Below are 111,575 nucleotides of genomic sequence, written 5' to 3'. Positions count from 1 at the left end.
GATCATTTTAAAATGGCAACTGAGATTGGAGTATCCAGTTACAAATTCATAAATATTTGAACATCCGAGTTTCAGATAACAAACAGCAGAATTCACCTTTCAGATAATTCCAATGTACTCTCACACTTGACTTCATTAAGTTCACATTCAGCTACCAGTGGATTTATAAATTTCAATACTGTCTGAAACAGGTCAGGATGAAAGAAATTAGCACAATGCCATTAAAGTATGCAATGTAATAATGTCATTATTCAATGGTCACACAATTGCACTACAGTAGCTGTCTTGGGCAACAGATTCTGGTTGGTATGTACTACCATGAAGAACACAGCAGGGTAGTTAAAATCAAATCAAGCAGTTCTGATTGATCAAAGATTACCAAAAGCCCCAGGCATATTTTAGTTGCAACATAAGACAGAAAAGCGCAGCAGGTCAGGCAGCATCCAAGGAACAGGAAATTCGACATTTCGGGCATAAGCCCTCCTGATGAAGGGCTTATGCCCGAAACGTCGAATTTCCTGTTCCTTGGATGCTGCCTGACCTGCTGCGCTTTTCCACCAACACATTTTCAGCTCTGATCTCCAGTATCTGCAGACCTCACTTTCTCCTGCAACATAAGACATACTTGTACAAGTCCTTTCTGTTTGTAAAGTATGGAGCTTGTTAATTATGTACTGGGAACAATACAGACATTAATATCTTCAAGGTCCTACTTTTTAATTATCTGTTCTAGTTCATGAAAATTGCATCATATGACCTCAATATCAATACTTCCCTACTTTCACACTCTTTGTCCTTACCAATAAAGGGCAAGATTTGTAAACAACGGATCATTAATCTCTGTTGCCACTTCCTTGAAGACCTTGGGATGTAGGTCATCAGGCCCCTTCTTTAATTCCAATAGTTTGCTCAGTACGTTTTTTTCCCCTAGTGATGATGATGGGTCTAAGCTCCTCCCTTCCTATCGCCTCTGCATTACCTGTTACTATTGGGATGGTACTTGTGTCCTTCACTGTGAAAACTGAAGTAAAACATTGATTTACCGGCTCCATTATTTCTGTGCTCCCCACTATTCACTCCTCAGTCTTTGCTAGCAAGGGATCAGCATTCACATTAGCTACACTCTTTTTTTATACATTCGTAAAGCTTTTCCTGTTTTTGTATTTTGCACTATTTTTAGTTCAGATTTGGATTTTTCAGATTTTAGATTTTATTATTGCATATACTCAAGTACAGGAGTACAGTGTAAAGTGTATAATACACCACACATAGTGCCAACTTAGATACCAAGGTACAAAAAAAGGTTCTGGTAACAAGAGAAATGGGAGTTAAAAAGTTAAGCATTACATTTACCTTTTGTGCTTTATGTTTTTTTTTAATAACCTTTTGTTAATCTTTAAAACTTACCCAACCTTCCAGTCTGCTGCTCATCTTTGCACAGTGGCATGCCTTAGCTTTTAGACTTTATATTACCCTTAATGCTTTTGTTTAGCATTAATACTTGTTGTGACTCTTATAATCTTCCTTCTTTCTGAAATATATCTCAGCATGGATGTCATGATTTGGAGATGCCAGTGTTGGACGAGTGTGTATAAAGTGCTGAACCACCTGATGAAGGAGCAGTGCTCTGAAAGGTAGTGTTTCCAAATAAACCTGTTGAACTATAACCTGGTGTTGTGTGATTTTTAACTTTCAGCATGGAGCAACTGAATATCATCAACTGTCCTACTTTTTAGTCTTCCCAGCCAGGCTACTAGGGCCAGCTCTATCCCTCTGCCTAAGTAATCACCTTTATTTAACTCCAAGTCTTCAGTGTGGGACTTGTTTCTTATTCTCCAACTGAATTTGAAATTCTACCATGTTATGATGCCTCTTCCCCAGAGCATCCTTTACTATGCGATCAGTCATTAATCCCACCTCATTACACAATACCAAACTCAGAATAGTCTGCTCCCTGTTTGTTATTTGGAGGAAGATGTTGTGGAACCAATCTCTAATACATTTAATAAACTCTCCCTATGATTCCACTTTTAGAGAACTATGAACCTGAACTTCAAGATTCCTCTGTTCCACTACACACCTTAAGGCCCTACCATTCACCATAATACGCCTATCTTGATTTGACTTTCCAACAGACAAGACCTCTCATTAAACTCCATTTGCCATTTCTTGGCCTACTTCCCCAACTGATCAAGGTCTTGCTGATAACCTTCCTCACTGTCCAAGATACCACCTATTTTACTGTCATCAGCAAACTTACTAATCATGCCTTGTCCATTCTCATCCAAATCATTGATATAGATAACAAGCAACAATGGGCCCAGCACTGATCCCTGACACACTGCACTAGCCACAGGCCTCCAGTCCAACAAGCATCCTTCCACTATTGCCCTTTGCTTCCTACAATCAAACCAATTGTACATCCAGTTTGCCAGCTCGTCCTGGACTCCATGCGACCTAACCTTCCAGAGCAGCCTACCATGTGGAACTTTATCAATGCCCTTACTGAAATCCATGTAGACTCCATCTACTGACCTTACCTTGTCAACCTCCTGGTCACTTCAAAGATCTCAAACAAATTTGTGAGGCATGGTCTCCCACTCTCAAATCCATGCTGACTACTTCTAAGCAAACCCTGTTTTTCCAAATGCATTTATATCTTATCCTTCAACATCGGTGGTGGGTAAGTTACTTGAGAAGATTCTAAGATTACTGGTCTATAGTTCCTAGAGTTTTCTTTGCAGCCCTTCTTGAGTAAATCAAGAACATTCGCTACCCTCCAGTCTTCCAGGACCTCGCCCATGGCTAGCAATGATGCAAAAATTTCAGTCAGGTCCCCCACAATTTCTTCCCTAGTCTCTTGCAGTGTTCTTACATATATCTGGTCAGGACCAGGAGATTGATCCACCTTCACACACTCTAATACATCAACACCTGCTCTAGTGTGATATGGGCTGTCCCCAAGATATCACCACTAACTACCACAAGTTCCCAGATCTTCATGTCTTTCTCTGTAGCAAACACAGTCTCACCACGTACTGCATAATTACAACATGACATCCCTGCCCCTCTACTCAAATCATCTGGCTATGAAGGCCAATATCATTTGCAATTTTACTACGGACTGCACCTGCATACTTACCCTCAGCAACTGGTACGTGAGGACACCCAATTCCTTTGCTCCTACAACACCCACATCACATTGTACATTACCCCCCCCCCCCCACCCCCCACCCCCCTCAATTTATGGCTATTCAGATAACATGCCTTCATGTCTTTTGCTCCCAAAGTGGAAAGCCTCACATTTAGACACTGCATCTACCACATATTTGCCCATTCCTTCAGCTTGTCCAAATCATAGTGAAGCACCTCTACATCCTCCTCAAAACTCGCCCTCCTAATCAGTTTTGTGTCATTGCCATCTTGGTGATATTGCATTTAGTTCCCTCATCTGTGAACAGCTGGAACATAGCACTGATCCCTGCAGTACCCCACTGTCTGCCATTCAGAAAAAAGTCCCATTTATTTCTACTCTTTGTTTCCCGTCTGTCAACCAGTTGCTATCTATCTTAATATACTATCCCAAATCCAATGTGTTTTCATTTTACATGCTAATCTCTGTCAAAAGCCTCCAGAACGTCAAAATAAAACACATCATCTGCCTCCACTTCGTGAACTCTATAGGTGTGCCCTTGGAAAATCCTGAAAGATTTGTCAAGAATGCCTCTTTTTCATAAATTCATGCTGACTCTTTCTGATCTTGCCACTGTTTTGCATAGTCTAGATTAGAGTGGTGCTGGAAAAGCACAGCAGGTCAGGTAGCATCCAAGGAGCAGGAAAATTAGCGTTTCAGGCAAAAGTCCTTCATCAGAAAAAGGTCTTTTGCCCAAAACGTTGATTATCCTGCTCCTCGGATGCTGCCTGACCTACTGTGCTTTTCCAGTACCACTCTAATCTAGACTCTGGTTTTCAGCATCTGCAGTCCTTGTTTTTACCCACTGTTTTTCATAGGCTCACCAATTAAATCTTTTATAATGGTATTAAGCTGATTGGTCTACAATACCCAGATTTCTCTCTACCTCCTTTCTTAAATAGAGGTGTTGAATCAGTTACCCTCTAATCTGTCGGAACTGGAAAATGCCCACCAGTGCATCCACTATTGCTAGGGCCACTTCCTTAAGTACTGTGGGATGCAAGTTGTCAGCCCTTGGGGATTTATCTGTCTTCAATTAACCCAAAATCATTTCCCTATAAATACTGATTTACTTCAATTTCTCCCTCACACTAAACATTGCTTTCTCCAACATTTATGATGTTACTTTTGATGATCCATTGTGAACACAGAACCAAAGTATCTATTTCGTTCTCCATTATAAATTTCCCTCTATGGGACCTACATTTGTCTCCAATTTTTTTTTTCTCTTCACCTCTAGAAACTGTTCTAGAGTTGATGAGTGACAGAAGTTAACAGTGCACTGCTGATGAAGAACCATCATGTGATCCAGCACCTGCAGTAACGAGTGTAAATATTGGCATTCTAGAGGCCAGCATAGAATCAAGAAAGGCACATGGTGAATTAATAAGGGTCAACAGACTGCAGTCAAACCACAGAGAAAAAAAACTATCTCATCTGCTAGCTCACCAGGGCGTGAGTTCTAGACTCAAAAAACTTTAACTCTGTTTCTCTCTCCACAAATGTTGCCAGACCAAGTGAGTTTCTCCAGCATTTTTAGGTGTTTAAGATTTCCAGCATCCACAGTATTTTATTTTTATTTGACAGATCATAGCTAGTCAATGATTAAACCTCATATTTGTTTCATATTCCTTAACATCTTTGTGATTGAAAAATATTTGCAGCCAGTTTCAAACATAATTCGACTAGAATTGATTGCTGTTTGCAAAAAGTAGAGTTTCAAACTACACCCCCACTTTGCATGAAGGAAAGTCTCAAGTTCATTCTGAAAGGTCTGTGGTTTTGAATGGACGTGATAAGCTTCACCAGTAAGTATCTTATGTCTCTAACATAGAACTCAAACTGAAACTGCTATTTTTACATGGACAAAGTAGATGATTAAAATGTGTAATATTTGAAAGTAAATGCTGACAAATGTGTGTCAAGAATGGATCTAGTTCAATAGTTCACTGAGCTGTTTTCTGGAAAATAATATGATAGCAGAAGATGGTGGAAAATACAAAAAAAAAACAATTAAGATGGAAAACTAGAAGCTTAATGGCAGAGAGCAAGTGCAGAATGTCAGGGCATTATTAATCCTTAATGTATTGAAATATCATCCAAATATGGGATGAAGTCGATATGTCAGCATAGGTTAAGTCCCTACCAAAGAAAAACATAATGTAGTCATTTCCCATGAGAAGGGAATTTAGGAAGAACATATTGTGGATAGTAATCAATGTCTGCTCCTTCTGGAGTTCTTGAATGAGCTCTACAAGACTGACTGTGCTTATGGGGTACAGTTAGTGTTGAGACATGCTAAGACTTTCATAGATTTTAGAAAAACAGATCACCATTCCACAGAAGAATAACCATGGGCTTTAAATGGCCAATATATATTTTTTGAGTAATGATTCCCAGAATTGTTCAGAATACTCCAAGCTTTGATTCTTCAAGTCAGTATTTTAGATACTTAAAACATGCCTTCCTACCATATGATATTAAAGCTCTTCAGATGCCCACTGAGTTAAGCCTTTCATCTAATACAAAGTACCTTTGTTTTACCCATGTTTGAAATAAAAAAAATCTACATTGAAAAACATTTGCCAATTTTAACATTGCATGAGGAGTCTGGCTCCAACCTGGCAGAGACATTATATTGAACGTGGAGCTGATTATTTGCAGCATGTGTGAGGGGGGCAGCGTCATGACACCTTTTGCAGAATCCAGCATGATGTAATATCTGGTGACTGTTGTCTCAGTTTCAATATCAATCACAAGCAAAAAGTACCCAATGTTTCAATGCTGCTACTGAAGCTCAGGCCCAGAGTGTTGTCATGTAAATCCAAAACTGGTATAACCTTCCACAAAACATACTCATTACATCCTTACTAGCACCCTTTTAGCAAGGCATGACATTAGATTACTTACAGCGTGGAAACAGGCCCTTTGGCCGAACAAGTCCACACCAACCCTCTGAAGAGCAACCCACCAGACCCATTCCCCTACATTTAGCCCTTCACCTAACACTACAGGCAATTTAGCATGGCCAATTCACCTAATCTGCACATTTTTGGACTGTGGGAGGAAACCGGAGCACCCAGAGGAAACCCACGCAAATACGGGGAGAATGGGCAAACTTCACACAGACAGTTGCCTGAGGTGGGAATTGAACCTGGGTCTTTGGTGCTCTGGGACAGCAGTGCCACCGTGCCCCCACATGTGTGCACTGAAGGAACTATTCAGAAGCAAAGCACACTGTCACTTTTAGACCTTGGGTCTTCCATAGTAGTGACACAAACAACATAATAAAGCCCAGTTTCAGTGTCTGTGACTGACTGATAATAGTATGACACTCATTCTGAAACACTGCCAATACAAGCTGAAATTGTTAAAATGTACAGAATTAAGATAATCTCAGAGGGCCTCAGCTTGACCTTCAAATCGAAAATGTATACTTTCCACTTGTACTGATTTGTACTGAAGGATGTTTGGAAATATGCCCACTCACAGTCTATAGCATTCACCTTTAACTAAAATATGATACTGGAGGAGTGTCAGAAAGATATTTCCTATCTTCACTCGAGACGGACAGAAACAATAGCCTCAAAGTATGGAGCCCCGACCCAGACAGCCGGTATTTGCTGCCCCAAGCCAGTACATGACCTATGGTTTCCCCATTATGGTCCACTGCTCAGACTTCCAACCTCAATCATGATGCACAATCCAGATCTTCTCCCTGCTAATATAGGCATGAAAATCAACAAAACATTCCAGGGAGACAAAACTGAAGATTAAGAGTTACCTTGTTCTCTTTGCCTTGCCACTGTGACCACTCCTCACTCCCCTAACTTTCTGATTAATGAGGGTCCTGAGCACAGACCTTAACTTCATTGAGTCTGTCAATATTCCTCTGGGTGAGTGAGTAATGGTGGGTGGGGTGGTGCTGGAAATTCTTAGTTTTGTTAACAAATACTTTGTTTGGGTAAGTGTTATTGCAAGCACTTTCCCAGCTCCGACCACTAGGGAAATCCTGAGGCAATAAAGAAAGGGTCATAGATGGATCAAAGCAGATCTCTAGCAACTTTTCCTGCTCATTGCAACAGGAAAATGGCCATGCCCTTTGCTCAAAGGACAAAGGGGTCAATCATCAGAACTTGTGTACAGAGAACATCTTCAAATAAAATTGCTGGGGAGGTGCCGGTCTTAGACTGGTGTGGACAGGGTCAGAAGTCACATGACACCAGGTTATAATCCAATGGATTTGTTTGAAATCACAAGCTTTCAGAGTACTGATTCTTCGTCAGGTGGAGTGGAGGAATGGGAAGCGCACAGGCACCATTGTACGAAACTTTGATCTCTCTGCCTCTAAATTCCGTGCCTGTGCGCTTCTCTTCACTCCACCTGACAAAGCAGCAGCGCTCCGAAAGCTTGTGATTTCAAATAAACCTGTTGGATTATAACTTGGTATCATATGACTTTGTCTGAGTCTGAGCAGATAGGGGAAGCCCTAAATGCGTTTTTGCTTCAGTTTTCACGAAGGAAAGGGAACTTGTTGTAAATGAAAACTTAGAGAACTTGGGATACAGTATTGACCAGATCAAGATTGATGAAGTTAGTGTGCTAGAAATTTTGGAAAACATTAAGATTGTTAAGTCCCCAGGGCCAGACCAAATTTATCCTAGGCTGCTCTGGGAAGGGAGAAAGGAGGTTGCTAAGCCGCTGGCAAGGATATTTGCCTCCTCACTCTCCATGGGAGTCATACCGGAGGATTGGAAAGAGGCAAATGTTGTTCCTCTTTTCAAGAAAGGTAAAAGGGAAATCCCTGGCAATTACAGATCAGTCAGTCTCACGTCTGTGGTCAGCAAAGTTGTGGAAAGAATTCTGAGGGATAGGATTTATGACTATTTGGCCAAACATATTGTGCTTAAAGACAGTCAGCATGACTTTGTGAGGGGCAGGTCATGCCTCATTAATCTTATTGAGTTCTTTGAGGAGGTGTCAAGACAGGTTGATGGCAGTTGAGCAGTGGATGTGGTGTATCTGGACTTCAGCAAGGCATTTGATAGGATTCCCCATGGTAGTCTCATTCATAAAGTCAGGAAGTATGGGATACAGGGAGATTTGGCTTTCTGGATTCAGAATTGGCTGGCTGACAGAAGGCAGAGAGTGGTTGTAGGTGGAAAGTATTCTGCCTGGAAGACAGTGTGGATTGGGGTCACGCAGGGCTCTGTTCTTGGGCCTCTGCTCTTTGTAGTTTTCATAAATGACTTGGATGAGGAGGTTGAGGGGTGGGTTAGTAAATTTGTCAGATGAAACAAAGGTTGGAGGTGTCATTGATAGCATAGAGAGCTACTGCAGGCTGCAGTGCCACATAGACAGGATGCAGAGCTGGGCTGAGAAATGGCAAATGGAGTTCAACCTGGATAAATGTGGAGTGATGCATTTTGGAAGGTCAAACCCGAATGCTGAATATAGGATTAAAGACAGGATTCTTGGCAGTATGGAGGAACAGAGGGATCTGGGTGTGCAAGTACATAGATCCCTTAAAGTTGCCATCCAAGTGGATAGGGTTATTCAGAAAGCATATGGTGTTTTGGCTTTCATTAACAGGGAATCAAGTTTAAGAGCCGTGAGGTTTTGCTGCAGCTCTACAAGTCCCTGGTGAGACCACACTTGGAATATTGTGTCCAATTCTGGTCACCCTACTATAGGAAAGATACAGAGATTTTGGAGAGGGCGTAAAGAAGGTTTACCAGGATGCTGCCTGGACTGGAGGGCTTGCTGTATGAAGAAAGGTTGAATAAGCTCAGACTTGCCTCTCTGGAGAGAAGGAAGAAGACAGGAGACCTGATAGAGGTATACAAAATAATGAGAGGAATAGACAGAGTCAATAGCCGGAGACATTTCCTCAGGGCAGGATTGACTGGTGTGGGAAGTCATAGTTTGAAGATATTAGGAGTAAGGTATAAAGGAGACATCAGAGTTAGGTTCTTTATGCAGAGAGTTGTGAATGCATGGAATGCATTGCCAGTTGAGGTGGTGGAAGCAAAGTCATTGGGGACATATAAGCGACTGCTGGACATGCACATGGATAGCAGTGAGTTGAGGGGTGCATAAGTTAAGTTACTATATTTTACATTAGGATTAAGTCTCAGCACAACATTGTGGGCCAAAGGGCCTTTTCTGTGCTGTTCTTTTCTATGTTCTATGTTCTAGTCTATAGACAATCAACTAATGGAAAGGATGATCGAGAACAAATTTTTATTAGTCATTTATAGGATGTCCATGTTGCTGGCTGGGTCAGCATTTATTGCCCGTCCTTAATTGTCCTTCATTATGTGGGGGCATACATTGGAAGGGATGTGCAAAAGAAGCAAGTGTGATCTGAGAAAAAACCGTTTTCACACAGCGAGCAGTTAGGATAGAGAATGCACTATCTGGAAATGTGGTGGAGGCAGATACAATTGACACATTCAAGTGAGCATTGGCCGATTATTTGGATAGACATAGTGTTCAAGCGTATGGGGAAAAATCAGAGATTGGCACTGAGTAATGATGGTCATTTGAAGAGCCAGTGCAGCCATGATGGGTCACATGGTCTCCTTCTGCACTGTAACCATCCTGTAATATAATTCCAACAAGACTCTTGAGATCAACCTCATGCCTGGCAGGCCCTTGCAGTGTTAATGGAGAAGATGTTCCTATTTCTCGGTTTATAACAGGCAGAGCTGAGAACCCAGGGTTGAGTTGATTAGAACACAATTACATTTCGGCGAAAGCGAGAACTGCAGATGTTGGAGATTAGAGTCAAAGGGTCAGAACATCGACTCTCCTGCTCCTCAGATGCTGCTTGACCTGCTGTGCTTTTCCAGCACAATTGCGTTTAGTTCAGTTCAGGGAAAAGTTCACTGCAGCAGCAGTGATTTTCTAGCCCATGTCATCTCCAAGTCAGGAGAATTTGGAATAAAATCTTCATGTTGTTCAAAAAGGAAAAGGTTTAGTCTTTCATAGTTGTGAAAGTTTAATGCAATTAGACTCAGAAAGGAATTGTAAACTTTTCATTATTGTTCCACAAAAAGAAAATGGAAGAGCTATTTAATTGGGAACTGGAAGAATTGAGATACGAATATAATTTGATGGATTTGCGTCTCTGAAGCAGCTGGTGTTGGGAGAAATGTTGAAACATTATTTTGATGCTTGTGTTAAGATCCTTCTAAAATCTTCACTCAATTAATGTTACTAAGTTTGTTTTAATGTTCCCTCTGTGTAATAAACTTCGGTTCTTTTGTTAAAGAGTATCTGCAGTCTCTTGTAAATAGTTATCAATGATGAATCCCCACACTAACTGACTAAAACTCATTAGCATCCCATTCATTAAACAAGATTTTATTCTTTCTGACTTGTCCATTACTACTGTCAGCTGGCATCATCTAAAGAAACAATTTCACTGTATTTGGCCAAAATCAGGAAAACTATTTACAGTAATTGAACAAATTGATTGTCAAGAACCCATCTGGTCATAAAGATTTGTTAAAGTGAAATTGCCAAAGAAAAAGTAACTTATGGAAAGGCCAAATAGCACTTGGTGAAGCATAAATCTGGGTTATTTTGCAATTTACTGTGCTGAAGACAAAACACAAAAAGTTGCAAGATATCAGCATGAATGGATTCTATTGGATGTTTATCTTGAATTTCAACAAAATTATTAAAAGTGGCTCCTTAAACAAGTTTGCTGAAGAAATGCAAGCAATGTGAATGGATAAAAGAATGTCAGAGAGTGTTAGAAAGCTGGAAAGCTTTACTAACTACCACACTGAATGTCATGATGTCAAATTATGGGGAGAAACTGAAACTACAAAAAATTTGTTTGAAACTGAAAGTTCTGGAAATACTCAGCAGGTCTCACAGACTGTGCAGAGAGAAACAAAGTTAATGTTTCACGTGGATCAGAACTCTTCTGCAGGATATTGATCTTGTCTTGTGGTTATCCGCTTTACACCAGATATTATCCAAACCACACACAATCTTTTCAATTCTACATACAACTTTATCTCTCCTTGAGCGTTGCCAATATTGAACTCATCTCAAATTAAGCCTGGTTAGTTAAATATTTCACTTCCCTTACATATTGAAGGAGAATGTGCTGAGCACTTCTCTTACCTTTGCTGCCATGTACCTCACACAAAAAGTCACAGGTGAGGAGGTCGAACATCTGAAAAATTGTATCAGCTCTGCATTTTACAAGATATCATAATGACTGTTTGAAAGTAAAGACTACCACAATCTGAAGAAAATGCAAGTGTGCAGAGTAGCTGTTGCCAATAGATCCCTATGCTGTAGTGAGACCCAGCCTACATATCAGTGTTACTTACAAACTGGAAGATAAATTCTATCATAAATCCCTTGATTGCATCCATCAGACACAACAGGGGGATGATGAAAAACGTACTCGTGTACTTCTCAGTTTAGGCTCCAACAGCATTCAGTCTAAACTTGCGCACACTATGATGGATCGGACTGTTTGCCTGAAAGGATAAAAACTATCTCCCTCTCCACACATGACCATTCCAGGGGAGAACACAGAAAATGCTTCCAAGACTCCCTGAAGCCTGTTTGAAATGTGGGATCATTGTCTTTAATAGACTGGAAAGAGCTTGTACTGATTATTCAAAATTGTTCACATTCACCTATCTACATCTTGGTTAAAATGCCACAACAGTGAAGCAGAATGGCAGCAGAGAAGGAAAGAAAAGGAAGCAACTCCTGCACTCCAGATCCCAATTTCTCATTAGACATCTGCCCCATGTGACTATACATCTGTGGTCAAGAATCAGCCCTACTGGTCATGTGAACTCTGTTATAAAGTTGAATGCATGTACTGTACCTTTAAGAGAGAGAGAGAGTAAATGCTCTTCTGCTCTGACAGCTTACAAGCTCCTGTGTATCTAACTAGATGGCAGTCCCAGAGTGTATTGGAAAATTGAAAATACGTAACATTTGCCTGTGAAATGGATACCTGAGTTGGTTGCTGTTTTGACAACAATTCAAATTTAACCAATCAGTTTAAATTGTGCCCTAGGATACTAAAACCTAATTGGGTTTGAATTAATTGTTTTGCCAACATTGAATCAATGAGATGATCTGATGTTCAGAGTATAAAAGTACAGGCATTTTGAAAATTGGAGAGACAGCAACTGCCATTGAGAGAGACCCAAGAAATTAGGAAACATTCTCAATCAAAGGCATCTTTTCATTTGGAACATACTCATAATGAAAGGAAAGAAAACGACCCAGGGAATTCATCAGCTGGAAGAGTGAAGTGACAGAAGGTAACAGTGACAGTGTGGTTTTGAAATTACGTTGGTGTAATTTTAATAAGCTTCTTATTGGAACAGCATATTGTTGTAGAGTTGGAGGCAGGTAATAAGCAGTTAAGATAAGTGGTGTTTAGAGTTGTGAATAGTTGTTCTTACATGTTCACTTTTAGAGTTTAAAAAATAAATTGATGTTATTTTCATTAAATTGTGGAATTGGAGAGTTCTCTGCCACTCGTATGTTAAAAGATTACAAGATGAAGTGAGCTTTTCTGGGTGTTTGGTTTTATTAACAGAGGGGGTCACTACTGTGTCGTAACAGTTTGAGCACTGTTCTGAGATTTACATAGATTTGAACAGATTTAGGGTACAAACGATCCCAGCAGATTTTGCCGATTAGTGTCCTAGATCTTTAGATAAAACAGGTGAAAAAAATTGTTAATTTAAGTTATTCGTGGTTGGTTAAATTAAAAGTGAGAGAATTGGCTCTTAAGTTGCTAAAGACGTTTTGGAGTTTGAAAATGCTTCCCAAATTTGTCAATAAAGTGGAGAAAGACAGAGGAAAGACATACTTTTAGAATTAGCGAATAGGTTAGAATTGGGTCGAACCAGGAACAAAAGGACAGCTGAAATTGTAATGGCGTTGGGTAAGCACTTAGGTGTATCAAAGAAATAGACAACTGCACTAGAGTTAGAAAAAAAGTAAATTGAAATTGAGACAAATAGAGTTAGAAGATAAAGAAAGAGAAAGAAAAGCCATAAGAGAAGAAAGAGAAAGAAGGAGAAAAAGAGAGGGAGAGGGAAAAGAAATGGAGAAAAGATTCTTAGATGAGCAAAGAGAGAGAAGAAAGAGAAAGAGAAAAGGAGAGAGAATTTGAACTTCAGATGTTGTAAATTAGTCAGAAAGGCCAAGTTAACAGGATGGAGATGAAGAGAGAATGTATCGAATAATGTAAAACATTGCCACATTTTGATGAGAAAGATGTCGAAGACACCTTTATTTCATTTGACAAACTGGCTAGGCAGATGGAGTGGTCAGAGAACCTGTGGGTAATGCTAGTTCAGAATAAGCTGGTTATGTAGAACTATTGAGGTATTTGCAGTGCTGTCAGATGAGGGGTCAAGAGATTGTGCAGATATCAAACAGGCTATTTTGAGTGCTTATGAATTAATACCAGAAGTGTCTAGACAGCCGTTCAGAAACATAAAGAAGGAGCCAGGTCAGACTTATGTTGAGTTCAAAAGAATTAAACATAGGTATGTAAGTTACTACGCTGAACTGGAAGATTTGTTTTCAGATGTTTCGTCTCAGTGAGAGTCTCCAGTGAAGCACTGGTGGTATGTCTCTCCTCTCTATTTATAGGTCTTGGTTTCTTAAGGTGAGGGATGTTTTTTCTGGTTTTTTTCCCAAGGGAAGGTAGATAGGATCAACATCGATGTGTTTATTGATAGACATGATTTGGAGTTGGACTGGGGTGTACAAAGTTAAAAATCACACAACACCAGGTTATAGTCCAACAGGTTTAATTGGAAGCACACTAGCTTTCGGAGCGACGCTATCACCTGATGAAGGAGCGTCACACCGAAAGCTAGTGTGCTTCCAATTAAGCCTGTTGGACTATAACCTGGTGTTGTGTGATTTTTAACTTTATTGATAGAGTTCTGGTTAGAATGCCATGCCTCTAAGAATTCTCATGTGGGTCTTTGTCTTGCCTGTCCTAGAATGTGGGCATTGTCCCTTTCAAAGTGGTGCCCTTTGTTATCTTTATGTGTGAAAACTAGTGATAGTGGGTCATGTCTTTTGGTGTCTAGTTGGTGTTAGTGTACCTTAGTGGCAAGTTTCCTGTTGTTTGTTCAATATACTGCTTTTGCAATTACAGAGTCATAGAATGTACAGCACAGAACAGACCCTTCAGTCCAACCCGTCCATGCCGACCAGACATCCCAACCCAATCTAGTCCCACCTGCCAGCACCCAGTCCACATCCCTCTAAATGTTTCCTATTCATATATCCATCCAAATGCCTCTTAAATGTTGCAATTGTACCAGCCTCCACCACATCCTCTGGGAGCTCACTCCGTACGTACCACCATCTGTGTGAAAACGTTGCCCCTCAGGTCTCTGTTATATCTTTCCCCTCTCACCCTAAACCAATGCCCTCTATTTCTGGACTCCCTCACCCCAGGGAAAATACTTTGTCTATTTATCCTATCCATGCCACTCATAATTTTGTAAACCTCTATAAGGTCACCCCTCAGCCTCCAGCGCACTAGGGTAAACAGCCCCAGCCTGTTCAGCCTCTCACTATAGCTCAAATCCTTCAACCCTGGCAACATCCCTGTAATTTTTTTCTGAACCCTTTCAAGTTTCATACCATCTTTCCAATAGGAAGGAGACCAGAATTGCATGAAATATTCCAACAATGGCCTAACCAATGTCCTGTACAGCCGTAACCTGACCTCCCAACTCCTGTATTCAATATTCTAACCAATAAAGGAAAGCATACCAAACACCTTCTTCACTATCCTATCTGCCTGTGACTCCACTTTCAAGGAAATATGAACCTGTACTCCAAGGTCTCTTTGTTCAGCAACACTCCCTGTAATATGGACATTTTGCAAGATGTCACCATCTATTTCCCTACATTCTATATCTTCCATATTCTTTTCCACAGTAAATACTGATGCAAAAAACTTGTTTAGTATTTCCACCATCTCCTGTGGCTTCACACAAAGGCCGCCTTGCTGATCTTTGAGGAGCCCTATTCTCTCCCTAGTTACCCTTTTGTCCTTAATATATTTGTAAAAACCCTTTAGATTCTCCTTAATTCTATTTGCCAAACCTATCGCATGTCCCCATTTTGCCCTCCTGAATTCCCTCTTAAGTATACTTCTACTGCCTTTATACTCTTCTAAGGATTCACTCGATCTATCCTGTCTATACCTGACATATGCTTCCTTCCTTTTCTTAACTAAACCCTCAATTTCTTTAGTCAGCCAGCATTTCTCATACCTACCAGCCTTTCCTTTCACCCTGACAGGAATATACTTTCTCTGGACTGTTGTTATCTCATTTCTGAAGGCTTCCCATTTTCTAGCTGTCCCTTTACCTGCAAACATCTGCCCCTAATCAGCTTTTGAAAGCCCTTGCTTAATACCATGAAAATTGGCCTTTCTACAATTTAGAACTTCAACTTTTAGATCTGGTCTATCCTTTCCCATCACTATTTTAAATCTAATAGAATTATGATCGCTGGCCCCAAAGTGCTCCCACACTGACACCTCAGTCACCTGCCCTGCCATATTTCCCAAGAGTAGGTCAAGTTTTGCACCTTCTCTCGTAGTTACATCTACATACTTAATCAGAAAATTGTCTTGAACGCACTTAAGAAATTCCTCTCCATCTAAACCTTTAACACTATGGCAGTCCTAGTCGATGGTTGGAAACTTAAAATCCCCTACCATAACTACCCTATTATTGTTACAGATAGCTGAGATCTCCTTACAAGTTTGTTTCTCAATTCCCCTCTGACTGTTAGGGAGTCTATAATACAATTCCAATAGGGTTATCATCCCTTTCTTATTTCTCAGTTCCACCCAAATAACTTCCCTGGATGTATTTCCAGGAATATCCTCTCTCAGCACAGCTGTAATGCTATCCCTTATCAACAATGTCACCCCCCCCCCCCCCCCCCCCCCCCCCCCCTCTTGCCCCCCTTTCTATCCTTCCTGTTGCATTTGTATCCTGGAACATTAAGCTGCCAGTCCTGCCCATCCCTGAGCCATGTTTTTATAATTGCTATGATATCCCAGTCCCATGTTCCTAACCACGCCCTGAGTTCATCTGTGTCCCCTTGAAATAAATGCAGTTTAATTTCTCAGTCCTGCCTTGTTCCTGCCTGCCCTGACTGTTTGACTTGCTTCTGTTCTCAACTGTACCAGTCTCAGATTGATCTCTTTCCTCACTATCTTCCTGGGTTCCACCCCCCACCTTACTAGTTTAAATCCTCCCAAGCAGCTCTAGCAAATTTCCCTGCCAGTATATTAGTCCCCTTCCAATTTAGGTGCAATGCGTCCTTCTTGTACAGGTCACTTCTACCCCAAAAAAGATTCCAATGATCCAAAAATGTGTATCCTTCTCCCATACACCAACTCCTCAGTTATGCATTCATTTGCTCCATCCTTCTATTCCTGCCCTCACTACCTCGTAGCACCGGGAGTAATCCAGATATTACTACTCTCGAGGACCTCCTTTTTAAATTCCTGCCTAACTCTCGGTAATCTCCCTTCAGAATTTCAATCTTTTCCCTTCCTATGTCGTTGGTTCCAATGTGGACAATGACCTCTTGCTGGGCCCTCTCCCCCGTGAGAACATTCTGCACCCTCTCTGAGACATCCTTGATCCTGGCACCAGAGAAGCAACACACCATTCTGCTTTTCTGCTGCTGGCCACAGAAACGTCTGTCTGTACCTCGGACGAGAGAATCCCCTAACACTATTGATCTCTTGGAATCCAACATACTCCTCATTGCATTAGAGCCAGTCTCAATACCAGAAACTTGGCTGTTTGTGCTATGTTCCCCTGTGAATCGATCACCCCCTACATTCTCCAAAACAGCATATTTGTTTGAAATGGGGATAGCCACAGAAGACTCCTGCACTAGCTGCCTACCTCTGTCATCTTTCATGGAGTTAACCCATCTATGTGACTGTATCTTGAGACTTTCCTCCTTCCTATAACTGCCATAATCACATACTGTTGCTGTTGCAAATTCCTCATCTCTTCTAACTGTCTCTCCAACAGCATTTCTTGCAGATACAATCCGCAGTAACCCTTAAACTCTGTTTGAACTCTCACATCTGACAAGAAGCACATATCACTCTACTCAATGCCATTTTTGCTCCTTCACAATCTACAGACACAGAAAATAACACCGTCTTATTCCTCTATAAAACACTGCCCCAGGTTAAATTAATAATTATGGCTTATATTTTAAGTTTAATCAAGAGACATATATCTAAAAACATATAATCAAGAAAGAACCCACTGTATTTACTACTGCAGACTTTATGTAGGCCACACTTTAAACAATTAATTTATCTGATGCCATGCTGTAAATTTGGCCCAAACAGTTCCTCCAAGATCAGTTGTGAATTTCACTGTTTGTTAATTTTCCCAGATACACTCCAATGTCCAGAGATACATGAATTCAAACAGCAAAGGCAGTAACTATGCAAGTACACTGAGGTGTCAGTTTCTTTCTCTCTCTCTCTCTCCTGGACTGACCTCACCATGTGCTTCCTTTGTCTGTTCCTCTCCCTTTTAAAACTGCTGTTGTTTTGACTTTTTTTTCCAAAGTTCCAAAATAATGCAACGACATATGAAACAGTAATTGCTATTCCAGGAATTCAAAGAAATAACCTCCAAGACTTAAAATGCCTCAAAAAAAGGGCAGCTCTTACAGCCAGAAATTTTTCTCATCCTCCATCTCAGATTACCCAGAATATTGTGATGGATTGTGTCAGGTCCCAAGAAGAGTGAGGGAATGCCAAGTCCCAGGGGGTGGCAATGAAGAGGGTGAGTGTTGGGTCCAACAGCATCAGGGGTAAGGGAGTGTCCTTGGGGAATGTTGATATTGCATTAACCTCCACCTAATCTGATGATATCACAGTCTTTGGATTGTGGCCATTGAAATCTGCATGTGTTCCCTTGGGAAATGAATGTGGTTTGAGCAGCTCTGGGTAGTCCTTAGTAAGTATGTGTATGAACTTAATGCAATAAACTATCTTGTTATAGAATTCAAATGCCCCTTCTGTTAAGACTTGCCAGTCATTAATCCTCCATCAGTAATCACTAGACAAGCCTTAGACTCAGCTTTGATAAAGGAGGATTGGTGACAATGAACAACCCAGATCAGAATACAGCATGGTAAGCAGCTGTATAGATTCAAATGGAAAAATGTTTTTTGAAGAAAAGGGATTTAGCAATTTAAGAGCATGACTGTGTTAAGAAAGCTCAGGGAGTCAGCAAGGAGATAAAATGCAAAAACTGTCAGTGAGCAACAGCCAGGAGATCAACAGCAGGGATAAAACATCATTCGAAAAGCCATCCTTCATAATGAAGCTCGTAGAGACACAGGAGGAAACATGTAAGTTAGGGAAAGAAAGACAAAAGAGGTGGGAATTGAACCCAGGTCACTGGCGCTGTGAGGCAGCAGTGCTAACCACTGTGTCACCGTGCTGCCTGTGATTGGTACCACATCCACAAATATACATTATCTCCATGGTACTGGAGGAAATGTATATTTCTGGATGTGGTACCAATCAAGCAGTTGCTTTGTCTTGGATGGTGTCAAGCTTTTTGAGTGTTAGTGGAGCTACACTTATCAGGGCATGTGAAGACTATTCAGTCACACTCCTGACTCATGCCTTGTCGATGGTAAACTGAGGAAGTCAGGAGGTAAGTTCCTTGCCGCAGAATTCCTAGCTTCTGGCCTGCACCTATGGCCAAAGTACTGGTCAGGTCAGTTCCTGGTAGTAATAACCTCAAGTTACTGATACTAGAGCATTTTGCAATGGCAATGCGATTGAATTATCAGATCCTCTCTCATTGGGGATGGCCATTGCCTGGCACTTACATAGTGTGAATGCTGTTTGCTATTTGTCAGACTTAGCCTGTATTTTGTCTTACTGTGCATGGTTATGGATAGGTTCAGTATCTGAGGAGTTGTGAATGAACATTGTGCAGTTATCAATGAACATTCCCCACTTTTGACCTCATGTTGGAGGGAAGGACATTGTTGAAAGAGCTGAAGATGGCTGTGCCGAGGAAACTGCCAAGAGAAACTCCTTACGAGTTGTGCTAGAGCTGAGATGAATAACCTTCAACGTTATCTTTTATCCTCCATTTGACTCCAACCTGCAGAGAGGTTTCCCTCCTGAGTGTCAGTCAGTAGGTTAGTATGAAGCAAGTGCTGGTTGACAGAACTGTTGATAACACCTTCCTTCACATTATTGATGATCAAGGGCAAAATGTTGCAGCAATAATTTTCCAGCTTGAATTTGTCCTACTTTGTATGTACAAGAATACCTGGACAATTTTACACATTATCAGCTGGATGTCAGCATTGTCACTGTACTGGAACAGCTTTACTAGGGCTGTGACATGCACTGAAGCACAAGGCTTTTGTACTATTGCCAGAATGTTGCCTAGTCCCATCATCTTTGTAGTATCCAGTGCCTTTAGATGGTTCTTGATATCACATAAAGCGAATCACATTGGCTGAAAACTGGTATCTGTGATGCTGGGCACTTCCAGAGGAGGACAAGGTGGATCCACTCAGCATTTCTGGGTTAAGATCTTTGTCAATTTAGGGTGTAGGTTTGCTCGCTGAGCTGTCGGTTTGATATCCAGATGTTTCACTACCTGGCTAGGTAACATCATTAGTGGTGGCCTCCAAGTGAAGAGAAGCTGTTGTCTCCTGCTTTTTATTTAGCAGGAGACACCAGCTTCGCTTCACTTGGAGGTCACCACTGATGATGTTACCTAGCCAGGTAGTGAAACATCTGGATATCAAACCGACAGCTCAGCGAGCAAACCTACACCCTAAACCTCAACCTGAGCTACAAACCTTGAAAAAATCTTTGTCAATGTTTCAACCTTATCTGCTACACTGATGGACTGGATTCCTCCATCATTGAGGACGGTGATTATTTTGGAGCTTGCTCATCAAGTAAGTTGTTTATTTGTCCACCACCATTCACAACAAGATATAGGTGAGACGTTGAGCTTAGATCAGATCTGTTGATCTTTGTCTATCACTTTTTGTTTATGCTGGTTGACAGGCAAGTACTCCTGTGTTTTTGCTTCATTGCACCTCATTTTTTGAGATGCTATTGTTGCTCCTGGCATGCCCTTTTTGGTCTTCAATGAATCAGGATTGATCCTCCAGCATGATGGTAATGGTGGAGTGGAGGAATATGACAGACATATGGGTGCAGAATGTGATTGAGTCCAATTTTGCTGCTACCTCGCACTCACAGCTGCTCATGAATAGTCAATCTTGAGTTGCTAGGTCTGATCAACATCTATCCATTTAGCATGTGGTAGTGCCACACAACACCGTAGAGAGTATCCTAAATGGGAAGATGGGATTTCATCCGACTACTCACATTGACAGGGGCATCGGCAGCGGGCAGATTGATGACAGTGAGGTCAAGTATGTCCTTCCATTTTGCCAATTTTTTTCACCATTTGCCCAGAAGCAGCCGAGCAGTTATGCCCTTCAGGACGTGACCAGTGAGGTCATCAGTGCTTCTGCCAAGTCACTCTTGGTGATGGATATCAATGTCTCACTATAAACCGAATCATCACAAGCTTAGGTTGATAGTGGTAAGTAACATTCATAACAATCATGTACCAGGCAATGAGCATCTCCAACAAGAGACAGTTATATTATCTGATCTTTAGATTCAATGGCACTACTATTGCCCTCACTTTCAACATTTTGGACATTTCCATTGACCAGCAATTGTACTGCATGAACCAATCAGATACTGTTCCTCCAATGCTTCAGTGAGTACCTCACCTCCTGACTCCTCAAAACCAGTTCATCATCTACAAGTTACGAGTCATGAGTGTGGGGCAATTCTTCACACTCTCCATCTAACTCCAGAAACACTCATGAACCTCCACCTACCACAAAGCACCAGGCTTGCTTGCCACCTTATGCAGCCCCTTCAACATTCCCTCTCTCCACCACTGACCATGATGCACTGCAGTAAATTACTAAAACATTTTGACACCCCTTCCAAACCCACAATCTCTCCCTGTTGTCAAACAAAGGCAGCAAAAACAAGGTAACACCACCAGCTAAAATGTTGTTCCTTATTGTCACTGGGTCAAATGCCTGAAACCCCATTCATAATAGGATCATGTGTGTACCTACACCAAATGGACCTGTGCAGTGCAAGTAGACAGCTCACTAGCACCCTCTTGAGGGCAGGTAGAAATGAGAAAGTTAAAAATCACACAATGCCAGGGTATAGTCCAACAGGTTTAATTGGAAGCACACAAGTTCTCGGAGCGACGCTCCTTCATCAGGTGATCACCTGACACCAGATGAAGGAGCGTCGCTCCGAAAGCTAGTGCTTCCAATTAAACCTGTTGGATTATAACCTGGTGTTGTGTGATTTTAAACATTGTACACCCCAGTCCAACATCAGCGTCTCCAAATCATGACTAGAAATGAGAAATAATTGTTGTCCCATTCAGCAATGCCCCAAAACCATGAATGTGTACAAATCTTTCTGCTGTCTCACCTCTCTCTGGCTCTGTCACTTCCTCCAGTCTGCAATCCTCGAAGATCTCACATTTTTCCAAATCTGAGTCATTGATCCCTGGACTTGCTGATTTGTTGATTCACTGTATTGTTTGTGCACTTACATAGGAGTCATGGATTCGGAAGAACCCATCACACAATGATACCTGTACAGATAAATGGTATAAATTAGTGTTTGTTTTCATACAGATGTGACAATATATGGTAAGACTCCATGACTTTATTATGGTCTTTTACATCTCCTCCATATCCTTTGGGCCTGTGTCTACAGCTGTCAGACCAGAAGGTTGAGAATTCCTTCCAATCCACCTTGCTACCTTTCCCTCCTGCTTTATAATGCTGCCTAATGCCAACCTGTTCAGCAAAACCTTTCTTCACTTCCCTGAATGTCTTTTGCTAACTTGGTACCATGTTTTTTCTGCTGATAGCTTAATGAAGAGCCTTGGGACATTTTACTACACAAGGGTCAACATGGGTTATCTATCAGTTACTGACTCTGATAAAATGAGAGACATGGAATAGCCTCAGTCAATTATTTGTTATTCATGCTGATGAGTCTGATTGAACCACATTTGTTCAGTGCTTTCCCTCATCTTATTGGAGAAGCACCATCAGAAATTCAGATTGAAGATATTTCACAACCTCTGTTGGGTATACCATCAGAATTGAGAATGGCATGCTTTCACCCTGGCTCAGTACATACTAAATAAAACTGAAAGAACTGTGAATGTTGTAGATCAGAAACAAAACCAGAAATTGCTGGAAATTTGTCAGGATTCCATGAAGTCTGGCAGCATCTGTGGAGGGAAATCAGAGTTAATCAGAGCTTCCGGTCTGGGACCCTTCCTCAATACTGATGCGGCCAGACCTTTTGGCTCTTCCAGCAATTTCTGTCTTTGTTACAGTACATTCTAAGAGGGCTGACCAGTCTGATATATGATCTGCAAACTCTATGATCTTGGTGTTTGAAGGATTGAATAGTTGAGTTACTCAGAGGTTGCTGTGTGCTCCATCCACCGCCTTGACTTTGGCTTCAACATTCTCTGTCGAAGTCTGTCCAATCACTCATTGCTTCCCTGAAAGCCTGTTCTCCATTCTGAGTGATAGTGAGGTAGGCTCATTGAGAATCTCTTCACATCATGTTTCAATAATATCACTGAAGCAACTCCTCTACTCTCCTGGGAATCTCTTGCCGTGATGTTCAGAGAAAAGCAGTTGCTCAGGAACTTGGTGTCAGGTTTGTGAATGAAATGACACACCCAGTGAAGCTGGTTCTGGGTGATGACTGCTGTTTACACTGGGAATGTTGGTTAGGGACAAGAGGCTGGCAACTCATTTATAGAATTTAGTGGATCAGTGGTAACTGTAAAATTCAAACTGTTACTATTAGTTTGAGAAGTAACAGAGCAAAACATATTATTGGGCTATCTCCTGTCTACATTCACTTGTTACATTAATATAATGACTTCATTAATCATATATTTTCATCTAAAGTTGTTTCAACCTCAAGCAGCCCATATTACCCAGTGGCACAGGATACATGATCGTAGAGCCTTCACCTCGACCAAGTAAGTTAATTGTACATTTATAACTATAGACTTGTTATATCAGAGGAAGTATGAATTGTCAAATAAAGCAGTTGAAAAGGTTAACTCTGAACCTTTGGGATAGCTCCTCTCATTGATATCGAAATGATTGTCTCGGGGAGCAGCAAGCCAGTTGCAAATCACTAGCTCAACAATCTACAATCATGTTGCATAACCACAGCTGTATCCTTCCAGAAATAACAATGTCTTTTACATTGTGCAATAGAGTTCACCAGTTAGCTGTAGTTAACCTGAAGCTAATATAATATGTTATTATGTGCTATAAACCACCACTTGTTACTCAAATTCAGGCCTTTTTGCAAAAAACTTATTATGGTTAACCCTTCATCACTTAATGCTGGTAAGTATTGCAGACTAACAATAAAAGAGAGTTGGTGCCAGAAGTTTTATTCTCATCACTTCCAAAGTAGTGGCAAGCTGCACAGAGAGTGGGGCTTTGGAACGAGGGGCATAGATTAGATTCTCTACAGTGTGGAAACATGCCCTTCGGCCTGACCAGTCCACACCAACTCTCCGAAGAGTAACCCACCCAGACCCATTTCTCTCTGACTAATGCACCTAACACTATGGGCAATTTAGCATGGCCAATCCACCTGACCTGCACATCTTTAGACTGTGGGAGGAAACCGAAGCACCTAGAGGAAACCCACGCAGACACGGGGAGAATGTGCAAACTCCACACAGATGGTCACCCAAGGCTGGAATTGAACCTGGGATCCTGGTGCTGTGAGGCAGCAGTACTAACCATTGATCCACCATGCCGCATAGTGTTGGAATTAGAGCAGGACCATTCAGGAAAGATGTTTGGAAGCATTTCAACATACAAGTGGAGATAGATATTTGGAATTCTCTTCCACAAAGGTCAATCAATGCTGGATCAATTGTTTGTTTTAAATCTCAGATAGGTAAAGTTTTGTTATGCATTAAGAGACATGTGCCAAAGTCAGGTGCGTCATGTAAGAATATGGAACAGCCATGAACTCATTGAAGGGTAGATAGGGCTCAAGGGGTTGAATGGCCTACTCGTGTTCCCATGTTCCTTTGTAACACTGTCACTGTTCAGACAGACCAGGCAGTTAACACCATCTCTGGCTTTGGAAAGGGTGCTGACCACGGTCTGTTGAGGGACAGGGTGATTACCATTGCTGCTGGTGCTGGTATGATCACCAATGGATTTATAACAGTTAAACACCTCAGCAAGCTTTACACCAGCTGTGAAAATCTCTAAAAGGTCTGTGTGTAAAGCGAGGGTAAGTATAGGACAAACTTCCCAGGTCTGTGTCTCTGGCCAATCGCACAGCAATCTCAGTAGGATCGAACCAACAATCAGAAGGTTAAACCTGCTGTAAGACTGTCTCATGACTGATCTCATAATCCTTACTCTACTTTCCTGCCTTACTCCAGTAACCCTTGTTGCCCGAACCAAATAAAATTTTGTCTATCACAGCCATTGACTATAATTAATGATGCCTTCTGTGGGAAATAATTTGATAGATTCACTCTGTTACCACCTCTGTTCTAAGTGTGCAGTCCCTAACTCTGAAAATATGTCCTCTCGTTCTAGTTTCTTCCACAAGGGAACACAACCTCTCTACATCTACTCTGGTGAACCTCCAAAGAATATAAATCTCCCAAGTATGTTTCAATATTGTCATTTCTTACTCTTCTAAACTCCAATGAGTATGCATTAGATTGGCACTGGAAAAGCACAGCAGGTCAGGCAACATCCGAGGAGCAGGAAAATTGACGTTTCGGGCAATTTTAACTCCCTTTTCCACTCTGCCGAGGACATGCAGATCCTGGGCCTCCTCCATCGCCACTCCCTCAGCACCCGGCGCCTGAAGGAAGAATGCCTCATCTTCCACCTCAGAACACTTCAACCCCAGGGCATCAATGTGGACTTCACCAGTTTCCTCATTTCCCCTCCCCCCATCTTCCCCCAGTTCCAACCTACCAGCTCAGCACCATGACCTGTCCTACCTGCCAATCTTCCTTCCCACTTATCCGCTCCAACCTCCTCTCCCACCTATCATCTTCATCCCCACTTCCCTCCAACTATTGTACTCTTAGCTATCCTTCTCCCCAGCCTCAACACCCTCCCATTTATCTCTCCAGTCTAGAGACTCCCTGCCTCATTCCTGATGAAGGGCTTTTGCCCAAAACATCAACCTTCCTGGTCCTCGGATGCTGCCTGACCTGCGTGCTTTTCCAGCACCACTCTGATCTTGACTCAGATCTCTGGCATCTGCAGTCCTCACTTTCGCCCCATCCAATGAGTATAGGCTTAACCTTCTCAATTTCTTCCCCAGACCCTGGATTGACCAATGATCCTTGTCTGGACTGCCTCTAGTGCCAGTATATCTTTCCTTAGATAAGGGAATTAAACCTGTGCACACTATTCCAGGTGTGGTCTAATGAATACCTTGAATAGATTGAACAAGACTTTTTCATTCTTTGATTTTTACACGTCATTCTCTTTTGGTATAAGTGTCAACTTTCCATTTGTCTTCCCAATTACCTGCTGAAATTATAAGCCATCTTTTTATTATTTATGCATGAAGACCCCCAATCCATCTGTGCTACAGCTTTCTGTGGTCTTTCTCTATTTAACTAATAAATGCTGGCCAGATAGTAACACTCAGTTCCCACAAATAAAAAAAGATATTCAGCTTCTCTGTGCTTCCTGCCAAAGTTCCAAACCACGTTTTTCACATTATATTCCAGCTGCCATATTTGTGTCCACTCCCTTAACTTGTCTATATCCCTCTGCAGACTCTTTTCTGTCATCCTCATCAGATGCCTTCATATGTTTGTCATTCACAAATCTGTCCATATTCACTTCCCTCAAAATCATTAATATAGACAATAAATAAATGTGGACACAGAAATTGCTGGAGAAACTCAGCAGGTCTGGCAGAATCTGCGGACAGAAAGCAGAGTGAACACTTTGGAGTCAGTAGCTCTTCTTCAGAATGCATGGTAATTAGGTAACAGGTGTTGGTATTTATGGGGTAGGGTGAGGACTAAAAGATAGAACCCAAATAAGAGGCTTACATTGCAAAATAAATCAACAGAAATTTCAGTGAAGTATATCATTAATCTTTGGAATCCATTGGTGTTTTTTCCTGTGCAAATGTGCTTTTATACATCAAGAATTACAGAACACAGCTTTGGCTGAAAAATATGCTTGGGTCCCTCAAACTTGGTGCAGAAGTGTGTCATTCCAGAGTTATGAACTGAATACATAATCAGCACAGATATGCCAGAAAGTGTTCATATTCTTGATATTCTGTAGCAAGGATAACAAGGACAGTCAAAAAGTGTTACTCAGGAAAAACACGGCAGGTCAGGGAGCATCCGAGGAGCAGGAGAATCGACATATCGGGCATCAGGAATGTGGTGGAGCTGTGGGAAGGGAGCTGAGAGATAAATAGGAGGATGAGGTGGGGCTGGGGGGAAGGTAACTGGCGAGGTGATAGGTAGATAGAGTCAGGAGAGGGTGGAGCAGATACGTGGGAAGGAAGATGGACAATAAAGACAGATGCCAAGTTGGAAGATTGGATCTGGGATGAGGTGGGGGAGGGGCAATGTACAGTGTGTACTTGCTATTGCCAGTGAAAAGAATTTGGACTGGGACTAATTCAAAGAAGCCAGTGGTTAGGATATGGGAAAGAGCTGTTACTTTCACATTTTATTTACTCTTTTCTTTTATGGAGAAAGTTAAACAGTCTAACAGATAGCCGTACACACAGCACGCTATATTTAATGGAACATGATCACATTTTCCACATTTATCCTGTGTAGTGGCCTCACCATCACCCAGCTGAGCTGAGCTCTCCCAGTGCAGACCAAGCATTAACAGTGGGACTTCCTTCTCATGACAGCTCAGTGACAACAAGTGGTGTATTTACCCACTGAGTAAAAAATGAGGTCTGCAGATGCTGGAGATCACAGCTGCAAATGTGTTGCTGGTTAAAGCACAGCAGGCCAGGCAGCATCTCAGGAATAGAGAATTCGACGTTTCGAGCATAAGCCCTTCATCAGGAATAAGAGAGAGAGAGCCAAGCAGGCTAAGATAAAAGGTAGGGAGGAGGGACTAGGGGGAGGGGCGATGGAGGTGGGATAGGTGGAAGGAGGTCAAGGTGAGGGTGATAGGTCGGAGTGGGGTGGGGGCGGAGAGGTCAGGAAGAGGATTGCAGGTTAGGAGGGCGGTGCTGAGTTGAGGGAACCGACTGAGACAAGGTGGGGGGAGGGGAAATGAGGAAACTGGAGAAATCTGAATTCATACCTTGTGGTTGGAGGGTTCCCAGGCGGAAGATGAGGCGCTCCTCCTCCAGCCGTCGTGTAGTTGTGTTCTGCCGGTGGAGGAGTCCAAGGACCTGCATGTCCTCGGTGGAGTGGGAGGGAGAGTTAAAGTGTTGAGCCACGGGGTGATTGGGTTGGTTGGTTCGGGCGGCCCGGAGGTGTTCTCTGAAGCGTTCCGCAAGTAAGCGGCCTGTCTCACCAATATAGAGGAGGCCACATCGGGTGCAGCGGATGCAATAGATGATGTGTGTGGAGGTACAGGTGAACTTGTGGCGGATATGGAAGGATCCCTTGGGGCCTTGGAGGGAAGTGAGTGTGGAGGTGTGGGCGCAAGTTTTACATTTCCTCCAAGGCCCCAAGGGATCCTTCCATATCCGCCACAAGTTCACCTGTACCTCCACACACATCATCTATTGCATCCGCTGCACCCGATGTGGCCTCCTCTATATTGGTGAGACAGGCCGCTTACTTGCGGAACGCTTCAGAGAACACCTCCGGGCCGCCCGAACCAACCAACCCAATCACCCCGTGGCTCAACACTTTAACTCTCCCTCCCACTCCACCGAGGACATGCAGGTCCTTGGACTCCTCCACCGGCAGAACACAACTACACGACGGCTGGAGGAGGAGCGCCTCATCTTCCGCCTGGGAACCCTCCAACCACAAGGTATGAATTCAGATTTCTCCAGTTTCCTCATTTCCCCTCCCCCCACCTTGTCTCAGTCGGTTCCCTCAACTCAGCACCGCCCTCCTAACCTGCAATCCTCTTCCTGACCTCTCCGCCCCCACCCCACTCCGACCTATCACCCTCACCTTGACCTCCTTCCACCTATCCCACCTCCATCGCCCCTCCCCCTAGTCCCTCCTCCCTACCTTTTATCTTAGCCTGCTTGGCTCTCTCTCTCTTATTCCTGATGAAGGGCTTATGCTCGAAACGTCGAATTCTCTATTCCTGAGATGCTGCCTGGCCTGCTGTGCTTTAACCAGCAACACATTTGCAGCTATTTACCCACTGACACAGCCTTGTTCAGAATATTACTCAGATTTGTTTTCTCACTGTGCATGTGTACTTCCTGTAGCACCAGCTCATGGTCCTCCTGGGATTGCCGCTGTCATGGAATCTGTGATTAACTGAATGAAAATATATATTGATAATTGAAAGTATAGTGCATCATAATTTTTCTGTCTTTTTCTTTATTTTCAGCTCTGGGTCTTGGAAACTGTGTCGAGGACAGCCCATTGTATCACCATCTGATTTTTATCATAAGGACCAGTGGATGTCAATGACCTGCAATATTTACCACTTTGACACTCCTGCAAAAATGACAGACTGTCTTCGTCGAAAAAGAGTTTATCTGTTTGGAGATTCCACTATGCGTCAATGGCTTGAATACTTGATACAAACGGTTCCAGGTTAGGCGATTATTGTGTCTATCTGTTAGTTTCTATCGTTTTGTACTAATTTGAAAATCTGTCGTATGACCTTATGTGCATCCATCCACCTGTCCATCTGTTAGCCTATCTCTGTCAGTTGGCTTGTCTATCTTTATTATTGTGTGTGTAGCGTAGATTGCATAAGAAATGCATGTATGACATCTGCAATTTGTCAATTGTACTTTTTAATTTGTTAAAAGTATTCGCTGTTTGTAACCAGCTTATTGACACCCAGTAGATCCCATGTGACCTAATCTTCTGGACAAGTCTACAATGACGGACCTTGTCAAATGCTTTAGTAAAGTCCATGCAGATAACCTCCACTCCCCTCATCAATCAACTATTTCACTTCCTCAAAAACCTCAATGAAATTTGCGGGATGAGAATTTCCCCATACAGAGCCGTGCTGAGTATTCCTAATAAGTTAATTGTCTTCCAAATGCAAGTAAATTGTCTCCCTAAGAATACTGTCCAAGCATTGTCGGGCCACTGATGTAAGACTCACCAGCCTATAATTTCCTGGATTATCCCTGTTGTCCTTCTTAAATTCAGGAATGACATTAGCGATTCTCCACCCTGGGACCTCAACTGTGTCTAAAGAGTATACAAGCATCTCTGTCAGGCCCCAGCAATCGTCTCCCTTATCTCCCTCAGTATCCTGAGATAGATCCTATCTGCCCCGGGGACATATTACTTGAATATTACTTGAATGTTTTTCAGGACATATAACACCTATTCCTTCTTAACATCGAAATGCCCTGGAATATTAACATACCCCTCCCTAATCTTACCATCATCTGCTTGGTGAATACTGATGTGAAACACATATCAAAGATTATTCCCATTTCCATTGGATCAATACATAATTTTCCTCCTTTGTCCTTGAGTGGACCTAACCTTTTCCTGGTTACCCTCTTCATTTGATTTGAGTAATTATTTTGTTACAAAATGCAGTGAAAAGTGTTGTACAGCATTGCTACTCTCCGGTGCCATGTTAAAACACAGAAAAGTAAATTAAAACATTGAATAGAAAAGCAGAAAAATAAAGAATTTTAAGCAATGTTCAACTTTACAGCCCTTCTTGTTAGGTTCTCCACCATGGGCCATGGGCCTAGTGTCAAGAATGTGGTGCTGGAAAGACACAGCAGGTCAGCAGGTCAGGCACCATCGTCAAACTCTAACTACCCGACATCTGGAGGAAGAATCCTTGGGACCCTGCAATCACACTGGTTTAACATGGATTTCACCAGTTTTCTCATTTCCCCTCCCCTGACATTATCCAAGTCCCAAGCCTCCAACTCGGCACTGCTCACCTGACCTGTCCATCACCTATCTATCAGTCCCATTCTCCTCTCCAACCTGTCACCATTTCCCTCATCTTCATCTACCTATTGGATTCTCAGCTACCTTCACCCCAATCCCACCCACCCCCTCCCATTTATCTCTCAGCTCTCCAGCCCACAAGCCTCATTCCTGATGAAGGGCTTATGCTAGAAACGTCAACTTTCCTGCTCCTCAGATGCTGTCTGACCTGCTGTGCCTTTCCAGCACCACACTCTCGACTCTGGTCTGCAGCATCTGCAGTTCTCACTTTCTCCATGGGCCTAGTGGTCCATGCTGCTGCTGGAATGGAAGTTGCCACTCTTAGGCGCCATCTCGCCTCTACTGATGTCGTTGTCCAATGAGTCCTCACTGGGCCTTGACAATGCAGATGCTACCGATGCCGCCAGGTACCGTACTGACCCAAACCCGACTCTGCCGCTGGTGCCATGAGTCTGCCTCACCAATGCAGCTGCAGCCAATTCTACAGGGTTTTGTACTGGGCCCAAACTCCCTCTACCTCAGCCTGTATGAGTCTGCGCTGAATGCAGAAGCTGCTGCCAACCCAAACTCAACTCTGACACCATCGCCATGAGTCTGTGCTTGGCCCACACTTGGGATTCTGCTTCATGCTACTTTCCAAGAATATTTCCTGGTCTCTTTTCACATCACCCCCTCCCAATTCCTTGTTTAAGCTGTTCGCTGCTTCCTTTATGTTCATCAACGGCCTTGTCTGATTTCAGTTTCTTAATTCTTACAGATGCATCTTCTTTTCTTTTTCACAAAACTTTCAATATCTCTTGTCATCCAGGGTTCCTGAATATTTCCATCCTTATTTTCCACCCTCATAGAAACATTCTGGTCCTGATCAACTGACCTTTTCGGATTCCTGAATGTCAGATGTGGACTTATCCTCAAACAGCCACCCACAATCTAATTTCTCTGCTTCCTGTAATCCTGTTGTAATTACCTTTCCTGAGCTGAAAATGTGCTGCTGGTTAAAGCACAGCAGGTTAGGCAGCATCCAAGGAACAGGAAATTCGACGTTTCGGGCCAGAGCCCTTCATCAGGAATGAGGAGAATGTGCCCGGCAGGCTAAGATAAAAGGTAGGGAGGAGGGACTGTGGGGGGGGGGCGATGGAGATGTGATAGGTGGAAGGAGGTCAAGGTGAGGGTGATAGGTTGGAGTGGGGTGGGGGCGGAGAGGTCAGGAAGAAGATTGCGGACCCTACTTGCGGACTCCTCTACATTGGGGAGACGGGCCGCCTACTTGCGGAACGCTTCAGAGAACACCTCTGGGACGCCCGGACCAACCAACCCAACCACCCCGTGGCTCAACACTTTAACTCTCCCTCCCACTCCACCGAGGACATGCAGGTCCTTGGACTCCTCCATCGGCAGAACATAACAACACGATGGCTGGAGGAGGAGCGCCTCATCTTCCGCCTGGGAACCCTCCAACCACAAGGGATGAACTCAGATTTCTCCAGTTTTCTCATTTCCCCTCCCCCCACCTTGTCTCAGTCGGTTCCCTCAACTTAGCACCGCCCTCCTAACCTGCAATCTTGCAGTGAACGTGGAAGACAACACTGTGGTAGAATTTTGCCCTCATGGTCTTCCCATCCAATTCCGCACCTTTCCAAGACACCTGCGTTATGTTTCAAATGTACTGGATGAAATTAGAGGAGGAGAAAACACAGCTATAGCCATTACTTTAACGGCCCATTTCACCCCTTTTTCTGTCGAAGTTTATGTTCGAAGTATACAGAATGTCAGGAGGTCGATTCTCCAGTTACTCAACAGGAATCCGGATACACTGGTTGTAAGAAAGACGGCCAATGTCTGGGAAAACCCCCCACAGCTCGTTACCTATTACAGTGACTGGTACGCTTATCAGATTGATTCAGTGATGAGGAAGATGTTCACAGGCTTCAACGTGGTATTTGTAGATGCCTGGGGGATGACCATAGCACATTACCTTCCTCACAATATACATCCCAGCAGAATTATTATGAAGAATCAAATAGACGTGTTTCTTTCATATGTGTGTCCTTCTGTAAAATGATGACATTTCTACAAGATCAGTTCTAACCAGGGTTTTAATATCATCATATGATTCAAAGTTTAAATAACACCTTCATATCTTTGGACTCTGTATTGCCACTGATACTGGATATCACTGTCTGACACTTGTCCAACAAACCTGGCCAGAAATGAATACTTCACTCAAACTGACACACTCTCTCACAAACACACTACCCTCTCACACATGCACACACGCACAACTGTCACACACACTTATCCTCTCACATGCAAACATACCATTCTTACATACACACACACATTCTCTTGCACACACAAATACATACTCTCATATATATACACACAAACACAGGTACATACTTACACATCCTCTCTCTTACATACTTTTTCTTTCACCGTCACTCACTCTCACACACATCCTGTCTCACATAAGCACACAATCTCACACACACAAACTCATGCATGCTCTCTCTCATAGACACAGATTCTCACACATACAGACACACAACCACTCACACATACACAGACACTTATACACATTCTCTCATGCACATTTTTGCATACACTCATACATACTATTACAAACACTCTTTCCCCCTCTCTCACACACATACACACACACACACACACGATTAAATTATCTCACATACACATCCCTCACATCCACACATTCACATCCTGTTGCACACACTCTCACACATACATCCTCTCTCACACATCTTCTTGCATGCACACACACAGACTCTTTCTCACATACATGCATACACACAATCTCCGTCTGTCACAGTCTCACACAAACACACACACTCTTTCATTGTTTCTTACACATAAGCTCTCACGCACAAAAACTCAAACACACATCCTCTCGTACAAACTCAAACAAAACAAATACACATATACTCTCCCTCTCACACACACATACATGCTCTCTCATACACTCACACACAGTCTCTCACAGATACACAAATACACATCTTTTTGCATTCACACAAATACACACACTCTCTCACACAGATATTCTCTCACACACACCCTCTTGGAAACACCAACAGATGCACATATGATTCTCTCACATGCACACGAAAGTGATCTGAATGAGTTCAGCCGGATAGGAGGGAGCTGGGACAGTATCAAGCACTCTCCACATGTAAATAAAGTGCGACTTGGTGACAGGATACAGTCTTCTATGGAGTTATTTCAGTGATGATAAAAGAAAAAAAATGCAATCTTGAAGAAATTCACTTGCGACAGTCACCTTTGAGTCAGGATAAACGTTTCTGGCATCAGGCTGCTATTTGGGAAGCTTGATTAATTTCATTCTGTCATCAAAAACTGGGACTGGAATGTGAAAAGAACGTGCCATTTTTTTCAGGCAAATGACATTAGAGCAGATGAAAAGAAATGACTAATTCTCCTGACAGCTTGTGAACCTGCAGCTTTTTCAATTATTAGGACCCTGACTTTCCCTGAGGCATGGAATACTAAAACCTTTCAAGAGTTGATGGATTTAGCTAAGGAATATTACAATCCCAAGACTCCTGTAATTCTGAAATGCTATCAGTTTTATTCGGCAATTTTATAATTGGGTAATCTATTGGGATTCTTGATAAGGTTAAGACGACTGGCAGAGGCATGTGACTTTAGTTTAACTCCTAATGAAATACTGAGACACCGTTTGGTACATGGGATTAATGATGTAAGCCTGCAAAAGTGCCTACAGCTGAAGCCCAACTGGATTTCAAACAGGCACTACAACTGGCTTTATCATTGGAAAATGTGGCAAATGGAGCAGAAAAGTTTCAGGATAAGCCAATGGAAGTGGACACCCTCATCAGGCTGACTGAGCTTTGGGGACACCACTTGTGTAAAGGCAATTGCATCACCTCAGTCAGACCATATTCTGAACAGAAGTATTCTAGGTTAGCTTAAAGCAAAACTCCAAAACAAAGCCAAGCCTCGGCTGAACAATATTTTCTTCAAGATCTGGGCTGGAAAGCCATTGTGGACAGCTAAAGAGTCTCACTGCTTCTAAATGGAGTCAGATTACTCATGGGCCAGTATCCAGGAGAATTCACACCATGGAAATCTGCCTACATCTAGATTGAACAGTTAAAGTGCTTTGCAATATCCAAATCGCAACCAATCAAGATAAATGGTTAAATGGTGACCTGGTTGTAATAGAGGTTGATACCACCATGGCTATATCAATGATTTCTGAACCAGTCTTTAACAAAATTCACTGTAGAATGCAACTCTTACGTTTACATAAGACATTGGCTAGACTGAGACCCTATACCGGGGAACCTTTACACATTAAGGTACAACTTAGGGTCTGGTCTGCCTATGAGAAGCAGCTGGTTCAGTTACCACTGATTTTAGTAAAAGGCTCAGGCTCAAGCCTGATGGGGTGAAATTGGTTGACAAACATTCTCTTTGATTAGGTCAACATTTTTAGATTAGAAAATGGCTGCCTGAAAGAAATCCTACTTAAATACTCAGAAATTTTTCCCTGGCCAGCAATGTGAGGACATTAAACCTATTGTAACATTGTTACCAGATCTTTGTGGTGTTGACCATCCCAGATACCTGCTCTCACTCACATCAGAGGTGTGCCATGAGGGTGCCTGACCTCCAGGGAAATATGGTGTCTTTCCATTGTCCACCTCCATGAACTAGGCCTCCAACACAGAGCCTCTCTGTGCCCTGATCCTTGATTTCCTCATTTGCAATGACCACACAGATATTCACCACAGAGTGGTGTGGTAACTGCTCCTCCCAAAATCAAAAGAAACTACAGAGAGTTGTCAACACTGCCCAGGCCAATCCAGAAACCAGCCTTTCATCCACTGACTCTATCCACACTTCCCACTGACTTAGGAAAGCAACCAACACAATCAAAGACCCCTCCCAGTCTGATTATACTTGCTGCCACCTTCTTCCAGAAGGCAGAAGATATAAAAGTTTGTATATACACCTGAACAGATTCAAAAACAGCTTCTGCCCTGCTGTTATCAGACTTTTGAATGGACATCTTTAATTAGATTCCCTACATTAACATTAATATTAATTGCTTTGCACTTTCTCGCTAGCTGCATTGTACCCTGTACTCTGTTCTAAAACCCTGATGCACTTGTAGAGGACGATCTGTTTCTAAAGCATATAAGGCAACACTTTTAACTGTACCTTGATACACCTGACAGTAATATATCAAATCAAATTGAACAAATTCAGCAGCATTCTCCTGTATTTACTTCCAGCTTCCTCTGAGAGAGAGGGATTGCCTTTCAGAGCTAGAGGTAACTGTAACATTTGCTGGTCTTACTTGCTGTTCAGCTCCATATTGTCTGTGTGTGTGTAGCCAGCCAGACGCTGAGCTGTGTCCAGAAATCATTCGAATGTGGATGCAGCCCGTTGCTTTCCCTACACTGGAAAAACACACTCCTATAAATCTTTATCCAATTGACTTTTGTAACTAAGTAGAATAAATATGAATGTTAACGCAGATACCAGTTGTCTTTTTAATATCGGCACTTTCAATTCCAGGAAGTTAATACAGGTAGTTTTCAGATAATAAGTGCTCCAGCAGCATGATTTGCTTATAACGTCGCTGAGGAATTAAGGACTGGGAGTTTCAAGAATGCTTAGGTCTTTTAGCAATTGCACAATTCCAGTGGTGATCGTTTAGCACTTTTCGTTCTGCACATCCATCAGTACCGGCACCAATCTTTGTGTCATTCTGTGAATGTACTCTTTCTGTGAGAGGTACTGTATACAGAGAGCAGCTTTCTGAGAGAGATACACTGAACAGCTTCCTGTGAAAGGTGGACTACTCCTAGATTATCCCTTCTTTTGAAAAAATGGAGGGGCAGTGACAAGAATGTTCGCAAGACGTGTCCTGGGAATAAAATTGTGGGTGGTGAACAAAAAGGAAAGATTCTAACACTGGAAGAGAGCAAGATATTATAAAGAGTTTTGAATGTCAGGAGAAAATATGTGATATAACTTGCTTAACAGGAATGAGGGAGTCTCCCTTATGTATGATGATGACCCTCTGTTCTTGTATTAACAATATTTTTAAATTTACTATGTTAAATTTACTTTTGTTTCATGGATAAATATGATTTATCAGGCTGTGTTATACTTTGTGTGTTTCCAGCCCTCCACAGATGCTGAAAAAGGGCGGAGGAGCATCTGAGGCTGGGTCTGCAGCTCAGCATGCAGGATCCTTGGAGTCAATTACTTTCCAGTCCCTGATGAACCAGCTCTCGAAATCTCATGAGATTTGGGGAGGCAAATTGAAGAGAAGCTGGCTCCAATCTCTCATGCTGCAGAAGCATGAGCAGCAGCTGGGAGACCTGGAGAAGAGGACGGATGAGGTGGAGCACAGGGTCACAGCGGTGGAAGCTGATGCCAGTTCATTCAAGGATCGGATCCAAACCCTGGAACGTAGGTCCGCAATTTGCATAACCAAGTGGATGATCTTGAGAACAGGGTCAGGAGAAAAAACATTCGGATCATCGGTCTGCCTGAGAGTAAGGAAGGTGAGCGGCCTGCGGAATTTGTTGAGGATTGGCTGCCGAAATTCCTTGACCTGGAGACTGGCATGAGAAGATTGAAGATAGAGAGGGCTCACCAGGTCTGGGTCAATGTCCTCATCTTCTCCTGATGCAGTTCCATCGTTACCAGGATAAGGAGAGAGTCATGGAGGCTTCCAGAGTCCAGGGGAAGGATCTGAAGGCCCTAATTTATATGGCCTTTATGATCATGTTTTTTCAGGACTTCTCAGTGGCGGTGATCCAGAAACAAAAATCTTACAATGGTGTCAAGAGAAGACTGAGGGAGCTTGGGATTCAGTACTCCCTGAGGTATCCAGCGGTGCTTCGGTTCACCTAACATGGATCCATACATCTCTTTGACACATTGGAGAAGGCAAGAGACTTTGTGGATGAACTAACCTAATTTGAACAATTGTAATCTATATAAATAGTATTGTTTGGATATGTCTTTATCACTCTGTAAAAGAAACGGAGGAAGTCCAGTTGGAGCTTTATTTTTCTATTTTTTTCCTCTATTGATAATAATTTGGTTTGAACTTTGTCTGACAGTGGTTAAGCTGTACATTTTCAATTTCTAAGTTAGGATATACCGAAGGATGGGTGGGGTATTTATTCCCCTTTTTTTAAAGAAAATGTTTTTTTATTCATATCGATATTCTATGGTTACTCTTTTTTGCTTGTGTTTGCGGTGTGGCTCTAACTGGGAGAAGTGAAGGTGGTTGGGATTGTTAGATGCCTATTTATGGGCAGTTTGGGATGGGTAGTTCCCCCTCTGGACAGGGGGTGAGTTCCCCTCCTCAGCACTGTTGGCGCTTTATATGTTGGTTTGCTTTTTGTTTTTTTTTTATTCTTAATGGTTTTGTAGGTTTATTAAATGTAGTGGTTTTAGTTTATGTAGTTTCTATATTTGGTGGATCATGTGACACTAAGGCTCAGCAGTTTGTGGTTTGGCTTCCTTCTCTCTGGAATTTAAATGTTATTGTAGAAGATTATGGCTACTGATTTTATTAAATGGTGAACCTAGAATATCAAGGGGAGTCACTCACCAATTAAGAGGAAGAAGGTAATCGAGTCATAGAAAGGAGAAGGTGGATATTGATTTGTTACAGGAGACACTCTTGGATGACAAAAAGCATCTGAAATTACAGCAGAATGGCTTTGACCGAGTTTATTTTTCATCATTTACTACCAGAAGTAGGGGAGTGGCTATATTGGTTAGGAAGAATCTCCCATTTAAGTTGTTGGAGTGTGCTAAAGACACACACGGGAGGTTTGATAAATGGGGAAAATATGATGTTTTAAATGTTTATTGTCCCCCAGCTCATCCCCTTAAATTTTTGGTAGATGCTTTTTCTAGATTGATAAGTCTTGAGTCCCTGCACATCATTAAAGGGGGAGATTTTAACTGTGTCATGGATCCCACAGTAGACAGGTTGCCCAAAGGTCCCTCGAGACCCTCTGTACAAACTAAACAGTTAGTGGGCCTGTGTGGGGAGTTAGAGTTGTTGGACGTCTGGGGGCATCTCCACCCTACAGGCAGGGATTTTACATTTTTCTCCAATCCACACAGATGCCACAGCAGGATTGATGTTTTTCTGACCCCTGTAGCAACCCTGGATTTGGTACTGGCAAACGGATCCCTTTATCCTCAAGGATAATAAGTTTGTGGAGTATTTCTGTATGGAATTTTGGGCATTAGACATCAACACAGGCTTGGTTGATAGCTTTTTTGTAGCAGAGAACGGTGGGTGCTGGGCAGAAGTGAAGTCGGAGCGCAAAGCCAGTCGGGAAGGTAAGTGATTGTTATTTGAGTGGGTGTGTTCGAGACCCCAGGTCCTACAAAGTAGGGCCTCCATCCCACCCTCCTCCTCTAACCTAAATTAAAAGTCCACAGACTTGCCCCAAAAAGAGGGTCCAAGGAAGTTCCTGTGGAGTGAAGAGTGAGGCTTTAACTCAGGAGTCTTTGACTTGTGGAGTCCAAGGAGGTTGAGAGAAGTGATTACACCACAGTTGAAGAGGGTGAAGATATGACTGCCAAGCTGGTTCAGTGTGCTACGTGCTTGATGTGGGAGGTCAACGACTCTGGTGTGACTGGCTCGTATAAGTGTGGAAAATGTGTGCATGTTCAGCTACTGACAGAGCATATTGCAACTCTGATGAAAGAACTCGAGGACCTTAGGCTCATCCGAGAGAACGAAATCTTTCTGGACAAGACCTTCAGTGAGGTTATTACACCGACCATACCAGAAGAGAACAGAAGAGAGCAGACGATGAGGAAGGCAGAGAGGAGACAGGTACAAGAGACCCCATGGGAAGTATCTGTCAGGAACAAGTTGAATCTTTAGGAAACAGTAGAGACAGATGACACTGCCTGTAAAAGCTTTTTCAGGTATGTGAAAGGGAAAAAAATGGTTAAGACTAAAATTGGCCCTTGAAGACAGAAACAGGGGAATATATTATGGGAAACAAAGAAATGGCAGAAGAATTGAATTGGTACTTCAGACCTGTGTTCACTGGGGAAGACACAAGCAAATTCCCTGAGGTAACAGTGGCTGAAGAACCTGAACTGAAGGGAATTTATATTTGCCAGAAATTGGTGTTGGAGAGACTGTTAGGTCTGAAGGTTGATAAGTCCCCGGGGCCTGATGGTCTACATCCCAGGGGACTGAAGGAGGTGGCTCGAGAAATCTTGGATGCGTTGGTGATTATTTTCCAGAGTTCGATAGATTCGGGATCAGTTCCTGCGGATTGGAGGGTGGCTAATGTTGTACCACTTTTTAAGAAAGGTGGGAGAGAGAAATCAGGAAATTATTGACCAGTTAGTCTGATCTCAGTGGTGGGAAAGATGCTGGAGTCTATTATAAAGGATGAAATTACGACACATCTGGATAGTAGTAACAGGATAGGTCAGAGTCAACATGGATCTATGAAGGGGAAATCATGCTTGACTAATCTTCTGGAATGTTTTGAGGATGTAACTCTGAAGATGGACGAGGGAGATCCAGTAGATGTGGTGTACCTGGACTTTCAGAAAGCTTTTGATAAAATCCCACGTAGGAGATTAGTGAGCAACATTTGGGCGCATGGTATTGGGGGCAAAGTACTAACTTGGATTGAAAGTCGGTTGGCTGACAGGAAACAAAGAGTAGTGATAAACGGCTCCATTTCGGAATGGCAGGCAGTGACCAGTGGGGTACCGCAGGGATCAGTACTGGGATAGCAGCTTTTTACAATATATGTTAATGATATAGAAGATGGTATTAGTAATAACATTAGCAAATTTGCTGATGATACTAAGCTGGGTGGCAGGGTGAAATGTGAGGAGAATGTTAGGAGATTATAGGGTGACCTGGACAGGTTAGGTGAGTGGTCAGATGCAGTTTAATGTGGATAAATGTATGGTTATCCACTTTGGTGGCAAGAACAGGAAGGCAGAATACTACCTAAGTGGAATCAATTCAGGTAAAGGGGCAGTACAGAGAGATCTGGGTGTTCTTGTACACTAGTCAATGAAGGCCAGTATGCAGGTACAGCAGGTAGTGAAGAAGGCTAATAGCATGCTGGCCTTCATAACGAAAGGGATTGAGTATAGAAGCAAAGAGATTCTTCTGCAGCTGTACAGGGCCCTGGTGAGACCACACCTGGAGTAATGTGTGCAGTTCTGGTCTCCAAAATATGAGAAAAGACATTCTGGCTATTGAGTGAGTGCAGTGTAGGTTCACGAGGTCAATTCCTGGAATGGCGGGACTATCTTACGCTGAAAGACTGGAGCGACTGGGCTTGTATACCCTTGAGTTTAGAAGACTGAAAGGGGATCTGATTGAGACATATAAGATTATTAAAGATTTGGACACTCTGGAGGCAGGAAACATGTTTCCGCTGATGGGTGAGTGCCGAACCAGAGGACATAGCTTAAAAGTACGGGGTAGACCATTTAGGATAGAGATGAGGAGAAACTTCTTCACCCAGAGAATGGTGGCTACGTGGAATGCTCTGCCCCAGAAGGCAGTGGAGGCCCAGTCTCTGGATTCATTTAAGAAAGAGTTGGACAGAGCTCTCAAGGATAGTGGAATCAAGGGTTATGGAGATAAGGCAGGAACAGGATACTGATTAAGGATGATCAGCCATGATCATATTGAATGGTGGTGCAGGCTCGAAGGGCAGAATGGCCTACTCCTGCACCTATTGTCCATTGTCTATTATCTATTGTCATCCGTTCTCTGGGAAACTGCCAAAGCCTATGTATGGGGTTAGTTATTTCATATTCTGCCAGTAGGAAGTGGCAGAAGGGTGAGCAGCAACGTCTCCTTGAAGTACGGTTGAAGGCAGCCGAGAAGGCCTACTTTGACAGGCCCTCGTTGGTCAAACTACAGAGGTTTACAGCACTGCGGTCTGCACTAAATTCCGTGCTCACACAGACAGCAAAGATGGAGCTGGCTTTTGTAAAGCAAAGGTTATATGAGCATGGTGACAAGCCAGGCAAATACTTAACGTGTCTTGCCAGGGAAAAGAGTGCCCCACAAACCATTATGGCAATCAGGGAAGAGTCTGGGAACCTAATGTGTGATTTTAAAAAGATTAATGTGGCATTCCAGAGATTTTACTCTCAATTATACCAATCTGAGGATTGTGAGGAAGGGCAGGCCAAAATGGAATCCTTTTTTAGAGATCTGAAGCTCCCGAACAACAGACCTTTCTCAATGCCCTGTTATCAGAGCAAGAAGTGCAGGAAGTTGTGAGGCAGCTTCAGAGTGGAAAGGCACCTGGTCTGGACGGACTTCCCAGTGAATTCGATAAGAAATTTATAAGTATACCGTCAGGCTTGATGCTCAATATGTTTAATGATTCGTACAGTCATGATTGTCTCCCACTATCTTTGAGAGAGGCCAATATTTCACTTATTCTTAAAATAGGGAAGGACCCGGCAGACTGCTTCGTACAGGCCCCTCTTACTCTTAAATGTGGACTTTAAAATCCTTTCTAAGACACCGCATTAAGGCTGGAGACTGTGTTACCTTCTATTATTAAGGAGGATCAGATGGGCTTCATAAAGGGTCGCAGATCCTCCAATAATGCTAGGAGGCTGCTTAACGTAATCCAAGCATGCCAACAGCAGTCAATACAGGGACTGGTGATTTCTTTAGAAGTAGAAAAGGCATTTGACCGAGTTGAATGGCCGTACCTTTTTTACACTCAGGAGTGGTTTGGTTTGGGTGAAGTTTTTATAACATGGGTAAAGGTTCTCTGCCGTGGCCCTCTCACGGCGGTCATTACCAACGGGGTACAATCAAGCAATTTTAATATTTTTAGGGGTAGCCGGCAGGGCTATCCCCTACTACCATTGTTTTTTATGTTGGTGATTGTACCATTGGCAGAGGCTATTCGTGGGAATCCCAATATATCAGCTCCAGAAGTGGGGTCAAAATTATGAAAGATTTTGTTGTATGCAGACTTTGTCCTAATGTTTTGAAAAATCCAGCAATTTCAGTGCCTCTCCTGATACAAGGCATTTGTGCGATTGGCACTTTTTCAGGGTAAAAGATTAATTTTGCTAAATCAGAGGCTATGCCTATGGGTGGTCTTACAATGGAGCTAGGTATTGAGTGTGACTATAGATTCCCATTTAGGTGGTCACAGGGAGGTTGTGTATTTGGGCATATTCATTACTCCAGTTCTGGATTTGCTGTTCAAAGCCAATTTTATCCAATTATTTGGAAAAATTAAACAAGACCTTCAAAGATGGGAGGCACTTCCAGTCTCGTGGTTGGGTCGGATAGCGCTTATTATGATGAATATTCTCCCTCATTTGCTATACCCTATACGGATGCTCCCCCTGATTTTCAATAAGCAAATACTTAGGAGGCTGAACGGCTGGTTCAGCTCCATTATTTGGCATCGTAAGCGGCCCCTCATTAAATTAGCTAAACTGCAATTGCCTCACAGACAGGGGGGGGAGTGGACCTTCCGGACATTAAACATTACCAGTTAAGCTCACTTTTGTCCAATGTGAGTGACTGGGCCTGTGGGGATCCTCTTTCAATATGGCTAGATATCAAAGCCTCCCAGGCAAGGTGCCCCCATACCAGTTTGCTGCTTTTGGACAAAATGAGGACATTGAGGGAATATTGCCATAACCCAATAGTCATCAATACTGTTAAAGCACGGAGGGCAATTCGGCAGAGGGAAGGCAATATTGGTAAAACATCTTTGTTTACACCTTTAGTGGGTATGCTGGGTTTTCAACCGGGATGATAGATTCAGGATTTAAACGTTAGCCAGCTAAGAGGTGTGTCTTGCGTGGGTGATTTATTTGAGGGAGCGTAATGATTCCTTTGATAAGTTAGTATGGAAGTATGAGTTATCTAACAGAGATCTCTTTCATTTTTTTCAAGTTCGGGATTTTATTCAAAAAAATTCCACACTTTTGACTGATCCATGCAAATCAGACATAGAGAGGGTGGCTGCTAAGGGCTAAGAGCACATCTCTATCAGTGCTTTATACCATCAATTGGTGTGTGCCCCCTCAGATGAGTTTGACTCTGTAGAATGTTGGAGAGAGAGCTGGGTGTTGAGGTCTTCTCAGAGACATGGGAAGATATTTGGGAGAATGCAAGGAAGATATCAATTTGCAATGGGACCCATGCTTTACAGTTGAAGGTTCTCCACAGGGTCCACTTGGCTCCAGACAGTTTGTCAAAATTTAAACCAGGGGTATCTTCAGCATGTCCCAAGTGCAAGGTCTGCACAGGCACTCTTACCCATTGTCTCTGGTCTTGCGGTAAGCTTCAATCTTCAAACATATTGGAGTGCTGTGGCAGGTGCAATGGAGAGGATTTTGGGTGTAGGACTCTATCTCTCTCCTTTTGCACCAGCCCTTTATATTTTCTGCAGATGCGCATAAGAAAAAACTCTTCAATATTCTCAATAAATATTCAATATTCATTATCTTGCTAGGTTGGATATCCAAAAACCCCTCAGCCCTGTCAGGTTGGCAGAAGTTTGTTATGGAGCATATTCCCCTGGATTTTCTCACCAATATGGTACACCACAAAACTGAGAATTTTTACAAGACACGGCAGCCCTTTTGGGAATACCTTGACGCAGATTTATCTGCCACACTAACAAGGACTTTTATATAGCCATAACGATTGTGTTTCACGAGTCCAATATCCCAGGAGGAGGAACTGTGAAAGTATGAGTGTTTTGTTTGGCTGGGCAGGGTTATTACTATTTATTAGTTTGTTGTTGGTTATTTATTTATTTAGTTAAACAGCTAGTTTGGGTTTTTTTCAATTTACATTTGTTTTTCTATATATGTTTATACATTTGTACATGAGGGTGTGTTGGGATTTTTTTTATTTGGGTTGTATTGTTTTGTACTGTTTTGAATTGTATTGTTTTGTACTTGTTGTAATATTAAAAAATCTATTTTTTTCAATAAAAATATATTTTGAAAAAGGAAGGGTGTCATCAGTGATAGGTGAGAAAGTGGATTTGTGGTGTGATGATGCTGTGGCTTTAGGAGGTGTATTTTATCCTGGTTTCTTTGAAGAAAGATTGAACAAGAGGTACTGAGCAGTCTGTGGTAACATAAACAGCTTGTGAAGCCTTGAGTTTTTTTCAGTTAGACCAATAGAAGCAGCTTGGATAGGTGTGGCCAGTTCTCACAGACCAGGATTTCTAGCTTTTAGATTCAGCAGAAGCTGCTGGAGTCTTGAAGTAGTGGAAGATAGTTTTCCCTCTCTCTCGGTTACAGCTCGAAGCTGGGGGTCCTATTCCTACTGCGGACATTGCTTGTGAGAAAAGCTGATTTCTGAATATTCCTTTATAGCTAGGTGTGTGTTTATGGGATGTTACTACATTGGAACAGTTAATTAGTAATAGTTACTTTATCTATCATTATGTTAAGTTTTCCAATAGAGTTGTTATTCTAAGTTCTTCTCTTTGTTGTATTTTAACTAGAGTGTTTGAATAAATTGTATTTTGCTTAATATCGTGTGGTTTGACCAATTGAGTTGCATCTAAATACAGCACTTTACATTTGCCTTTTAAGAAGTAATTTCTAGGCTCATTTCTTAAAGTTTTGAGGAGGTCTCGTAACAGTGGATGCAATCAGATCAGCCATGATTTCATTGAATGAAAGCCCAGCCAAATGGCCCACTCTTTGACCCTTCTTTGTATGTTTGCATTTAACCCCCAACCCCTGACCAACCAGCCAGCTGCCCCCTGACCCCAAGAAAACCCAACTTCCACTGACCTCATCGGACACTGAACTTCCAATCCTGGATACCACAGAAACATGCAGTACAGCCTCCCTCGAGATGCTCAGTCTCAGTGGAGTAGGGGGACAGGGGAAGACTGGTATGTCCTTTCTTATAGAACTAGCTGCCAACTCCGGTGTGCTAAGTTTAAAGTGGGTTGAGTCAGGATATGGGTTTGTTAATGAGCGGGTGAGTGATTGATGTGGGCAGGTTGATATGTAGATGACTGGATTGTTTGGAAGGTAAACAGAGGCGTGGGTGTGAACGTCCAGGATGTAGGTGGATGGTGAAGTGGGTGATTGCATAGCTGGCCAGGTGGGTACCTTAGTAGCTGGGTGAGTGGGGATGTAAATGGGGAGATGTTTTCCCTGGGGTGGGGGAGTCCTAGAGTAGATGGCATAGGTTTAAGGTGATAAAGAAAAAAAACGGGTGGTACGTATATTGAATGAGCTGCCAGAGGAAGTGGTGGAGGGTGGTACGATTATGAATAGGTAAGAATGGACAAACGAATAGGTAAGCTTTAGAGGGATATGGGCCAAGTGCTGGAGAATGGGACTAGATTTATTTGGGATATCTGTTTGGCACGGACAAGTTGGACCGAAGGATCTGTGTTCGTGCTGTATACTTCTATGACTGCTCCCTTCCATACAGCAAAGCCTACAGCAGCAAGTTGATACTTAATTTGCAGACATTGGTGCATTCCTAACTTTAATACCTAATTACCTATTTTTCACACATTATTGAGATGAGTTGTTGATTCCTGTGTTTCTGGCTGCTTAGTAATTATACCATATTTGTTTAGTACATTTATGTTGTTTTTATCTCTTGTGGTTGGAGGGCTCCTAGGCATAAGATAAGGCGCTCTTCCTCCAGCCGTCGTGTTGCTATGGCCTGGCGATGGAGGAATCTAAGGACCTGCATGTCCTTGGTGGAGTGGGAGAGGGAGTTGAAGTGTTGAGCCATGGGGTGGTTGGGTTGGTTGGTCCGGGTATCCCAGAGGTGTTTTCTGAAACGTTCCGCAAGTAGGCGGCCTCTCTCCCCAATATAGAGGAGGCCACATCGGGTGCTGCGGATGCAGTAAATGATGTGTGTGGAGGTGCAGGTGAATTTGTGACGGATATGGAAGGATCCCTTGGGGCCTTGGAGGGAAGTAAGGGGAAGGTGTGGCGCAAGTTTTGCATTTCTTGCGGTTTCCTGATCGGGTGCTGCACGTGCTCCCACGAGGAGGTTGCACAGTTCATTCACTTTACCAACACCTTCCACCCTGACCTCAAATTTACCTGGACCGTCTCAGACTCCACCTCTCCATTTCTATCTTGGGCAACCGAATTAACATGGACATTTACTATAAACCAACAACTCCCACAGCTATCTAGACTACATCTCCTCCCACCCTGCCCCCTGTAAAAACGCCATCCCATATTCCCAATTCCTTCGTCTCTGCCGCATCTGCTCCCAGGAGGACCAGTTCCAATACCGAACAACCCAGATGGCCTCCTTCTTCAAAGACCGCAACATCCCCCCAGACATGATCGACGGTGCTCTCCACGCATTTCCTCCACTTCCTGCTCCTCCACCCTTGAACCCCAACCCTCCAATCGCCACCAGGACAGAACCCCACTGGTCCTCACCTACTACCCCACCAACCTCCATATACATCGTATCATCCGTCGTCATTTCCGCCACCTCCAAACGGACCCCACCACCAGAGATATATTTCCCTACCCTTCCCTATCAGCTTTCCGAAAAGACCACTCCCTCCGTGAGTCCCTCGTCAGGTCCACACCCCCCACCAACCCAACGTCCACTCTGGGCACCTTCCCCTGCAACCGCAAGAAATGCAAAACTTGTGCCCACGCCTCATCTTCCGCGTAGGAACCCTCCAAACACAAGGGATGAACTCAGATTTCTCCAGTTTCCTCATTTCCCCACTCCCCACCTTCTCTCAGTCCAAACCCTTGAACTCAGCACCACCTTCCTAACCTGCAATCTTCTTGCTGACCTCTCAGCCCCCAACCCCACTGCGGCCTATCACCCTCACCTTATCATCCTCACCTTAACCTCCTTCCACCTATTGCATTTCCAATGCCCCTCCCCCAAGTCCCTCCTCCCTACCTTTTATCGTAGCCTGCTTGGCACTTTCCTCATTCCTGAAGAAGGGCGCATGCCCGAAACATCGATTCTCCTCCTTGGATGCTGCCTGACCTGCTGCACTTTTCCAGCAACACATTTTCAGCTCTGATCTCCAGCATCTGCAGTCCTCACTTTCTCCTAGAAGACTTGCCTTTATTAACCAAGGGATATTCTGCTGGAATTGTATAAAATGCTTGTTAGGCTACAGCAAGAGTATTGTGTGCAGTTCTGAAATCCCCATGATATGAAGGATGTGATAGTATTGGAGTGAGTGCAGAGGAGATTATCAGGATATTGTCTGAGCTGGAGAGTTTCAGCTTTAAGGAGAGATTGGACAGACTCTGGCTGTATTCCATGGAGCAGAGGAGTTTGAGCTGTAGATCTCTATCACTCTGAGTGGATCACACGTTAGTACAGGGAAGTTCAGCAAGGCCAGGACTCGGTATGTCCTGTTGACTTTTCACAACATTTTTATGATAATTTTTAATTCTATTTTCCACCAACAACTGACCACGTGGACAGGCTGGGAAATGGGACAAGTGACGTCTACAAACCAACTTTTGAAAACAGCTTCTGCAAGTTCAAAGGTGAGAGACGGGAAATGATCCGCTCGAGCTTCGATCCCATTGGCCGTCCCCGCTCGAGCCCCGATCCCATTGGCCGTCCCCGCTCTATTCGAGCCCCGATCCCATTGGCCGTCCCCGCTCCGCTCGAGCCCCGACCCCATTGGCCGTCCCCGCTCTATTCGAGCCCCGATCCCATTGGCCGTCCCCGCTCCGCTCGAGCCCCGACCCCATTGGCCGTCCCCGCTCCGCTCGAGCCCCGACCCCATTGGCCGTCCCCGCTCTATTCGAGCCCCGATCCCATTGGCCGTCCCCGCTCCGCTCGAGCCCCGACCCCATTGGCCGTCCCCGCTCCATTCGAGCCCCGATCCCATTGGCCGTCCCCGCTCCATTCGAGCCCCGATCCCATTGGCCGTCCCCGCTCCGCTCGAGCCCTGATCCCATTGGCCGTCCCTGCTCTATTCGAGCAAGGGAGGTTCCCTCATTCTTGTTAAGTGAGCTATATCACATTCTCTCCTTATGCTCAAAACTTTTTATAATATCTAGCTTCTCTTCCAGTGTTACAGCCTTTGTGTTCACCAACAGCAATGTTATCACCAGGAACATCTTTGTCACTCTGTCCCCCCCATTTTGCAATAAAATGATAATCTGGCAGTAGTGTACCTTTCACAGGAAGCTGCTCTGTCAGCAGCTGACATCTGTGCATGCACAAGACATGAAGGTCAGCACTGACACCGGTGCGTTTACAGAACAGTCTATGCGAAATGATCACCACTATTGCGGACAGAGGCAAACATTCTCAAAAATCCCATTCCTTAATTCCTCAGCGAAGTTATAAGTAAATCATGCGTTCTCCAAGAACTACCTATATTAACCTCCCTGAATTGAACAATGCAGATATTAAAAAGACAATTGGTATTAGCGTTTAATTTCATTTATTCTAGATAGTTACAAAAATCAATTGGACAAAGATTTATAGCTGCGATGTTTTTTCCAGAACAGGGGAAGCAATGGGCTGCCTCTACACTCAAATGATTTCTGGACACAGCCCAGCTTTTGACTGGCTGCACACACACACACAACATAGAGTTTAACAGCAGGTAAGACCAGCAAATGTTACAGAGTGAATGTGGATACAGCAGATGCTGGAGATTAGAATCAAGATTGGAGTAGTGCTGGAAAAGCACAGCAGGTCAGGCAACATCCATGACAGAACTCGCAGTCCCAGCTGTAATGGAGAACCTCTTCGCAACCTTCGCAGTACAACATCTCAGGTGACATTAACCCACCTGTAGAGAGGGGTAAACATTGTGCTGAAGAACCACACTCTGTTTCCCTGTGGAAGCAGGAAGATGGAAGGAGCAGTGAGGCTGCCTCATGGCTACTGCAGTGTGCATTCACCAACCTGCTGTACATAATCGCACCCCAACTGCATATTAATTGAGCAGTAACATGTGTGTAAGAGACAAAGCAGTGTACATGCCTGTGCATGTGAGATTGAGTGCGTGTGTGTGTGTTAGTTTGTTGACAAATATGTAAGTTGGTGTGAGTGTGTGCAAATCAAATTGTGTGTATTTAGAAAATGATGTGCGTGAGAGAAACAGTGTGTGTATGTGCACATACATGGAAGGTAATGTGTGAGTGAGAGTGTGTGTATGAACATGCAAGAGGAAGTATGTGCATTTGCTTGAGGAATTGTGTGTGCATGTGTGAGATAGAGTCTATGTAGGCGAGATGTTATGTGGGTGAGATGTTGTGAGAGCAGGAGTGTGGGGAGGTGCTGAATGGTCAGTTTGTATGACGTGCACAGATATTCTGTGGGCATGTTTAGACTAGGTTTGTTCGACAAATGTCAGATAGTAATATCCTGTAGAAATGGTGATATTGCCCCCTAAAAATATGAAGTTATATTTGAGATTTTGAATCGGATGACAAAAAAAATCCTGGTTATAATTGATCCCATACAAATTTCATTATTTTACAGAAGGGCACACATGTGAAAGAAACACATCTATTTCATTCTTTATAATAATACTCCCAGGATGTATATAGTGAGGAAGGTAATGTGCTATTGTCATCTCCCAGGCATCAACAAATACCACGTTGATGCCTGTGAACATCTTCCTCATCACTGAATCAAACTGATAAGCATACCAGTCACTGGCAGAGCTAATGATCTGTGGGGGCTGTTCCCTGACATTGGCTGTCTTTATGACAACCACTGTATCTGGGCTCCTGTCAAGTAACTGTAGAATTGATCTCCTGATATTCTGTATTCTTCGAATATAGACTTCAACAGGAAAAGGGGTGAAATGGGCTGCTAAAGTAATGGCTATAACTGTGTTTCCTCTTTCTCTCATTTCATCCAGTACATTTGAAACATAACGCAGGTGTCTTGAAAAAGTGTTGAATTGGATGGGAAGACCATGAGGGCGAAATTTTACCACAAAGTTGTTCTCCACGTTCACTGCAAGATGAGGACCAATCTTGATAGGATTACCAAGATCCAATATTTTGAGACCTAAAACACAAAAAGCAGAAATACTTGATATTCTAAGCCACAATGTTGCTGATGCTCATGGTTTCTGGAAGTGGAGGACTCTCAACTGCAGACAGCAGATCTCAAAATGTGCACACTTTCCAGACTGCTATTCTAATGAATGAGTTGCTGACATGAAGTGTGCACTGGTATCATGCAGCAAACACAGGGGAGCTGAGAAATGAGTCTATACCTCTTGTCATTCTTTAAGAAGGTGATCAAACAGGTGGATGAGGCCAAAGTCATTGATGAGGTGTTTATGGATTTCAGAACAGCATTTGATAAGGTTCGCCATGATAGGCTGTTGCAGAAAATGAAGGCATGGGATTGACGGTGATTTAGCAGTTTGTATCAGAAATTGGCTAGCTGAAAGAAGACAGGGTGGTGGTGGTTGGAAAATGTTCATCCTGGAGTTCAATTGCTAGTGGTGTTCCGCAAGGATCTGTTTTGGGGCCACTACTGTTCGTCATTTTTATAAGTGACCTGGATGAGGGTATAGAAGGATGGGTTAGTAAATTTGTGGATGAAAATAATGTCTGTGGTGTTATGTACAGTGTGGAAGGATGTTGCAGGTTACACTGGGACATAGATAAGCTGCAGAGCTGAGCTGAGAGGTGGCAAATGGAGTTTAATGTGGAAAAGTGGGAGGTGATTAACTTTGGAAGGAGTATCAGGAATAAAGAGTACTCGGCTAATGGTAAGATTCTTGGTAGTGTGGATGAGCAATGAGATCTCACTGTCCATGTACATAAATCCCTGAAAGTTGCCACCAAGGTTGATAGGGTTGTTAAGAAGGCATGTGATGCGTTAGCTTTTCTTGGTGGAGAGATTGAGTTTCGGAGCCATGAGGTCATGTTGTAGCTCTACAAACTCTGGTGAGACCACACTTGGAGTATGTGTACAGTTCTGGTCACCACATTATAGGAAAGATGTGGAAGCATTGGAAGCAGAGGCAATTTACCAGGATGTTGCTGGTATGGAAAGACGGTCTTATGAGGAAAGGCTGAGGGACTTGAAGGCTATTTTCTTTGGAAGAAGGTTGAGAGGTGACTTAATTGAGACAGATAAGATGATCAGAGCATGAGATAGGATGGACATGAAGAGCCTTTATCCTCAGATGGTGAATGCTAGCATAAGGAGACATCACTTTAAATTGAAGGGTGATGGATATAGGACAGATGTCAGAGGTAGGTTCTTTGCTCAGAGTTGTAAGGGTGTGGAATACCCTGTCTGTAACAGTAGTAAACTTGCCAACTTTAAGGGCATTTAAAATGGTCATTGGATAAATATATGAATGATAATGGAATAATGCAGGCTAGATGGGCTTCAAATTGGTTTCACAGGTCAGTGCAACAGAGGGTCGAAGGGTCTATGCTACACTACAGTATTTTGTATGTTCCATTTTCTACGTATCTTAGTTTGCTTTCAGCTATTTTATGACAATTTATATTTTCTCCCCTTTAAACTCATGAGCCATTCTTCATTGCAGAGGCAGACTGCTCACCTGTTCCCAGTGTTCTGCTGACTTTACAGTAACAAGTTAACACAGTGTGAGTTTTTTTCATCTTCCCTATAAAGTAATTTTGATGGAGTGAATAGAAATTTCGAATTAACTTTGTGGGGTCACGGAGGTTAGAATATCCTGGAGGACATCACTGTTGATTGAATGCCACCCAATAGAACTTATACAGAGTCAACTCAGTAAATTAATACATTACTGATTACCCAGCAGGAATTTCTACCTATTCTGGGCTATCATGTTGGACAAAAAAAAACCCAAAATTTCTGCGAGTATCATTCTGCAGTTCCATCACAACATAATTCTTTTCTTAAGAGTCAGACCAGACTCAAAATGTTAACTCTATTTCTCTGCACAGGTTCTGACATACTTGCTGGCTTTCTCGAACAGTCTGTGTTTGCAGCAAAATGATTAACAAAGACTGGTTCAGATATTGACACATGATCCAGTCAGTGAGAGGACAGTAATCGATGAGGAATGGAGATAATGGCCTGACAGCTGCAGCAACACACACAAATGATAGAAATTAGTAACTTGAGCTCGGAGGGGAAGCAATTCACAAAGTGAGAAAGAGCAGGAATCAAGGTTAAGGTTATATTACTGTCAGGATTACTCCACAGCAATCATCAGAACTGCTTTATTCTGAGATGGGAAATGCTACAAAACACAGTGAAAACAGCCATAACTTGGGGAATGTTACTGGGATGGAGGTTGGATCAGGGGCTGGAAACTTGGGACAAAGTCATAGAAGAAGCCATGAGGAGGCTGCCTCAGATTTACTGAACTGTAAAGCTATTTACTGCATTATCATCAAGAAAGAAACAAACAATAACTTTTATCTGAATAGGTAATTGGAATTTTAATTAACTTGGCAACAATCAGGGATTCACTAATTTTTGTGTCTCAATCATTAGAATTATTTGCAACTGTTTGTGATGTTTCCCTGAGATTCAGCACCACCTGGTGGAGTACTGATGCATTGAACTTGGAGGTTTTCCATGATCTAATGTCAGGGGTCACAATTCCCACCATCTTCCACTCCAGCTCCAACCTGCCACCCATATTCAATGAGAAGTTATGGTTACCATAGTCTTACAACACCATAGGGCTACTCTCTCATTACAGAGGGATGACTGGTCGTGGTTTCACCTGAGGGTCACCATGCCTTAGGCAAGGGGTAACTTTGAGACAGAGTCTTTCATGGTAAACTCAGCTCTTGCAGGAATTACACCTACACTTTGACACCACTTTGCATTGTAAACCATTAGTCCAGCAGACTGAGCTAACCAACTCCCTATTTCCCACAGTGAGATTGAACAGGAAGGCACCACGCAGTCTGCTCGTGTTTAGTCCTCTTGAGATGCTTAAGGGACCATGAATATGAGCCCTACTCAAATCTACTTATCAGGTCTGTAGCTGCACCTCAGGTTCCAAAACCCTGCCTTTCTCGTTATTGGAGATGGCACTAAAACCTGTATTTAGAGACAAAAAAAATGCAGATACTGGAATCCAAAGTAGACAGGCAGGAAGCTGGAAGAACACAGCAAGCCAGGCATTCTGTGTGCTGTGTTCTTCCAACCTCGTGCCTTGTTATTTTATATTTAATGTTGCATATCTCATTACACCTTTACAAGACTAGTTAATGATATCATCACTGCATTATAGAAGTGACTTGAAGGTATAAAGATTTTATTCCCCATCTTACCCCAAGTGTCATTTGAAACATTGAAGGCTACTGAAGCAAGCTGCTCAGTTGCAATCAAATAGCTTACTGTTGGTCCAGATATTTACATGGTTCAAAAAACAATGTGTGTGTATAATTGAGAGCTGCAATAATAGTGGATTCTTCAATATCATAATATTCACACTCAGTTTCTTATGTTGCAAAATGTTACTATAAATCAGATGTAATTCTGCTTCCAGCAATGTATTCTATCATGGTTAGCAATGGTGGCCATCTGTGAAAAATATCCCAATGGTTTTTGTGGTTATTTCAGAAACTGATTGGAGACTAACTAGACGACAGTTCTTATTGGAGGTGGCTTGAAGTGTGAAATGGTACAAGCAGAATGTTCTTCCATTGCAAACAAATGGATTAAGAATATTCCAAACCATCAGGTGTTGGTTGATGTAAAAATTGCATCTAACAGATAACTAAAATGTTTGCTGAATCTTTCAATACCATTTCCCCTGTGCTTAATTTCTTATGATACAAGCAATAACAAGTATTGTTACACCAGATAAAGAAACTCTGCTGGAGGAAAACCTCATATCCTGTGGCACCATTTGTTTAAAAAAAGGTTTAAGATCTCAGTGGTAAATATTTGGAAATCTAACTGAAGATCAAGTAGAAGCTGCCTTGAACATAAAAGATCCAGGCAATAAGTCAGCAGCATCAGCCTCTTGAACTTCCAACAGTCTTACATAACTCTTTACAGACACTGACCAACCATAAGACAGAATGAATTTCTTTCTGAATAATACCTTTCAAGCTAGAAGCCCTGTCTTTGTGTTTGTGAAAAAAAACCAAATGCCTTCAGTTCTCATGTTCATAAAAAAAGTCAAATGTTCCTGACAGAATTGCTTGAGTTTTGACAACTCAATACTGCTTATAAAACACTTCTCTACAGTAAGAATATTTATTTCTGTCCAGACAAATTTCTTTCTTCAAATTAGTGTGAAATGAAAACGAAAGCTGGTGACATCATCACTCCTTATTTGGTACAAATGCTAGAGAGTCAGAAATTTGTAAGTACAAACTTACAATGTTAAACTTAGAGCTGAAATTCCTGAAACGACACTCCTAAAGGAGACATGGTCAGTCGTGTGGCACCAGCAACAAAAATGAAGGGAAACAGGGGTGAAAAAGTAAACAGAGAATTTTTAAAAAACAGTAACAAGGAATAGCCTTACACTGGACAGCATTCAACTTCAATAAAATAGAAATGAAAAAAACAATCACAGAGAAGTGAAAATCAAACACCTAACCACCTATTCAATTCTAATTTATACATTGAGTGATAGATAATCCTGGGAAGAGAAGTCTGAAAATCTTGCCTGGTAACAAACAGCTTTTCAGAACTAACTGATCCAATGTTATAAATAATCTGAAAGATCCAGAAAAAGACCTGGAATGTTCTTGAAAACCAGCACAAGGTAAGAACTAACATTAGGATCAATGGACGCTAACTCATATTAAAGAGAGAAGAGTCTTTGTTTTTTTTAAGGGCAACAGAGGCAATCCAGGAAATTATGGGCCAGTGGGATTTACATCTGTTGCCTAGCAATTATTGAAGAAGATTCTTAATGAGAGGATTTACTCACATTTGGAAAGGAATGGACTCATTAGGAATAGTCGGTACGGCTTAGTGCGGGGAATGGCTGGTTGCACAAATTCTCCCTGTGTCTGTGTGGGCATTGAGTACTTTGAGGAAGTGATGAAGATGTTTGATGAAGGTAGGTCTTGTCCAGAAGATTAAGTTACATGGGATCTGCAGTGAGTCAGCATGGTCATAGAAAAGAGAGAATAGTTTTAACAAATTAAAAAGTTCAATTGACAAATTTCAATAGACAGGTCAACAGACAGAGAGAGAGAGATAGGCCAACATAAGACAGATTTTCAAATTTGTACAAAACTAGAGAAACAAACAGACAGACACAATAATCACCTAACCTGGAATGGATTGAGTTAAATATTCAAACCACTGACGCATAGTGGAATCTCCAAACAGATAAACTTTTTTTCCACGAAGACAGTCTGTCATTTTTGCAGGAGTGTCAAAGTGGTAAATATTGCAGGTTGTTGACATCCACCGGTCCTTATAATAAAAACCGGATGGTGATACAATGGGCTGTCCCCGGACACATTTTCCAAAACCCGGAGCTGAAAATGAAGGGAAAAAGACAAGAAAATCATGATGCACTATACTTTCAAATATCAATATATTTTCTCCAGGTAATCACAGATTCCATGATAATGGTGATCCCAGGAGGACCATCAGCTGTTGCTACCAGATGTACAAAAGCAGAGAGAATACGAGTCTGAGTCATATTCTGAACAAGGCTGTGTCAGTGGGCGAATACACCACTTGTTGTTACTGAGCTGTCATGAGAAAGATGCCCCACTGTTAATCCTTGTTCTCTACTGGGATACTTGACTCAGCTGGCTGATGGTGGAGAATGTCATCATGTTCCATTCAATACAGCCTCCTGTATGTTTGGTACTATATTAGACTGTTTAACTTTCTCCATAAAAGAAAAGAGCAAATACAATGTGAAAGTAATACTTCATTCCTGGTGGCTCAGTGGTTCGCACTGCTGCCCCACAGCGCCAGGGACTCAGTTTTGATTCCACCCTTGGGTGACTATCTGTGTGGAGTTTGCATATTCTTTCTGTGTCTGCATGGACTTCTTCCCACGATCCAAAGATGTGCAGATTAAGTGAATTGGCCATGCTAAATTGTCCATAGTGTTCAGGGATGTGTAGGTTAGGTGTATTAGTCAGGGGTAAATGTAGAGTAATAGGGTAGGGGAATGGGTTTGGGTGGGATACTCTGAGGGTTGGTGTGGACTTGTTGGACCAAAGGGCCTGTTTCTACACTGTAGGGATTCTAGTTCAAATTCTTTTCACTGGCAGTAGCGAGTACACCCTGGATATTGTCCCTGTTATCCTTGCCATAGAATATTCAAAAATATGAACTCTTTCTGGGATATCTGTGTTGTTTATGTATTCAGTCCATAACTCTGGAATACACACACTTCTGCACCGGTTTTGAGTAACCTAAGTGTCTTTACAGCTATAAGTGTTTTCTGTATTCTTGATGCATGAAAGCATATTTGCATAGGAAGAGAATACCAGTGGATTCCAAAGATTCAGTGAAGTAGTTTACTGCAATTACAAGCTATTTATTTTGCAGTTTTACCCTGTTCCTGAGCTACAGATAGATAGTTGGCAGTAACTTTGATGGTGACCTGCTGATGTCCCATATTCGTGTTGTCCAAGTATAGATTACTTGAGGGGATTTTCATGATCAGCAATGACCGAAATGGATGGTGGGGGATCATTGGCCTGTTAGGAGAAATGTATTTTGAGGTGTATGGTAATCTTTCCACATTCAAGTGAACTCTTTTGTAAGTTCTTTCTGGCTAGACTAAAACATTAAAAGCATCCACATGCTTCATGACCTGAAACAGTTTTTCCAGCTAAATGTCAATTTCATCAGGTCTCATGAAGGGCTACTCTCCATGAGGCCTAGCAAAGTTTCGTGTGTTATTGTCCAATCTCAGTTCATTGTTGTTGTGGGGTTTTGCTGTAGGCTGACCCTCGGTCCCTCTGCTCAGGATATGCCTTGCATGATGCTCTGGGATTGCCTACACTCACGTGGTGTTCCCCAAGCTCAGTTGAACAAGTGAGGGTGTCCACTACCATTGACATGCCCTATAGATCCCATGCTCCTCTTGCTGCATTTTCTTATGACAAAGTCCATTGGAGTACTTGACGTCCAGTTGATTGGCATTCTTACATGATTACATCATTAATCCCACATTCCGAATGGTCTCTCAACATCTCATTCAGTGTAGGATGTAGGTTTGCTCGCTGAGCTGTAGGTTTGATACCCAGACATTTCATTACCTGGCTAGGTAACATCATCAGTGGCGACCTCCAAGTGAAGCGAAGCTGTTGTCTCCTGCTTTCTATTTATAGGTTTGTCCTGGATGTGATTCCTGGGGTTTGTGGTGATGTCATTTCCTGTTCATTTTCTGAGAGGTTGATGGATGGTATCTAGATCCATGTGTTTGTTTATGGCATTGGTGGCACCACTAGCCCCAGGAACCCCATCCAGGACAAACCTATAAATAGAAAGCAGGAAACAACAGCTTCACTTCACTTGGAGGTCACCACTGATGATGTTACCTAGCCAGGTAATGAAACGTCTGGATATCAAACCTACAGCTCAGTGAGCAAACCTACACCCTAAATCTCAACCTGAGCTACAAACCTTCACAAACCTTGCATCTCATTCAGTGTTAGCCTGAAATCACACACCTCTGCTAATCGAATTCACCTCGTCAAAAATCCCAATATGGATTCCCCCGGTTCTCAAACTGCCAAATAAAATCTATAGCAAACCAGAGTGACTGGTGGTTTGGGTCATAATATTCCTTAAGTAATGTGGTCAATTCTTGAAAGGTTTTAGTGTCTGTTGCCTCAGGGAAAGTTAAACTCCTAATAAACCAAAATTGCTGTGGGTCCGCAAGCAGTCAGAAGGATTACTCGTTGTTTTTCATCTGCCCCAATGTCATTTGTCCAGAAAAAAATATTGCATTCTTTTCACATACTGGGCCCAGTCTTCAATAGTGGGATCGAATGAGTCAAGCTTCCCAAATAAAGGCACAATGCCAGAAATGATTACCCCAAATCACGACGACTGTTGAGAGCAAATTTCTTTCAGGCACATACTGTGTTCCCTTGTCACCACTGAAAAACCTGCATGGAGGCCAGGAATATGTCATCAAGCCATCTTTTATTTATATGTTCATGTTATCTATGTTGTGACCAGCCAGCTCGTAGCCATTCCCTAGAATGAGCAGACTCCCTGAACTTGCTGTTTATCTCTGTCAGCCAGGGCTCCCTAACTGGGGCTCTTAACCAGGGCCAATCAAGAATCCACCTGGCTAATCACTACAATGTGCAACTCCAATCTACTACGCAGGAATACTGACCCTCTGTCCAGTGGAAAATCTATTCGATTGAGTGTCTGTCTTCTCACTTCTGTAACTGGCAGATAATGAAGCCAGCTATTCTGTTCCTTCATCTTCTACCATGGAGCAATGTCGTATTTGTGAAACTGCTACATCACATGCAAATTATGGCTAAATCAGGCAACTAGGCACCATTTCTCCAGGTGGGAAGACATTAGCACTGCATCATCAATCTAAGTGGCCAAAAAAGTGTTGGTCTTGCAAAAATCTTTCATCTTTTTAAGCTTGCATGGTTTATCACCTCTCATTTCCACCTTGTTTTTTTTTCATTCAATTTGATGCTGTCCTCAACTTTCTTGGGATAAAAAGGAATTTTTCAGGATGGGAATCTGTAACTACAGGGGATCAGTGCTGGGGCCACAAATATTTCGAGTCTACCTTAAGGATTTTGATGAGGGAAGTGAACACACAATCAGTTTTGCAAATGACAAACATAGGAAGGCAACTGGTGAAATTAACACCAAAGTGTTTGCAGAGAGATATAGATAAGTTAAGTGAGTAGACACAAATATAATGTGAAAACTAACATGTGGTTTTCCATTTTGGCAGGAAACAGAGAAGCTGAATATTATTTAACTGCAGGGATTTGGGGGTCTTCATGCACAAATCATAAAAGCTCAGGATGGGACCATTCGCCATCATCAATTAGCCACTGCCTTTCAAGGCTGAGGATGCTTCACCACCGTCCATTGCCGCTGAGGACAATTTGCCACCGCAAGTGTTTGTTTGCAACTCATTTTTATGTATAATCCAATAAAATGATATTTATTTTACCTTTTTTTAATCAATATGTACTATGTTGTTATATAAATAAAGGGGACTGAGAAGTATGAAAGCACAGGCGGGAGGGAAAACAAATCAGTACATATATATATTTCCGGTGGTGAATAGTCTCCAGAGGTCAAACGACCCCGGTAGAGAAACGCTGGTGGCGAACCGGCAGTGGCTAATCGGCGGTGAATGTGCCGCGGCGAATCGTCACCAACCCTAAAAAGCTAGCTTATAATTTCAGTGGGTGATAGAAAAGACAGATGGAAAGTTGGCTATTATACCAAGGGACATATAAAAGTCAAAGTATATAAAAGGTCTTGCATCAACTATTCAAAGCTTTAATTAGACCACACCTGGAATAGTGTAAACAGTTTTAATTCCCTTTTTTAAGGAAGGGTATAGTGGCATTGGAGGCAGTCTAGAAGAGGCTCATTAGGTTAGTCCAGGGTCTGGGGAAGAAATGGAGATGGTTGGGCCTTTTCTCATTGGAGTTGAGAAGAGTAAGAAATGACGTTATTGAAACATATTTTGGAGATTTAGATTCTTTGGAGGTTTCACCAGAGCAGATGCTGAGAGGTTGTTACCCTGTGGAAGTAGCCAGAATTGGAGGAGATATTCTCAGAGTTAGGGGGTGCACATTGAAGACAGAGGTGATAACAGAGTGAGCTGAAAAATGTGTTGCTGGAAAAGCGCAGCAGGTCAGGCAACATCCAAGGAGAAGGAGAATCGATGTTTCGGGCATAAGCCCTTCTTCAGGAAATCTGCCTGACCTGCTGTGCTTTTCCAGCAACACATTTTTCAGCTCTGATCTCCAGCATCCGCAGTCCTCACTTTCCCCCTTGATAACAGAGTGAACCTGTCAAATTATTTCCCACAGAAGGAGTCATTAATTATCGTAAAGATTGTGACAAATTTTAATCGGTCAGGGAATCAAGGGTTATTAGGGCAAGACAGGAAAGTGGAGGTTAGGATTATCGGATCAGTCATGATCTCATTGAATAGAAGAGCAGACTCAATGGGCAAAATGGCCTACTTCTGCTCCTACACCTTACAGTCTTACAGCAGGTTTAATCTTCTGATTGTAGGTTATATTCTGCTAAGATTACTGTGTGATTGGCCAGAGACACAGACCTGGGAAGTTTGCCCTATACTTACCCTACACAGACTTTTTAAGAGCTTTTCATAGCTGGTGTAAAACTTATTGAAGTATATAACTTTTATAAATCCATTGGTGTGTCATGCCAATAGCTGCAGCAATGCTGATCACCCTCTCCCTCACTTGACAGTGCTCAGCACCCTTTCCCAAGCCAGAGATGGTGTAACTGCTCTGGCCCCTCTGAACATGACAGTGTTACAAAGGAACATGGGAACACAAGCAGGCCATTCAACCCTTTGAGCCCTTTTTACTCTTCAATAAGACCATGGCTGATCCGTAGCCTAATATGACATCTAATTTGCACATATCCCTTAATACTTTTGCATAACAAAACTTTATCTCAGATTTAAAACTAACTTCTGATCCTGCATTGAACGATGTTTATGGAAGAGAGTTCCAAACAGCTACCACCATTTGTGTATAGAAGTGCTTCCATACATCTCTCCTGAATGGTCTGCCCTAATTCTTACACTATGTCCCTTAGTTCTAGAATCCCCAGCCAGTGTAGATAGGTTGGCTTGATCTATCCTGCTGTTTATCTTAATATCTTGAAGACTTCAATCAGACCACCACTTAATCTTCTAAATTAGCAAAAATGTCTAATTGTTGTACTTTTTCTCATAACTTATGTACAGGTATCACAAGAACATAAGCACATCAGAAACAGGAGTAAGCCAGCTAGCCCAACGAGCCTGTTCTGCCATTCAACAAGATCATGGTTGATTTTTTTTCCCATGAACTCAGCTTCACTTACCCATCCACTCACCATAACCCCTAATCCCTTTACTGATCAAAAATCTGTTTTTGCCTTAAAAACAGTCAATGAGGTAGCCTCGACTGCTTTACTGGGCAGGGAATTCCATGCATTCACAACCCTTTGGGTGAAGAAGTTCCACCTCAACTCAGTCCCAAAGCTGCTTCCCCTTATTTTGAAGCTATGCCCCCTAGTTCTTGTTTTGACCACAGTGGAAACAACCTCCCTGCTTCTATCTTACCTATTCTCTTCATAATTTTATGTTTCTTTCAGATGCCCCCATTCTAAATTCCAATGAGTATAGGCTCAGTTGACTTAATCTCTCCTCATAAGCCAACCCTCTCAACTCCAGAATCAACCCAGTGAACCTTCTGTGTACCCTCTCAAGTGTCAATGCATCCTTCTCAAGTAAGGAGATCAAAGCTATACACAGTACTCCAGGTGTGGTCTCACCAGCACCCTTTACAGCTGCAGCATAACCTCCTTATTTTTAAACTCCATCCCTCTAGCAATGAAGGACAATATTCCATTTGCCTCTTCCCTGCTGCACCTGCAAACCTACTTTTTGTGATTCATGCACAAGGACACCCAGGTCCCTCTGCACAGCAGCCTGCTGCAATTCTTCACCATTTAAATAATAGTCCATTCTGTTGTTCTTCCAACCAAAATGGATGACCTCACATATACCAACCTAGTACTTCATTCTGCAGATCCTGTCCACTCACTTAACCAGTCTGTATCCTTTTGCATACTTTCAGAGTCCTCTGTTCACTTTGCTCTACCACTCACTTTAGGTGAACTTTGGTCCATTTGGCCCCCGTTCCAAATCATCAATGTAAATTGTAAACATCTGCAATTTTAACACTGGTCCCTGAAGCACACCACTAGCAACTGACTTCCACCCAGAAAAATACCCTTTGATCCCCACTTTTTGCTTTCTGTTAGTTAACAAATCCTCTATCCATGCTAATATATTCCTGTATTACTCTTGTATACTTACCTTTTCTCATCAACCTGTTTCAGCTTAATGTGAGCTATGGAGGAAGAAGAGAGATCAATCAACTACATTTAAAATAAAGAATCAAGATGGGAAGCTGGGAGGGCTCTGGGTATTAATTCATAGACCTGTTTTGACGACTTCTGCTTGGCTTTGGGGACTGCTATAGTGTCATTGAAATGCACAGCATGGAAACAGAACCTTTGACCCAATCCATCCATGCTGACCAGATATCCTGGGTTAAATCTATTCCAAGTGGCCAGCATTTAGTCCATATCCCTCTAAGCCATTCCTATTCATGTCCACATCCAGATGCTTTTTAAAGGTTGTAATTGCACCAGCCTCCACCACCTCCTCTGGCAGCTCATGCACCATGCTCTGCATGAAAAACTTGCCTCTTAGCTCCTTTTTAAACCTTTCCCCATTCACTATAAAACTGGTCCCTCTGATTTTGGACTCCCCTACTTTGGGGAAAAGACCTTGGCTGTTCACCCAATCAATGCCCCTCATGATTTTATAAACCTCTATTGGGTCACCCCTTGGTGTCTGATACTCCAGGGAAAATAGCCCCAGCCTATTCAGCCTCTCCCTTTGGCTCAAACTGTCCAACCCTCATAGCATCCTTGTAATTCTTTCTGAACCCTTTTGATGTTTCACAACATCCGATAGCAGGGAGATCAGAATTGAACGCAGCATTCCAAAAGTGGCTTAAACAATGTCTTGTACGGCTGCAACATGACCTCCGAACTCCAAAGCACTGGCCAACAAAGGCAAGCATACCAAATGCCTTCTTCACTAACCTGTCGACCTGTAACTCCACTTACACAAATTCATCAATCTACACTCAAAGGTCTCTTCATTTAGCAACAATCTCCAGATGTTTACTATGGGCAACACGGTAGCTTGGTAGTTAGCACTGCTGCCTCACAGTGCCAGGGACCCAAGTTCAATTCCAGCCTCAGGCAACTGCCTGTGTGGAGTTTGCACGTTCTCCCAGTGACTGCATGGGTTCCCTCCACATTCTCTGGTTTCCTCCCACAATCCAAAGATATACAGGTTAATTGAACTGGTCATGCTAAATTGCCCATAGTGTTCAGGGTTTGTTGCATTTGTCAGGGGTAAATGTAGGGAAATGAATGGTGGGTTCCTCTTTGGAGAGTCTGTGAGAGTTTGTTGGACCAAGTGGCCTGTTTCCACAATGTAGGCGTGCTATAAAATGTATAAGTCCTGCCCTGATTTGCTCTACCAAAATGCAGCACCTCACATTTATCAAGATTAAATTCTATCTGCCACTCCTCAATCCATTTACTCATCTGATCAAGATCCTGTTGTACTTTGAGATAACCTTACTGGCTGTAATTTTGGTGTCATCTGCAAACTTACTAACTATACCTCCTATATTCTTATCTAAATCATTTATGTAAAACGTACAAAAAGTAGTAGATCCAGTTATCAATCCTTGTGGCACATCATTGATCACAGTCCAAAAGGAAACCCTCCACCATCACCCTCTGTCTCCTTGTCATGATGTTTTGACTTTAAGAAGTTATTTAATCTTGTTTCTTTTTGTGGAGAGGTTGGAAGACAGAGGCACCTAGCAGTTTAGCAGAGCCACTGGAGTAAACAATGTGGGAGGCCTTGGGTTTTTTTTCCAAACAGGCTGAATAGGTGTGGCCAACCCACACAGATCAGGATTTCTGGATTATTATGTTTAGGTTTAAGCAGAAGCTATTGGGCTCTCAAAACAGTTGGGAGATTCAGTGAATATCTCTTGGCTACTACTCTCTTTGAATTTTCTCTTGATGTTTTTTTCCTCCTGGGTGGGAGAACTGCAAGTGAGGATCTATGTCAAAATTTTCTTTGTTTGCCAAGGGGTGTGTTTATGGGGTGTTACTATTCTGGAAAAAGTTAATTAGTAATGGTTACTGCATCTACTAAGTTTTCCAATAGAGTTAAGTTATACTAAGTTCCTCTTTCTCTGGTTTGATTTTAACTACAGGGTTTAAATAAATTGTGTTTTGCTTAACATTGAGTAATTTGACCAGTTGCATTGAGTCTGGGAATGGCACTTTACATTTACCTTTGAAAATAAGAAAAAAGTTGTGGACCAGGCTATCTTCACAACATGTTTTGAGGGAGACCTGGTCTGGTCCATAACGCAAGGACTGCAGATGCTGGTTTTGCCTGAAACATCGATATTCCTGCTCCTCGGATGCTGCCTGACCTGCTTGCTTTTCCAGCACCACTCTGGTCCATAACACTCCTACCTTCAAGCCAATTTTGTATCGAAAAGCTCTCCCTGTATTCCATGTGATCTAACTTTGCTAACCAGATTACTGAGCAGAACCTTACTGGAGTCCAAACAGACAAGGTCCACCACTCTGGCTTCATCATTCTTATTTGTCACTTCTTCAAAAAAAAACTGAATCAAGTTAGTGAGATCAATTTCCCACAGACAAAGCCATATTGACTATCCCAAGTCAGTCCTTGCCTTTCCAAATACATATAAATCCTGTCAGTCAGAATCCCCTCCAACAACTTACCCACCACTGGCATCAGGTTGACCAGTCTACAGTTCCCTAGCTTTTCCTTACCACCTTTCTTAAATAATGGCATTAGCCAACCTCTAGCCCTCTGGCACCTCACCTGTGGCTACTGATGTTACAAATTTCTCAGCAAGATGCCCAGTAATCACTTCCCCAGTTTCCCATTAGAATCTGGGGTACACCTGACTATGTGCCAGGGATTAATCCACTTTTATGCATTTTAAAATGCCCAGTAATTCCTCCTCTGTAATATAGACCCTTTTCAAGCTTTCACTATTTATTTCCCCAAGTTCTCCAGCTTCCATATCCTTCACCAAGGTAAACACTGATGTGAAATAGTTGTTTAGTATCTCACTCATTTCTTGCGGTTCCAAACATAAATGTCTTTGCTGATCTTTAAGGAGCCCTATCCTCTCCCGAGTTACTCTTTCATCCTTAAGTATTTGTCAAATTTCTTTGTCTTCTCCTTCACCTTACTTGTCAAAGCTATCTCATGTCCCCTTTTTGCCCTCCTAATTTCCTGAGAGTCTACTCCTACTGCCTGATACTGTTCCCAAGATAAACAAACTGAAATGTCTGACTGTACATGAACAGTGAAAAACATTTTATAGAACCATGCAAAATGAGAATCCATTAAAAACCATGGTAGGAATCCCCCCTCCTGACTGAGATTGCCCGAACTTTCAGACATGTCCTCCTGCTTGCCGCAGATGCAGTGTGTTTGGCACGATCACTGCTGCCATGTGGTGTCGGTGGTAGAAAGACGTGGCACTAATATACAACAAGATGCACATGCCCTTGAGTGAGGACTGTTACACAGTATGATCAACCAGTCTGATTATGGGTCTGTGCCAATTGCTACTACAAGGCATTGGCAGAGCAAGGTAAAGCATGCATGCTGTGGGCATGCTGATAGGCAGGTGAATGCATGCTGATAGAGTAAGAGAGCAGCCGTGATGGGCAGCCTGATCCATGTTGTGGACTGGGTGCCTCTCCCTGACCAATATCTGGGTGCAGCTGTGTATTCTTAGTTGCTTGTGTACCCACCTAGACAGGTGCATCAATAAGTGCACCAACCAACCCCTGTGGCTGAACATTTCAATTCCCCCTCCCACTCCGTCAAGGACATGCAGGTCCTGGGCCTCCTCCACTGCCAAACCGTTACTGCCCGACGCCTGGAGGAAGAACGCCTCATATTCCACCTTTAGACCCTGCAACCTTCTCCCTCAACTTCATCCACCTATTGCTTTCTTAGTTACCTTCCCTCAAACCCAACCCCCTCCTATTTGTCTCAGCCCCAGTCCACAAGCCTCACTCCTGATGAGGGGCTTATGCCCGAAACGTCGATTTTCCTGCTCCTCAGATGCTGCCTGACCGGCTGTGCTTTCCCAGCAAAACACCCTCGACTCTGCTCTCCAGCATCTGCAGTCCTCACTTTCTCCTGCATCAATAAGACGCCAGGATGGTGGTGATGGCTCACTGAATGTCAGGTACCAATGTCCACGGAAGGGTATGTGTGGCTGATGCACGTAAACCATGCCCTGCTCTGCAGTTTGACCATGCACAAGATTCCTCCTGTTCAGAGGAGGCAGTGAGCTGAATGCGGAAGGAACCCACTGTGGTTTCCATATCGGGTTACCCAACAGCTAATTTGTTGAGGACGCTTGGTCAGATCACAACCAGAATATTAATAAGGAATGTTGGGATGTCAACAATGATATTAACAGATGTTAATCACCATCAGTTTGTTACTGCCTGGTAAGATTTGAGGTCCTGTGAATCTTTTAAAATATTTCAGGTAATTAAACCTAATCTTTATCACACTAAAATTTAAGATGGCTATTTTGCAGCATTTCAAAATGTCCTCAACTAATTGACTCTTTTTTAACTGCACAAGAAATAATTAGCTTCAAGACAACCATTTTTAATACAATTTTCTGCTCTCGTCAACATTTACATTCTAAACTCAAATTAAGTTGTCAATCTGAACAGATTTTTAAAAAATTAAAAATTTCTACTCTACAATTTATTACAATGATGTTCATGGCAAGAAATAGCCTTCCTCCTGCAGCGAAGGCCTCAGGAAGGGGACCATACCTGCCATTGCCGACACCACGGGAAGGGAACTGATGGCACCAAAAAAAAGGGGGAAAAAAGAAAAACAAGAAAAAGAAAAATAAGAAAGAGCAAAAGTAAATGAAAGAGAGTGAAAAAAGAAAAACAGATGGAAGCAGAGGACCTCTGGGCCTGGGACCAGTCACAAACTATACTCTGCTGCCACTAACTCACTTTTTGTCTGAAGACCATTTTCTTCTTTTTTTCGATAGCTTTAGACTCTTTTTCCCAATGATTTATTCAGATTTGAAGACAGGAATCTGTACCCCCACACACCAGGTAGTATGGGGCAGCACTCTCTGTGCAGCTTGCTACTACTTTGTAAGTGACGAGAATAGAAATTCTGGCACCAATCTTTCTCACAATGTTAGTCTATGATGCTTACCAGTGTTAAGTGATGAAGGGTTAACCAAAATAAGCTTTCGGCAAGAAAGCCTGAATTTGAGTAACAAGGCATGGTGAAAACAGATAATAACAGGTTATATTAGCTTCATTTCGGCTAACTGGTAAACTCTATTGCACAATGTAAAAGACATTGTTATTTCCAAAAGGATACAACTATGTTTGTGTGACGATTGTAGATTGTTGAGCTAGCGATTTGCAATTGGCTTGCTGCTCCCCGAGACAATCATTTATATATCAATGGGAGGAGCTATTCCAAAGATCCAGAGTTAACTCTTTCAGTTCAATTGTCTTATACGACAGTTCATACTTCCTCTGATATACAATCTACAATTCCACATTTATAGATGTATAATTAACTTACTTGGTCGAGGTGAAGGCTCTACCATTATGTATCCTGTGCCACTGGGTAATATGGGCTGCTTGAGGTTGATATGACTGTAGATGTAAATATATTAATGTAACAAGTGAATGTAGACAGGAGATAGCCCAATAATATGTTTTGTTCTGTTATTTCTCAAACCAATAGTAACAGTTTGAATTTTACAGTTACCACGGACTCCACTAAATTCTATAAATGAGTTGCCAGCCTCTTGTCCCTAACCAACATTCCCAGTGTAAACAGCAGTCATCACCCAGAACCAGCTTCACTGGGTGTGTCATTTCATTCACAAACCTGACACCAACTTCCTGAGCAACTGCTTTTCTCTGAACATCACGGCAAGAGATTCCCAGGAGAGTAGAGGAGTTGCTTCAGAGATATTATCGAAGCATGATGAAGGGTTTCTCAATGAGCCTAGCTCACTACCACTCAGAATGGAGAACAGGCTTTCAGGGAAGCAATGAGTGATTGAACAGATTTCAATCAGCGAATGTTGAGACTAAAGTCAAGGCGGTGGACAGAGTCCATAGCACCCTCCGAGTAACTCAACTATTCAACCCTTCAAACACCACAGACCATAGAGTTTGCAGATCATACATCAGACTTATCAGCCATCTGAGAATGTAGTGAGGATTTACCCAAGAGAGGTTGTGAGATATCTTCGATCTCAGTTTCTAGTATCTCCTCTCCAGTAAGATGAGAGTAAACACTGAACAAACACAGTTCAATCCGAATCAGCATGAATAAATATTTATTCTGATACTATTCTACATCTTTCAATTTATCAGAATCAATAACTCGTTTCAAGCCTTACATAGCAAAATGTCCCAAGATCCTTCATCAAACTATCACCAGATGATATTTGGCACCAAGACACCTAAAGACTTTAGGAGAAGTGAACATACATTAAACTAAATAGGTAGGCATTAGGCAGTATCATAAACAAGGAGGGTAAGACAGCAAGGTAGATGGGAAAGAATTCGAGAGCTTCTGGTCTGACAGCTGAAGACACAGGCTCCAAGCACATGAGGGAGATGTAAAAAAGTGTGCTTTTGGAGGATAACAAGATTGGAGAAAGTTACAGAGGTAAGACAGGGAAGGATTTGTACACAAGGATGGTAGCATGAATATTGTGACAGTTCTGGGTGGGATCTTGTTTATTTGTTCCTGACTTTTGGACACTGCTAAATCGGACAGCAACTATTTCCCTTTACTACTTGCCCTCAAAAGGGTGCTAGTGAGCTGTCTGCTGCACAGGTCCATTTGGTGAAGGGACACACATGATGCTATTATGAAGAGAGTTTCAGATATTTGACCCAGTGACAATAAGTGAACAACACTTTAGCTCCAAGTCATGATTATACATGTGAAAGTTGGGGAGGAATGTGCAGCTGATGGTTTTACCATGTGTTTGCTCCCTTTTATCTACCACGGGGTAGAGATTGTTGGTTTGGAAGGGGTGTCAAAAAGTGTTAGTAATTTACTGCAGTGCATCATGGCCAGTGGTGGAAAGTGGGAATGTTGAAGGGGCTGCAATAAGGTGGCAAGCAAGCATGGTGCTTTGTGGTAGGTGGAGGTTCGTGAGTGTGTCTGGAGTTAGATGGAGAGTGTGGAGCGTTCATGACTCATGATTGTCGGTTTTGGGGAGTCAGGAAGTGAATTGCTCACTGAAGCATTGGAGGAACAGTAATTGTTTGGTTAGCGCGGTACAATTGCTGGTCAATGGAAATGTCCAAAATGTTGAAAGTGACGGCAATATTTGTGTCTTTGAATGTCAAGGTGAGGTAATGTAATTGTCTCTTGTTGAAGATGTTCATTGCCTGGTACACGATTGTTATGAATGTTACTTGCCACTATCAACCTAAGCTTGTGATGATTCAGTTTATAGTGAGACCTCAATGTCCATCACCAAGAGTGACTTGGCAGTAGCACTGATGACCTCACTGATCACATCCTGAAGAACATAACTGCTCGGCTACTTCTGGGCAAATGGTAAAGGACGTGGAAGGATATACTTGACCTCACTGTCATCAATCTACCCATTGCCGATGTCCCTGTCCATGTGAGTACTTGGAGGAGAGACCAGGACACAGTCCTTGTGGAGATGAAATCCCATCTTCACGTTTAGGATACTCTCCATGGTGTTGTGTGGCACTACCACATGCTAAATGGATAGATGTTGATCCAATCTAGCAACTCAAGACTGACTATTCATGAGCAGTTGTGAGTGCTAGATATCAGCAGAATTGGACTCAATCACAGCCTGCACCCATATGTCTGTCATTCAAAGTTTATGAGAAGATTTGTAGCTTGGGTGCTCGTTGTTGTGGTTCTGCTCGCCGAGCTGGGAATTTGTGTAGCACATGTTTCATCCCCTGTCTAGGTGACATCCTCAGTGCTTGGGAGCCTCCTGTGAAGTGCTTCTGTGATGTTTCCTCCGGCATTTATAGTGTCTTGAATCTGCCGCTTCCGGTTGTCAGTTCCAGCTGTCCGCTGCAGTGGCCGGTATATTGGTTCCAGATCAATGTGTTTATTGATTGAACCTTTGGATGAGTGCCATGCCTCTAGGAATTCCCAGTTCTCTGAGAATGGGAATGGCACTCATCTACAGATTCAATCAATAAGCACATCGACCTGGACCCAATATACCGACCACTGCAGCGGACAGCTGGAACTGACAACTGGAAGCGGCAGAGACAAACCACTATAAATGCCGGAGGAAACATCACAGAAACGCTTCACAGGAGGCTCCCAAGCACTGAGGATGTCACCTAGACAGGGGATGAAACTTCCGCAACACAAATTCCCAGCTTGGCGAACAGAACCACAACATATGTCTGCCATATTCCTCCACTCCACCATTACCATCAGGCTGGAGGATCAATCCTGGGTTCATTGAAGACCAAAAAGGACATGCCAGGAGCAGCAACAACACCTCAAAAATGAGGTGTAATGAAGCAAGAACACAGGAGTACTTGCATGTCAGCCAGCATAAACCAAAAGTGATAGACAAAGATAAGTGTTTCCACAATCAACAGATCTGATCTTAGCTCAGCAATCTGCTAAAAGCCTGTTCTGAATGGTGGTGGACAAATAAACTCACTTGATGAGCAAGCTCCAAAATAATCGCCATGCTCAATGATGAAGGAATCCAGTCCATCAGTGTAGCAAATAAGTTTGAAAAATTGACAAAGATCTTAACCCAGAAATACTGAGTGTATCCACCTTGGCCTCCTCTGGAAGTGCCCAGCATCACAGATACCAGTTTTCAGCCAATGTGATTCACTTTATGTGATATCAAGAACCAGCTAAAGGCACTGGATACTACAAAGATGATGGGACTGGACAACATTCTGGCAATAGTACTGAAGCCTTGTGCTCCAGTGCGTGTCACAGTCCTAGTAAAGCTGTTCCAATGAAGTGACAATGCTGGTATTGAGTTGATAATGTGGAATATTGTTCAGGTATTCCTGTACATACAAAGTAGGACAAGTTCAAGCTGGAAAGTTATTGCTGGATCAGTCTGTCCTTGATCATCAGTAATGTGAAGGAAGGTGTTATCAACAGTTCTGTCAACCAGCACTTTCTTCATTCTAGTTGAAAATGTGTTGCTGGTTAAAGCACAGCAGGTTAGGCAGCATCCAAGGAATAGGAAATTCAACGTATCGGGCATAAGCCCTTCATCAGGAATGAGGAGAGTGTGCCAAGCAGGCTAAGATAAAAGGTAGGGAGGAGGGACTTGGGGGAGGGGCGATGGAGATGTGATAGGTGGAAGGAGGTCAAGGTGAGGGTGATAGGCCGGAGTGGGGTGGGGGCGGAGAGGTCAGGAAGAAGATTGCAGGTTAGGAGGGCGGTGCTGAGTTGAGGGAACTGACTGAGACAAGGTAGGGAGGGGGAGGGGAAATGAGGAAACTGGAGAAATCTGAGTTCATCCCTTGTGGTTGGAGGGTTCCCAGGCGGAAGATGAGGTGCTCCTCCTCCAGCCGTCGTGTTGTTATGTTCTGCCGGTGGAGGAGTCCAAGGACCTGCATGTCCTCGGTGGAGTGGGAGGGAGAGTTAAAGTGTTGAGCCACGGGGTGGTTGGGTTGGTTGGTCCGGGCGTCCCAGAGGTGTTCTCTGAAGCTTTCCGCAAGTAAGCGGCCCGTCTCCCCAATGTAGAGGAGGCCACATCGGGTGCAGCGGATGCAATAGATGATGTGTGTGGAGGTACAGGTGAACTTGTGGCGGATATGGAAGGATCCCTTGGGGCCTTGGAGGGAAGTGAGGGAGGAGGTGTGGGCGCAAGTTTTACATTTCCTGCGGTTGCAGGGGAAGGTGCCGGGAGTGGAGGTTGGATTGGTGGGGGTTGTGGACCTGACGAGGGAGTCACGAAGGGAGTGGTCTTTGCGGAACGCTGATAGGGGAGGGGAGGGAAATATATCCCTGGTGGTGGGGTCCGTTTGGAGGTGGCGGAAATGACGGCGGATGATACGTTGTATAAGGAGGTTGGTGGGGTAGTAGGTGAAAACCAGTGGGGTTCTGTCTTGGTGGCGGTTGGAGGAGCGGGGCTCAAGGGCGGAGGAGTGGGAAGTGGAGGAGATGCGGTGGAGGGCATCGTCGATCACGTTTTGGGGGGAATCTGCGGTCCTTGAAGGAGGCCATCTGGGCTGTGTTGGAACTGGTCCTCCTGGGAGCAGATGTGGCGGAGACGAAGGAATTGGGAATATGGGATGGAGTTTTTACAGGGGGCAGGGTGGGAGGAGGTGTAGTCCAGATAGCTGTGGGAGTCAGTCGGTTTATAGTAGATGTCTGTGTTGAGTCGGTCACCTGAGATAGAAATGGAAAGGTCTAGGAAGGGGAGGGTGGAGTCTGAGACAGTCCAGGTGAATTTGAGGTCGGGATGGAAGGTGTTAGTAAAGTTGATGAACTGTTCAACCTCCTCGTGGGAGCACGAGGCAGCGCCGATACAGTCATCAATGTAGCGGAGGAAAAGGTGGGGGGTGGTGCCAGTGTAGTTGCGGAAGATGGACTGTTCCACATATCCTACGAAGAGGCAGGCATAGCTGGGGCCCATGCGGGTGCCCATGGCAACTCCTTTAGTTTGGAGGAAGTGGGAGGATTGAAAAGAGAAGTTATTCAGGGTGAGGACCAGTTCAGTCAGTCGAAGGAGGGTGTCAGTGGAAGGGTACTGGTTGGTGCGGCGGGAAAGGAAGAAGCGGAGGGCTTTGAGTCCTTCGTGATGGGGGATGGAGGTGTACAGGGACTGGATGTCCATCGTGAAAATAAGGCGTTGGGGACCGGGGAAGCGAAAATCCTGGAGGAGGTGGCGGGCGTGGGTGGTGTCCCGAACGTAGGTGGGGAGTTCTTGGACTAAAGGGGACAGAACCGTGTCAAGGTATGCGGAGATGAGTTCGGTGGGGCAGGAGCAAGCTGAGACAATGGGTCGGCCGGGGCATTCAGGTTTGTGGATTTTGGGCAGGAGGTAGAAACGGGCGGTGCGGGGTTGTGGGACTATGAGGTTGGAGGCGGTACAGCTATCTGGACTACACCTCCTCCCACCCTGCCCCCTGTAAAAACTCCATCCCATATTCCCAATTCCTTCGTCTCCGGCGCATCTGCTCCCAGGAGGACCAGTTCCAACACCGCACAGCCCAGATGGCCTCCTTCTTCAAGGACCGCAGATTCCCCCCAAACGTGATCGACGATGCACTCCACCGCATCTCCTCCACTTCCCGCTCCTCCGCCCTTGAGCCCCGCTCCTCCAACCGCCACCAAGACAGAACCCCACTGGTTCTCACCTACCACCCCACCAACCTCCGTATACAGCGTATCATCCGCCGTCATTTCCGCCACCTCCAAACGGACCCCACCACCAGGGATATATTTCCCTCCCCTCCCCATCAGCGTTCCGCAAAGACCACTCCCTTCGTGACTCCCTCGTCAGGTCCACACCCCCCACCAACCCAACCTCCACTCCTGGCACCTTCCCCTGCAACCGCAGGAAATGTAAAACTTGCGCCCACACCTCCTCCCTCACTTCCCTCCAAGGCCCCAAGGGATCCTTCCATATCCGCCACAAGTTCACCTGTACCTCCACACACATCATCTATTGCATCTGCTGCACCCGATGTGGCCTCCTCTACATTGGGGAGACGGGCCGCTTACTTGCGGAACGCTTCAGAGAACACCTCAGGGACGCCCGGACCAACCAACCCAACCACCCCGTGGCTCAACACTTTAACTCTCCCTCCCACTCCACCGAGGACATGCAGGTCCTTGGACTCCTCCACCGGCAGAACATAACAACACAACAGCTGGAGGAGGAGCGCCTCATCTTCCGCCTGGGTACCCTCCAACCACAAGGGATGAACTCAGATTTCTCCAGTTTCCTCATTTCCCCTCCCCTCACCTTGTCTCAGTCGGTTCCCTCAACTCAGCACCGCCCTCCTAACCTGCAATCTTCTTCCTGACCTCTCCGCCCCCACCCCACTCCGGCCTATCACCCTCACCTTGACCTCCTTCCACCTATCACATCTCCATCGCCCCTCCCCCAAGTCCCTCCTCCCTACCTTTTATCTTAGCCTGCTTGGCACACTCTCCTCATTCCTGATGAAGGGCTTATGCCCGATACGTTGAATTTCCTATTCCTTGGATGCCGCCTAACCTGCTGTGCTTTAACCAGCAACACATTTTCAACTGTGATCTCCAGCATCTGCAGACCTCATTTTTTACCCTTACTTCATTCTAACCTACTGACTGACACTCAGGAGAAAAACCTCTCTGCAGGTTGGAGACATACCGGGGATAAAAGTTAATGTTAAAAGTTAATCATCTCAGCTCCAGTACATCTCTTCAGCAGTTCCTCTGGGCAGTTTTCTCAGCAAAGCCATCTTCAGCTCTTTCAACAATGTCCTTCCCCCTATCATGAGGTCAAAAGTGAGGATGTTCACAATGTTCATTCACAACTCTTCAGATACAGACGCTGCCTGTATCCATATGCAGTAAGATCTGGATAATATCTAGGCCTGGGCTGACAAGTGGCAGGTAGTATTCACACCATGCAAGCGCCAGGCAATGATCATCTCTAACAGAGAGAATCTGACAATTCAATCGTATTGCCATTACTGAATGCTCTAGTATCAGTATCTTGGGGTTACCATTTACCAGGAACTATACGGACCAGTACTCTGGTTCAGATCAAAAGTTAGGAATCCTGCAGCAACTAACTTACCTCCTGACTCCCTCAAGCCTGTCCACCAGGCATGAGTCTGGAGTGTGCTGGAATACCTCTCACTTGTCTGCATGAATGCAGCTCCAACAACATTCAAGAAGCTTGACACCATCCAAGACAAAACAACTGCTTGATTGGTACCACATCCACAAATGTACATTTTCTCCAGTACCATGGAGAAAATGTACATTTGTGGATGTGGTACCAATCATGGGCAACACGGTGGCACAGTGGTTAGCACTGCTGCCTCACAGCGCCAGTGACCCGGGTTCAATTCCCACCTCAGGCAACTGTCTGTGTGGAGTTTGCACATTCTCCCCTTGTCTGTGCGAGTATCCTCCGGGTGCTCTGGTTTCCTCCCACAATCCAAAAATGTGCAGTTTAGGTGAATTGACCATGCTAAATTGCCCGTAGTGTTAGGTGAAAGGCTGAATGGGTATGGGTGGGTTGCTCTTCGGAGGGTCAGTGTGGACTTGTTGGGCTGAAGGGCCTGTTTCCACACTGTAAGTAATCTAATCTAACCATGCTCAGTTTTTTTTTCTTCTTCTTCTTTCTGTAACCTATACTATTCCTTCAATGTTGCTACCAGCTTCATAATGAAGGTTTTAGAATAATGTTTTATCACTGCGGTTGATCCCCTGACTGTTGCTGACTGACAAATTTTGCATTTTGTCTCCTCGCTGACTCCCTGTGCTTTCTTAAAGCAGTAATGCTCTGACATTGGTAAATCCCTTTTCTTCAAAATAATGTCTTCTTCGATTCAAAACCAAGCAGCTGTTCACCATGTTGTATTCTGGGTTGGGTTGTTCACTGCTACCAATCCTCCTTTCTCAAAGCTGTGTCTAAGGCCTGTCTATATATTACTGGTGGAAGATAGACCACTGATGGATCTTAACAGAAGGGGCGTTTGAACTCCATAACAATATACTTTATTGCATGATAGCAGTAGGATAATTTGCATTAAGTTTTTATGAGTAATTGCTTAGGATTACGTGGAACTGTGAAGAACCCATTTATTTCTCTTGGGAACTCATGCAGATTTCAGTGGCCTCCATCCAAAGACTGTGTGATGTTATCAGATTGGGTGGACTTAATGCAAAATCAACATCGAGAGAAGGTGGTGGTGGAGAGTTCATTTTTTGAACCTGAGGTCTGTGACCAATGGTGTTCCACGGGGATCAGGACTGGGTCCACTTTTGTTTGCCGTTTATATCAATGATTTGGAAGACAATCTAGAAGACATGGTTAGTATGTTTGAGGATGACACCAAAATTGGTGGTATTGCTGACAGTGAAGAGGATTTTCTAAGACTACAAAGAGATCTTGACCTATTGGGTCAATGGGCTGAGGAGTGGCAGATGGAGTAATGCAAGGTATTTTGTTAAAATAAACAAGGGAAGGACTTATACAATTAACAGTTGGGCCCTGGGTATGCTGTAGAACAGCGAGACCTAACGGGTTCAGGTATGTAATTCTTGAAATTTTCATAACGGGGTGGTTAAGTAAGCATTTAGCCTTTATTGCTCAATGCTTTGAGTGTAGGGGTTGGGACATCATGTTGAGGTTGTACAGAACATTGGTGAGGCCTCTTCAGGAGTACTGTGTGCAGTTCTGGTCATCTTGTAATAGAAAGGAGAGTGTGGAATTGAAGATGGTTCAGAAAAGATTTACCAGGATGTTGCCAGGAATGGAAGGTCTTGAGTTATTAAGATAGGCTTAATATTCTGTGATTTTTTCATTGGCGTGTAGGAGGTTGAGGGGTGACCTTATTGAGGTTTATATAACCTTGGGGCATAGATAAGGCAAATTGCAAGGGTCTTTTCCTTAGAGTGGAGGATTACAAGACTCAGGGCATATTCTGAAGGTGAGAGGAGAAAGATTTTAAAAAGACACAAGAGGCAACATTTTTATAAAGAGGTGGTTCATGTGTGGAATGGTTTCCCGGAAGAAGTGTTGGATACAGATACAGTTACAACATTTAAAAGACTAAGTATATGTGCTTGGCTAAGTACATGAATTGGAAATGTTTGGAGGGATATGGGCCAAATATAGGCAAATGGGACTAGTTTGGTTTGGCAATGTGGTCAGTGTGGACGAGTTGGACTGAAGGGTACTGTTTCTATGCTGTATGATTTTACCGCTCTATTACCTCCTTCAGAAACATTACCTTGTAAAACATAGATCTGTAATTTACTTGAAAATGAGGATTTTTTTTCTGTCTGCAGGTTTTCTTTTGAAAGAAGTCATCATTCATTAACGTAGCTGGTGGATTTCTTCAGCTAATCATTCATTGTGTTCTTAGCATTCTGAATATTTCTGCATCTCAGACACATTTTCCTCAAGCAATACATCTCTCTGTTGGGTCATGTGGCTGGGATCATTAATAGTCTGAGTGGGCTTATTTATACATCAGGGTAAAAGTAATGACTGCAAATGCAGGAAACCAGAGTTTAGATTAGAGTGGTGCTGGAAAAGCACAACAGATCAGGCAGCGTCTGAGGAGCAGGAAAATTGATGTTTCGGGCAAAAGCCCTTCATCAGGAATAGAGGCAGGACCCTTCAACCCCAGGGCATCAATGTGGACTTCACCAGTTTCCTCATTTCCCCTCCCCCCCACCCCACTGTACCCCAGTTCCAAAAGTCCAGCTCAGCACTGTCCTCATGACCTGTCCTATCTGCCAATCTTCCTTCCCATCTAACCGCTCCACCCTCCTCTCTGACCTACCACCTTTACCTCATCCCCATTCACCTACTGTACTCTTTGCTAATTTCTCCCCAGCCCACCCCCCATCTCTCCCCCCCCGACCACCAATTAATCTCTCCACTCTGGAGGCTTCCTGCCTATATTCCTGAAGGGCTCTTGCCCAAAACGTTGATTTTGCCCGAAATGTTGATTTTCCTGCTCCTCAGATGCCACCTGATCTGCTGTGCTTTTCCAGCGCCACTCTGATCTAAACTCTTATTTATACAATCAGTCGGATTCTCATTTTCAGCTTGCAAGGTTTGATGGTGATGTTACTGCTTTCACTGCTACCAGCTGGTCTTTTAGTTCAGTTGTTTCACTGAGGTGGGGATTATGTGCCAATTCTTTTGAGGTGTGTTCCAGTTCGTTCTGATGCTCAACTTTAAGCTTTGACATTGTGTTCTGCATCTCCAGAATCTCATGAACTTAATCCTGTAGATGTAGATATTGGCTGAAAAAAAGTCCTTTAGTGTTTCCAGAATGAGCTGATGAGTTTCCCTTGCAATCTCCATCAGCTTTCATGCAGACTATTTCTCCATGTTGGACATTGACATAAATCAATCTGTCTCTATTTCTCTGGATGGCTTTTAATCGGCTCCTTGCAGTCGTTGTACTAACAGATCACAGGCCATTTCTGATAATTGAAGTTTTAAACATGTCAGACTCAAGCTGATTTTTCCCGGAAATGATCATAAGGATGTATTGCTTACAACTGTATTCTGGAAATATGGCATCGTCCACATTGCCTGAAGCCTCAGTGATCATGAATGTGTGTGGAAGCTAACTGCCTCTTCCCTGGATCATTAAAGATGTCTTCATAGCTCCATAAACATGGAGGTTAGAGATTCTGTGATCACAGTACTGGCTGTAGAAATGTTTGAAACTTGACTTGCTTTTTATTAGAGACATAAGAAGCAGACACTTTGGGGTTTTTTTTCCCCAGTCATGATCTGGCTCATTGTCCCAGAAAGAATTTGTTCTTCTAACTGTAGCTGCAGTTACTGTTGCTGCATCTCCTTGATCGATTCTGTGAAATACATGGACAACTTCACTTTTGTTTTAAGAAGGAACTGTTTCTCCTCAATAGGACACCTGGTTTCTGTTTAGCTATCTAAATCCAAAAATATCAGAACGGCCAAACATCTCAGACTCTAGTAAATGGATGGGGTAGGTCCTTCGCTGTAACCAAATGTGTTTGTGTCACCACCATCTCTCCTTTTGCATACCAAGCACATTGTTAATTAATGATTGAATTGTTATGGTATAGAAAGACGCCATTCAACCATGTTCTGTCACATCTGTGTTGACTCTCGATGCAGCAATCCAGTCAGTTCAATTTAACACTCCATTCCTGTAACTCTGCAAATTTATTTTTTGATTAAATTAGATTCCCTACAGTGGTGAAACAGGCCCTTCGGCCCAACAAGTCCACACTGATCCTCCGAAGATTAATCCACCCAGACCCATTTCCCTCTAACTAATGCACCTAACACCATGGGCAATTTAGAATTGCCAATTCAACTGACCTGGACATCTTTGGAATGTAGGAGGAAATTGGAGCACCTGGAGGAAACCCACACAGACACAGGAAGAATGTGCCAACTCCACACAGACAGTTGCCCAAGGCTGGAATCGAACTTGGGTCCCTGGCTCTGTGAGGCAGCAGTGCTATGAACTGAGCCACTGTGCCACCCCCAAACTTTCCCTTTACTGCCCATTCAATCTCCTTTTGGCTGGGAAATCATCAATGAAGGAGCATCAACACCTCATTGAGGTCAAGATTTGCAAGTGGTGATTATGTTGTCCTCTCAAAATTATTGTACTTAAAAAGGTAGAGGTTTCACATGCTGTATTAAGTAACTTACTTCCAAGGCTCCCCAATGACTTTCAGCCATTTACATGGTTTAAGTTAAGAGTTTGTTCAGATATACCCCACTTGCTGGGTTCAGTGTAGCTCCAATAATATGTAAAAAGTTTGCCTGCTTGATTGCTTTAATTCTTCTACAGCTCTATGGTGTCAAAGAGAGAGAGAGAACACACAGACTATTGTATCTGTGTCACTCAAAAACCACCCCCATTCTAATCCCATTTCCAACACCTGGTCGTTACAGCTCTTCAGGTGCAGATTCAGTTTCTTTAAATGAGTTGGGGGTTTCTACCTCTTCCATCAAACTGGGTTGTGATTTCAGACACATGCAATCCTCTGGGCGAGAAAAATTATTTCCTCATGACCCTTCAAGCCCTTCATTCTAATGTTCAACTCAGCTAAGGCACCCTTTAACATCCTCTGTTGAGGAAAACACTCCTAGACTATCCAATCTTCATGGTGACAATTTCGTAACCCAGGCAGCATTCTTGTAAATTTCCTCTGTCCCATTTCCAGGTTAAATGTGTCCTTCCCTGTAAGACAGTGAGCAAAGGACTATACAAAATACCATTTGTATTCTATGTTTAATACAAAAAAGGAAATAAGTAAATAATAAATTAAATAAGCCCACCACCTTAACTTGCAGAATCTCTACCAGTGCACAGTTCCTATGGCGAGTACCATTAGCAATGCAACAACTTCCCAAGACTTCAGTGAGAGTACCTTTCATAACTGTGAACTTTAACATCTAGAGCAGTCAGAATTCTCCCCAGGTTCCAAAGCATCCTGACTTGGAAATATATCACTGTTTCCTTCATTGCCACTACCACTGGTTCAAAAACCTGGAACTTCTTTCCTAACAAAATTGGCCTGGATATTTTAGTGGCTAAATAGTTTTTTCACCAGCATAGATGGAGTTAACAGTTGCAGACTCTGCACAGGAACTCCCTGGGAAATTCCCCTGGGTATCCATTTTATTTGGAGAATTGGGAAGGTTCAGAACAATTATGCAAATAGGTACCAGACAATTAAAAACACAGTCTAATTCCTCGGTAATTATTTTATCTCACACACTTCCAACTATATCATCCCTGTCTCTAACACTCCCCAGATTCTGACCCTACATCCACATTCCTCTGCTCTGACACCATACAATCCCCCAACTCCTAGCTCTCCATCTGGGACCTGACATCCACATCCCCCCTCACCTCCATCCAAAGCCTCAAAGGAGCCTTCCACATCCATCAAAGTTTCACCTGCACATCCACCAATGTCATTTATTGTATCCATTGCTCCCGATGCAGTCTCCTTCACATTGGGGAGACTGGACAAGTTCTCCCAGAGCGCTTTAGGGAACATCTCCAGGACACCCGCACCAATCAAACCTACTGCCTTGTGGCCCAATATTTCAACTCCCCATCCCACTCAGCCAAGGACATGGAGGTCCTGGGCCTCTTCCACTGCCACTCCCTCACCACCCGAAGCCTGAAGGAAGAACGTCTCATCTTCCGTGTTCGAACACTTCAACCCCAGGGCATCAATGTGGACTTCATAAATTTCCTCATTTCCTTCCCCCCACCCCCCCCACCTTACCCCAGTTCTGACCTGCCAGCTCAGCATCCTCCACATGACCTGTCCTACCTGCCGATCTTCCTTCCCACCTATCCACTCCACCCTCCTCTCCAACCTATCACCTTTATCCCCACCTCCATCCACCTATTGTACTTTCAGCTACCTTCTCCCAGCCCCAAACCCCCCTCCTATTTATCATTTCACCCCAGAGGCTCCCTGATGAAACATTGATTTTCTGCTCTTAAGATGCTGCCTGACCTGCTATGCATTTCCGGCACTACTCTAATCTAGACTCCCCTTGGATTGCAAATACAACCCCACCAGCAGGTCTGACACCCCCAGTCTCTCTTCTGAAATAGACAACATCCCTCTCACCACCGCAACTGAAAACACTCCCCTACCCCAGGTATTGTTGGACCTGACACTCGCCTTACCCCAAACGCCCCCACCCCAGACTGGCATCTCTCTCATGGGACCTGACACACTCTACCATAATATCCAGTACCTGATATCAAGCTTTGTTTACCCAGTACCTCTGTTTACCTAGGACCTGGGAAAACCCTGCAAACACACCCCAGAGCACCCTCCTATGACTGGAGCCCCCCTATTTTCTGGGACCCATTAACCATTCATACCCCACACCCACAGGACTGATAACTTATGTCTACCCATCCAAACCGCCTTAGAGACATCATGACTTACCTGACACCCACCTACTTTCTAACCTGGCATCCTATCCATCTGACATCCTACTTGCCCGTAACCTGACACCCTGTTCTCCTTGCATCTGGCCCTCACACATACCTTACATAGTTACAAGAGCTAACAATGAGGCTGTCTGTGATACTGGAAGTTTAAAATGACAGAAAATGGCAACTAAATGCGGTGAGAAAGGGGACAGGGTTTTGGGGTCCTTCCCCTGATTATCCTGCATTATGAGGGACCTGAAAGATTTTCCACCTTTCTGAAAGAACCCTGATCAAAACATCCTGTCAGAAATGCAAAGCTTTTCCTTCATGCAAAAGAACATGAGGAGCTGAGTAGCAAACTGGGTGTGATTGCCATTCCTCAGAAAATCAGATCACTGCGTTGTAGCAACACCATATCAACAGCACAGGTTCAAAAGGATTACCACGAACCCTCACAATAGTATACAGTGATGATGTAGGCGTGAACTGTACACACTCATAACAAAATGGCACAAGTCTGCTCACCCAAAATGGCTGACAAACAGAAAGAGGTAGCCTGGCTTAGAATTAAAGCACAAGATGGCTGACAGGAGATAAGTAAGACTAATTGTCTTTTCCAGCTTTTACTTAAAGAAATGACAACACCTCTAACAAAGTTACACCAAGGCCGTTAGTACCCCATTCCAGAAGATACTGATAAGGTCTTACTTCTAAAATAGACAAGCAACTAATCGTAGCTCTCATTAGTAAAAGTAATGCCCCACTGAATGAATGGACACCAAGCACAAGATAAGCGCAGTCACATCCTGATGTCATTACTGAAACAACAGTTTAGTTAGTTTGTATTTGTATCTTTGAAATGAATTACTCTTCAATAGGCTGTAGTTAGAAATTCCCTAGGGAATCATAAGGATAGTTTTTAGCATAAATACACAAAACTAACACTTTATAAAAGTATTAGAGAAAAAGCATTTAGGCCGAGATGTGGAAGTTAATTAGGTTCAGGAAATACCATCATGCTTCCTGAACAAAATAGATTATTTACAGCCTATGAATCACAAAGTACTAAGAGTAAAATAAAGAGTAAGGTTAAACATAGCTCTTTAACTAACTTCTGAACAAAAATCAAATCAATATTACAAACTTTCGAGCAACTAGATAAAACTGTCTTTTGTATTTTTGCACACAATAGAGTCACAGAGTCCAAGAGATATACAGCACGGAAACAGACCCTTCAGTCCAACCCATCCATGCTGACCAGATACCCCAACCTAATCTCATCCCACCTGCCAGCACCCAGCCTATATCCCTCCAAACCCTTCCTATTCATATACCATCCAAATGCCTTTTCAGTGTTGCAATTGTATCAGTCTCCACTATTTCCTCTGGCAGCTCATTCCATATATATACCACCCTCTGTGTGAAAACGTTGCCCTTAGGTCTCTTTTATAGCTTTCCCCTCTCACCCTAAACCTATGCCCTCTAGTTTTGGACTCTCCCACCCCAGGGAAAATACTTTGTCTATTTATCCTATCGAAGTCCCTCATAATTTTGTAAACCTCTATAAGGTCACCCCTCAGCCTCAGACACTCCAGGGAAAACAGAACTAGCCTGCTCAGCCTCTCCCTATAGCTCAAATCCTCCAACCCTGACAACATCCTTGTAAATCTTTTCTGAACCCTTTCAAGTTTCACAACATCTTTCCAATAGAAATGAGAACAGAATTGCACGCAATATTTCAACAGTGGTCTAGCCAAAGTCCTGTACAGCCGCAACATGACTTCCCAACTCGTGTACTCAATACTCTGACCAAAAGAGGAAAAACATACCAAATGCCGCCTTCACTAACCTATCTACCTGCGACTCCACTTTCAAGGAGCTATGAACCTGCACTCCAAGGTCTCTTTGTTCAGCAACACTCCCTAGGACCTTACCATTAAGTGTATAAGTCCTGCTAAGATTTGCTTTCCCAAAATGCAGCACCTCACATTAATCTGAATTAAACTCCATCTGCCACTTCTCAGCCCATTGGCCCATTTGATCAAGATCCTGTTGTAATCTGAGGGACCCTCTTCGCTGTCCACTCCACCTCCAATTTTGGTGTCATCTGTAAACTTACTTACTAGACCTCTTATGCTCACATCCAAATCATTTATAAAAATAAAGAAAAGTAGTGGACACAGCACCGATCCTTGTGGTACTCTACTGGTCGCAGGCCTCCAGTCTGAGAAACAACCCTCTACCATCACCCTCTGTCTTCTACCTTTGAGTCTGTTCTGTATGCAAATGGCTACTTCTCCTTGTATTCCGTGAGATCTAGCCTTGCTAACCAGTCTCCCATGGGGAACCTTGTCGAACGCCTGACTGAAGTCCATGTAAGCCACATCTACCGCTCTGCCCTCAACAATCCTCTTTGTTACTTCTTCAAAAAACTCACTCAAGTTTGTGAGACATGATTTCCCATGCACAAAGCCATGTTGAGTATCCCTAATCAGTCTTTGTCTTTCCAAATACATGTGCATCCTGTCCCTCAGGATTCCCTCCAACAACTTGCCCACCACCGACTCACTAGTCTATAATTCCATGGCTTGTCCTTACCACCCTTCTTAAACAGTGGCACCACGTTAGCTAACCTCCAGTCTTCCGGCACCTCACCTATGACTATCGATGACACAAATATCTCAGCAAGCGGCCCAGCAGTCACTTCCCCAGCTTCCCACAGATAATTAGGACAGTGGAAAACATAAGAGGAATAACTGAATTTGATGAAGGCAGCACAAGAGATACATAAATAACAGAATTCAAACAATCTCAGATAAAGAGGACTGAAGGAGTGTAGCAATTACTTTGGAATGCAAATGAACATGATGCACAGAAGAATCCCAAGGCCTAGAGATAATAGTGCTTGTTAACACCAGGGGATGATGGGAAGCAGAGGCTGGACATAAAAAAAATGCCCATCATTACCAGATTGTGTGTATGGATTAGGAGAGAATAGCTGTAACCATGTTTTATGTGATCATTCTAATACAGAAATGTATAAAAATACTGCTTTTAACTGTACAAGTTAGTAAATGTCATTGCTCTACCTTCTGATCTGAGCTAAAGATTAAGCGAATAACCAAGTTCACTGTCAAGGCTTGATTCAGGAAACATCCTTTGGCCCTCTCCCTGCTTTAGCTGGTTTCTGCATGAGTAAACGTTCACTTGCGTAAGTTCTGCCTGCCTCCTGAGTTTTCATTCCCTATCAGGGGAAAACAATCCTACAATTGGTCAATAAATATTAGCCTTGCCAGCAATACCTAAAACCCATGAGCATATATAAAAAAGACACAGACTGAAAGATGGATCAGCCCTATAACCTCTGTCAACACGATACTTTAGAAAATCTTAGGGTTGACTGAGGACGGTCCCTGATAAGTTGTCGTTCAATTTTCATTTGTTGACAGTGAGCATTCACGTGAAATTTCTCCAAATCATTGCACCTCAAAGGATATATAGGCTGTATCCCAAAGTGAAGGTTACAATTGACTTTCCAATGTTGAGAAGTCTGGTTCTGTGCTTCTCTATTAGAATGAGTCAGAAAGAAGAATGAGAAAACAAAACGTAAATAAAAATACTTCAAGCAACATACCTTTGGAAATAAAGCTTCTCTTCTCCAATGAAGAGATGTGTTAGAAATCCTGCTACAGTCGAGCTAATACGAGCCGAGCAGGGAAGTTTCTTTGGTTTGTAACAGAACCAGGGCTCCCCAGTCCTGACATCAGTAAAGTTACAGAGTGGCTCAGTCTGAGGCAAATAAAGATTACATTGAGTAGTCTCTAAAATGTCCCCATTCTTGAAGGTACTTTGAAAATATGCTCTCGTTAGTCGTTCCTCGCGTAGTCTTTTAAGTGTTTGGATCCCTTCACTGGGATGAGCCAGTAAAACAGAAACTTCAACTTTCCCAGGCCAAAATAAAGTAAAATTGATATAGTAAAATCCATTTTCATTGTCTATAACTGTTCCTGCTGAACCAGCTTTTAAAGCTGGGGTGTGGATCCGAGCTTGGAGATAGTCACCCCCATATCGCTTTGGGTGACCTTCAAAATCATACATCTGCAGCATCACTTGTAGCTGATCTCCCACACAGAAAGTCTTTGCAGAATTTAAAATTACAAAGTGACTGTGAGATGGGTCACTGCTTTTCTGAAAGGGCACAGCAGAGTTGGGGGGTTTAGGCCATTCGATCATTTTCATAAGGAACGTTCCCTCTGACCTTTCTTCAGGGCTGAAGCTGTGAATCTGGTAGCCATTTTGTACCAGCTTGTCTGTCCAATGGAGATTCCTTGTCTCCACTTTCTGCCTCATGGTCTGAATAAACTTTGGAATTGGATATCTCCTCCATTTTGACTTAGATACAATTATTGCAGTTTTATCATACTGTGAAAGAAAGCAAATCATTTTCAGGAGTAATCGGGAATTCTTCAGCATTTCAGCATCTTAATTAAATCATTATATACTACAATGCGACAGTGGGCATTAATTCAGTTATATACTGCAGCTCAGCTCCGGAGAGGAAACAGGTCATCAGACAATCTAACTCTTAACTCCCAGTGATCGTCTCCTGAAACTGACCAGGCCAGTAAAGTTCCCAGTTTAATTCCCAGTCTGTGCAGAGTTGATTTCAGCACTGCTGAGATAGTGAGGGGAAAGTACACAATCAGTTTGTATTCCCAATTCTCACTCTGTGCAATGATGCCTGCCGGAAGAGCACAGGATGAGGCATAGCATGAGGAACAGACCTGGGCATCAGTTCGAGATCTTGCCTTAGGTCAGGTGATATGTAATTAAGGGTATGAGATCAGTCTGTAGAACTGTACCTCAGCAGGATTGGTTCTCATAACTTCAGTCATAATCTCAAGAAATGTCATAAATTCAGCTCTCAGTTGATGAGCGCCCTGAACAATGTGTCAGAGTTCCTGTCTGTCATGTTCAGTAAACACCAAGAATTTTTCCAACAGTGAATAATAGCAGATTGTTCATGTCAGAAACAAAATACAGACTGATTAGACAAAAGACAGAGAAAGGTAGACTGTTAATTTCTGAATTCCTGTTGGTTGGTATAAAATTAATTATTTGATGCAATGTTCACCTGCTGCATTGTTTACATTGTATAAATGAAATAAAGGTAATAAAAGGCAATCAAGTGGACATTGGATGATTATTTGGATATGAATAACATTCGAGTGTATGGGGAAAACTGGGAGATTGGCACGAAGTAATGATTCTCATTTGAAGAGCCAATGGGCCAAATGGCCTCCTTCTGTGCTGTTACCATCCTGTGTTACAATTCCAAGAAGATGCATGAGTACAGCAAAATGCCTGGCAGATCCCGGTGTTGTTAATAGAGAAGATGTTCATATAGAATCGTAGAATCTCTACAGTGTGGAAACAGGCCATGAGGTCCAACAAGAGTAACTCACTCACACCCATTCCCCTACCCTATAACTCTACATTTATCCCTAACTAATGCACTTAACCTACACATCCCTGGACAGCATGGACAATTTAGCATGGCCAATTCACCTAACCTGCACATCTTTGGATTGTGGGAGGAAACTGGAACACACGGAGGAAACCCACGCAGACATGGGGAGAATGTGCAAAATCCATACAGACAGTCACCCGAGGCTGGAATCGAACTAGGGTCCCTGGCGCTGTGAGGCAGCAGTGCGAACCACTGAGCCCCTGTGCCATTTTCTAGGTTTTATTTCTAGGTTTATAACAGGCAGCGTAAATTCATTCATCTGTTAGTTTTGTTTTGACTTCAGAGCTGATAGCCCAGAGTTCGGTTGAATAGAGAACGATTTAACTACCAACAGCACAATTTTGTTTAGTTCAGTTCAGGGAATAGGTCACTGTAGCAGTAATGATTTTCTAGCCCATGTCATCTCTCAGTCAGGAGAATTGACGGCTTATTCCCTGTCATTCTTAGACTTATGAATGGACTATCTAACTTCAGACAATGCTGATGGTGTTAATGTTGATCCAGCCGAGCACATGCCCTGTATAGTGTAACTGTCCAAGTTATTATTTCTCACTATGATCGGTCTGCACTTACTTACCATGATCTGCCTGTACTGCCCGTAAACAAAGCTTTTCACTGTACTACGGTACACGTGACACGTGACAATAAATAAATAAAATAAAATTTGGAATAAAAATCTTCATGTTGTTCAAAACAAAAAGGTTAAGTCTATCACACTTGTGGAAGTTTCATGCAATCAGATTCAGAAAGGAATTGGAAACTTTTATCTAAAATTCCACATAAGAAAATGGAAGAACCATTTGAGTAGAAACTGAAAAAGAGTCGAGACAAGAGTATAATTTTGATGGACTTGAGTTTCTGAAGCAGATAGTGTTGGGAAAAATGTTGAAACATGGTTTTGATTATTGTGTAATTGTGTCTAAATTGTTGTCTCTATTCACAGATTGGCGCAACTTCGAGGGCCGAAGGGCCTGTACTGCGCTATAATGTTCAATGTTCTATGTTATTTGGTTTGTTTTAACTTTGCTGAAAATGTGTTGCTGGTCAAAGCACAGCAGGCCAGGCAGCATCTTAGGAATAGGGAATTCGACGTTTCGAGCATAAGCCCTTCATTGTCAAATTCCCTATTCCTGAGATGCTGCCTGGCCTGCTGTGCTTTGACCAGCAACACATTTTCAGCTGTGATCTCCAGCATCTGCAGACCTCATTTTTTACACTTTGTTTTAACTTTTCCTGTTTATGTTCTTTTGTTAAAGAATGTGTGCAGCTTTGTGAAATATTTTGCAGTGATGAATGCACCACACTAATTAACTAAAACTAATTCACATGCCAGGTTTCATTCTGGGATCTGACTTGTCCATTATTATCATCAGCTGGCATCATAACAAGAAACAATGTAGCCAAAATGAGGAGAAATCTTTGCAATAACTAAGCAAATTGGTTACAAAGAGCAAATTTGGTCCTAATGGATAGTTAAAAGTGAAGTTGCTAAAGCACAGACAACTTATGGAAAGACCAAATAGTACCCAGCGAAGCAAAACTCAGAGGTATTTTAGAGTTCACTGTGTCAAAGACAAAACATGAAACGTTACCATGTGTCAGCATGAATGGATTCTCTTGGGAAGTTCATCTTAACTTTAAGCAAAATTGTTAAAAGCAGTTACTTAAGCAAGTTTGTTAAAGAAAGGCAATAAATATGAATGGATAAAAGAATGTCAGAGGGTCAGAGAAAGCTTGAAAGCTTTACTAACTACCACACTGAATTCCATGGTGTCAAATTATGGGGAGAAACTGAAACTACAGAAGTTTGGTGTAAACCAGAACCTGCTGGAAATACACAGCAGGTCTCAGAGACTCTGTGCAGAGAGAAACAAAGTTAATGCTTCACTTGGAACGTGAGGCTTATTCAGGAACTTGATCTTGTACTTATCTATTTTACACCAGATATGCAAGCAGCTCTCGATCTTTTAAATTCTACATCCAACTTTATCTCTCCTTGAGAATAGTAAACTCATATCAAACTATGCTTGATTAGTTTCACTTCCCTTACACATTGAAGCCAAACCAAATCAAGGCAGGACTTATACACTTAATGGTAAGGTCTTGGGGAGTGTTGCTGAACATAGGGACCTTGACATGCTGGTTCTCAGGTCCTTGAAAGTCAAGTTGCAGGTAGATAGAATAGTGAAGGAGGTGTTTGGTACACTTGCCTTTATTGGTCAGTGCATTGAGAATAAGAGCTGGGAGGTCATTTTGCAGTAGTACAGGACATTGGTTAGGGCACTTTTGGAATACTGCATACAATTCTGGCCTCCCTGCTACAGGAAGGATGTTGTGAAAATTGAAAGGATTCAGAAAATACTTACAAGGATGTTGTCAGGGTTGGAGGATTTGAGCTATAGGGAGAGGCAGAATAGGCTGGGGCTATTTTCCCTGGAAGGTTGGAGGCTGAGGAGTGACCTTATAGAGGTTTATAAAATCATGAGGGGCATAGATAGGATAAATTCACAAGATCTTTTCCCTGGGGTGGGGTGGTCCAAAACTAGAGAGCACAGATTTAAAGTGAAATGGGAAAGATTTAAAAGGACTTTTTCATGCAGAGGTGGTGTGTGTATAGAGAGAGCTGCCAGAAAAAGTGGTGGAGACTCAGACAATAAGAAAATTATAAAGACATCTGGATAGGTATAGGAGTTGGAAGGGTTGAGAGGTATATGTGCGAAATGCTGGCAAGTGGGACTAGATTTATTCCAATATCTGGTTGGGATGGACGAGTTGGACTGTCGGGTCTGTTTCCATTCTGTACATTTCTAATGACTATAATTTGCTCAGCAGTTCCCATACCTTTGCTGGTATGTACCTCTCTCAAAAAGTTACAATCAGTGAGGAGAAAGATTGCACAGCTCAGCGTTCTAAAAAGGGATGGTAATGACTGTTTGAAAACAAAGACCACCACAAGCTAATGGAACCTTGAGTGGACTGAGCAGTTGATTCCACCAGACCCCTATGTTACAGGGAGATCCAGTCTACCTGTCAGTGTTACATGAAAACTGCAAGTGAAATTCTGTCACAAATGCTCCGGTAGCATCCTTCAAATTCAACGTGTGATGATTAAACAAGTGCTCGTGCACTTCTCAATTTCAGTTCCCTCAGTATTCACTTCTGCAAACTGATGGACTGGGCTCTTTGCCTGGAAGGTTAAAAACTATCTCACTCTCCAGGCCTTATTTTCTAAACTCCTACGTGACCAATGATCCAGGGGAGGACACAGAAAATGCGTCCAAGTTTCCCTGAAGCCTGTTTGAAATGTGGAGTCATTGTCTTTAATGGACTGGAAGGAGCTTGCATTGATTATTCAAAACTGCAATGACAAGTTCATCAAGCTACAACTTCAGTCAAAATGTCACAACAGTGAGGCAGTATGGCAGCAGAGAAGAAAAGCAAAGAGAGGAAATCCTGCACTCCAAATCCCAATACCTCATTAGATATCCTGTTCCATGTGACCATAGATCTGTGGTCAAGAATCAGGACCCAAAACAGAAGCTTGTGGCGTTGTGTAGAGGACAGTTTTGTCAAAACAGCTAATGGCAATGACCTAAATTATAGGTAGAGGGCTGGGGAAGCAATGGGAGGGATGGAGAGTGTAAGACAAAGTGTCATCATCAGATCAATGTCAGGCACTGCCCACAAGTGGTAACTGAGAGAAAGGCCTGAGGCCTGGAACACCGTCACTGTGCAGTGAGAAAATATATTCCCACAGGACTCAAACTGGGAGAACCTCAGCCCTTGATTCAAGAGGAAGGATGTGAAATAATTAAGATAGTATTTAGCAATTGAAATGCCTGGGCCTGAGAGACAAACTATTCCATTTTTAAATAATATTATCATGAACCTTAGTGAACATGTTGTCACATGAGAGGCAGTTCAGAGGACGTTCAGTAGATGGATCCCAGACATGAGGGGTTTGTCGTATGAAGAGAGATTGAACAGTTTAGGCCTATACTCTCTGGAATTTAGAAGCTTGAGGGGAGATCAAATTGAGGTACTCAAGATGATAAAAGGAGTAGATAAAATATCCGTGGAATGGATGCTTCCTCTTGTAGGGCGTTCGAGGACGAGAGGTCATAGTCTTGGATAATGGGCAGCAAGTTTAAAACAGAGCTGAGGAGAAAGCACTTCTCCCAAAATGATGTCAAAGTATGGAATTCAACACCCGAAAGTGTGGTGGATACTGAGACAGTGAATAAACATAAGGAGGAGTTCGACAGATTTTTAATTGGTAATGGGTTGAAGGGATATGGAGTGAAGGCAGGGAAATGGGGGTGAGGAGCATATCAGCCATGATCGAATAGTGGGGCAGAGTGATTGGGCCAGATGGTCTAATTCTGTTCCTATATGAACTTTTGAACCTACGATTAGTTTTCTCTAAATATGTTGATGATACCAGTCTACATACCATTACGCCACACAAATTCAGCATCAGGAACAGTAGAGCCATCAATACCAGCAATGTGAAGTGGGAGGGACGTATGGAGAAGGGAAGAAGAGATTTTCTTGGACTTTGTTCATCCATATTGAAAGGTCACAATGCACTCGCTTGTTGTAAATCTGCGACAAAAATTAAATTTCAAATCAATTAATGACAAAATTTGATATTCTTCATTGAAGGATCCTGAGGGAGTTTAATTTCACAAAATGCCCCAGAAAGGAAAGCCATGCTGGAGAACTGGAGACTGTGAAATGAGGCACCAAAATGGAGCCAGGGACAAGGGAGATAATAACAGATGAGCCGTCATTATTTCAGCTCTCACTAAAAATCAAACCATAATCACAGTGAAACACAATCTCTTAGGGCTAGTAAACATTGATTATAGAGAAGTAAATGGAGAGAAAAGACAATGTGATTGGAGTAAAGATCAAAAGGAAGAATGAAGAGGGAATGAGGTGCAGGGTGGCAGAGACATTGGAGAACTGTGGGTCTTACCAGTGAGAGTGTGTGAGGAGGGCTCATTCTGACTGACTATTGGGTAGCTCAAGATCCGACCAACTGAAGATCATAAGACATTTCCATTGGATATGGTTGTTGCCTGGCAAATGTGTGTCGTGAATGTTACTTGCTAATTTTCAGTCCAAGCCTGGATATTGCCCAGTTCTCATTGAATGTTGACATGGACTGTTTCAATGGCTGAGGAGTCATGAATGGTGCAATCATGATTAACATTCCCGCTTCTTACCTTGGGTGGTGAGATAGTCATTGATATTGGTCAGTCCTAACACACCACCCTGAGTACGCCTGCAGTGATGTTCTTGGACTAAGATGATTGACTTCTGCCAAACAGAACCAGTTTCTCAAGGTAAAGATTATAGCACCTTTTTATTCAGGTGTTACCTCTTTTGATGTTTTCTGAAGACAGCCCAGGGCTTTCTTATTCTTCAGAGAGAGATAGAAAAATCCTCCTTGTCCTTGACCTAAAGGAGCAACCCCTAGTTATAAAACATTACCCCATATCTCTGGAGTGATCTTCAAATATCTTTTCCATATCCCTTTCTCAAGACCATTCTGGATATTATTTACTAAAGTCAACCATCACTTATTTAAGGACCAGCAGAAACTAGCCTGGTATGTCCAACGAGGTATATCCTCACAGATACTTCACTCATTCCAGGTACCAAATGAGTAAATGCCCTCTGAACCACCTCAAACACACCATGACCTAAAATTGGAGTCCAAAAGTTCATGCAGGAACCAAAATGTTGCCTCACAAATGCCTTGTACACCTGAAACAAACCCTTATTTTTAACGTTTAATCCTCACAATAAAGGAGAAGATCCCATTAGGTAGGATTATCTTGATTAGGCGCTATCGCTGTGAACCAATTAATTGTGACCCAAAGGCATCTCTATCCCTCTACAACTCAGAATTCTGCAGTCAGTCTCAGTTTCAATACTATTCTGCCATTCAAGTTTCCTGTCAGCTGAACTATTTCACATTTTCCCACATTATTCTCCACCTGCCAGTTTAGGTGCCATTTTAAAACTTCAGTTTTCACGCCTTTGCTCCATTTGTTGAAGTCTTGATGTAATATATAAAACTTTGAAGGTCCAGCATTTGAAGGGACTCTACTCATCATATCCTACCAATCAGACAAAGATCCATTTGTCACACTCTGATAGCCGCTGGCTCACCAGTCAATTTTTTATCTTCCCTAAAGCTGGGAGTTTTTATTTCTTTTCTCTATAACCATTAAACATTCCAAAATGTGGACCTCCAGTCTTTGCAGCTCCAATTAGGCCCTGCACATGTGACCATGAAAGCCACATGAAGTGTCTCACTATTCACATTGTACGGGATGTCTGCTCTACATAGCTGAGCTGTCCTGCCTGTCCTGACCACGTTTAGACTATTTAAACTGGTGATAAGAAAAATGGAAGTAAAATTACTCACCATTTAATGTCTCTGACTGCCTGTTTCACTGTCCCTTCCTTTTATTCTCTTCTCAGTACCATTGAATGTCTGTCTTGGAATCTGTTTCTTTCCTTACCGTCTCAATGTCGTTATGCACTTTTGGTCTCTTATTGAAGATGATATTTAAATGCATTTTGATGTTCAGAGGAGGCTTACTGGATTACTACCTGGAACGAGTGTGTTGTCTTCCAAGGATAAGTTTGACACTCTGAGCTTGTTTCCTCTAGGGTTTGGGTGAGCGAGGGATGGTTTAGTGGAGATTTATAACATCTTGAATGGGATTGAAAAGGTTCATGTGGAACAAATGTTTCTTCTTGTGGGTCAGTCTGGAACAAGGGCGGCCTGTCTCTAGGTACCATTGCCTCTCTAGGAATCTTTCTCTTGCTTGATCATCTCAATGTCTCTTGTGCAGTTATTATATCTTATGTAAGAAAACGTGTAAATGCATTCTCATGCTCAGAGGAGGTTGACAGGAAGGGTCACTAGACCCAAAATATTAACTCTGATTTCTCTACACAGGTATTGTCAGACCTGCTAAGCTTTTCCAGCAATTTCTCTTTTTGTTTGCTAGCTTATGACAAACTGGTCTTGTTTCCTCTGGGGTTTGGGTGAGTGAGGGATGAATTGATGGAGCTTTATAACATCCTGAGCTTGAAAGGTGAATGGGGAAAGGATTTTTTTTTTCCTTGCGGGTCAGTCAAGGGAGCACTATATTAAAATTAGGTCCCTTTTTAGGACAGAGATGAGAACATTTTTCTCTCAGAGTATTGGGTTTTTGGAATTTAAAGTTGAAACAATAAGAGCAGCATGAATGGGTGGAGTCAGGCTCCCACAAATCCAGGGTTTTAGTTTAGCTTTCAGTGAGGTGTTGGGGATTGGAGGATGGCCATAGAAGCTGACTCTCTCCCTCTCCCTTTTACAGCTAAAAGGCTTGGGTGCTCTCTCAGCTGCCAGAATCACATGTGAGACAATCAATTTTACTGACTTTGGCCTTTGCCAATGATGTGATTATGGGATCTACTTTATGGGAACCATTGCTGTTTAGTAATTAAATTATTCAGCTCTGCGTTTAACCAATTAAATTACACTTGCCTTGAAAGAAGATAAAAGTTTGGACCCTGACTATCTTCTTGGGGATATATTTGACGAGGGTTTGGTCTGGTCCATAATAACACAAACAGATCAGCTACGATTTTATTGAATAGTGAAGCAGGCACACGCAGCCAAATGGCCTTCTCCTGCTACTATTTAGTGTGTTTGCATTTTCATTAAATCAGAGAGTAAACAATCAATTTCATCCCAGATATTCCTGTCTCTTCCTTCAACAGTGGCTGTTCGACACTGTCTCCTCTCCAAGCCTTGTTAGTGTTTCCATGAACACTGTTGCCTGTTTACACAGATACTCACAGGGATCCTGCTGACACTAATCTCTCAATGATACAATGGCCTGCTGTTCCATGGTGGGGTCAGAGTCCAGGGAGAGATAGGAAGAAGTATCTGCAATGTAGAGGTTGGTCTGCCAGACAATACCAGCACCGCCCTTATTGGCAGGCTTCATTACAAAGTCAGGAGGTAATTACAAAGAAAAGAGGTGTTGTGGGTAGCACATGAATTACCTGTAAGAGGTCAATTGTAAGGAAGGACAACTCAAACCAAAATATAATAAATGTTTTTACTGTCCTGGATTGCATAAGGATGTAATTGAATTTGGCAGGAAAAGTCATACATGCTAGGTAACAGGAATACCAACGATAATACCAATTTCCACATTTGTGGAACCTTTTACAAGAATGTGAATTGATTGTGCAGGATACCTACCTAAAAGAAAAAATGGGAATCAGTATTTGTTGACAATGATTGATGCATCCACTCCATTTTCAGAAGCCATTCCATTATGCAGCATTCTTGCTCAAAGGCTTCAGAGGAGTTTCTACATTTTTGCACAATGTATAGCCTACCTATGGAGATACAATCAGATCAAGGGTCAAACTTTACATCAAACTTATTCAAGAAAGTTATGGATAGCTGGAAATAAAACAATTCAAATCCATTGCGTACCATCCAGAATTGCAGGGAGCATCAGAATGGTGGCATCAAACTTTTAAAACTATTTTGAGGACTTATAGCTAAGATGATCCAGAAGATTGGGATAAAGGAATTCCATTTGCACTTTTCACAATTACAGGTGTACCAATAAATCTACCTCATTCAGTGAATTTGAATTAGATTTTGGGCATGAAGCGAGAGGACCACTGAAATTAATTACGGAGAAATTGGTGAGACAGAGGTCAGGGACCACATATTTGGACTGTATGTCAAATTTTAAAGGAGAGATTAAATAGAGTGGGGAAGTTGGCTAGACAGTATTTAAAAATAACACGTGTTGAAATCAAAAATCCACAAATTTGCTAGCAGATATAAAGTGTTAGTGTTACTTCCAGGGGTAGGTGAACCTTTAAGAACAAGATTTTGTGGGCCTTATCAAATCAAAAGGAAATCGATTGAGGAGAATTGTTTAATACGAATGTCAGATAGAAAGAAACCTCACAGAGTGTGCCCTGTGAATATGCTCAAACGTTACTTTCATTCCCTATCAAAGTATAAGGAGAATACATTACTGGTTACAACACAGAGTGAAGAATCTTCAGATGATTCTGAATTGGTCTTTCCTCAAATTAGATTTGACAGTGAGAAAGTTGTCAAAACACAGGAAAAATTATTGGGTTACCATCTAGAGAAAAATCAAAATGATCTGATATGGTTATTACAGTCATGGGATTTATGATAATATGCTGTGAAGTACTTAACCAACTACGGATGATGTAGATATAGGAAATGCTGTTCCAATTAAGCAACATCCTTACTGACTTAATCCTCTAAGGTTGACACAGGTTCAAATAGAGATTGAACACATGCTCAAAGACAGCATACTTGAAGTGAGTTACAGTGAATGGAGCTTACCCATAGTAATGGTACCATTACTATGAAGAGTAAACAGGCAGGAGATTGGAAGAACACAGCAAGCCAGGCAGCATCAGGAGGTGTGGAAGTCGAGAGTTTGGGGTGAAACCTTTCTTCAGGACTGGGGTGATGTGGGGGGAGCAGCAGATACAGGGGGTGACAGGGGTAGGGTGGCAAAGTGGGCATAGTTGAAGACAGAAGTATGACCTGGTTGGTCAATGGGATGAATGAATCTGGTTGGTGGCAGGAGGCAGTGGCAGTGAGGAGGAGAGGCTCAGAAGGGAGTCAAGGATGGGGAGGGAGATAATTTGAAACTGGAGAACTCAATATTGAGTCCTCTGTGCCGTAGAGTGCCCAGGCGGAAGATATGATTCCTCCAATAGGCACAGTGGTTTGTTTTGGCAATGGAGGAAGCCAAGGATGGTCATGTCGGAAAGGGAGTGTTTGGGGGAATTGAAATGGGCAGCGACTGGGAGGTCTGGTTGGCCCATGGCCCCGACCACAATATTCAGTGAGCTGTTCCCTAAGTTTATGTTTGGTCTCCCCGATGCACATCGGAAGAATCTGATGCAGTAAACCAGGTTGGAAGAGAAGCAGGTGAACCTCTGATTCACCTGGAAGGACAGTTTGGTGCCCTGGATGGAGGGGAGGGAGGTGGTGTACTGGTAGGTTTGGCATTTTTCTCCTTGCAGGGGAAGACACCTGGGGCTTCAGTGGTGGGAATGGTGTGAACCAAGGACGGTCCTTGTGGAAGGCTGAGAGGGGTGGGGAGAGGAAGATGTTCTTGAAGGTGGGCTCTATTTGGAGTTGGCGGAAGTCTTTGATGATGATGTGTTGGATGTGGAGAGTCGGTGAGGATAAGGTGTCTCTCTCCATAGTGCGCTGAGGGGATGCTTTGAGCAGTGGAACTGGGAATAAAGGTGCGGGGCGGAGGGCCATCTGGATGATGGGGGGAGGAAAAGTGCATTGTTCAAACTGGGTGGATGTCTGGGATAGTCGCGAGTGGAATGTCTCCTCGTCCGAGCAGATGTAGCGGAGATGGAGGAATTGGGAGATTGGGATGGAGTTCATGCAGGATACTGGGTGGGAGGAGGTGTGGTCCAGTCCCCACTTCACCACCCTGCCCCTGTCTCTCCCTTTATTTGCAACTCCCCCCACATGCCCACCCCAAGTCCTGAAAAAGTGTTACACCCGAAATGTCATCTTTCTATGCCTCCTGATGCTGCCTGGCTTGCTGTGTTCTTCCAAACTCCTGCCTATCTACTTTAGATTCCAGCATCTGCAGTTTTATTTTGTCTTATGAGTTATGAAGAGAATGGAGCGACGATTCCTTGCATTTAGTGGGTTTTATCGGTAGTTCATACAAAATCTTCGTGGTGTGGTTGGTCCATTGACTGACTTAGTGAAGAAATGCAGAAAATTTCAGTGGAAGGAGACTTGTCAGAAGGCATGTGGCAGCCTGAAAGCTGTGTTAACCACTACCCAAGTGTTCACCACAACCAATTACATATTGCCATTCAAGGTGGCTATTGATGTGATCATGTGGGTGTCAGTGCTGAACTCTTGCAAGATGATGATGAGAAGATAAAAAGACCTAGTGGTATTTTTCCAGAAAATTGAATGATCGTCAATGAAAATATCCCAAATTTTTGATCTTGGTGTTGGTGTTACAACATTTCAATATTGATATTGCCAGTAAAGTCTCGGAGACATTTGTACACTCTAATCAAAACCCATTAAAGTCTTTGGAGAAATTAAAAATTCCAGACTGTTTCGCTGGAGCTTTATTATTGCTCATAGTGTACTAATAGTGTAAGACTAAGGGATTTTAAAAATGATGCCCATCTTTGTATTTTGATCATTCTTCTTTTTTTAAAATGGGTGAGGTGTGACGATGCTGTGGCTTTAAGAGGTTATTTTGTTCTGGTTATTTTTAAGAGAGGTTGTAAAGCAGAGGAGACGAGCAGCCTACCAAAACCACAAGAGTAAGCAGCTTGTAAGCCGATGAGGTATTTTTCAATGTTGCAACAATAAAAGCAGCCTGGATGGGTGTGACCAGCTCTCTCAGACCAGGATATATAAATTTTAGTTTTTTAGCTTTAAGCAGTTGCTGTTGTGGATCTTAGAAATTGAAGCAGTTTTTCCCTCTCTCAATTACAGTCAAAAGCTGAGGGTTCTTTTTCTAGGCTGCTTGATTGCATGTGAGACATAATCTGTTTTTCTAAATTTGTCTTTTAGCCAAAGGACATGGTTATGGGATATTAGTATATTGGAACAGTTAATTAGAAATAGGTACTGTAACTGTTACTCTTAAATTTTCCAATAGACTTAAAGTTATTCTAAATTCCGGTTTCTTTAGTTGCATTTTAACTATAATGTTTAAATAAATTGTATTTTGCTTAATTTTGAGAGGTCGACCAGTCACATTGCTTCTGGAACATGATACTTTATCGTTGCCTTTGAAATATGAAAAGGCGACCTTCTTAAAATATTTTGGGGGGGATTCTGATCTGGTCCATAATACTGTTCACAGACCAGTCCAAATGTCTTATGAATGTTGCAATTGTACCTGCCTCTCCCACTTTTTCTGCCATCTCATTCCATTCCCACACCTCCTTCTCTGTGAAAAAGTTGCCCCTCAGATCCCCTTTAAAACTTTTCCCCCTTCACCTTCAACCTACATCCTCCAGATTTGAATTCCCAAGCCCTGAGCAAAATACCTTGCATATTCACCTTATCAATGCCCCTCATGATTTTATCAACCTCTATACAGTCATCCCTCAGCCTCTGATGTCCTAACCTATCCAGCCTGTTTTTATAACTCAATCCCTCCAGTCACTGTAACATGGTAGTAAATTTATTCAGCACCCTTTACAGTTTAACAGCATCCTTACTACAGCAGGGTGACCCAAAATTGTATGCAGTATTCCAAAACTGGTCTCATCAACATCTTCAACAGCCACAACATGATGTTCACAACTTCTATACTTAATGGTCTGACTAATGAATGCAAGCACTGACACTTCACTACCCTGTCTACCTACAACTCCACCTTCAAGGAGCTATGACTTTCCAACCCTCGGTCCCTATGTTTAATAACATCCCCCAATGCTCTCCATTAACTGGATAAACCCTGCCCTGTTTGCCTTACCAAAGTACATCTCACATTAATCAAAATTAAACATCATCTGCCACTTCTCGACCCATTGACCTATCTGACCAAGAGATCACTTTGAGAGCTAACCTTCTTCACTGCCTGCTATCAGTTTGGTTTCATCTGCAAACTTACAAACTATACCTCCTAGAGTTTCATGCCCTTGAAATGTCATAACTGTACCTGCATCAAACTTCATTGAATTTGTAAGACACAGTCTTTCACAACCAATGCCAAACTGACTATTCCTAATCAGTCTTTGCCTTTCCAAATGCAGGTAAATCCTGTCTCTCAGAATCCCTCCACCACCTAAATGCCAACATCCAGCTGACTTGGTCTGTCGTGCCCTGGCTTTTTCTTGCAGCCTTTCTTAAACGATGGTACACCATTAGCCACCCTCCAGACATCTGACACTTCACCCATGGCTGTTGATGAAACTAATATTTTTACAAGGGGCCCTGCAATCTCTTCCCTAGCTTCCTATAATGTTCTGGGATACACCTGATCAGATCCTGGGGACTTCTGTCTTTATGATTTTAAGACCTCAAGCACCTTTTCAAGACATCACTATTCATTTCTTCAATTTCCCTTGCTTCATGTCTTTCTCCACACTAAATAGTGGTGTTCAATATTTGTTTAGTATCTCACCCATCTCCTGTGGTTCCACACATAGACAGCCTCATTGATCTTGAATGGACCCTATTCCCTCCCTGGTAACTCTTCTGCCATTAATGGACATGAAGAATTTATTTGGATTTTTCTTAACTTTGTGACAAAGCTATCACATGCCCCCTTTTTGCCCTCCTGATTTCCCACTTCTGTACACTCCTACTCCCCCTATACTCCTACAGGGATTCACTTCATCCCAGTGTCTAGACCTGACATTTGTATCTTTCTTTATCTTGAGCAGAGCCTCAATATCTCTAGTTGTCCAGTGTTCCCTCCATCTTCCAGCCTTCCCCTTCACATTAACAGGAACACACTGTCTCTCAACTCCCATTACCTCATTTTTGAAAGCCTCCCACATGCCAGACGTCCCTATAACTGCAAATAGCTTTCTCCAATCAACTTTTGAACATTGGTGGCTGATACCATCAAAATTGGTCTTGCTCTAATTTAGAACTGCAACTTTCAGATCAGACCTACCCTTTTATGGAATTGTGGAACAATTGCACAAATTCATCCGAGGATTACAATGGTCTCCCATACCTTGGTTGGCATCCAATTGTTACAGATTTTACATCTAACATTCCTGAGTTTTGGTACAGGGAGATAGTGTTGATTCAGAAACCAGGAACAATTAGGTCAGAGACCTTGATTGAAGGACCGAATGGTTCAAATTATTTAACCCTTTACTTTTACAAACCTGAGCTGGATACCTGGCAACTATTGGTGTGTTATGGAGCATAAAGGACAAGGATGAAACCACAGTATTGGCTACCTTAGGCCAAGGGGCCAAAAGTGGGTACTATTCGGGAAATTTAGATTTTAATGCTCTAAAGGTTAAATGATACTTGCTTACTCTAAGTAGAAGGAAGTTTCAACTTTGTATAGATTCATGTTCAAGTACTATAGATGTTGTCAGATCAGAGTTGGGAGTGCGGTGCTGGAAAGCATAGCAGGTCAGGCAGCATCTGAGGAGCAGGAGAATCGATGTTTTGGGCATGAGCCCTTTCCTAAAGAATAGGATGCTTGCCAAGTAGCAATGAGATTCCTTTTTAAAGTCAGACTCATTAACAGCATACCTCACCACATTGTAGTTTTCAAGATGTTGGAAGACAGCATGGAACTGAAAATGGCTGTGACTTCACTGGGAGTGGGCAGGGTGACTGTTGCCAACTGTGAGGGGCAGTCTGGAACTTCAGGTGACATGGGACCCATCAAAGAGCAACGCCAATAAACACACACACCTGTACAGTGAAGGCGAAACAGAGATTTACAAATGTGAGCATGTATTTACAATGCAGGGTCACCACATGCCCTCAGAGAGTCATCTTCTTTCTCTCCATCCTTCCCACCATGTCTTGGTGCAGTCGCTAGGTCAGTCAGCAGTTGGAGTGAGGGACCCTGCCATACAACGGAACCCATTAGCCTCAGAGCTTTGGTGTAGGAGTGTTTGTGTCTAGAAGGACCAGACATGCTGAAGGTGTTCTCACCAGGGGCAAGAGCTCCCTTCTAGGATTGACCCGACAATGTCTAATACTGGCCAGCAGGGTGAAGGTGGAAGGCCCATCACCTGTGGAGTGTCGAGAGAGAGGGGAATCTCTGGGGGGACCTGTCTGTGGTTCCTCCTCTTGGAGGTGCCTACTGGCACTGCCCTGTCTCCTTGTGAGGAAGGGGCACCTGAAATAAGCTCAGGGTAACTTATACCCCATCACCTAGCTGGGATGTTGGGAGGCAATGACTGGAGCGATGGTGTGCAGCTCTGTCTGCATATCGAGCAGGCTGTGACAGGGCTTTACCAGGCTCTCCATGCCATATACTAACCCACAATGACACTGCATTCCTACAGCCACTGGATTTTGGGGAGGTGGGGGAGGCATTGATGCCCCACCAATCTGCCTGCTGCCCCTATCTCTAATTGTCCAATTGCATTGCAGCATGTGCTCCCCTCCTTCCTGGGACTGAGTGGGGGCCTGCTCCCCAGCGTCCTTCAAGTGCCACAAACCTGGGGCATTCCTTCCTTGGCTGAGGTGTGACATTAAAGCATCCAGCAGCTGGTGCTCCCATCTCTAATCTTGATCAAAGACATTCCCCTACCCACTCCCACCTCCCTTACCCGAGATGTCAGTGTCTGAGCAGGAGACAGGCAGGATGCAGCCTTGCCTGTGCTGCTTCTGAGGTATTCATGTTCTCTTTTTCAGAGGTAGTGAACCATCATTGTCAGGAAGGCTAACCCACCTGCAACTTCCTGCTGACTTAATGTCCCCAAATTTCAACCTGCTGTCAAAAAGCTGATCATTGACTTCCTGCCCAGGCACGTTACCTCACCCAACTTTCAGCATCAGTTTGCCCTCCTGCTCCTTTCCTATCTTGCAGGTCTTATACATTTTAATACATAGTTAAATTGGACATCCTGAACAAGCTGACACCTGCAAAGGAATCCCTGTAGATGCCAGGCTCCTCATATGTCCACCTGTTGTCAGGCTTGGTGAATTATTGTAAATACCATATGTAACTGTACACAACCATTACACACACAGTCAGAAGGATGGAGATAACTGGAATTACCTTTGTAGAGGTTAAGAATGTGTTAACAATTCAATAACTTAAACTTGTAAGAACAGAAAAACTCAGAAGACACGACATTCTATCCATTTCTTACATGTCTCAGAAAATTCACAATAACTAAAGATCTGTGGTATGAAATAGAAGCATTGAAAATGCAAATGCCAGGACGTGTACCTAAAGTTTCATACACAACCCAAAAGAGCAGGAGGGGTTTGCGAAAGCGTCATAGCAAAAAAAGAGCTGTGATTTTGGTTTTCTAATATTATCCCAGGTAATGTTTACCACAGAGTCATATTTGTATTGAATCAAAGATCTAGAGGTTTATCAGCAACCAACTGGTATCTTAATATGATATTTCAGGGTTTAAATACATAATCTGGTTTATAAGCTCACTCAGATTCTTGTTACTTGATGTACGTATTTGACTGGCTTACTAAATGACTGACTAGCAGGCTGACCACCAACTGTATGTACAGAGAGTAAAGTGGAGACCTTTTCCACTGAAGCATCATGCGGTGTGATGTCACCTAGCTGTCTGAAGGACATCAGGTCTTTCTCAGATAATACAACAACCGCCAAGGAGTTGTATACTGATACCAAAATGACAATGTTTCTGCCATTTGATCAAATCTGCAGACCCACAGAAATCTCTTCCTGAGGACAAACTGGAGAAAAGCAGAAAGTGGGGTTGCCCTGCGTGTAGTTGGGTAACAGATAGAAAGGCAGTGCACTATTGTCTCTAATAATGATGAACCAACTTTATATTCCATCTTTAATGGAATAAAACATGTTCCTTTCAATTAGTTTAACATTATTGGGGAAAAAAATGACAGTTCTCTCCACCCACGCCCACACAGATTGGAGGAGCAGGAATGACAGCAAGAGTCAGATTAAGACACCTTGTTCCCTTTCTGCAGGTTAAAGTGTTACTTGCTGGAGGATGGAAGGCATTGACGACGGTCACTCATTCATTGGCCGTTGAGTGAGAATATAGTAAATTGAAGAAAGTTTGTGTTCCTGACTCAGACCCAGCAGGAAAATAGACAATAGAAGATTGGGATTCAGTAAGATTTAGAACTCTTCTTTACCCTGGATTAATTGTGCGATCAAATCAACTTCTGCTAAGTTCTGTGGATGAGTGCCATGCCTCTAGGAATTCCCTGGCTGTCCTCGGTTTGGCTTGCCCTATAATAGTAGTGCTGACCCAGTCGAATTCATGTTGCTTATCATCTGCATGTGACACTAATTCCTAGAGGCATGGCATTCATCCACAGATTCTATCAACAAACACATTGACGTGGACCCAATGTACCGACCACTGCAGCGGACAGCTGGAACTGACAACTGGAAGTGGCAGAGACAAACCACTATAAATGCCGGAGGAAACATCACAGAAGCGCTTCACAGGAGGCTCCCAAGCACTGAGGATGTCACCTAGACAGGGGACGAACCGCTTGAAACACTTATTTCAACTATTTCGGGGCGGCACAGTGGCACAGTGGTTAGCACTGCTGTCTCACAGCGCCTGAGACCTGGGTTCAATTCCCGACTCAGGCGACTGGCTATGTGGAGTTTGCACGTTCTCCCCGTGTCTGCGTGGGTTTCCTCTGGGAGCTCCGGTTTCCTCCCACAGTCCAAAGATGTGCGGGTCAGGTGAATTGGCCATGCTAAATTGCCCGTAGTGTTAGGTAAGGGGTAAATGTAGGGGTATGGGTGGGTTGCGCTTCGGCGGGTCGGTGTGGACTTGTTGGGCCGAAGGGCCTGTTTCCACACTGTAAGTAATCTAATCTAATCTATATCAGAAATTAATATAAATCTTTCTTGACTTATACAGCTTTAACTTGTACACATTTTCTGTGGACTAATAATGATCAGCCATGACCATATACTGTTCTGGTTCAGTGCACAACAAAACTCTTGTGATTCTGAACATTGAGGTCTCCCACATTGGGAATTGCCAAAGAGCTGACAGGAGTGTCACACCTACTCTGCTGTTGGGGCATTCAAGAATGTTAAATGATTTAAGCATTTTGCAGCTAAACTTCTGTCTGATATGTTATTTTTAAAAATTGCTGTCATTTTATCCAACTTAAAAGTTTGGGGTTTAGGAACATTTAAAGATTCAAAATTTATTTTGCTGCATTAACTCCCCAGGCAGTAAAAGAGGAATAATGAATCCACAAAATGTTCTGTTCTATTTTCTGTGACAACACAGTATCCAACCATTCCACTTCAAGCAGAAGGGGTTGATTAGGCGTGATTTACTGCTGATTTAAAGGGTGCAGGGCAAAAAAAATCCTGCGTCAAAAGCCTCTCCTCTTTCTGTACAGGAAATAAAGCCATTTGTTAGAATTCATTTGTGAACAGACAAAAGGCCTCCCTCATTTGTTTCATTCTACTCTCTTTTGTTAACTCTTTGAAATCATTTTTAAGATTTTAGACCATGTCAGTAGGTAATTTTCTTCAGAGAATTGCATGTTCAAAATTTCCAATTTGTCTGTTATTTGAGTACATTCACACCAATCAGCATTTAAGATAAGCAAATCTTATTGTCTGGAATTAAAGATTCACCCATGTGTTAAAGCAACATTTCAAAGTTTACTCTGCAGAAAATGAAATTCATAATGTGATAACTTAAACATAGAGGTTCCGAGATTAAACATTTATCCAGGACTTTCCTCAACCTAAACACAACACACAGAAACAAAGATCAGAACAGGAAGAGGCCATTCAGCCCTTTGAGCCTGCTCCACCTTTCATCACAATAATGACTGATCATCCAACTCAATAGCCTAATCCTGCTTTCTCCCCTTAACCATTGATGCCATTCGCATAAGTGCTACCTCTTCAATACATTCAATGTTTTGGCATCAACTACTTCCTGTGACAATGAATTCTATAGGCTCACGACTCTTTGGGTAAAGAAAGGTCTTCTCATCTCTGAACTAAAAGGTCTACCCTGATCCCTCAGAATGTGACCAATGGTTCTGGACATACCCACCATCAGGAACAATCTCTCTGCATCTACTCTGTCTAGTCCTCTCAGCATTTTATAAGTTTTACAGATAGTACATTATTTTGAAGTAGGAGGGGATAAGTTATGTCTTTTGATTTAATTATTTTCTTCAATTAATCTTCATCAACTGTAACCAATTTCAAGAGATAAAGTTTTACCATGCTTTAAGAAACAAAATATAAATCAACATTTCATCGCAAGTTTGTCTTTGACATGAGCACTGCTGATTCCTCAGTGGTACATAACATTAACCATTCATGTTCCACACTGATAAAGGCACATGTTCAAATCACCATACATTCCCAAAATGCAAGCTAAACTCAATGTTTTCCCAGATCTTGAGTTCCAGGGAACAAAAACAGACAAGCAAGACAACATTTAACAAACAAAGGTGCACACAAATCAGACCATAAAGAGTTAATACTTGGTTCAGAAACTATTGCGCAAAAAAAAAGTCTCTCTCTCTCACACACACACTTCCTTACTTTCTTCCACTCAGTTTTTAACTTTTTGTTTATTCTTTGCTTGTGAAGAGAATGAAACATTGTTTCACTTTCTAGAACCAGCAATTATTTAACACACAGCCCCAATAGTTTACTTACATAAATCTCAGCTGTGATAAATATCCACTGATCAATTAATTTCTCTTCTAATTCCACATGAGCTCAAAGTGCTGATTAATTTCATTTTCAGGCCTTACCTTCTTTTTATCACCGTTCCAATTAGCTTTAACCATTTGGTCAATTCATTGAATAACACTTGCCTCTCTGCTCGGGTAAAAAGTTCAAGGATAACATGCTTCCTATCCTATGAATTCCCTGTCTGTCACTTCAAATTTTTTAACTAGAGCCCAAACAGGAGCTATAGTTACAGGTCTTTCTGGTACATATGGTGGTAGGTCACCCCATCCATTCCAGTCCCTTTGTTGACACACAAAAACCTTGCCCTTTAATCCAATCCAGTCAATGTCATTGCTCTCACTTCCCTCTAAGTAGAACTGTGTACCTCCCTGACTGTGACTGCCTTCCAGCCTTTCGATTTTAAACTTTCACATCTGAGAGCTGCACCCTCACGGTTCCTGGCTCACATTGGCCATATTTCCAATGAGAGCTGTCAGAATTACAACTGCCTTCTCACATTTTGCATTTTCTTGTCTATCCCACCAGGTTTTCAGCTCTACTATTGAAGTGTCTCTGCCCTTTGCCATGCCTTGGAAGGTCTCCAGAAGGTATAGGAGTTCAGTCTGAAGATGAACCTTGTTTTTATACTTTTACGGATGGTTTTCAGGTACTTTAGTTTTAGCCAATGAGAAAGACTCACTTGATAGTTTGAAACATTGACAATCATTTGGATGGTGCACTACTGTTAGTCTCTTTGTGAGCAGGACATAGTGCCTTTCTGTTTGGGCCCTCCTTTGTTTAATGGATAAGTTGTTGGGACGAGACAACAGCTTGATGTCTGGTTTGGATGATTTAAAGAGGTAAGTATTTAGAATGAACAGTTCGACATTTTCATTGTACATGTTTCACCATATAATCAATCAATAATCTTCTATGTGTTAAAAGAAACCTGATTGATGGATCTTTTTGTTTTAAGGGTAAAAAGTGAGGTCTGCAGATGCTGGAGATCACAGTTGAAAATGCGTTGCTGGTTAAAGCACAGCAGGTCAGGCAGCATCTTTTTGTTTTAAACCTAATGTAGAGAAAGCATATGATTGGCTATAACAGACCGCGAGCAATAGATTCACCCCGAGGGGAAAGAAATATCCATGCTCACCCTGTCAAATCTTATATTAAATTCTGCTGTCGTCGCAGCCTCTTCCGCCCCCAGGGCCATCACTCTCCTGTACAACCACCACGCCTAACCCCGACCCCACGCCGATTCCATCACCACGCCTAACCCCGCCCCCACGCCGATTCCATCACCACGCCTAACCCCGCCCCCACGCCGATTCCATCACCACGCCTAACCCCGCCCCCACGTCGATCATCGTCACCACGCCTAACCCCGCCCCCACGCCGATTCCATCACCACGCCTAACCTCGCCCCCACGCCGATCTCCTTCAAAACCCCCACCTCCGCCCACACGTCGATTACCGTCACCACGCCTAACCCCGCCCACACGCCGATTCCGTCAACACGCCTAACCCCGCCCCCACGCCAATCTCCTTCACAACGCCTAACCCCGTCCCCACGTCGATTACCGTCACCACGCCTAACCCCGCCCACACGCCGATTCCGTCAACACGCCTAACCCCGCCCACACGCCGATTCCGTCAACACGCCTAACCCCGCCCCCACGCCGATCTCCTTCACAACGCCTAACCCCGCCCCCACGCCGATTCCGTCACCACGCCTAACCCCGCCCACACGCCGATTCCGTCAACACGCCTAACCCCGCCCCCACGCCGATCTCCTTCACAACGCCTAACTCCGCCCACACGTCGATTACCGTCACCACGCCTAACCCCGCCCACACGCCGATCTCCGTCCCCGCCCCGATTCCCGCCCCCATGCCTAACCCCGCCCCCACTCCCAGCTCCAGCCCCTCACCAGGTCCCAGGTCCTAGCTCCCAGCCCTGCCGTTGTTTCACCATCCTTCCAGGCCTCCCCCTCTCTGAGGAGGAAAGATCAGTCCTCAGCAGGGGCCTCACCTTCATTCCCCTACGCTCTCGGATTAACAAGTTCAACACACGGTGAGACACTGAACAATTCTTCTGCTGCCTTCAATCAGAATTCTCACCCACCCTCTGACGACCCCTTCTCCCACCTCCAACACAGCCCATCCACCTGGACACCCCGTGCTGGTCTCTTACCTGCCCTTGATCTCTTCATAGCCAACTGCCGCCGCGACATTAACCGCCTCAACCTCTCCACCCCTCACCCACTCCAACTTCTCACCCTCGCAATGTGCAGCCCTCCATTCCCTCTGTTCCAACCCCAACCTCATTATCAAACCTGCAGACAAGGGAGGCACGGTAGTAGTTTGGCGCACCGACCTTTTACACCGCTGAGGCTAAATGCCAGCTCGCGAATACCTCCTCCTACTGCCCCCTTGACCATGACCCCACCTCCCACCACCAAACCATCATGTCCCAGATCATCTATAATGTCATCACCTCAGGGGATCTCCCATCCACCGCCTCCAACCTCACAGTCCCACAACCCCGCAACGCCCATTTCTACCTCCTGCCCAAAATCCACAAAGCTGACTGTCCCGGCCGACCCATTGTCTCAGCCTGCTCCTGCCCCACCGAACTCATCTCCGCATACCTTGAAACGGTCCAGTCCCCCTTAGTCCAAGAACTCCCCACCTACGTTTGGGACACCACCCATGCCCTCCACCTCATCCATGATTTTCGCTTCCCCGGTCCCCAACGCCTTATCTTCACCATGGACATCCAGTCCCTGTACACCTCCGTTCCCCATCACGAAGGACTCAAAGCCCTCCGCTTCTTCCTTTCCCACCTTACCAACCAGTACCCTTCCACTGACACCCTCCTTTGACTGACTGAACTGGTCCTCCCCCTGCACAACTTCTCTTTTCAATCCTCCCACTTCTGCCAGACCAAAGGAGTAGCCATGGGCACCCACATGAGCCCCAGCTATGCCTACCTCTTCATAGGATATATGGAACAGTCCATCTTCTGCAGCTACACCGGCACCACCCCCCACCTTTTTCTCCACTACATCGATGACTGTATCGGCGCTGCCTCGTGCTCCCACGAGGAGGTTGAACAGTTCATCCACTTTACCAACACCTTCCATCCCGACCTCAAATTTACCTGGACCGTCTCAGACTCCTCCCTTACCTTCCTAGACTTCTCCATTTCCATCTCGGGCGACCGAATCAACACGGACATTTACTATAAACCAACCGACTCCCACAGCTACCTAGATTACACCTACTCCCACCCCGCCCCCTGTAAAAACGCTATCCCATATTCCCAATTCCTTCGTCTCCGCCGCATCTGCTCCCAGGAGGACCAGTTCCAATACCGAACAACCCAGATGGCCTCCTTCTTCAAAGACCGCAATTTTCCCCCCAGACGTGATCGACGATGCTCTCCACCGCATCTCCTCCACTTCCCGCTCCTCTGCCCTTGAGCCCCACCCCTCCAACCGCCACCAGGACAGAACCCCACTGGTCCTCACCTCCCACCCCACCAACCTCCATATACATCATATCATCCGTCATTATTTCTGCCACCTACAAACGGGCCCCACCACCAGAGATATATTTCCCTCCCCTCCCCTATCAGTGTTCCGAAAAGACCACTCCCTCCATGACTCCCTTGTCAGGTCCACACCCCCCACCAACCCAACCTCCACTCCCGGCACCTTCCCCTGCAACCACAAGAAATGCAAAACTTGCGCCCACATGTCCCCCCTCACTTCCCTCCAAGGCCCCAAGGGGTCCTTCCATATCCGCCACAAATTCACCTGCACCTCCACACTCATCATTTACTGCATCCGCTGCACCCGATGTGACCTCCTCTATATTGGGGAGACAGGCCGCCTACTTGCGGAACGTTTCAGAGAACACCTCTGGGACACCTGGACCAACCAACCCAACCACCCCGTGGCTCAACACTTCAACTCCCCCTCCCACTCCACCAAGGACATGCAGGTCCTTGGACTCCTCCATCGCCAGACCATAGCAACATGACGGCTGGAGGAAGAGCGCCTCATCTTCCACCTAGGAACCCTCCAACCACAGGGGATGAACTCAGATTTCTCCAGTTTCCTTATTTCCCCTCCCCCCACCTTGTCTCAGTCCCAACCCTCGAACTCAGCACCACTTTCCTAACCTGCAATCTTCTTCCTGACCTGTCCGGCCCCACCCCAACTCCAGCCTATCACCCTCACCTTAACCTCCTTCCACCCTATCGCATTTCCAACGCCCCTCCCCCAAGTCCCTCCTCCCTACCTTTTATCTTAGCCTGCTTGGCACACTCTCCTCATTCTTGAAGAAGGGCTCATGCCCAAAACGTCGATTCTCCTGCTCCTTGGATGCTGCCTGACCTGCTGCGCTTTTCCAGCAACACATTTTCCAGCATCTGCAGTCCTGACTTTTTCCTCACTCCTCTGAACTCAAACAGAAACAACTGCAGCCTGTTAAAGCTATTCTCATAAAACAATCCA

General features: G+C 43.3%; 1 protein-coding gene across 5 annotated transcripts; it reads right to left on the bottom strand.

Moving 5' to 3' along the window:
* Positions 1-48,969: 48,969 nt before the first annotated feature.
* On the bottom strand, positions 48,970-108,307 carry LOC132821104 (NXPE family member 3-like). Of its 5 annotated transcripts, none has more exons than XM_060833639.1 (8): positions 108,207-108,307; positions 101,929-102,093; positions 95,887-96,026; positions 92,059-92,210; positions 85,710-86,497; positions 67,977-68,050; positions 55,783-55,992; positions 48,970-50,572 (listed from the first exon to the last, which is right to left on the bottom strand). In XM_060833639.1, exons 4-8 carry the CDS (start codon positions 92,173-92,175, stop codon positions 50,025-50,027), a joined length of 1,737 nt encoding a protein of 578 aa, XP_060689622.1. In that variant the 5' UTR covers positions 92,176-92,210; positions 95,887-96,026; positions 101,929-102,093; positions 108,207-108,307; the 3' UTR covers positions 48,970-50,024. The 5 variants fall into 5 exon arrangements, with proteins under 5 accessions (XP_060689622.1, XP_060689624.1, XP_060689623.1 ...); XM_060833643.1 differs by lacking the exon at positions 48,970-50,572 and adding an exon at positions 55,521-55,600; XM_060833641.1 differs by lacking the exon at positions 92,059-92,210.
* Between the last annotated feature and the right edge of the window lie 3,268 nt (positions 108,308-111,575).

Source organism: Hemiscyllium ocellatum, chromosome 12, assembly GCF_020745735.1.
Source record: "Hemiscyllium ocellatum isolate sHemOce1 chromosome 12, sHemOce1.pat.X.cur, whole genome shotgun sequence".
NCBI classification, from domain to species: Eukaryota; Metazoa; Chordata; class Chondrichthyes; order Orectolobiformes; family Hemiscylliidae; genus Hemiscyllium; species Hemiscyllium ocellatum.
This window is presented reverse-complemented; position numbering and strand designations above follow the sequence as displayed.

Coding starts and splice junctions, on each gene's coding strand:
- LOC132821104 (XM_060833639.1), bottom strand. CDS start 92,175: ATGGATGAACAAAGTCCAAGAAAATCTCTTCTTCCCTTCTCCATACGT. Junction 86,498..92,058: donor TGAATTTGTGTGGCGTAATG/GTATGTAGACTG, acceptor TTTCTTTCACAG/TATGATAAAACTGCAATAAT. Junction 50,573..55,782: donor TTTAACTCAATCCATTCCAG/GTTAGGTGATTA, acceptor TTTGTGTTTTAG/GTCTCAAAATATTGGATCTT.